General features: G+C 47.1%; 17 protein-coding genes and 1 long non-coding RNA gene across 35 annotated transcripts; 8 read left to right on the forward strand and 10 right to left on the reverse strand.

Moving 5' to 3' along the window:
* The first annotated feature begins 930 nt into the window (after positions 1 to 930).
* LOC120694653 (thymidylate kinase-like) lies at positions 931 to 3755 on the forward strand. The gene is made up of 6 exons (XM_039977843.1): positions 931 to 1658; positions 1751 to 2077; positions 2231 to 2342; positions 2431 to 2490; positions 2973 to 3077; positions 3321 to 3755. The coding sequence occupies exons 1-6, from the start codon at positions 1612 to 1614 to the stop codon at positions 3429 to 3431; spliced, it is 762 nt and encodes a 253-aa protein (XP_039833777.1). The 5' UTR covers positions 931 to 1611; the 3' UTR covers positions 3432 to 3755.
* A 281-nt stretch (positions 3756 to 4036) lies between these two features.
* Positions 4037 to 6895, reverse strand: LOC120694654 (eukaryotic translation initiation factor 6-2). Its single transcript, XM_039977845.1, has 8 exons — positions 6736 to 6895; positions 6557 to 6617; positions 5883 to 5979; positions 5697 to 5782; positions 5577 to 5621; positions 4861 to 4991; positions 4659 to 4769; positions 4037 to 4578 (listed from the first exon to the last, which is right to left on the reverse strand). The coding sequence occupies exons 2-8, from the start codon at positions 6564 to 6566 to the stop codon at positions 4321 to 4323; spliced, it is 738 nt and encodes a 245-aa protein (XP_039833779.1). The 5' UTR covers positions 6567 to 6617; positions 6736 to 6895; the 3' UTR covers positions 4037 to 4320.
* Positions 6896 to 7403: 508 nt separating this feature from the next.
* On the reverse strand, positions 7404 to 11248 carry LOC120694655 (pyrrolidone-carboxylate peptidase-like). Its single transcript, XM_039977846.1, has 6 exons — positions 11047 to 11248; positions 9245 to 9559; positions 8658 to 8762; positions 8528 to 8575; positions 7755 to 8010; positions 7404 to 7655 (listed from the first exon to the last, which is right to left on the reverse strand). The coding sequence occupies exons 2-5, from the start codon at positions 9509 to 9511 to the stop codon at positions 7771 to 7773; spliced, it is 660 nt and encodes a 219-aa protein (XP_039833780.1). The 5' UTR covers positions 9512 to 9559; positions 11047 to 11248; the 3' UTR covers positions 7404 to 7655; positions 7755 to 7770.
* Positions 11249 to 18305: 7057 nt separating this feature from the next.
* Positions 18306 to 21680, reverse strand: LOC120694656 (protein ARV 2-like). Of its 14 annotated transcripts, none has more exons than XR_005683584.1 (6): positions 20981 to 21671; positions 20809 to 20856; positions 20608 to 20699; positions 20253 to 20289; positions 18794 to 20181; positions 18306 to 18720 (listed from the first exon to the last, which is right to left on the reverse strand). XR_005683584.1 is itself a non-coding variant. In XM_039977848.1 (5 exons), the coding sequence occupies exons 1-4, from the start codon at positions 21104 to 21106 to the stop codon at positions 19771 to 19773; spliced, it is 369 nt and encodes a 122-aa protein (XP_039833782.1). In that variant the 5' UTR covers positions 21107 to 21667; the 3' UTR covers positions 18306 to 18705; positions 19760 to 19770. The 14 variants fall into 14 exon arrangements, 2 of the variants coding, with proteins under 2 accessions (XP_039833782.1, XP_039833781.1); XR_005683583.1 differs by having other exon boundaries at positions 20253 to 20306; XR_005683589.1 differs by lacking the exon at positions 20253 to 20289 and having other exon boundaries at positions 18794 to 19873; positions 20801 to 20856; positions 20981 to 21680.
* A 327-nt stretch (positions 21681 to 22007) lies between these two features.
* Positions 22008 to 23307, reverse strand: LOC120694659 (peroxidase 2-like). Its single transcript, XM_039977851.1, has one exon. The coding sequence runs from the start codon at positions 23223 to 23225 to the stop codon at positions 22164 to 22166; it is 1062 nt and encodes a 353-aa protein (XP_039833785.1). The 5' UTR covers positions 23226 to 23307; the 3' UTR covers positions 22008 to 22163.
* Positions 23308 to 26184: 2877 nt separating this feature from the next.
* Positions 26185 to 28067, forward strand: LOC120694658 (peroxidase 2-like). Its single transcript, XM_039977850.1, has 2 exons — positions 26185 to 26925; positions 27442 to 28067. Exons 1-2 carry the CDS (start codon positions 26281 to 26283, stop codon positions 27856 to 27858), a joined length of 1062 nt encoding a protein of 353 aa, XP_039833784.1. The 5' UTR covers positions 26185 to 26280; the 3' UTR covers positions 27859 to 28067.
* Positions 28068 to 30005: 1938 nt separating this feature from the next.
* Positions 30006 to 36126, reverse strand: LOC120694660 (calcium/calmodulin-dependent serine/threonine-protein kinase 1-like). Its single transcript, XM_039977853.1, has 11 exons — positions 34972 to 36126; positions 32874 to 33004; positions 32336 to 32377; positions 32141 to 32249; positions 31832 to 31910; positions 31438 to 31734; positions 31236 to 31348; positions 31004 to 31111; positions 30864 to 30926; positions 30608 to 30775; positions 30006 to 30517 (listed from the first exon to the last, which is right to left on the reverse strand). The coding sequence occupies exons 1-11, from the start codon at positions 35488 to 35490 to the stop codon at positions 30380 to 30382; spliced, it is 1767 nt and encodes a 588-aa protein (XP_039833787.1). The 5' UTR covers positions 35491 to 36126; the 3' UTR covers positions 30006 to 30379.
* A 6136-nt stretch (positions 36127 to 42262) lies between these two features.
* On the reverse strand, positions 42263 to 46203 carry LOC120694661 (protein N-lysine methyltransferase METTL21A-like). 2 transcript variants are annotated; one of them, XR_005683590.1, is made up of 8 exons: positions 46047 to 46203; positions 45881 to 45948; positions 44825 to 44944; positions 44675 to 44748; positions 44292 to 44343; positions 44115 to 44216; positions 43906 to 44005; positions 42263 to 42894 (listed from the first exon to the last, which is right to left on the reverse strand). XR_005683590.1 is itself a non-coding variant. In XM_039977854.1 (8 exons), exons 1-8 carry the CDS (start codon positions 46136 to 46138, stop codon positions 42774 to 42776), a joined length of 738 nt encoding a protein of 245 aa, XP_039833788.1. In that variant the 5' UTR covers positions 46139 to 46203; the 3' UTR covers positions 42263 to 42773. The 2 variants fall into 2 exon arrangements, 1 of the variants encoding a protein (XP_039833788.1); XM_039977854.1 differs by having other exon boundaries at positions 43906 to 44014.
* A 249-nt stretch (positions 46204 to 46452) lies between these two features.
* On the forward strand, positions 46453 to 48289 carry LOC120694662 (10 kDa chaperonin, mitochondrial-like). The gene is made up of 3 exons (XM_039977855.1): positions 46453 to 46672; positions 47426 to 47568; positions 48021 to 48289. Exons 1-3 carry the CDS (start codon positions 46568 to 46570, stop codon positions 48067 to 48069), a joined length of 297 nt encoding a protein of 98 aa, XP_039833789.1. The 5' UTR covers positions 46453 to 46567; the 3' UTR covers positions 48070 to 48289.
* Positions 48290 to 48862: 573 nt separating this feature from the next.
* On the reverse strand, positions 48863 to 52541 carry LOC120694663. The gene is made up of 6 exons (XM_039977856.1): positions 52303 to 52541; positions 51212 to 51262; positions 51096 to 51138; positions 50086 to 50126; positions 49448 to 49507; positions 48863 to 49353 (listed from the first exon to the last, which is right to left on the reverse strand). Exons 1-6 carry the CDS (start codon positions 52366 to 52368, stop codon positions 49294 to 49296), a joined length of 321 nt encoding a protein of 106 aa, XP_039833790.1. The 5' UTR covers positions 52369 to 52541; the 3' UTR covers positions 48863 to 49293.
* An 18240-nt stretch (positions 52542 to 70781) lies between these two features.
* Positions 70782 to 71200, forward strand: LOC120696247 (GDSL esterase/lipase At1g28590-like). The gene has a single exon (XM_039979372.1). It carries the CDS (start codon positions 70782 to 70784, stop codon positions 71136 to 71138), a length of 357 nt encoding a protein of 118 aa, XP_039835306.1. The 3' UTR covers positions 71139 to 71200.
* Positions 71055 to 72293, forward strand: LOC120696246 (GDSL esterase/lipase At1g28600-like). Its single transcript, XM_039979371.1, has 2 exons — positions 71055 to 71435; positions 71529 to 72293. The coding sequence occupies exons 1-2, from the start codon at positions 71204 to 71206 to the stop codon at positions 72194 to 72196; spliced, it is 900 nt and encodes a 299-aa protein (XP_039835305.1). The 5' UTR covers positions 71055 to 71203; the 3' UTR covers positions 72197 to 72293.
* Positions 72294 to 73054: 761 nt separating this feature from the next.
* Positions 73055 to 76163, forward strand: LOC120695598 (GDSL esterase/lipase At1g28600-like). Its single transcript, XM_039978804.1, has 5 exons — positions 73055 to 73067; positions 73118 to 73573; positions 73680 to 73816; positions 74698 to 74791; positions 75278 to 76163. Exons 1-5 carry the CDS (start codon positions 73055 to 73057, stop codon positions 75940 to 75942), a joined length of 1365 nt encoding a protein of 454 aa, XP_039834738.1. The 3' UTR covers positions 75943 to 76163.
* Positions 76164 to 81845: 5682 nt separating this feature from the next.
* LOC120694665 lies at positions 81846 to 83227 on the reverse strand. The gene is made up of 2 exons (XR_005683591.1): positions 82394 to 83227; positions 81846 to 82262 (listed from the first exon to the last, which is right to left on the reverse strand). It is a non-coding gene; the product is annotated as an uncharacterized LOC120694665 (long non-coding RNA).
* Positions 83228 to 83485: 258 nt separating this feature from the next.
* Positions 83486 to 86046, forward strand: LOC120694664 (trafficking protein particle complex subunit 3-like). 2 transcript variants are annotated; one of them, XM_039977857.1, is made up of 6 exons: positions 83486 to 83642; positions 83747 to 83877; positions 83975 to 84072; positions 84721 to 84820; positions 85364 to 85546; positions 85650 to 86046. In XM_039977857.1, the coding sequence occupies exons 1-6, from the start codon at positions 83516 to 83518 to the stop codon at positions 85770 to 85772; spliced, it is 762 nt and encodes a 253-aa protein (XP_039833791.1). In that variant the 5' UTR covers positions 83486 to 83515; the 3' UTR covers positions 85773 to 86046. The 2 variants fall into 2 exon arrangements, with proteins under 2 accessions (XP_039833791.1, XP_039833792.1); XM_039977858.1 differs by having other exon boundaries at positions 83556 to 83642; positions 83759 to 83877.
* A 5448-nt stretch (positions 86047 to 91494) lies between these two features.
* Positions 91495 to 92981, reverse strand: LOC120694667 (photosystem I assembly factor PSA3, chloroplastic). Its single transcript, XM_039977859.1, has 3 exons — positions 92562 to 92981; positions 92291 to 92455; positions 91495 to 92142 (listed from the first exon to the last, which is right to left on the reverse strand). The coding sequence occupies exons 1-3, from the start codon at positions 92907 to 92909 to the stop codon at positions 91825 to 91827; spliced, it is 831 nt and encodes a 276-aa protein (XP_039833793.1). The 5' UTR covers positions 92910 to 92981; the 3' UTR covers positions 91495 to 91824.
* A 6549-nt stretch (positions 92982 to 99530) lies between these two features.
* Positions 99531 to 102374, reverse strand: LOC120694668 (probable mediator of RNA polymerase II transcription subunit 26b). The gene is made up of 9 exons (XM_039977860.1): positions 101605 to 102374; positions 101430 to 101498; positions 101257 to 101339; positions 101106 to 101161; positions 100873 to 100994; positions 100722 to 100767; positions 100357 to 100628; positions 100154 to 100271; positions 99531 to 99974 (listed from the first exon to the last, which is right to left on the reverse strand). Exons 1-9 carry the CDS (start codon positions 101986 to 101988, stop codon positions 99841 to 99843), a joined length of 1284 nt encoding a protein of 427 aa, XP_039833794.1. The 5' UTR covers positions 101989 to 102374; the 3' UTR covers positions 99531 to 99840.
* A 23157-nt stretch (positions 102375 to 125531) lies between these two features.
* LOC120694669 (stomatal closure-related actin-binding protein 1-like) lies at positions 125532 to 135311 on the forward strand. Of its 3 annotated transcripts, XM_039977862.1 has the most exons (14): positions 125533 to 125717; positions 126546 to 126620; positions 126819 to 127125; positions 127338 to 127466; positions 127666 to 127758; positions 132723 to 132863; positions 133413 to 133481; positions 133635 to 133718; positions 133862 to 134042; positions 134125 to 134241; positions 134331 to 134389; positions 134512 to 134646; positions 134768 to 134917; positions 135017 to 135311. In XM_039977862.1, exons 3-14 carry the CDS (start codon positions 126838 to 126840, stop codon positions 135053 to 135055), a joined length of 1485 nt encoding a protein of 494 aa, XP_039833796.1. In that variant the 5' UTR covers positions 125533 to 125717; positions 126546 to 126620; positions 126819 to 126837; the 3' UTR covers positions 135056 to 135311. The 3 variants fall into 3 exon arrangements, 2 of the variants coding, with proteins under 2 accessions (XP_039833796.1, XP_039833795.1); XR_005683592.1 differs by lacking the exon at positions 126546 to 126620 and having other exon boundaries at positions 125532 to 125717; positions 134508 to 134646; XM_039977861.1 differs by lacking the exon at positions 126546 to 126620.
* The last annotated feature ends 182 nt before the right edge of the window (positions 135312 to 135493 follow it).

The following is a 135493-nucleotide window of genomic DNA, read 5'->3' on the forward strand; positions in this document are numbered from 1 at the left end:
ATAAAAATGTAGAATAGGGTCTGCCCACGCAGCATTGAAATGCGTAAAAGTAATGGGTTGGCTTGGTTGGTAGAGGATATCGTCCACGTACGTATTCCCTGCTCGACTGGTAAATAACCGGCTAATTTCAACTGATCCGGAAAGAGAATAAATTGAAATAAGTTAAAAGAAGACAAGTTAAATAGAGCAATTCAAGTATTCACTTATGTTGGAGAGGTCTTCTTTGCACTATGATACATGCATTAAGCACATATATAAATAATTTTCATGTAATGTTCTCCTGAGAAAAAAAAAATGGAACGTTACAATGAATTTTCCGAAGACTAGAGATGAAGTTTATTTCCGAAGACCCGCAAGGCTAAGATCAAGAAAGAACACAACGTACGTGTATTTATAGAAATATGAGTATGCCTACATGTATGTTATAACTATTTGAGTTGTATCGTATAATCTAAAAAACACACAACGGGCATCGAGAACAACTTACTAGGGTTTGTTTGGCAGAGCTTCGGCTCTTCCAGAAACAGCTCCGGCTCTAACTCCTCTGGTGGAGCGGCTTCTCTGATGAAGCTGGAGCCGTTTTGAGAAAATGTTTTGCCGGCTCTTCCAGAAACAGCTCCGGCTCTAACTCCTCTGGTGGAGCGGCTTCTCTGATGAAGCTGGAGCCGTTTTGAGAAAACGTTTGGCAAAATAGCTTCATCTAGCTGTTCAAATACAGAAAAAATGAAATGACTACAATACCCTTTTTTTATTTTTCATTCTTCTTATTTATTTTTTCTTTCCTTCTCTCCCCTTATCCTTTCTCCCTTCTCCCGCATCCTCCGCCGGCCTCCCTCCCCGCCCCTCCCTGCTCGGTCTCCCGCCGCCGCCACGCCGCGCCGGGGTTGCTTCTGCCGCCGGCCTCTCGCCCGCCACGCCTCGGGGCCCGCCGCCGTTTCCGCCTTGGCCTGTCGCCGGGCCATGGGCCACGGATTCCTGTCTTGCCGGTCGCCGCGAGGAGGCACAACGCGCGAAGAGGCTCAGCACGTGCAGGCGGGGAGCAAAGGCGGCACTGGTCTCGCGGAGTCGCCAGAGCCACATTTTTGTGGATCCTCCTCCACCGAATGACTCCAGAGAGCGTGATTCTCGGGGCTCCACCGCCAAAACCGTGTCCGTTCACCCCGCTTGGAAGGGCTCCAGCAGCAGGAGCCGGTTTTTGGAGCTGGAGCTTAAGCCCTTCCAAACATGGCCTATCTGAAGAAGTCAGCTGCGTAGGACTAGGAAAAGGGGCGTAGGGTGAGCTGGCCAATTTTCAGACGTTGGATGCTTCCTGACTCCTGAGTTGCCGAGATCAGGTGCTACACTGCTACTGCTACGAAACGAACCTCGCCTTCCTCCTCTTTCCCTCCCTCGACCCACCGCCGCCGCCGCCACCTAAGGGCTCCAGCCCCGCGCCGCCGAGCTATCGAGCTCAGGCGGAAGATCTTTCCCCGGGATCTGATCCCTCGAGCTCTCCCCTCACTCCGCGCCGTCCCTCAGCTCCTGTTCCCCCACTGCGCAGCCTGTCCCCCTCCCTCGCGTCCTCTTATCTGCTTAGCTTGATTCTACGAAAATCGGCACACTCAGTTGTGCATGACTACATTGGTTCGGCTCGCCGGAAGATCAGCTTCCTGGAGCAGGTAGGGCGTGTCTGATCTCCCCGGATTCCTTTGTGAACTACAAGATTTATGTCCGATCCTTGGGATGACAGTGCCTGCAATCTTCGTTGCAGGAGTGGCAAATCGGCGGTGCCCTCTGGTCTCGGCTTGTTTGCACAGCGTCGGAGGGCGTTTCAGGGGGTGAGAATGGCGAATGCTGGCAGTAAGAGTGGGCGAGGTGCTCTGATTGTACTGGAAGGGTTGGACCGGAGTGGCAAATCGTCACAGTGTGCTCGGCTGCTGTCCTATCTGGAAGGCCAAGGTTGCCGTGCTGAAGGGTGGCGCTTCCCGGATAGGGGCACCAGTGTTGGGCAGATGATCTCTGCCTACCTAGCTAATGAGTCGCAGCTTGATGACAGAACGGTTCATTTGCTCTTCAGTGCAAACCGCTGGGAGAAAAGGTATGCTCTTTTCACAATGTAACAAAATTGTTTGCCAACATGCTAGTGTAATATGTGGGAAGTTTGGTCCGAGTTATATACTGTATAACGTGCACAATGATTCAAGATTGCTGTAACTGTGGGCTGTTTCGTTTGGTTGGACACTTGCTGCAGGGCTTTGATGGAAAGCAAGCTACTTGATGGAACTACTCTCATCGTAGATCGTTATTCTTATTCTGGAGTGGCTTTCTCAGCTGCTAAAGGGCTTGATATTGAATGGTGCAAGGTGAGCTTGGTAACATTGGGCTGTATAATGATTTCCTATCTTCACATAAATACCTGGGAGTTGAGCAGTGACGCCTGTACTATTTCAGTCTCCAGATGTTGGACTTATAGCTCCAGATCTTGTAATTTATCTGGATGTACAACCAGAGGTATTCTGTTTATACTCTCTCTTTTTTATTCTGTTCATTTATATTTATACTCGCTACAGTATGTTTATACTCTTGAGTTAGTGTTCCATAATGAAGGTGCTAGAATTTTTTTTCAGTTTTAGCACATTATTTACACACTGTAGTGATGATAGCCATCATTCGGCCTTAACCAAATCAAAATAACCTTTACATATAGAACTCGGTGATTATGATGTACTTAAGGTCGCCCTGTATTGGACTCTGTCCTGGAAGCTGGAACACCAAAACAATCCACTTTATTTCTGAAGCTTTTGCCAAAGGCAGGAAATTTGGGGGTGGGAACTTTTTGTTCAGCAATTTTCTTTGCCCACCTGCCTGTAATCCTGCATACCAGCCTGTATGCTGAATTGATGTTCAATGTTATGTGTCACAAAGTCCACGCTTCAATAGTTTACATTGATTATCCTCTTGCTTCATAGTGGTATGCAAATCTGTTGTTACAGAAAGCGTCTGAAAGAGGGGGCTATGGTGGTGAGCGATATGAAAAGGTTGAATTCCAAAAGAGAGTTGCAGATCATTATCATTCACTCTGTGATTCGACATGGAAGGTAACTTGGTTTCTGCAACAATCACCACAATAGGGTCTTTTGTGTTTGCTTTGTCTTTTGTGCAAGTGACTCGAGTTCTGTGTGTCAACTCAAGGAACCAGAGTGGCCGGCTATATTCTCTTCAACTTCCTGTGATCTATTTGTGAATGCTAATATTGCTAATTTGATGTGAAGCAATCCACAATGGTAAATTTTGTTATCAAATGGATCTGCATGTCTTACTCAACTCTTGTGTTTATGAAGATTGTTGATGGTTCCCTTTCCATGGAGACCGTGGAAGAACAGCTGAGAGAACTGGCTACGAACTGCATTCAGGAGTCTCAAGAGAAGCCACTTACCAATCTGACTTGGTGAAGCGCCACCATCCCGTGAAGAAACACAGCTCAGCAAAGGCTGATACATCCGCGTCTTTATGTGATCCACACCGTTGCTGGTGATGAGAAATTAGGCATCTGGCAGAGCTTTCATTTACCATTCTCTCTATCACCATCCCGCGTACAATATACAATTCCACATTTGATTGGTGTTTTCAGATAACATTCTTTCTACGCTTATTTCTCAGAAAGTTTATCTGCTGGCGTTCAGGTTGCGTCGTACTAAAGCAGAACGTGAGGATACGAAACACTTGACTTCTCGGATTTCATGGCTATACAAATATACAATTGCTGCTGGACTGAACATCTTTTTGTAAAGGCATGCATTATCACAAGCAAAAAGCACGTTAGCATCTGAAATCTCAATTTCCAAATCGTTGCAAGAACGGTGAATTTAGCCAAAATTATTACTTCCTACTCCCTCCGTTCTAAATTATTAGTCATCTTGGTTTTCTAGATTTATAGATTTTTTAATGCAGCTAGATATAATACATTTGTAGACGCATAGCAAAAACTATGAATCTAGAAAAGCTAAAATAACTAATAATCTAGAAAAGCAAAAACGTAAACTGGAAAGATGAGCCATATGCCCATACTCCATAGCTCCATGCTGAAACATCATATAACGAATAGAAACATTATCTTCTTACTAGCATACCAATGAGCCTTGTTCCCAAAAAAAAAAAGCATACCAATGAGCCTCAAGGAACATGGTAAAACATCAAGTCTATGATTCAGATGCCAAGGATAAACCACCAAACGTAGCTTGTCAGAGGATACGCTTTGGTTTTACTACAGATAACACAAGTATAGCTCGCAGTGCATCTTGGCATAGGTAATACTTGAGACCCACATCTTCTGGGCCTTCGTTACACATAACTGTCGATCAGAGACTTCCTCATGTCATCGACAATCGCTGTGGGCTGCCCTTCTCTCAGCTTGAAGACGCTCTCAATGACCGAGAGCTCAGTGGCCGTCGTGTCTGAGCCACAGAATGCTGTCCAGTCGTTCACAGTCATTCCTGCAGCAATGACCTCGCTGCCTCTGTTCACGGTTCCAGCCACGAGCGGGACTTGCAAGAGCGTGGAGAGCTCATCAAGGTCTTCAATGGATGTGTGAGGATGAACCTGTTTCACAGGTGGCATTGCAAATTAGGAATAAAACATTTCCAAACTGAAAAGAACTACAGTTGATAGTTGCACCGTACCAAGCCACCCCTGTTAGAGAATGCACAGTAGCTCCCCACGAGGATATTTCCAGCAATAGTCTGCCTGAATACCTCAACTCCAAGCACATCGGCGATAAACTCCTCCGTCTCCTGGAGAATCAAACATCATCAAGGGATCACCTTTAGGTAATGGAGAGAAGGCAAAGGTTCAGGGAGCATCAACAGATGCACATTGGCATACCTTGTCAAGGTCTGGGTGTGTAAGCGCAACATGATCATTGCAGGCTATGCAATTGCCAAGGGCTGATAACCTCTCATCAATACGCTGTACAACCACTTGATCAGGTAAGCAGTTCCTCAGATGCTGAAGCTCTAGAACAGTTTCAAAGCACAGGGAGGACATAAGCATAAAAGATTCGTGATGAATGGTGTAACCCATGAAATAAAGAGGCAAAAATATCACATGTACAACCAAGCTGGGATGGTTATACATCACTAAAAGACAGGTACAATCTCCACAAGACTTCACCCCAGAAATTACATGAAAACTTGTTCAACTGCAGGTCCACAATATAATCTGACGGCTTCAAGAAAACGTACATAGCACCCACAATCAACAAATATGACTTACCTCACGAAATGCAAACACTCTCTAGGTGGTTTCAAGACTGTTTTAAGTACAAACTATATAATCTTTTTTTATTAAAAAAACCTAGAGGTAGAATGCTGCTAGAAACAAAATTTCCTAGAATGCACAGATAATTTCAGGAAACGGTGCCATAAACTTGCAAAATCAAACGCAGCTGGACAAATATAAAGGAAGGAACATGCATGTGAAAAGGAAATCTGGACAAGAAGTCCATAGAAATTCCTAACAACCAGCTGTGAGTAGGCACTAGCAACAGGTCTAGCAGGAATAACATAAACATAAATTTACATCATAAAGCAAATATTTACCTTGGTCAGTGGTGGTATGTGGCAATAGAAGTCCATTCTTGTTTCCTGGTTCATCAAAGTGGAAAAGTTGAAGGCAGGTAGACAATAACCCATATAGCACAGCCAAGCTCAAATACTAACCAACACAGAGTCGACCAATTATTCTGGTGCCACCTATAGAGGTCTTGACCACGGGAATGGAATCTGCTAGCTCAGCCTCAAATGCACTGCAAATCATGGAAGAACATGTTGTTAAAGTTAGATATTCCTCCACTTACACCAAAGGATGCCGAATAACTAAAATCAAAAGAAATATGTAGGACTAACCTGTAGAAGTTCTCTGACCCTCCAATTGCTACCAGGCAGTAGGCATTTGTTAGCTTGGAAAAAACACCAACTTCACAATTGTTCTCAAACTGAATACCTGAAAGAGTTTACATGCCAGAAGTTGCAGATTATAGAACACAAAACACAAACATTAAAAGGATCATCAGAGTGAAAAATCACACAGTCCGAACCATTTATACTCAAACGAGAACAAGTATGCCTACATATTTTTCTTCTTGAAAACCTAACAGAGAACAAACCATGAACTGATTCAAAGAAGAGTTCTTATATTTTTAAGTATTTGCAATTGCAAGACCACTGTAGTATCTGTCCAAATGGCAATTCCACAAACTACAAACCAAACTTTGTCACACTATGTAGCTGCCGAAACACTCATCAGACTGAAAGCAACCCTAGCCTTCAAACTCTAAAACCAAAATTCAGGCAAGCATATGGATTCAATAAACTACCTTCTAGACCCCAGAACCCATAACCTTCACCGCATAAATAATCAAACAGGAACTATAAATGTACCAGTCATCTAGCCGCGAAACTAATACGCCAAAACGGCCCCAAACGAAGATTAGAGCACAACCGACGCCATCTGTGGAGTATCAAGCTCCTACGGACGAAACTCGCACCGAAAAATATGGCACAAGGATTTCGAAACTTACGGGTCGCCATGGTCGACCGGTGTTCGCGGAAGCAGCAGTTCCCTCAACTACAAGCGCGCACCTGCAGATCAAACACCAGAGCGATTTTCACCGGGGGGAAAATTCGAACCAGCCGAGGAATCCGACTGGAGATAGCGATCTACGGAGGAACGAGGAAGCAATCGGAAGGGAATACGAACCGGCGAAGCGGATTTCGGGTGGGAGGCGGCGGCCGAGGCGGGCGCAAGGGTTTCAGTCGCGGTTCTGCGAGGGCGGAATGCGAAGTGGGGGAGGAGACGCAATGATGGGCGTGGCGGTAGATGGACACGCCACACCCGGAGGCGGCGCGCGGTGGAGTCGTGGGCTGGTCTAGTTGGGCCTCACTTGTCCATACTATTACTTGGTTGGGCCTGGGCTTCGGGTGCAGTTTGGCACACGTAGACGACGACTCGGGCCCACAGACCCAGCATTTCAGGTTGCAACCAAAAAACATGAGACACACTCAAAAAAAAAAATGAGACGGTTCAGTGCAATCTCAATCGAGCACAGGCTTTTTGGGACGGAGTACACTTAAGACCATCTCAAAGGTTCTGAAGATTCTACCGCGTGGAAGGTGCGGTGAGCAATTCCCAAATATGAAACAGAGAAGTTCAAAACAAAAAAGGTTCTGAAGATTCTGACGTCTGAACTGAACGTGAGCTCCATCTCAATCAAGCACAGGCTTGGCGCCATCACATCTCCATTTTTGGTCTTGGCAAGCACCAAGCAGCCTTCAGCTCGGCTGACATCTCAAGACCTGGAAGATCTGACATCAGAAACCACAGGCGCAAAGCAAAGATCGCAAAGCACAGGCGCAAAGCTTCTACAGTTTCGTCACGTGTAATGCATCCGCTCTAATTTTATTGATAACCAAGTTCTCAATTTTTCAGTTTCAGGCATGTTTACAGCACACGTGCATGCATACAAGCCGCAAATTGACCACAGGAAGATACAATGACTCTATGCAGCACCTTTCCCACCCTCCCAAACACACCCCTTGGAGCAAGATTAACTTATCAATCACCACACCACCTTATTCAGTCTGCTTCCAACTTTACATCTTTCAGATCAATCCGCTATGCTGCAAGGAACATGCCAACCAAATAACACATGATCACACTCAGCTCTTTCGACAGCATTAAATTGTACAGCAAGACTGATAATCAGTATGCAGACCTACCTTCAGACTGTTCTTCCTAGTTCGAGCATGCAAGAAGTTCGAGAAGGGAAGCAGCAAAGTGCATCTGGACCTCCTCATCGATCGTCAAGAAGAGGGGCACATGCACGAACAGCGATTTGATGCCATGTTGCTCTGCAAACAGAAGAGAGTGGTAGTACACATAGTTGCACACGAATCGGCCAGCGTCATCCGAAGGCACCACGTCGTAGCCTATCTTCCGGAGTGACTTGGTTAATTCGTTCACTGGTAGGGTAGTCTGGTTGGTAATGAAAACGTGATTAATCTCAAGATCAACAACGCTTCAAATGGAAGACCGAAAGCCCTAAAGAGTGAGCTGAACTCAAATTCATATAACTGTGTATGTAAAATCCATAGCTCTAGGCTCTAGCAGGTTGTTTGGTACAGTAAACAACATTTTGATTAACATATAAAATTCATCACTCTAGGGGGTTCATTACATAGCATTTATTAATTTCTCACAGACTGGTGTTTTTATTCAAATAGAAGTAACAGTGTAACACGAAGGGATTGACTATTGGACTTCTATATCTCACTGACAATTTTGGCAGGTACAACCTAATACATTTGAGCACTAAGTTATTATGAAATTCAGACACCTTTAAGGTAAATAATTTGTGCAGAAATTGGGTTCCAGATGGAGAATGAATTAGATACGATAGGGCACAAGATTAGAAAGAAATAAGAATACAATCTACAGCTCTGTTTCAACAAGTACCCATCAAATCAAATGTATTAATTAATTAATTATTTACCTCTCTCGTCCGCGAGATGCTTCCATCAGATGGCACAATTGGGACCCTCTGCATTCGACCAATGAAGCTGATAAAATGCAATAGCAAAATTTATACAGATAAGAATAATAGGCATATTAGCCAAAGCAACCTGAGGTTTCCATCCTAGCTCATCTGGACAACGGAAGGTGGCTTCATTTACAGCCTGGTTCTCAAGGGCAAACCTTGTTGCGCCACTGTTGACACCAAAGTGGATCTGAAAATGTTCCATAAGAAAATCAGTTCCAGTAGTACCGAATACAAGCTAGGTATTTTTGTTTTATTTTCAGAAAAGGGATAATCAAATTGCTACATCAGACATAAACTGCATCCAAAAGTGGAGCTCCAGCTCTCGGTGCTCGCACGGTCAAATGCAACCCTGAATTACTAATCAGTGACAACTGCCAAGGCCCAGGAACCGATAATGCAAATGGTGGCTGACCTTGTTTCTGAATCAGCTAAATTATATATCGATTAAATACTAAAGAATTCATTATTCCATCTGACAATGCATGAAGGAGCTTGCTACTTGGACTGGAATAATTTAAATGCTAACCTCCTGGATGAGAGACATAAAAACATGGTGAACAGTAGAAGTGTAGAACAAAGTCATTTTATATAAAAATTAGAGGAATGCTGCTTCATCTAACATAATTCTAGAACACACTATCAAGAATACGACTATCAGTAGGCACTCACCCAGATTACTTGTCCCTGCGTCGACGACCCGTTCTCTCTGTCTGTAATAGCAGATTCTAAAACTTTATGTAATGTGCCAAGTGCACCCTGCCCAGCTGTTTCAAGAACTGTGCAGCTGCTGAGGACAAGATTTTTTGGCAACCCTCTCTTTTCCATAAAAGACTTAAGATTGGTCACAATTTTCTCAGTTGGGTTCTCAGCAACCCCATGAAACTTCTTAAATCCAGTAACATGGACAGTCACAACTGAAGGTCCTTCTGATCCCATTTACCCTTTTGAGAAACACCTAACACCAACAAACTCTTTTTCAAAAACCTGAAAAATAAAGATGATGAATTGATAAAAATTAGCAATGCAGTCACATTACTAGACATAAAGCAAATGTGGCAATCAAGTTCTAGAAAGGAAAACTAATGTGGTTACAACCATCAATACGAACTTATCAAACTTTAAGACATGGAGCAACTACTGCAGGTAGTTCCAACTGAGGAACACTACTCGCATGCAGCATGAAAGCAAACTAAATTGTCGGTCACAGTACATTAAACTTCAGTAGCAGTAAAGATTATTGATTGAAATGAGAAGGCAATCATTGTTCAGTGTTTTATTGAGAAATGAATGAACCACCAACAGTAGCATCACATGAAGAAAAATATGTACGACAAGAACCTAATTCTTGATTGAATGATGAGAACCTTATTCAAATTTCGAAGACAAACTTATTCAAATAAGTAGGAAAATAACCTAATTCCAAAGAAAAATACACTGCTGACAACAGCACCAGAACTGAAGAAGTAAAAATGCGGATCCTATGCCTGGAGAAAAGAACAATTCTTTCTAAATTGTAACTAGCAAAGTTCCTACCAATACGAATGGAACTAGCACGCAGCCTTCAAAGTTCAAAGTACCCACCTTCCAATCCAACCCGGGCACCCGGCTACAGTACAATTGTTATGGAGGCTGCTGGGCTGAGATCGTGAGAGTGGGAGAGGGGGGCGATTGCTAGTGTTTTGGGTGCCGGGGGAGGCCGGCCGCGGGGCTTTGCCCACGGCCGGCAAGAGAGAAGGGATTTCCTCCTAATCTCTTGCTTGATTAGATTGATACATCTTCTCTCCTTATATAGAGAGGTTTACTTGACTCCTAAGTAAGCGACTAATTATCCCTAATGGGCTAAGGCCCAATAGGCCCTTGACTCCTCTAACAACAATCCAAATTAAAGTTCACCCAACCAGCTATTGTGCTATATATATTTTTTCTTTGAAAAGCTTATCGTGCTATATTTTCACAGAGAGGACCATTCACGAGTACAATCGTTGAATCACATATAAACTGAAACCGACGCGCCCCTGTAGAGAAAATTCAGCAAAAGAAACAAAGCAATTCCCTTCAATCATTATCGCAGTTACTAGTCAACTCTGCTTCGCATAAACGTCACAATCAGCCAAAGCCAGCAGCCAGGGGAACCAGAACCACACAAAGTACCAAATCCCAATTCTCCATTGTTCCGTGCCAATCGAACACCAGGAACGAACGCCGGCACTGATTTGCAACTAAATTAACAAGGAATTCGCTAGAACCCACGAGTCCGAGACACTAATCCAACTAAAGCTGCCACCTTTGGGCCCGATCACTCAAAAATTCCCCTAAAATCCCACGGAAACCATCCAATACGATCCTAAATTCCGCAGGCAAAGCAAGAAGCCTTCCCGCGTGCCTAGAAAGGTTGCCCGGAGTTTCGGCAGGAACCAACCGCAGCCTTCCCCGCGCACCAAGCCGCCCAACCGAGCACGCAAAATTCTCACCTTTGGGAGCGGAGGCACAGCGGGACGCGAGGACTGGGAGCCTCGCGGCGATCTCAGGAGGCGTACCCCTCGTGCGTTTCTCGCTGCTGCGGGAGACGGAGGTGGATAGAGGTGGATGCGGGGGGAAGGAGCCAGGCGAGGCGAGCCCGTCCGCCCCTTTAAAGCGCATCGCTCTGGGGAGTCAGGTGAGCAGTGCTCCAGAATACTTGAGCCGCAGAAGCAATCAAGAGGCGGTGGTGGGCCCGCTCTTCAGTGACTGGTCGTGCCGGCTGGGTGGGCCGGCTCGTAGTGCTAGCTAGTACTCGCTCGGTTACAGAATATAAGTATTTGTTGACTTTTACTGATTATTTTTGATCGTTTGTCTTATTTAAAAAATTTATAAAAATATAAAAACAATTATGATATACTTAATATATATATGATGATAAAACATGCCATAACAAAATAAATAATATTTTCACAAATTTTTTGAATAAGACGAATGGTCAAACAGGAATTACGGAAGTCAATAAATATTTATATTTTGAGACGGAGGGAGTACTGCACAGACACCGTGCAGTGGGTAGTTTGTTGGATGCCGTCAGGATCAATCAACATGACAAGACACGCAGGATGAAGATGCCGTCTGCAACCTGGCCGGAGTCCTTTGGCGTTCATATCGATCAGAGTTGCCACTGGCTCCTCTTCCATGCAGCAGAAATTCCGCGAGGATCACATATAATTCAATTCATCCCAGACGCAAATTCCAGACACATGAAGCCCGCAGATGAAGCTGAGTCGGATATGGACCTGCAAGACTATCGGGCCTCGAGATGACGATGAAGAGTGAGGCCACGGGGTCACGTCACGGCCCTGCTTTCGCAGCCGCCGCCACAGTCGGCCGTCCTCAATGATTGCAGCAGGTGCTTGCGCCAATCGTGAAGCAGATTGGTTGAGAGAATGCCGTTTGGGATTAGCTTTTTTTTTAAGAATGTGTGTCTGAACACGTATTTCATTAAAAAGGAGGCGGTTTGGGATTAGCTCATCGACAGTCATTAAAAAGGAGGCGGTTTGGGATTAGCTCATCGACAGAGGAATAGTAAGAAATCCATTGCATCGCCCATTTACCGGTTCCTGCATCCACCGACTCTCTGAAATCTGAACCAGAAACACGGAGAGTGAATGATTACGGAGGAGGAGGAGCAGCGGCTAGATCAAGATTTCATCGGATCTTTCTGCATGTTTCTCAGTTGGATTTTTCTGCATGTTTAAAGCATTTGTGCAGAATGCAATTCATCGGATGAGAGTGACAGGTATGATGTACCCATCCAACTTGCATGCGTTCCTCTCTGTAGCTGCGGAAAGGTGAATAAACAAACGGGCAGAGCCAAACCACCCGGACCAAGTCGTTGAAGGAAACGATAGGTTACAACATTGTTCGAAACACAAAATTAAATTTAAGTTATTAAATAGCTTTGATATATCTTCTTTATAAACCTATGCCTGATGAACCTCTTGTCGGTTGCACTTCAAAAAAAAAGCTTTGATATATATATATATATATATATATATATATATATATATACACACACACACACACACACACACACACGCTTTTTACTAACTTTTCTTTTGCCAACCAAAAAGCACGGCTGACAAATCATGTCATAGAAGTGTACGTTCACGACATCTGTCAACTAACAACCACTATTTTAATCAAACGTCTTTAATCCCGAATCTCCTGCAGAAGGGTAGGTGCTTTCATATTCTTCCATTGGTGTTCATCATCAGCCTTATCCCCTTCTGCAATTTCTTTAACCAGCTAGTCGAATTCACGCTCCACATGGGCCCAGAAGAATATCATGCGACACATGCGGAAATGAAAAATTTGTTAAGCGCTGACGGATCGTCGAACAAGAAAGTATCTTGATTGCATTTTGGAGTTTAAATCCGAATTAGTCTATGCTACGTTGGTGACTGAACAGCCATGTAAATTCAGTAATCCTCTCCTTGCCACCAGATGCTGTTTTGGCACCAACCAACCATTCAGATTGCCTCACCCGTCCCGTATTCCGCATTCGATTAAGATTTTTCCAACCACTGGTGGTTTATGCTCGCCCAATCTCAGAAACCAGTTGGCAGTAAACTAGCGGAAAATTAGAGTACTGATGCCAAGGATCATCCACCTAATTGAATTGTAAAGTAACCACCGCATCAGGACAGGATTCTCCATTGAGTTAAATTAATCAGCGGTGTCCTTCCGGGCTAGTAGATCACCAACACCACCGAGTCGTCGGCAGGTGACTTCGACGGGCCAAGCAGCGTACCAGCCATGGATGGATATAATTGGGTATGCAGCTTCTGGAATGACCTAGTGGTACTTTGCATGCCGTAATGTGATGCGTAAGCATGGGGATTATTTTAGAGGATGGGCAGCATTGCTTTTGGCCTGGAAGGTGGTAGGCTGGGAGCTGAGCTGGGAGTGAGCCCACATCCTGGTCGGAAAACGCAGCAGAAACCGGGGACAGAAAGCTCAAGAGAGGAACAACGGCGGCGGCGGCGTGTGTGTTCATGAGATGCCCTTGCTTCGGTGTCGCCGTGTCGCTCTCTTATCCAGTCGTGCGAGCATACTACGCGCATTGCATTATTGCCAGTGTGCGCGCTCTGTCTTTCGCGGCCTGCAAACAAGCTTAATTTGCACGCTGTCAATGTTGACTCTAGTCTTGGAGACAAACAATCACTCAATCAGCAGAAGTTTCAGTTCGTTGTGCAGTGCAAGAGATAGCTGGGAGGATAGGCCATCCATTCAGAATTCAGATGAAGATCATCGTGTCAGATCCTCGTCAGTTAAGTCCCTCTGCTACATTGAATAAGCGAATTGGAACTGAGCCGCCGTCCCCCCTGAACACTCATCGTGTCCTCTTGTTCACGGCATCCATCCATCCTTGCGCTCTGCTTCTCCACTGCCCATCTGAATGAACGGAACCCAACTGCATGCTCTGCACGCATTTCTGCCGTTTCCACGAGATCCACCAATTGCCTGGCGGCGCCGCCGGGGGACAGCGGCTCGGCGAGCGGATTCGTCGCAACTCGCAACCACAAAGAACGGGAACGGCAGACGCCTTTTTTTATTTTTATATTTAAAAAAAATAAAAAATATATGACTTTTTTTTAAAAAAATTTGCAAACCGGTCCTCGGTCAGCGCGGCGCGGGGGCTGGGGGGCGGTCGCCCCCGCCAACGGGCGACAGGGTCCCCTCCTCTATATAAGCCCCCCACCCCCATTCCCTCCTAATTTGAGCCTAAAAATTCCACCAAAAATCCAGAAAAGAGAGGAACTTCCACCAAAAATCCTAAAAAAAAACAGAGAGGTGAGGAGAAGGGAAGCGGCGAAGCCCTGCCAGATTACACACTTGTGATCTGCAGGTAATTATATTTGAATCCATTGATATTGTATAGCAATTTAATATAATTAGTGCTATAGTAGAACAATTTAAGTACGAGTTCGAGAATAGAATTAATTTTTGGATGGTGAAATACAGAATTGTAAATTTATAATGACAGTACATTGATATTACAGCATAAGGCAATGACTGCCTCCAATTCTGGAGGATTTTCATGAAGCGAAGAAAAATCTAGTATAACACTTGATATCATGACATATCTTTTAATCAGTAAGAAGTTGGATCCATTAGCGGATGGTACGATAGAGATGGCGTTGCCCAAAATAGTATAATTTAAAGATTTCACAATGTTTCGAGGTATTACAACGCAAGATGTAAAGGGACACCTGCTAGAACGTCGGAATATATACATGAGAGTATGTGAACTAGCGAATCATCCTAATGTCATTGGATTCTTACAAAATTCTTGTAAGATATGGATGCGGCCAGAGGTATATGAGATGCACATTAAGGTAACTCTCATTCAGTTTTAATTTCGTCCGTCATTTGAAATCTATATTTATAAAATAGTAAAATTATTGTTTAATTATATGTTAGGATTACCCCGAGAACACGGAGTTGATTAACAAATCGATACCAAATTTCCGTAAATTGGTATGTATCTTCGGTGGACTTATGCCGCAAACTAGGCGAAGGAGATGGAGAAGATCTTCGGGTGATAGTACTTAGCCTCCACAAGAACAGATGACCGGAGGTTCGTCAAGTCATGCTGCAGCACCTCAAGCACCAAGTTGTGTTAACTGGGATGACGATATAGATGACTTCATGCCCCCCAAATCATGGCCTCCAACACATGATGTTCCTCCCCTGTACATAAACCTAGATCCAGAAAAGAGAGAAAGAGAAAGGGAAGATGTTCGTCAAGTCATACTGCAGCACCTCAAGCACCAACTTGTGTTAACTGGGATGACGACAAGTATGGCTTTATGCCCCCCAAACCATGGCCTCCAACACATGATGTTCGTCCCCCTGTACATGAACCTAGATCCAGAAAAGAGAGAAAGGGAAAGGCAAGAGGTTCGTCGAGCCATACTACACCACCTGCAGCACCACCATCTGTCAACTGGGATGACGACCTAGATGATTTCATGCCATGATCTATAACATATGATGTTCATCGGTTTAAGATGTATTTGCATTTAGTATTGTTAATGTTGTATTATGCTTGTATGTATGTCTCGTACCTAACTTGCATTCACTGGACATGTACATAATGTCGAGTTTTAATCGTAGTTAGTCCTAATGGAGCATTGAAGCATAAACATACCATCTATCGTATGTAATGGAAAATATGAGAGTGATCAGAGGCGAACGTTGAAGTGTACAAATAAGCGATCCACAGCTATCTCATTACAAATAAACATCAGAGATACAAACATCAGATATATCTAACCACCCATAGGGCGTCGGACCCTCTTAGCCCTCTGCTGGTCACGGACATGGCCCTCGGAGTAGGTGTGACGATCCGGAGACCTCATCTGTCGCTCAGGACGCAAAAGGGACTGCGGTGTATGTTGCTGAGAGATCCCAAGTGGTGCTCCTCCTAGCTGTGAATACCCCAAGACATCGGGGTCATCGGGCGCGCCAGGTGAGTCTGGAGTCAAGCTGTCGAGTTCGTCTAAGGTGTCGCCATCGTTATCTGGAACGAACGTACTCGAAACAAACCCTGCGTAACATATAAATGTAAACCAACATATGTTGCGTGGTAAATTAGTGAGTGTATCGAGAGTGTGTTTTGTACCAGGTCGAAAGGAGGAAGAAGGTCCGACGCCCACATCGGGGTAGAATCCTACGCATAAAATGTGGATGTTAGCGTATGCTCGTGTCTTTCGTCATGACATGTAGAAACCGAAATACGAAACATAAACTAACCTGTGTAGGCCGGTATCTGTGGCCCCGGTACCATCCCTGGATACGGTCTGCCAACTGGTGGTGCCCCTCTAAACATTTCAGTATGGCCGAACGCAGTAGTTGGATCGTATCCTGTTTGTGATATTAGTAAATATGTAGCAACACTTGATATAATTTTAAAGAGATATCTACGTTACCTGCAGTTGTGTAGTACTGAGACGTCGGCTGGTGCGCGATCGCCGGACACGGGAACGATGACGAGGCCTGGGACGACCCGTGGCTGTCTTGATACTGCACACAGCTTTCCAAGTTGTGCAGTACTGAACGCAACTGGTCACGCTGCCTCGATCATGCCTTTGTCTGCTTAAACTGGGTCATTGGGGATCCGGCACGTACCCTCGTCAGGTAAGTCGAGCAGTCCGTCTTCATCATGTTGCAAAGGCGAAACTGCATCCATTGAGTAAAGGAACAGTTAGTAACACATGAATTATCTTATGAATATTAATATATATGCAAATATGACCGAGAGACTCACCGCGCCAGCTAGTGCCTCCACGTGGTGCCGGGCATAGCCATCCTGAGGCCTCGCCTGGTGTGCCTGCGGGTGAGTGTCAACATAAACCAGACGAGCCAGAGTCCGGGGTAAGTACCACGTGAGGTAAGCCCTAAAGGAGCTGTCTGTGTGTGGTCCTGTTGGATGGACCAAGTGCTCTCCTGTCTGTTCCCATTGGTCCACCCACGGGCTGAATCTTGGTGAGCCAATCAGCTGAGCACGGCTCTATTTGTCCCATACATAACATTGTAGTCACCAAAAAATACATGAAACTACATCTTGCTCGACATATATGTATATCACAGAATACTTATCGAGTTATACTCTTTACTTCACTATCTTATTCAATAATCCGTAAAAACTAAGTATGGATTTCAACTACAACATTTAAGTATTTATAACTACGTGATGACACTCAAATTCTATACTGTATATGCGAAATTCTATTCTAAATCGTAATTAATTTATAAACACGTCTCTAATAGTACTGCAATTGTAAAAATAAACACGTAGTCTTAATTTCCTAAACTAATAATAAACGCGTATCCTTAAACTCCTGCTTAAATTGGTTCTACTATAGCACTAATTAAATTTAATTACTCTACAATATCAATGGAAAAATACATAAGTTAAATATAATTACCTGCAGATCACAAGTGCGCAATCGGCAGGGCTTCACTGCTTCCCTTGTCCTCACCCTCTTTTTTTTTCTGGATTTTTGGTGAAATTTTTTAACTCAAATGAGGAGGAAATGGGAGTGGAGTGCTTATATAGAGGGGGGACCCTGTCGCTCGAGGGGGAAGAGCGACAGGCCCCCCCTGTCGCCCGTTGGGGGGCGACCCCCCCCAAGCCCCTGCGCCGCGCTGACCGAGGACCGGTTTGTAAAATTTTTTTACAAAAAAGTCCTATCGCCCCCTGCCTAGGCGACAGGGGGCCTGTCGTCCTCTGTTTGGGCGACAGGGGCCCATTTTTAAATTTTTTTAGGACGGCTATATATTTTTGAAATTTTAATTTTTTTAAATATAAAAATGAAATAAAGGCACGGCAGGCTGCAACCCAAGCAGGCCGGTCGGTTGATGGCAGTTTGGGCTGAAAGATTCTGAGCCCGAACCAGCTTGATGGGCCTTGAACTATATTCTCCTTTTTTGGGGCTCAAAGTCCAGCTTGCCGTTGATCTCTTCTTCTGTGGAAATTATTTATTATTACTAGCAGTGCCCATTGCGCAACGCACATGTTTTAAAATTAAAAGATTTCTAGTATAGGTCCACATGCGGCATGCACATATTTTAAAAAATTAAGAAAATAACCACTTTATATTTAAAACAATGATTGATATGTGACAATTATATAAACAACCTAGGAAACAAGATATTTAGATTAATTAACCAACAATTTAGCTTAAATCATAATCCATACCATAATTATTTTCATCCACACATTATATTATATGTATCTTTAATAAGGTTGTGTGTTGTGTCCATCCAACAAATCCACGCACATAACAATCAACAAACGTTTAAATGACGAAGAAGAGGAACCTTGTTCAACTTGGTTCCTTCTTTGGGATAAGAAAATGTGAGTACAACTCGGTAGTTTGGTTTCTCGCAAAGTAATAAATTTAAAAGCTTGAATTGGATAGAACATTATAAAAGTGTTACAACCCCACGAGTACTGCCTTTTGGTCTGCCATCCATCCATGGCAATGGATGAAGAAGACATTTCTCACATCACACTACATGATCTCACTGAAATTACAATCTAATATGATGTCCTGGCAGTAGCACCAGACCTTGGCCCCTCCTTGCCATGACATCTGAAAAATATTGGTCTAGATATCCAATACAGAAAGTAGAAACTAATTCAAAAGCTACAATTTGAAACTAATATGTTTGATAGCATACCTATTAGACAGTAGACCTCTTTGACAATAGGGTAAGATTCTGAAATATAGGGGCAGAAAAATAATCCATGTAAATAATTGGGAGAACCTGATTTAAATAGATTGGGTTTAAAATTACATGTTTCACAACCTTGCTATGAATCTGCACATTAGCAAAGTGTGCCCCCCGAACCTTAATTCAGGTGTAGTAGTTTTTCTATAAATGCTTGAACCTTAAATAGACTGGGTTCAATGCCTGAATTTTTCTATAAATAAATTAGGGCTTCATTTATACTAAGAAACCGTGTGTAGTAGTTTTGATGAATAAAATATAAAAGTTCAGCTACTTAAATCACAAAAAAAATTCTTATCATACCAGGCATGTTCTATTACTGAACTGACCTCAATAAGACTATGAAGGAAAAATAGAAGAATCTAGTAGTAATATAATTCATCGACAAACAACACAAGAAATATTTTTTAGCGAGCTGCCTTTTGCCTTCCTCTATCCTCCACTCAATGTTGCTATCCATTGGAGGCCTAATATGGAACTTAAAAAAATTCATGACACTAAAATACATTGATATATTTTACATCAGTTACACACTGTACAGCAAAAAAAAATCTACACTGGAGAATCTGAAATAAAAATAACAATTCTGAAATAAGAATAAATCCTAAACCAAATAAATATTGTACATCTAAGAGTAAACCTTGAAATAAAATAAAGATTATGTAACCACAGAAAAAACCTGAATCTTACAAAATTTAGCACTTTCAGAGAACCATCTAAGAAAGAACCAGCTGGTGCAACAAGCACATCCCGCACTGATAGGTACAGGTAAAAAGAAGTGACCAATTGTAATAATGCACGCTGCTCATGCAATAACCAGTTGTTCCAACACACTCATAGGCAAGAACCAGAAATTAACACCAACAAGAACTGTTAAGAAAGCAAAATTCAGGGCTTGTGAAATTTTATACTTGCCTGAAAGAATTTTATATCAGCTGGTGGTAAGCTTGGACACAAGCGTAGCCTAGTTTCTTCAATAGGCTGGAGGTTTCCACCAGCCAGGATAACAGCATAAGCATCTCGAGTGACCTGCAACAGGTAATGAACAAAAACTCATAAGTAGCTACGGCATATCCTTTCAGCAACACAAAATGTCAAGGTATAGTATCTCTGAAAATATTTTTCCGCACAAAGCATCACAAATTTAAGATATGCTTCTTCAGGTTGTTGATTGAGCTTTTGCTTTGCAACAATTATTCTTCCATCATCATTGCTGCTCATAAGGGAGCATAGAAAGTCAACCAATGCCTGAAAACAAGCTACTGCTTCCTCTGCCAAAGATCAAACTGATTTACACCATCTTTGATGCTAGTTGTCTTACAGACATATCCACTAACCTGAGAAGACAACAAACAGATGACACGGGCATTGGGCAATTGAATGGGTACATTGTGATAGAATTCTTCACCTTGTGAATTATATTCCTTTATTACTTGAACAACATACTACAGAGCAATGCCCGCTAAGTCAGAAAACAAAGAGAGGATTATCCAGAAAACAAAGCCAGAATAAATATATCCTAGATATAAACATATATATATTGGCCAGATTCTTTTCCACATTATCCAGGAACCATTTTACTCTAGTATATGCACCGATGTACAAAAAAAGGTGCATTATAACTATTACATGACCATGTGCAAACAATGAAATGGTAGCTCAGCAGTACCAATTACATATTTAGCAAACTAATTGCCTCAAATGCCAATAAGAACACCAGTGAGGATGGAATGTTAATCTGTCTGAACATCATAGATTCATACCTTGTCAACAGATAATCCCACATGCTAAGCTTATTAAACAGAATATGGTGGTACGCCCTTGTCTTCTGCAGGATCAGATCAATCAAGATGATCTACAAAAAGGAGAAAGCAAATGTCAAGGCTTCAGTCAAGCATGCTACGTGATGTGCAGCTGACATATTCCAACTGAAGATCGCAAGTATTGTTCATTGACCATCGTACCATGAGTTCACAGTCGATGCAGGGATCAGCAAGAGCCTTCAAGTTATCCTACGCACAACAAAGATCGTAACATTCAGAGCTGACGGCTCACACGCAGATAGCAAAAAGGATTAAACTCATCGTGTGAACACTTGAGAGATGGGGGGAGGAGATCTAGGAATGTGTGGCTTACGCATTTCATCAAGCAGATGTTGGCCGGGAATACTGCACGAAGAGCATCGTCACACGCCCAGCGCAGCCAGCGGACCCTCCATCCCCTTCCGCATGCGCATAGGCTATTGCTAGGACTTCGATCCATCTGCAGAAGCTCCTGTAGGACCGAACTCCGGCCCGCCGCCGCTCAGACCCCTACTCTTAGTCCGGGGGAGCAAGGATCGGGATGGCAGGCGATGCGAACGGGGAACTCGGGTCCACCACATCTGCTGCTCCGCTTCCGCCCCTATCGATGGCTCTGGATGCTCGCCCTCCGCCGAGGAAGGAAGCGTGGAGGGAAGGAGCGAGGATTCGGAGGGCGGCGCGATGCGGATGGCCGAAGGGGATTGGGGAAGGGAGGGATGGAAGGTGATGTGGTCCTCAACGCCGAGCCGCCGGTGCGTGCCAGCGTGGGCGCCGAAGTCGACGGCCTCGAGCGGCCTCGACCACGCCGAACGCCGTGCGATGCAGCGGCGGCAGGGCCGAGTCGCCGCCGTCGCCGCCGCGCACAAGTGGGGAGACGAGCCACCGGCACCGGCGCCGGCACCACTGCTGGATCCGTCGGCCATCGCCTAGGAGGGAGGAGGGAGGAGTGGGGGAGCGCGTCGCGAGGGAGGAGGCGGCGGGATTGACAGGGGGATTGGAGGTGTGTCGCGCGAGATCAGGCCAATCGGATCGCGGGTACGCAGGGCTGGGTAGACAGGCGCACGGTGAAAAAAACCGGCGGAGGGGGGCGCGGGATCGCGACTCAACGGGGATGGCCGACAATTTCAGTCTGTCATCCTGTCTGTCAAATATTTGGTGCTTCTAGGTGGACTCAAAAATGAGATTATTTGGTGCTTTTAGGTGGACCCAAAAAATGAGATTTGTGAGGTGGGTACCAGAGCTAGTTTTGATGAGAAGTGTTTCAATTTCTATAAATTCTTATAATATAGATTTAGAGAACACACGGACAAAGCAACATAGGGATCCACCATCTCTCAATATTAAAAGAGTTTTGCCTCAATTCACTGTGAACATGCAAAAGCATGCTGCAGAATACAGATGAAAGAACACAAAGCGGACGAACGGCATTACAAAGGACCCAACAGCTCAGCTGTACGCAAGTCCAAAAAGAAGCACGAACATGTACAAATCAGAACAGCCATGCGCAGGAAATCGAACTAGTTGACAACCCGGCAGTTCCTCCTGATCTCGCCGTTGGCGCCGGTCTTCACCTCGATGCTGGCCATCTTCACCATCGCCGCCGCGAACTTGTGCTCCCACAGCCCGGGGACGAACGCGTTCTGCACCACCGCCGCCGCCGTCTGCCCCGACCTGAGGAGCGCCGCGTCCGACGTGAAGAGCACGTTCCGGCTGAGCACGTTCCTGTAGTACTGGCTGTCCAGCGTGTTGGGGGTGACGACGTCCTGCACCACGGTGGGGTCGTTGGCCGCGGTCGGGGTCGCCGGGCACTGGCGGCGCAGCGAGGCGGCCAGCGCCGGGTTCATGTCGAACGTGGACGTGTTGAGGCGGCCGTCGGCGACGAAGGATGAGCAGTGGGAGCGGCCGACGGTGTGGGCGCCCGAGAGCACGACGAGGTCGTCGGCGTCGAGCCCCTTGGCGGCGAAGCTGGCGGTGAGCACTGAGAGGTTGAACGAGGGCGGCGGGAGGAACTGGAGCGCGTCGTTGGCGCTGGACGCGCGGCCGTCGCGGCGGCCCGCGGGCATGGCGAAGTCGGCCCGGCCGCCGCTGAGGACGGCGCTGGCGTCGCGGCCGGCGAAGGCGACGATGTCGGCGCAGGAGACCTTGCCGGGGCAGGCGGCCTCGAGCGCCGCCTTGGCGGTGTCGATGACCTCGAAGCCGCGCAGGCTGGGGAAGTTGGGCGGGGACAGCTTCTCCGGCTGCGTGTTGGCTGCCGTGGGGTCGAGCAGCACGGACGCGTCGCAGCCCTGGACGAAGCAGTCGTGGAAGAGCATCCGGATGAGCCCTGCCCCGACGCCGGGGTTCTGCTCCACCGCCTTCTTGACGACGTCTCGCACGATGGCCTCGGCGTTCGGGCACGCGTCCGTGTAGAAGCCAACGGCCAGGCCGGCGCCACTCGGAGTCGGGGCCGGCGGCGTCGGGCTGGGGCTGGGGTAGCCGCCTCCCGAGCCTGCAGGGTAGCCGTAGCCCTCAGCTTGGCAGCACGTCACCGAGCACACCACCGCAAGCATGGCCGTCGTCAGAGCGGCAAGCCTGGCCATCGTCTCTCAAATGAGATCTGATGATCAGATCGATCGAAGCAGCAAACTAGTCCTGCTTGCGAACAGTGCAGAGCAGGGCAGTGCAGTGACGAACTGACGATGGAGATCGAGCTGCTGGTTCGCACGTGTATTTATAGTGTAGTCGTCAGATGAGCTGACAACGACGGTGGTTCGAAGAATGATTGCCGCCCGGATTGGTTGGGTTCTTGCAGGTAGCTCAGTGTCAGCAAGAGTTTGAATGGGAGACACAATGACACACAGCTCATCAGTTGACTTGTGACGCAACTTGAATAGGAGCAATCGATAAATTTAACTAAACGAGTAGCCACGCGTCTCATTGGCCTGAAAATCAGACGGGAATGTTAGTTACGATGCTGCGTTATCGAGTGGATAAAGGTTTGTTTGTTGATGTGGTTAGTTGAAGAGACGGGAGGGAGAGAGTATGTGTGTAACAGAGAAACTCTTTGCCCAACCGAAGGACGGAGTGAGTTTGTGATTCCTCCTTCACTGTACCACTACCCAATAATCCGGCACATGTGGGTCGGCAACAGTAAGAAAAATTACCAACAAACGGTTCGTCGATAAAGAGTAAAGTACACCAGCAGTGCTCAAACTTGTCACGTTGTGTTATCCAGGTAATTGGTCCTCAAACTTATCACGTTTTGTCATCCCGGTCACTGAACTCGTAAATTGTATATTTGGCTTCCTAAACTTAGCTTTTGGTGTCATCCGGTCCCTAAATAAAAAAATACATATTTGACCCTCTAATTTAACTTTGGATGTATATAATCTAGGAGAAAACAAGTTGAATTTATTACTAGGAGAAAACTTTCATAAAAAATACTTTCACACAAATTATTCGTCCAACTATCACCATGTTGGCCACGTCAACCCATTGTGATTGTGTGAAAGTGTCCATCACCACCGCCATTTACTGGCAAGTGTGAAAGCAATTAGCAATACTTTGTAGAGATGACGAGGTTAGGTAAAACTCTCACCTATACACACAACGGGAGGGAGACATTGTAAAGAAGGAGCTCGGAGACTCTGCTACGAACAACAGCGAGAGGACTATGATGGCATATGTTCTAAAACCTATTTAAGAAATTTAAATGTGCAATTTACATGTCCGGGGACTATGATGATAGCCGTGGAACTAACTTTAGGAAACCAAATATGCAATTTCAGCCACTGGTGGTGTCTGGCACGGCGGCGCCGTTACGTTGCCGGTGGGCGGTGGCCTCTTCTTCTCCAAGCACATTCGTCCACCGCGGCTGGCATCCTCCTTCCTCGAGCATTAGCAGTTCTATTATGTTTAGGGTAAAATTCATATTTTAGTCTTCAACTATCATGTTCATCCAATTTTCGTTCTCAAACTACAAAACCAAACGCACTGCACCATTGAACTTTCAAAACCGGACAAAATACTCTCTAACCTAAACCACCCTGATTTTGATCCGATGTGTGGTAGATGATTTTGATAAATCATCCAGTGATAGAGGGGGGCCACATGTCAAACTCATCTTCTCCATATTCTCCACCATGCCGCTGATGCCTTCTGCTCCGTCATGGCATCGGCGGTAGCACATGTGTGGCGAGGAAGAGGAGCAGCTCCGGGGGCAAGGCACCATCTGCCGCCACTACACGGTGCGGGGCGAGGCAAGTGGCTTCAATCTCCAGCGCGATGGCATACCTCAAGTTTGCGCAAAATTTATAAAAATTGTTCAAATATACGAGACCAAATGAGTACACCATGATAGATTTTTATATAAATTCAATTATATCCAAGATAGTTTGACTTAGAATAAATTAAAAAATAATAAATTTTTGGATAAAGAGATAAAGAGGATTTTTAGTGGGGAAATTAAATAAGCAAGAATATAGAAGGGACGCGCGCGCACCACCAGCTCAGCAGTTGATTGGTAAGGCCAGTCTCAGTGGGAGTATCATCGACACAGTTACCAAGACTGGAAACTCGAGAACTGTGTCAGTAGAGTGTCATGGTGATGACACTCCTCTAACATTTCATGACACTCATCTCCTCATACTATTAGTACATGTTAGTAAATTTAATGTTCATGACACTCCTATAACACTTCCACTGAAATTGGCCTAACACGCTAGCAGTCTCATTGGCTTGAATCGGCCAGGAATTATGAGAATTAGTCCTCTATGTGGCGGTTAGTTGATGACTTTATGGATCACGTATATGATAATAACTCTCTCTAACCGGAGTAAGTTGCATCGGAGGTTTCTATAGCTTATTAGTATTAGCTTGCTTGTGTGCCAATAATATATCTTTGTCAGGGGCACGTTGTCTATCAGCTTGCTCGTAAATCACGGCGTGCACTGGCTCTCCTCTCCATTAATTGGTCCATTTCGTAAAGGAACCATACACCATATGTGTACGTGTATGGAAGACACCAAGAAATCATTGATGCCACACAATGCAAGCAGGAATCTGCAACTTAATTACCCCGTCCGGCCAGCTAGAGAGAGCAGTTCTCCTTTTTTTTCCTTCCTTTTTTTGAAATGGAGTGGTGCTCTGTACTGTGACTCACAAAGTCTTTGCTCAACTAATTAACCACAGGGATCGGACAAACAAACCTAGCTACGTCAACGCAACGACGACATTATCCCTAACCAACATCTTATCTTCCCCGCTGATTGATCATGTTTCAGGCCAATGATTAGCTAGCTATATAGACGCCTACTTGTTTCAAGTTTGAACTGATGATCAATTTCTTCAATTCTGCAACAAGGCACAAGTCAACTGATCGGCATCGATCATTGCCGATCGCTGACATTGAGCTTAATTATATTGATAAAGAACTCACGCACTATTCTTCGAATCACAGTCGTCGTCTCTTCTCTTGGCTCAGTTCGTCCGACGAGGCGACGGCTGTAAATACACGTGCCAACCAGCAGCCTTCCACCACCAGTTCACCACATTTCCTGCTCCAGTGCACTCTCGAGCTAACAGAGCTCGATCCCACTGTTCGCACGCAGACAGCTAGCAGCAGGAACACGAAGTAATAACACGGCAGGAGAGACGATGGCCAGGCTTGCCGCTCTGACGACGGCGGCCATGCTTGCGGTGGTGTGCTCGGTGACATGCTGCCAAGCTGAGGGCTACGGCTACCCTGGCCCGGGAGGCGGTTACCCCAGCCCCAGCCCGACGCCGCCTGCCCCGACTCCGAGTGGCGCCGACCTGGCGGTTGGTTTCTACAGGGACGCGTGCCCGAACGCCGAGGCCATCGTGCGAGACGTCGTCAAGAAGGCGGTGGAGCAGAACCCCGGCGTCGGGGCAGGGCTCATCCGGATGCTCTTCCACGACTGCTTCGTCCAGGGCTGCGACGCGTCCGTGCTGCTCGACCCGACGGCGGCCAACACGCAGCCGGAGAAGCTGTCCCCGCCCAACTTCCCCAGCCTGCGCGGCTTCGAGGTCATCGACGCGGCCAAGGCGGCGCTCGAGGCCGCCTGCCCCGGCAAGGTCTCCCGCGCCGACATCGTCGCCTTCGCCGGCCGCGACGCCAGCGCCGTCCTCAGCGGCGGCCGGGCCGACTTCGCCATGCCCGCGGGCCGCCGCGACGGCCGCGCGTCCAGCGCCAACGACGCGCTCCAGTTCCTCCCGCCGCCCTCGTTCAACCTCTCCGAGCTCACCGCCAGCTTCGCCGCCAAGGGGCTCGACGCCGATGACCTCGTTATTGGGAATAGTCCCACATGGTGAGTTGTGGGTGGGCAAGTATGGTTTATATGGTTGAGGGCACATCCCCTAATGGGCTAGCTTTTTGGGGGGAGTGGTGGCCCAACAGACCTAAGACCCGCTGCTATGCATTCGGGCGCGTATGTCGCGGCCCGACGGCCTGGGGTGTGTGGCGGGCACGCTGTGCGTCGGCGGCCCGGTTCCAACATTTGGTATCAGAGCTCAGGTCGGCCCAGTGCATTCCCAGCGGAATCTCGGCTCCAATGCGTGAGGGGAGCTCACCATGTGTGAGGGGGAGATTATTGGGAATAGTCCCACATGGTGAGTTGTGGGTGGGCAAGTATGGTTTATATGGTTGAGGGCACATCCCTCTAATGGGCTAGCTTTTTGGGGGGAGTGGTGGCCCAACAGACCTAAGACCCGCTGCTATGCGTTCGGACGCGTATGTCGCGGCCCGACGGCCTGGGGTGTGTGGCGGGCACGCTGTGCGTCGGCGGCCCGGTTCCAACACTCGTCGTGCTCTCGGGCGCCCACACCGTCGGCCGCTCCCACTGCTCGTCCTTCGTCGGCGACGGCCGCCTCAACGCGTCCACGTCCGACATGAACCCGGCGCTGGCCGCCTCGCTGCGCCGCCAGTGCCCGGCGAACCCGACCGCGGCCAACGACCCCACCGTGGTGCAGGACACCGTGACCCCCAACACTCTGGACAGCCAGTACTACAGGAACGCGCTCAGGCGGAACGTGCTCTTCACGTCGGACGCGGCGCTCCTCAGGTCCGGGCAGACGGCGGCGGCGGTGGTGCAGAACGCGTTCGTCCCGGGGCTGTGGGAGCAGAAGTTCGCGGCGGCGATGGTGAAGATGGCCAGCATCGAGGTGAAGACCGGCGCCAATGGCGAGATCAGGAGGAACTGCCGGGTCGTCAACTAGTTCGATCGATTGATCATCAGACGATAGATGGATCATTTTGTACCCGCGTTGAGTCCTTATCGTGTCATCATCGTTTATTTCGTGCTCTCTCGCTGGTTGCATATGTACTGTATGCAAGCCTCCACTGTAAGTTTTTGAATCTTTCAACTTAGAAAACATGTTATGTTCGCCATGATTTATTAATAAAGTAGGAGTGGTTAAATGTGAAACTTTGTTAAACTATTTTTTCCATGATGTATTTGGCAGAAACATCCGAAATTTGAATTGTTGCGCGGATGGGCCTTGCGTTCGGCACTTCCTCAATGAAGCCCAAACTCTGCACTCTACGTTTGGGCCATATTGGGTAGTTGGGCCTAGAAATGGATTTCAATTTCACCAACATATCCAGTTAAGTTCATTTCACTGCGGAAATTTTAGCCCTGGGGCACTCTGTAAACTGGGCATGATAGATCCTAACATAACTAAAAAGCAACAGATCAGACTGGAAGAGCATGGCTGCACGAAATTGCAAACTGTGCTCGTCGGTGTGTCTGTCCCAGTGTCCCTGCCCCCTTGAGTTCAACTAGCCCTTCATCCGATCAGCCTTGTCGTTGTGCAGAGAGAGGACCATCATTAAATAAGATAATAAGTACAAATAAAAATTGGAATCTGGGGATGTAGTTCAGATGGTAGAGCGCTCGCTTAGCACGGGGATCGATACCCTGCATCTCCACTAGTTTCCTGTTTTTTTGGGTTTTGCTTTTCGCAGCTTCAGCTTTCCCGGCTCAACTGTCTGCAGATACATCTTTCGAGGTGCTCGAGATATAGACTGTTCAATCTCCTCAGTAAAAAAGATGTTATAAAAACATTTGGAACTCTTTTTCCCCCCTCCTTTCTCAACTTCTGATCTTGCTCTCAACCTTGTGACAGTCCGTGTCTTTTGAGACATTTGCATCGAAAACTGCAGTGTTCAAGTTTAACATCTTAAAAACAGCACGAAAGCCTCCATCATTCGGCATGATTCGAGCTTTCAGTCTGTCTATCAAGCCTTCCAAGAAAGAAATACTTTGCAGCGCTCACCTTTTTTTTTTTGAAAAAGGTATCCAACGCACACTTTCACATACGACGCTGGACGCCTGGACTCAAGCGAGTTTCGGTGTCTTTTGAGGCACAGCCCGTCAGCCCCTGTCGTCTGGCCCCTGGCTCTCTCGGCTCTCCCCTTCCCTTTTGTTCACATCGCAGCGGTAAAAACCAGGCCGGTTTCTCCGGTGACCTACCGCCTCTTCTCCAAGTACACCAGCGCTGAACTGTGCCTGCGTGTTCAGGCTACAGGCTTCAGGTTCAGGGATTGCAGTACCATACAAATACATCCAGACAGGCAAGCAACCAAGAAACAAGCTCCGGCCGTGGACCACTACTCACTCCGGTCGAAGCCTTGTGTGTCGGCCGCTTCACATGCCACTTCATGCCAAGATGTTTGAGCCGATTTACCCGGCTACAGACGACCGTAGGAAAAAAAAAGAAACTGTTACACCTCTAAACTCAATCAGTCATGCATCCAAAGTTCCAAACAGTAAAAAAAAAGAGGTTAAGACGGGGCAGGCTCTAGAGCTGTGAAGCTGGCCGCCTGGCTCTCCAGACCCTCTGGTAGTGGCTGTCGGTGGGCCTCCACGCCCCTGGTCGGACTCGGCGTCGAGGTTCACCGGACTTGCTCCGCGTACGGCCGTCAAGGACCACGCTGCCGTACCAAACCGTGCCACAGCAAGACCACAGCCCTGCCCCTGCGGTACGGCCATGAACCCGAGAGAGCAAATAGCGAGGCATTCAGTATGGCCCTGTTTAGTTCTTAAAAAAATTCCTACAGTATCCGTCACATTAATTTTTTGAATACATACATAAAATATTAAATATAATTAAAAAAAATAACTAATTACATAGTCTAACTGATTACCACGAGATAAATTTTTTAAGTCCAATTAGTATATAATTAAATATTATTTGTCAAGTAACAACAAAGTATACTACAGTACTAAAATCCAAACTTTTCACCAACTACATTGCGATTTGCAAAGACTGCAGTACCAAGACTGCAGTACCAACTGGATTCTGAAACCTGAATGCAAGGTGAGGCAGCATGTCTTTGATAGTTCAGACAATGGAGGGCTACAGACAGGTAGAATTGCAGTCATTTGCATTGGCAAACAGCAGTCACAAATCTTTCGGTCCTTCTTCCATCATATTCATTAATTTCTCCTATCCTCATCTGTACACTCGTCTACACAGCTTCAGTACAACATCATCAATACACGTGGCAAGGGGGAGGAGGAATACACGTATTAGGCACCAGCATCAGCTTTGTCTACCTCGTACACAAGACTATCAAGCATTTCCGCTCGTGTTGTTCCGGCTTCAGGCCATATCCTCCAGCCACACCTTCAACAGAGCACATACGCACACACGCGCGCGCACACACACACACCAGCCAGAGATTGGCTTAGCCATCGGTCATCTCCTTGGTTGATGGATGCAGGGACGGTGTACACTAGGCTTTTGGGATCGAGCGCGACGAAACTCCATGCAGAAGTTTTATGAATCCCAGGAAGCTCAGCTTCCCATCAGCGTGTCTGATCCAGTCTTGGAGGACAACGTGAAGTGGCACTGATGGGCCAAGGCCAAGTTCCTGGCAAACAAAAGATATCAGATGAGCAAGTTCAGTAACCAACTAATCTCGTGCATGAACGCACAGTTGATTCGACAGATGAAACCATACCGACGCAAGTTCTTCAATCACAATAGGCCGGTTGCCTTCCTTATCAAACAGTTCGTATGCACGCCTAGCGTGCTGTTCCCAGGTCTCCAAGGCTTCCATCTGGTAAACACTGATGGCAGAAGCAGCAAACTCTTCGAAATCCAACTTTCTGTACTGAAGAGTGCACAACTGGTGCCATGACAACCGCAGGTAAGTGCTCTATATGACTATATCACACAACCCTATTACAATGGTAGACAGTGTGTAGGTGGCTTACTGTGTTAACAAAATCGACAACCCTAGAGTCCTTCATTGCATCTGTGGAGTTCTTCACCAAGGCCTGCATGTACCACTTGCCTTTCAGCAATTGCAGGGTAAAAAAAGTGTATTGAAGTGGGAAGAGAAAAAATTACTAACCGATTTCAAATTTTGCAACGAGATATAACCATTCTTGTTTGGACCCAACAATTCAAACTGCTCTCTTACATAAAACAGTTGATTTGTAGTCAATGTCTTGGCTAGGGCCTGAAAAATGCATAGAAATACTTAGCAAAACACAAAATACTAAGCTGGGTATGCAAAGAGAACATTGACCGCCTACAGGCCATAATAAGAACCCTAAACTTCTCTATTCTGATTAAATGCATACCCTCAAAGCAGACTTCCGCAGTGAAGACGAACTTATGTAAGCTCTCATTAGCTTGTAGATTATCATATCTAAAGGAACTTTGACTTGTTGAGCGTTACGGATCCACGGATGACCTGCAGTTATCATTTATTTGAGCAAAGAGTTAAGTATCTTTGCAGCAGGACAACAGTGTGCAACAATGCAAAGCAAATCTGGCACTTACTGAGAGCTTGTGCGGCTGTCATTCTCTTGCGGTAATCCTTATTAAGAAGCCTTTTTACAAAGTCTTTAGCTTCGGCTGTGAGAGTGGGCCATGGGGCCTCATCGAAACTTGGTTCTGCCTTCAAGACAGCTCGAAAGATTCCTGACTCCGTGCGGGCCCAGAAAGGCCGACTCCCGCAAAGCAAGATATAGGCAATCACTCCAATGCTCCACATATCTGCCTCAGTGCCATAAGATCGGTGGAGCACCTCCGGAGCAACGTAGTATGCACTTCCAACAATGTCATTAAGTCTTTCATCTGCAGAACATATAACATGGCATTATGACCTACTGTAGATTAAATCTAGACAAATAAATGAAACACATGGATCCTAATGGAGCTCAATAAGACAGACCTGGCTTCACGAAGTCAGACAAGCCAAAATCTATGACCTTCAAGGGAGAGTTTTCATCCTTTGAAGAGAAAAGGAAATTCTGAAAAAAAAAGAAAGCACAAATAAATGAGTTCACATACATGAGGGGGTAAAAAAGAATTGCATTGACTAAGCATTGTTAGTACTATTGACAAGAATAAAAAAATATGCAAGAAAAACAACAGAATAGATATGGTATCCAGTGTCAGTCTTGGTTCAGTTTCAGAGCATCTTGGCTTTGGTAACCTTCCAGGTCAACAAACATTGTATCAAAGTTTGCCAGAAACCTACCTCTGGTTTCAGATCACGATGAACAACACCTTGAAGATGGCAAAATGATACAACACTCAAAATTTGTACCATAACGACCTTTGCATCCTCTTCGGAGTACTTTCCACCTCTGCAATATAGAAAGAAAGTTCGAATCAGAAGCTAGGGTAAATCATTAGAACTGTTGAAATTATTTTAATGTGGATCTACAGGTACCTTGCTAATATTCTATCGAGCAGTTCGCCCCCTTTACATAATCTGAAACAGATAAGGAAACAACTAAGTAAGATATAGATGATCAAGAAGCGGGAGGTGCATGGTCCTTATTCTAAACAATAAACTAAAATTACTATAGACAAGCTTAGATCCTGAAAGGTGGTAACTTCGTGAAATGACTATATCTTTATCAAGATTGAGTAACAGATTAAAATTTTGAGCAATCATAAGTAAAGTGGTTCTGTAAGGAATAGTTCTTGGGTTAATTAATGAATGCTTGCAGATAGAAACTCATATCAAACGATTTGAATATAAATAATTGGGCTCTCGCGTATAATTTCATGTAATTGTCATCAAAGGGACAAATAGCTGGATCATGGCCAACATTCCATCAAGATAGCTTACATCTAAAGAACATGTGTTCTGAAGTCTGAACCTTCTAACATATACATGAAGCAGAACCTTGTCCAATGCAATAATATGCTAACGTAGAATATAAAAAGGCATTCTGTGTAATAAAAGGTGCACACAAACTTACTCCATAACTATATACACATTATCTTCATCTTCGAAAGCATCATAGAACTGCACCAAGTTATTATGGCCTGTCAGAGAACTCAATATTCTCACTTCTCTTCTCACATCTTCAATGGCAATAGCAGTCGTCATCTGATAGAAAACTTTATTAGTTGAAAACATTGATCTTAAATATGGAATCACACGATTTTCAGGAAACAGCTAACAAGTAAACGAATAATCCAAGTATCCAACAGTTCAATAACCTATGTCTAAAGTACACCCACATTTATCCTAAAAAAAAAAGTACACCCGCATTGTTAATAAACCATTTCTATATAAGTTAACCAAATACATAGTCCTCTTCCATGATAACAGCAAAATGGGTCAGCAAGAAATAGTACTTGGCATACATACGCTGATCTGAGAGAACAAATAATGGTCACTAAACGAGCTATCTAACAACCAATAATCTTCAGCCCAATATTACCACAACATCTGGACAGGCAATAAGTGTTAAATTATAGATACAAAGAAATGGAATGCCTCTTGCTGGCATCAATGCCTGAAAGGCACAAATAGCACAAAAAAAAACTCAAAGTACCATTTCAATGGAATGAACCTATTAAAACTGCATTCAGAATTCCCTGAAGAAAAACTACTACTTCTTATTGATGTGATTTGTTTTGCTTGCTTTTTATATCAATGAATGTTGAACTCATTTTCCAGAAAGAATGAACAAAAAACTGCTGTTGCTGCCATCCTATGAGGCTATGATTGAGAGACAACACAGGGCGCGTTTAGTTCCCAAAAATTTTCACCCAAAAATTTTCACCTCCCCTTTAAACACATGTATGAAGCACTAAATGTAATTAAATAACAAAACTAATTACACAGTTTGGATGTACATGACGAGACGAATCTTTTAAGCCTAATTAGTGCATGATTAGCCATAAGTGCTACAGTAACCCACATGTGCTAATGACGCGGTCAAAGGCCTCAAAAGATTCGTCTCGTGGTTTCCAAGTGAGTTTTGAAATTAGTTTTTTAATTAGTATCCGAAAAGTCTTCCCGACATCTGGTCAAAGTGCTGATTTGACATCCAAAAATTTTTGGACGGGGAACTAAACGCGCCCACACAATAACATGGAATGTGAGTAGCTGTGGGGTGGGGCATTACAGCATTGCATATGCAACAGGACTGCCAGCTTTGCTCATAAAAGCACTGGGCTGGCCAGGGATACTGAGCCTCTACAGGGTCTTAATTGAATGATCCCTCGTATAATTGCAGGGAGGCGCATGATGAGCGAACTCTTCAACGGAATTAAAGCATCGAGCTGTGATTCAACAGCTCTGCTCCCTTTTGACCTACAGATCTATCCAAGGGGATCACATGCTTCCTCCACCTGCGGATGGAACATGAGGGAAGCCGATGCCGCCATGAGCACAACATGAAGCCAATCAATGCAGGAGGCAGTCGACATCCAGATGGTGAGATGGAGGAGCCTCCCCTTTGATGGAGCCATCACATGAATGCCGTACCGACGAGTTCATCCTGCACCCGCAATCACGAGTACCCCGGGAGCTAAAAGAAACGATAAAGATGTCTCCTTTCCATTAATTAATCAGTTACTAAACGTGTCCTCCAGATATAGCAGGCCGGTTTAATCCTTTATCTAAAAAAATGTTACTAAACGTCAACATGCAAAATTGCTGGTAGCAGACATGCAACTTGTGTAGGTTCCTAATTCGACTGCTTGGAGCAGCAGCTGGGAAAAAAAAACCGAACTAGGATCAAAGACCAGAAGCATGGGACTATGGGAGTGAAAGAATGCAGATTCCAAATGCTAGGGCTCGGTCAATACATAGAGAACTGCAAACGAATTAAAAAGACTGGATCTTGACGATAAAACTGAGCATTGCAGCATGGTGTAGACATGCTGGAATCCAACCACGCAGGAATCTGACAAAAAATTGGTCAAACATGCAGAATGCAACTGAACAGAGACAACAACAAAGAACGTGAAGTACAGAAACGTTCTTCAATCATCAAACGATGCTAACAGCTCAAGAACGGGACATGGCAATGGCAAGAAGATGAGAGGTAGTGTCTCGCGAACCTTGGCCTTGGGGATGACCTTGACGGCGACGTCCTGACCCTTGTGCTCGCCCTTCTTGGCCTTGGCGGAGCAGGTGTAGCCGAAGTGGCCGCGGCCGACCTCCTCGCCGAGGTCGTACTTGGCGAAGAAGTGCTTGGAGAAGCCAAAGCTCTTGTCTAGACCGAGCTCCGGTTCACCGCCCTCAGGGATGGACGCCTCGTTGGGCTTGACGGAGCCGTGCCGCCGGGCGAGGAGCGCGCGGATGTGCTTTGCGGGCGACGGTGGCGGGAACGGCCGTTTGAACCCTCCGCGCGCCGGCGTGGACGCGACACTCGAGTTCGCCGGCGAGCCCTTGTAGCTGGACGGCGGGAGCGGGCTCGGCAGGTAGAACGGGAATTTGGGCTGCTTGGGCGTGCCCGGCTTCGCCGCGGGCGCCGCCGCCGACGGCGAGGACGCGCCGTCGCCAGCGCCGGAGGCTACATGGGGATCCTCCGCATCGACGTCCGGGATTTGCGTCGGCTTGCCATGGCAGAGACCCATGGGTCGGCGGATCGAGAGCTGGAGGCTCTAGCCCAACGACCTCGGATTGAAGCGAAATTTCCGCGGAATTCCTCCAAGAAACGAGGCAGCGGTGGGTCAGAACGGCATCCTGATTCCAACGACCCGAGAAATCAACCAGAACCGGTCGCAAGGGACCCTCATGGTCTCCAAATTCTTGCCTTGGACTTGTAGTGAACACCCAGAACCGCCAATACCAGAAAAGCAAGGAACCTTCAGACGAAGATCTCGCCCGAAATTTGGACCCCCAAGAACAGAAAAAACAGGCCAAAATCCTCTCCTCGCAGTGGCCACGCACAGAGCCCCGGCGCGGCAAAATGCCAGGGAAAGAGGATGGACGGATGGATCAGACTATCTATCGTGCACAGAGCAAGAACATATTCCTTGATTCCTGAAGTGACCAAACAATTGGAAAAGCTGGAAGCTTTGGGCGAAAGGCTCGGATCAGCGCGGAATGGGGGCGGCACTAGAGGAAACAACTGGCGGGCGAGTGAATCCTGTGTGAATTGGGAGGTGAGAAAAAGGGGGCGGAGGAGGAGGCCTTGCGGCCTCTGCCTGCCTGCGCTTGCTTGCTTTTGAGCTCTTTTCTTTTTTTCCAATTTCTTTTGGTCGTCTCCTTTCTCTTTTCTAGCCCTGTGCAGTTGTGCTGTGCTTTGGTGAGGGGGAATGGGAGTGGTGGGGTTGGGGTGGCAGTGGCACAGGCGCACAGCACGGCACAACACACCATCCATGGTGACATGCACTTCTTTTGTTCTTGGCTTTGTTGCCATCTGCTTCGTTTGGTCATCACTCATCACCTTCTTTATTAAAAAAAAATCACTCATCACCTTATTATTGTCCGAAGCTAGCGCAAAATATACCAGAATTATTTACCTTGATTACTTTCAAAATCAATACAGAGGGTGAAATCAGTCGGCTAGGAAAATACTCCTATTTACTACTACTTCATTTCGAATACATGCCAAAACTTGCAAATGATGGTTCTGAATTCAGATCTCCTGCTGCTTGTTTCAGAAATGTACAGGGTGAGAATTTGTGGCGCTGTCTCGCTGTCGCTGTAGCCTTCTCCCCTGTTCGTCCTCTCTTCCCCCCGAAAGGCCACGAGCACAGGCTGTCCTTGTGAGCAGGGGGGCCGAGTAATGGAGGCATCAATGCCGCTTGCTGGGTACTTTCTTCGTCCCAAAATAAATATAATTTTTTGATTTTTAGAAATTATATTTGACCACGCGTCTTATTCAATTTTTTATATAAATTATAAGACAAATAAAATATTATTAAAATATTATTAGTGATGTAATAAATTATAACAAAAGTGATAATATTTATAAAAAAATTAAATAAGACGAGTGATCAAACACAATTTCTAAGAGTCAAAGAATTGCGTTTATTTAAGCCAGTACGCCCCCACACCTTTCCGTCTGGTGCTTTCATCCATCGCCTCCGGCTCCGCGAAGCAAGTTGACTTGTAGACATGGGATCTCTGGTTTGCGCTTCAGATCTGACCGGCTTCTCGCCGCCCTCCTGTCACTGTAATCTTTCGTCAGAGTTTTGACTGGCGAGGCTGCCATCTCTTTACTACTGGTTTAACAGAATGCGCTAATGAGGCAGGTAAATGGAAGATTTGTGTACATCTCTTCAGACGTCAGATGGATTAACATCGCTTCCCTCTGTGTGTTGGATATTAGATTTCAGTAATGCCTTTTGAGCTAAGGTGTTACTATTCAGTCTTCGTCAGTGCAATATTTGAGTTAAACTCATTTTCAAGTTATCAAATGATGCTTAACAAATGCAATCAGCTTTTAACTCGAATATTTGGAGGGTAAGAACCTCCTCTAATCATCTATGCTACGAAACAGTGTGCTACTGGTACCTACATTCTCTCCACCCATCTGATTGAAGCAGTGCCTCTCCTCTACATTGGGTGGATGATTGAGCAAGGCTGCTTCAGTTTTTTTTTGTTTTGAAAAGATTGGCTGCTTCAGTTTCACCTCCCAACAAAAAGAAGAAACAGGCAGGTTCAATATGGAATTGTCCAATTCCATTGTCCTCTCTGCTGCGCTGCACACTCGCATAAACAAAAAAGCTTGGAGTCAGTATTATATGTATGTTGGGACTAGGGTCACCACCTGCTTAATTTCAGGTTTGGGTCCATCCATCCAGCATCATTAATCCATGGCATTCAAACTCACGTACTGCTACTTGACAGTTTCCTTCATTTTGTTTTGCTCAACAGCATGTACTCCCACTATATATAAATTACTAGGCGTGCATCTGATCAGGCACTAGAAATCAAGGAGTTACATGGGTAACTGAAACTAGTGTTGCTAGTGCTTGTTGCCATTGCTGGCGTGGGGCACTGTGGCATTCACATTCACCAAATCCCAGATGAGCCAAACAAATAGGGCCCTCCTCCTTGTTTTAAACTAGCAATGAGAGAATATGTATATATATATAACTAACGACATTGCTTTCATCACCCACTAACTGCTCAAGCAAATTGCTCCACCAATTTGCATGCATGCACTTTTCTGGGGAATTGCCAACTGAAAAGGGCAGATTTTGGGGACAATTCAGTTGAGGAATAAAGAGAACAACCATATCAAAACGACGGGCTTACATCCATGTAGCAGCAGTGTACTAGAAGCTATGTACACACAAATTCATGAAAATTTATTCTTGTTTTGCCCTCTACATTGATCCTTGGTCCAGCTGGTCATTAAGATATGGATTGGCACTTATGGCTAATCATGCACTAATTAGGCTTAAAAGATTCGTCTCGTCATGTACATCCAAACTGTGTAATTAGTTTTGTTATTTAATTACATTTAGTACTTCATACATGTGTTTAAAGGGGAGGTGAAAATTTTTGGGTGAAAATTTTTGGGAACTAAACGGCCCCTGTGTTCACTTCCTCCAAACTTTTCAAACTTTCCATCACATCGAAATCACATCGAAACATTAAATATAGCAAATGACCTATGCATGGAGTACTAAATGTAGGTAAATAAAAAAACTAATTGTATAATTTTGATGTACGTTGCGAGACGAATCTTTTGAGCCTAGTTAGCCTATAATAGGACAATATTTACCACGAACAAACGAAAAATGCTACAGTATGCTACAGTGTCCGATGTGCCCTTTTCTACCAGATTTTCGCGGATCTAAACACACCCATAGTCTTGCTCAGATTCCCTGATAAAATAATGCTTTGCGGTTGGGTCCGATCCATGTTGTTTATGCAGGTGTAGAACTCATGATTTCGTGAGCTCTGAGGGTACTAACCTGAGTTTAATGCAGCAATCATCTCGCCCCCAAAAGAGTGAGCATACTGTATATTTCTACTCACTGAAGTTTGTTGCTACCGTTGGACCTTGAAATATATTGTTTCTGAAACTTTTTGGAAACACTGCCATGATGCTTCTCATCTCTTCAGCTTTCCTATCATCTTTCTTTGAGCAGGGCAGCGTTTGCATTGCTAGCTACCAAGGTTCTCACAACTGATGTATAGTATTTTCTACAAAGTGAAATAGTATTTTTCTACCAGGTGAAAGTACTTGCAAGAGAAGCAAACACTTGAAGAAAGTAAACACAAAAAAAGGTAGTTGGGCGAGGATATAATAAAGATACAGGAACATGGGCTAACATGGACCAGGGCTACTTTCATGCCATTGCAAGAAATCCCCTTTGCAGATGAGCCATGCGATCCTTCTGGATTACACATAAGCTCCTGCTTTGATTGCAACTATTTCAGTACCTGTCATCATCTGCGTGGCAGTGCAACCTCTGTTTTTGCTTTCATTTTTCTTTGGAGTAGAAAAACAGTGGTGAGATAGTCCAAACAGGAAGCAACCATGTCACATTACACCAGCAAAATTATCTGCTAGTGGCTCTTGCGCAAAGCAGATGGCATCCTACGAGTAGAAAGCTACGCACTTCATTTCAGTGAATCATTTTCATTGAGACCATAATGTATCAAATGTATATATTTTCCATTTTAAGAAAGTCGTTTCCAAACTAGTTGAGTTAGGCTAAATGGTAGTACTACTTAAGTATACTATTAAATATTAAAATTCAGACACTAGAGTTTGCAAATTTATCTCTTTTCAAGATATGCAAGTAGTGATTAAACTTACATGTACATGCAAAACTAATTGCAACTTGCCACCACAGTAGCTAAGTCCATTGACTAGGAGTAGCTGATGAGATTCAATTTAATATTATGTCTTATACAATTTCAGTCGATGTTGTTACGCTCCTGTACTACTGAAAACGCGTTAAACAGCTAATAACAATCTTAACACTGCAGCATCAGTACTACACTACTGCCAATCAATGGGCTAACATGTAGATTACCAGATATTAAAATCTCAGTTCAAATCTAGCAACCTGTAGCTTTCTCTACTAAAAAAAAATTCTTTCTGTTAGGTTGTAGGCTTGTAGCTGTACCAAACCAACTACGGGCATTTCATCAGAGAGCTGAGGAAGCCATGCATTAGTTGTCCATTCTGATAGACATATACGCAACTACACATATATGATATATTCTTGTACAGCAGTACAGTAGAGGACGGTACAGCTCATATCAACGCATTGGGGACCCATCAAGTGATGAAGAAGCTCTTTTCAATTCTTCCAACCAGTCCTAAACATGCTGCAACGACTCATTGACCTGTTACATTTTTTTTGCAAGCCGCCATGAATGATGGTTGAGTTGAAACAATCACCACCAAACTGCCAAGCAGAATCATAGTGAAACAACCTCATGCCATGTCAAATCCCCTTCTTGAAATCAGTGGCTTTGTTAAGCACAGCAATTAGGTCAGTTTCTGCCACAATAAACGGCAAAAATCACTTTTCAGGTACTTGCAGATTGTTTGAGCCCCACAGGCTGGCCGTGTGAGGTCACAAGTTTATCACCACTCTGGCGTTCATGTCATGCCACAATCCCTCCAAAAGCTTACAGCTGAATCATACAAATTTCCAGTCCCTCCCATCATCTTCTCCACATTATTTGTGTCTATCTCGCCAACTTTTAGATCCAGAACACTGCAAGCACGAGCAAAGACCAGTTTATCAACCTCTTTGACCAACCGGCCGGGCGGCGCCGGTAGCCTTTCTGTCGCTATGCCGGGGCCAGCTAGGATTTTGTTGATGAAAACCTCACCTGCACAAATGTATGCATTCTGGTGGCCTGGCCTGGACCAAGCTGTTAGAATAGCAGGAATGGTGCCATGTGCAGATCTGTTATTAACACTTCCTCACAAATTGAGAACTAAACAGAAAGATCTTGCCTGTGCTGATCAGATTAGTCAGTTGGTATTCGGGCATCTGAGTTTGGTACCTGTTACTAGCAGCAGCTACTGGCTATTTTGTGTATGTGCATGGATTTTCTGTGCCTGCATCCCAGACAGGAGGAGGCTGTGTGGCCGTTGGGTGAGACAACTCTCTACATGTAACATTGCATGGGCTTTGTTATCAGGCAACAACTGTACTGAAGTGTAATCCATGCTGCAGAGGAGCAAGCGACCAGGTAGGTGGATCAGTGCATAAACAACAAGCATGTTTGTTATTGAGACAAGCATGTGCTCTTGCATAATGTAATGGCATGGAATTCTCCTCTCATGTGGATTATTATGCACCCAATCATTGGGCAGCCAATCAGCCTCTCTTTATGTGTTTGTGCTGTGTTTTGACAAGGGAATCTCTGCAGCCAGTGCATAAACAATGGAACTATGGAAGAAACCCTGTGCTGCTGTGCAATGGAATGCAGTGCTGCAGAAGGCTGGTCTGGTCTTTGGCCTTGGTTGCCATGGCACCCAACTGGTGAAGATAGAGAGATGTCATGGTTGCATCCTTTTCACTTTTGCTTTTAGGCAGTACTCTTCAGTAAATTTTGCTCTTCTTTTTGTGCATCCTTTCAGGTGTTTGGATGGATGCAGCCCTCTTTCTTGGCATCCTCCTCCTTTTGACCTCAGCTCCAAGCATCGGATGCGGATGCGCTGTAAAAAGGAGAGGCTAAAAGAAACCAATCAGTCATAATGCCAATATCGTATGATCTAGAAAAACACACTTCTATATTCAGTCAATCTGGTGGATAGATCACATAAGAATGTCTAAACCATACACCAGTTATTTGTAAGCAACACGTGGTGTTGACGCGTCACTGATAGGTGGGTCCCGATGACGAGAGAATTCGTACGTCATGTGTCTGTGACACTTGGTGCTTCCGAGTTATAAACTGAAACTTGCCAAGTGGATCTTTGAATGTGTTGGTTGCAACATCGTGGTTGGAGTGTTGTTGAGCTCCAAAGCACCCATCTTTCATTTGCCACTCAGGCCCCACCGCCCCAATTTCAACTTCCCATCACGACATCAATTGTGGTCACGAGTAAAATCGCTGAAAACAATATGCAGAGACTTTGCCCAGTTGACACTGTCAATGTAGATGATCAAACTGATGTACAGTTTTTGACATTGTTCGTCATCAGGTCAGGTCCAGACCTGTTCAGATTCCAGCTGAAGCAGTGCAATGCATGCATCACTGTCAGTGCTGTGTGCAACAGACGCGCGCAACAAGATCTGATTCATACAGATCATGACCATTTTGGCAGGAGCTTCCGGCTGCGTCCGAGAAAAGCCGATAAAATTGTGGTCCTGGGCCTATGTGAGCATGTGACAAGGTTGCATCAGCGAGGCCTTGACAAGTTGTCGCACAAAACTTACAAAGAAAGCAAAGAACCAAGAACAGGCAAAAGAACAAGGCGAAAAATTGGATCCATGTTACATGCTTTGAAGGATGTGCTGAAGGTTTCTGTTCAATGAATGTTTTACATGTTACACCAAGCACGAGCTCATGGTGATTCAGAACTTTTCAGAATTCAGACCAGCACCTGAAACTCATATATGATGGCACTGCTTTCAGCAACTCTTTTGTCACAAGAAGTTTCAGAGTGTAGTCATCTCACTGATAGATAGCCTGCGAAAGGTTGTAGCACCAGCGCCCGTGAATTGACGCTCCTCATAAGAGAAAAGGATCAAGGCTGTTAAAAGCAGATAGCCACACTAAGACAGCATATGCGTTGAAGCCAATCATCTGAATGATGTTAACATGGTACTGCTTTATCTTCAGCAGAGATAAAACTGCCACATCTCCAGCTCATCATACATGTCGAATTTTGATTTTCCTGCGACAAGGAACTTCTACAGGTCTTCATGACTAATGATCACCCAAGCATTTTGAGAAAGGACAGTCGAAGGGCAGGGTGTCATTTCAAGGAAATGTCAAATATGACCCCTTCAAGATTTGAGATGGTTGTTCTTGTTCCATCCACTTCTCTAACACACATTCCATGTTTTTCAGCTTCCTTGAGTACTAGCCCATCCATGCTGGTCATCAATGAGAAAAAATAGCTTAATTAAAAGAAGGCCCAACTTTGTTTTAAAATATTATTACTGAAAAAATAGAGATAGCTCAACAGTCTCTTCCCAGCTGTTCTTGTAATGCGAGCCTTGGTAACAGTAAATTCTGAACATACCAATTTGGTTCAAAAAAAATTCTGGACATACCAAATAAAATGTGCAGACTATGCTACAAGTTATAATTATCAGTAGATGTTATCTCTAAACTACTGCAAGCCAATCTGTGCGCCTGTATGCTCAAGAATGGAACTGGATACTCATTTTCTGCGTAAGGGAAATGAAAAATCAATCGACGAATATCTCTGACAAGTGACAAGCTGACAAAAGAATGGGTGACTTACATATTGAGTATTGTTTATCTGAACTGGCAGGACTCATGCAACTCTATATGACATTCTTTTTCAGTATGCGCTAGAGCTGCAACATAGGCAGCATGCGCAACCTGCTCAATTTTTGGATCCATTATTTATGGATTCATATAATGTTTCAACTAGTTGGAGATGTTGTACTTCTCCCTTCCACCCTCTGTTGTATTCTGCGAACTACCTACCATTTTCTAATCTAACTGGTGTATGAATTACCCATGAGTACCCTCATTTCAGCTGCCTTTTCTGAAGTGGTTCAAAACGCTATGGCGTAATTGCATTCTGTTAAGTCATACATGTATAGATAAGAATAACCAGAAAATTGGCAAATCAAACGTACATGAATTTGACTCAAATGTTCCTATTCTTCATGCACTAAGCAAATAGAAGTCAAATTAGACGTTACAAAATAATCAACTAAGAGGTCAGTTATGATTTGGGTTACAGTTGGGTAACTGGGACAATTCCAAATGCACTTTTATAACATGGAAAATCATGATGGACAGCATTTGACAATCAACAACAACAACATAGCATTTGACAATAATTTGAAAAAACAAAAACACTATCTACTGAATACACATGGGAGGAAGACTATTGAGAAAATACGTACACTTTAGCTCGTGATACATAAGCCAATATGAATCTGCAGTTACCGGTTTGAGTACGAATAATCCTCTCTACACTATCAAAGAGGCAGGAAATGCTAGATTGTTGGAAGCTTTCTGCGAGTCAAGGTCCACAAGATGCCAGAACTGAAATTTGAAATATTACAAATGAATAAAAGAAAAGGACGATTAGGTATGAAATTTTCAAGGATATAAATATCAGCTCCAAGAACAACATCAAATCCACCAGGATGTTTTTCAATAATACTGCTTATGTGATCAGAGTTCCCCCACTCTAGCTTCTCAGCTGTCAACACTGCAATAAAAGTACTATTTTTTATCTTATTTTGAATTCCACTTTGTGTGAATGTTTAATTTAAGGAGTGCTAACCTGCATGTGCATTTTCAGAATATGACTGCAACTCTATATTTTTCTTTATAATCTGCAAAGTCATTCTTCAGCATAAATATATATGACACTTGAATTGAATTGTAAAGAATGATGCAAGTATAAAATGATGAATGCATCATTTTTGGTCTACTGGACTTATAAAATTTAGACATAAGCTACACTGGACATTTGTTGATACGGGATGCGGTAACTGTTGCCATACAGGTGGGAAACTGTTCCTGCCTGTCTATTGTAACCTGTATGCATTTACCTACAAATACAGAGTTGCTAAAGTAAAGCAAATATCCAATGGTATTTTATTCTATAATTTCTCTTTGAAACTGAGGGATCAGTAAATGAATTTCTGAAAGTTTGAACCTTGCCTCAAGAACTTCATCATTGTGGTCAGTCAAGACAACCCTTTTGCAGAAACGGCTGCACAATATGCCAGTGATGCCTACAGACAAGTCACAACATAAATCAGCTTTAATACGATCACAAATTGAAGGGGACATGGCAGGGAATTCTCTCACCAATCCCAGATCCTAACTCAATAACTGAACATCCCTTTACATTTTCAGGGTGTTCAGATAGATAGTTGTTCATCAGGACTGCGCCTGGCCACACTAACTGTCCAGTAAGATCATAATCAGCTGCACCAATTATTAGAATGTCTGTAAGTAGAGCTGACATGGCAAGGAATCAACAATAAATGACATTATGTACTGCGAAGAACCCACCAACATAACTAATGTGCTGTTTTTTTAATGGAACTCCGGCATAGCATGCCAAGATTTATCTTTAAGTTGACTATTATCTATAAAAGAAGGCATGTTGGGATCGAACAAGACATAAAAGTGACATAGTGACAGGAACTCAGAATTGTATCCTCCATTTGTTTGATCATGAGGAATGTGAGCCTTTTGGTGTCCTCATGTCACGTACTAGAATGCCAGGAAGGATTCTCATATAAGGTAGGCAAACGTGGTGGTCACATGATTGTGCAATGAACACCCAACGTTGCTTCTACGAAAGCCAAAATAAGAAAATGGACAGAACACCTGTCACAACAATATCTTCAAGCTGAACATGTTCAACCATTTACCCTGAATTTCACTGCATAACTGAGCAAGGTTTTTTTCATATAACTGTTATTATGGAACTAATTTGTGATACATTAACTAAAACAAACTACTAGTAGGCATAGACACATGCGCATGCGCATGCTACAGACTCCAGTAACAACTGATTATGCTAATGAAATAACAAGCACTGCACAAGCACGGCAGGATCAAGGAGAACAGTAACTTTGCAGAAGTCGATACTGAACAGTAAGCATGGTGATCCAGTAAATAACTAACAGCCACTCATGCACGGCGCCCTTATTTCTATTTCTAGCTCCACAAGTCCAGGCCAAAGTAGATTTTCCTACCCTAGATGATCTAATAATTAACTAAAGACATCCAATGAGCAAGATATTAAAGTATCAATTGACCAGCGATTGCGAAACAACTTCACCACTCATTTTCCAGAACACAAATCCGTTACTTAGCAAGAAAAGAAGTGTAGGACGGGCAAGAAGCACTAACTGGATGCGGCCCGGAGGCAGAGCAGGCGCAACTCATGTGAACCGAAAGTGAAGGTCGTCATCTCGTAGCTTCCCGCATCGACGAACCCAGCAAACGAAATCAATCCTCAGTTCGCAACCACGCCAACGCACAGAACTAACCACCAGGCAACGAAAGACGCGCGTACCTGCGGTCGACGAAGAAGGACGGATCCAGGCAGACTATATCGTCCTCCTCTTCCTCCTCGTCCCGCTTCCTCGGGCTCCCGGAGTCCGCCATAGCTTACCGCACCTCTCGCCGGCGGCGGCTGCATCTGGAGTGGCAGGAGAGGTCGCCGCGGCGTCCAAACCTTAACCCACTTGCTGTGAGCAAATGGGCCGGCCGTTTTTTCAATGGGCTTTCAACACATACCAAATTTCCCGTAATGGGCCGAGAAATTCTCGATAGAGAACTAGGTGGGCCATGATACATGTGGGCCCATTTACTTTCTTTCAGGCCCGGCCTGCGAGGAACGTTCTAGACGGCACTGGAGAGGTTGCGGCGGCGCGGCGCACGATCTCCCAGGGGCAAGCCCGTAATTTCCACTGCGCTAGCGTCCGGCCATAAAACCCTAAACCCTCCGAGCGGTTGGTGGTGAGGCGAAGGAGGGCGTGGAAGCTTCGAGCGTTTTTTTTTTTGCTTGCTGCGCAAGAAGAAGAGAAGGCGGCTATGGCGAAGAGGCTGCTCCCGTCGCTGAACCGGGTGCTGGTGGAGAAGCTGGTGCAGCCCAAGAAGACCGCCGGCGGCATCCTCCTCCCGGAAACATCCAAGCTGGTACTCGCGCGCCTGGCCCATCCCGCATCCCGTCCCCGTCTTTGCAACTGCTGGATGGAGTAGATTAGTAGATTGTGTTTCCGTGAATTTTGTGTGCGGGATGTTATATCATGGTATTGGGCAAAGTGTTCCGCATTGTGACTTGCCGAACTGACGACGGGCGCAGGTTGTGTGATTTGGATGGCATTTGTAGGTTGCAAATAATTGGAGGGATAGAATTGGTTCTGAATTGATTAGGTCGAGTGATGACTGCTCAGGCTGCAATTCTTAACAATTGTGTTACCTAAGCTGTACGAATTTGAATGGGCATGCCATTTGAATGTGCAAGTAGACAACTAGACATCTGATGTATGTGGACAAAAGTTTGGTTTTTATTTTATTCGCAGTTTTCAAATTAGCATGATATCAGTCTAGTTGCAGTTCTGCACTGTTTTTTCCCATTGATTTTGACCACATTGTCCCCATGTAACTCAATTTATTGAGTGATGCTAATGTTTTGAAGTGTAAAATCAATCCTTTTCTTCCTTTTAATGTTGTGTGAGAATAGCCGTCTGGTGTGTTTTGTTGAGATAATGGTTTTATTATATACAAATGCTAGATGGCTAGTTCAATTTCACGCTGTGTTCTTTTCCATTGCTGCTGACAAATCAGCACACAATTAGGGTGTGTGTTCATCAACTGCAATAATGAGTTATGCTATCAATTTGATGTGTATAATCAATTCATCACTTGACAATTTTGCTCTGATTGCAGCTGAATGCTGCCAAAGTGGTGGCTGTTGGCCCTGGTGAGCGCGACAGGGAAGGCAAGCTGATCCCTGTTGCTCTGAAGGAAGGCGACACTGTTCTCCTGCCTGAGTATGGTGGAACTGAAGTCAAGCTTGCTGCTGATAAAGAGTAAGTGAATTGTCCCCCCATCCTTTTTTTTTGTGGTTGTAGAAATGGTTTCCTGCCCTTCTGTGCAATTAAGCCCCATAATGTCCGAACTGTCACGGTACATGGACAATTTACATCTTGCAAGTTGCAATAGTGTTTTACCTGTTTTCTGAAATGGTATGGATTGATGTGCTGAAGGGATGCAACTTTGGTATGAAATCATGATGTTTGTTGTTTTTATTATATCAATGTCGTAATTTTGTTCTATGTGTTGCTTGAAATTTTCTGTTGTAAACCACGTGTGCATATTACATTGCTGATGTTCTACTGTTTAACATCTTTGTAGCTAGATCACAAATATTTCACCTTTCTAACCTCTTAGTGGAAACTGGCAGCACATTCTATTTATTCACATTCATTTAGGTTTTTTTTCTGTTTAGTGTTCTGACATGCATCTACTGAAAAAATTACAGGTACCTACTCTTCAGAGAGCATGACATCTTGGGTACACTCGTGGACTGATTTGAGACAATCAGGAAGCTCATCACTAGTCAGTCTAGTGTGAGAGATGTTTTAGGACTTGATGCTACGAAACAATCCTTGAAAATTTACATGATGATGTCATAGAATTTTGTGGTGAACATCGTGAACTGGATAAAAATGCTGCTTGTTTCTGTTGAGATGCAATGCAATTGAGTAATATACACCATCTGAAGTGGTGTCAATAATTAGTTCTGCTCCATTTCCCTGGTTGCAATGTTTAGGTTGGATGTTCACTGGATGGACAATTTGCTTGCTTTGGGATCCTTTGCTTGTCAAAGGCTTTCCTGTTGCTATTTTATCGTTGATTCCATGGTTCGGGAGCTGGGCAACCCAGGGGTTATCGATGATTGCAATTTTTCACTATAATACAGCAACCGTGAGATGTTCTAGAGATATTTCTCACCCTCTTTTAAGCATCCTCAGCGTGCATAAATGCACTTCGCGTAATCATAATATAGTTAAAACGTGTATAAAATGAAAAAACTATATATTTGTTATGAAAAATAATCTTATGATATGTAAGTCTCTCTATTTGAAATAATATAAATTATAAAGATTGGTAGTCAAACTTCCACCCTGGAAACCGTGTCCTAGTAAACTTTTTATTTGCTTTCAGAGGTGCTTTGGATCATCTTGGGGAAAAAAAGGGCGTACCCAGTGCCGTAGGCTTCTCGCACTGTGCGGGGTCTGGGGAAGGGAACAAAAACAATATTACTGTTTCAAGAGCTGAGGCAGTGCCGATAAGCAAATTTCATGTTGATGGCTCAAAACGTATCGGAATAGTATCCTGATTCAAATGTACTTGCTCAATACATGCTCAAACTTGAATGGGCAAGTTGGGGACACCTGACTCATGAATGCACGAATTGTTGACATATACTGTCTATTCTGCGGGTCAGAATGTAGAAGTTGGAGGCACCGATGCTCAAGCATGAATGGATTTTGATATACCGAGTCTCCCATACTCGGGAAATTCAAGGTTAATCGACAAATCCAAACACAATTGAGCTATGGCCTCTTTGGATGGTAGGAATGCAGTATATAAAACAAGCCAAAAAAAAATGTAGCCAACCAATAAGTAACATCTACTGTCTGCAAATGTAGCCAGCCGACCAAAGCCTCAACAGCATCTACTTCCAATCAATTGCATCGGATCATTGGCACCTGCGGATCTTCGAGCAGCATCTGCCTATAGTTCCACCATCAGCTCTCATACGCACTTAGAAACTTCTTAGCAGCATCCAGATTCAGCTCTTTGTAAACCTGCACGCACATGGAACAATCCCATCAAATTGACTTCAGTGTGTTTGAATAGATGTTGGTATTAAACTGGTGAATGGGATAGGCAAGTCAGTACAAGTTTCTCATGAGCTTCTTCAAATGCCTTGCAGAAGAACTCTGCCTTTGTTGCTCCAATCTGCAAACACGGACAACAAAACTATTAAAACCACTATTAAACTCCATTGGTTACTGTAAACACATTTCTAGTATGTTTCCACCAATGAAATAATATATGGAAACGTATTGCCCTTTGACAGCATGTGCAAATAGCTGGTCTACCTGGTCCTTAAATAACATTTCTCTCAACGCTTGGCCACTCAGACCATTTGGTGCTCAACCAGCATAAAGACTCAATTCACAACTTCAGTGGTGAGAAAAGATTATGGGGCTGGTACAAAGGAGTAGCATAGCATAGCAGCAATTGGCTTCCATTGAACTCAGTCTCAGTGGAGATATTAACGAGATGTTAACAGCAATGCGACAGAAATGGTATTTTCCTTTAAGTTTGGGTCATTCTGGTGATACTTAACAGAACCGACAAGATTCAGTGTTTTCCAAACATCATAGATTATGATCACGTGGACCCATTTTTTCTGCCTTAATTTATTCTTCCTAATAGATAGACCTAAAAGACATAATACTACTCAATGTTTTAAGACATTTCAAAATTGTATTGAGTTGCTAGCTTCCTGATACTGGGAAAAATATATGTACCTTTTTCTCAGCAGCCATCTTCAACTTCTGCATAAACAGATCTGTAAAACACGAAAGAAAATTAGTCAATTATATTACCACGTTATGGCATGGCAGAACATAATTGGATGTATTCTCTAATTGTTACTGGAATGCAGCACAAAAAGAATGTGTCTCTCTGCCATTACTAAATGCTAGTTGCCATTGCCCTCCATACACTGTTCGCTTCGTTCGAGGGACAGCAACAGCCTCAACTCATATTAAAAAAAATGATTGGCCATCAAAGAGTAAAGGTATTTGTCACACGGTAATCGACACTGAAAGAACATATCCATATTATTTTATTCCATTTCTTCTATTCATCGATACGACTGCATTGAGGAGCAGTTCTTAACTGCTGACTCCTTTCCATAATTGATATGTAAGAGACTGTATTAAGCATGCAGTGTTTCCTCTTCACCATGGTGGGAATTTTCTCTAGCTGAATTATATGGTGTTATGGTTCCATCAATGCCTGAGTACATTGTGTTTTAGCAATTGATGGATTATGTCGTTGCAAATCAGTTTGACATTTTGGAATAGTGATTATATATCTACTGCCTTCACCCAAAAAAAACAAATTGAATTGCTGAACGAGTCGTGGAAAATAAGTTGAACTGGGTTCTAAGCAGTCATTGTCATCAAGTATCAACATCTCAATTGTTTGCTAATAGGGAGCGAATCCAATGACGAAGATTGTGTATTCATAGCCTATCATGGATTAGAAGACTTGAGGCCAAAGAGGATAGTCAATGATGCGAGTGCTATGCTATAATTCTAAGGCTTATAGGAATGGAGGAACACCAATATCCACTGCCCACTGGATTCAAATGAAAAGGAATGAAGAGGCGAACAGCAGCCTTTTCCTCTACACCATACTGGCAGAGGATAGGCTTCCAGCATATGGATGGCAAATTGGCAATTTCTTGTTTCACAAAAAACATTCTAGTCTAAATTTGTTGAGATGAGCAACAAACTATCAGCTCATGTACCTTCTGCACCAGATGAATCCTTTTTATTGCCCTTCGTTGCCTCCTGCAACCAATGGCTTCATTTGCAATAGTTAACAAGTATAACAGGTAGCACCCAGATAATTAATTAAACTCACCTGAACTCGTGATTGCTGCCTGGTGCCTCTGCTTGATGTTCCAGCCTCAGCCTACATTTGGCAAGAAAAGTTTACATCAGGTCATGATCAATTCGTCACAGGAACATCTGCAAACAGGAAATAAGCATTAACCATATTTATTTCAGCTACTTCTGGGGCATCCACTGTAAGTGCTTGTGATTCCATATATTTTTACTTATATTTTTGTGCTTATTGATACTGATCAGCCTACTCTTCTATTTAGATACATGTGCATGCCCGCTCCCCCATGTAATCATCTCTCAATCACAAAGCTTCAAATCAAATAGGAACAAACATTCATGCCATACATGTAGCTCTATGCAGAGATGACGACAACTAGTCAACCTATACCTGAAAGTTTGTAACTAATATTTTTTCCAAATACATTATGAGGCTAATAATAGCCAGTACTTAAATGGCATGGGAAGCACAATCACAGGAATGGCTACCACTTCACCCAATCTAAGACTAATATTAGCCTACTTATCTTGAAAGGCTAGGAGCAGCAAACTAAACTTGGAACTGCTTTTAGAATTATTCCAACTCTTAGGTAAAAAATGTTTAATAAGGTACTATTTTCCATTCTACAGGGGATTTCTTTGTTAGAGAAAAAAATGAGCAATCCCCTGTTCCGGCACGAGGCTACAACTCGCTTCTTTTTCCTCTTAACCACAATATTCCATCCCTAAAAAAGTACTAGGGGAATTTATGTTAAAGGCTGCTAATGTGCTATCATCCTTTACATCCTCTGGCATCGTGCTCCATGGCCCTCTCCCACAATTATTTCTGCAAACATCATGTTGATTTCAGAAGCCAGACTGCAACTTGCCCAACGCATAATAGGTCAACAGCTAACTGTGAGTAGAGATCGACGGGATCAACCCAATCCGGCGCCACCATCCAAGCAACCGTCAATCGACGTAAGCCAAAACAGCGAATTGAGAGGCCCACCCCCTAATCAAAACCCCTTTAACCCGCGAGATCCGCCTTAGCAGAACAGCACAGCACACCGATCGCCCCTCGTGTTAGGGGGGAGGAGAGGAAGGGGCCTGGAGGAGAAGTGGCCTTACACAGTAGTCGCGGGACCGGACGACGGGGAAGAGCTCGAGCATGCGCCGGAACTCCTTCTCGTCCATGGTGGGTGGGTGTGGGTGGGTGGGTGCTCGCGCGACGTCTCCGCCTCTCCGGCAACACGCTGCTCGCCGGCGATGTGGATGCGAACACGGCTCCAGCCTCCAGGTCCCGAACTGGCCAGAGAGAGAGACGCTTCAGTTGGGGTCAAGACGAGAAACAGAGCGTTTTTTTCATTTCTATATTAAAAAATAAAAAAATATATGTTGTTTTTTTAAAATTTAAAAAACGGGGGCCTCTCGCCCCTACTCGGGCGACAGAGGGCCGGTCGCCCCCAACAACGGCGACAGGAGCTTCGGGGGCGGTCGCCCCCCACAACGGCGACAGGAGCTTCGCCCCCCTCCCTCCCCTCCCCCGGGGGACAGGGAGGCCGGTCGCCCCCCCCCCCCACCCCACCGGGCGACCGCCTCCCCCTCCTCTATATAAGCCGTGAGGCCCTCTTTTCCCCTCATTTGAGCCCAAAAAATCCACCAAAAATCCAGAAAAAAAAGAGATGGGTGAGGAGAAGTGAAGCGGCGAAGCCCTGCCGGATTGCAGCATTTTCATCTTCCGGTGAGTAAATTTGAGTTATGTTTTGTTCGATTTAGCTTATGTATTGTTCCATTGCTATTGTAGAGTAATATGATTTAATTAGTGCTATACTAGAACCATTTAATTACGAAATATAATTTAAAAACTATTAGAGATGAATTAGATTTGGAATCTAATTGCACATGTTTATTATTATAATTTAAGTACTATTAGCGAAGTATTTCTAAAGTAGTTATGAATTAGAGTAGAAATATTTTTAGATCGCATACCTCGTATATTTTTCTATACGGAGCGGTCGATAAATTGAATCTTAGTTTCGACGAATCAGATTTTGAATCTAATTGCACACGTTTATTATTATAATTTAAGTACTATTCAAGACGTATTTGTAAAGTAGTTATGAATTAGAATACAAGTATTTTAGGATCGCATACCTCATATATTTTTCTATACGAAGCGGTGCATAAATTGAATCTTGGTTTCGACGAATTTGAGTGTCATTACTTAGTTATGAATATTTATATGTTGTAACTAAAATCCGTACTTAGTTTGTACAGATTAGTGGACAATGTAGTGAAATAAAGAATATGAGTCGATAAGTATTCGGTGATGTACAGATATGTCGAGCAAGATGCAGTTTCAAGTGTGTTTTGGTGACTACAATGTTTTGTATGGGCGAAATGGAGTAGATCTTTCTGCCTTTAAGTCCACATCTAGCGGCATAGATAAACTTCTAGAGAGGAGTTTTGGTTCTATATATAAGTGGCTGCAGCGTGGTTTCCGTGTTGATCCAGAGTCACATGTGATGACTGTCCAGGCTCCTGTGAACTGGGAGGTCGAAGGTGAATTATGGGAATTGATGATGATAAACAGCACACATGACTGGCGGAAGTATATGGAAGCAGCTTTAGAGCGTGGGTGGCTTCTGACCCTTTTGGTTCCGACTCGAGAGAAAGCACAACATCAAACCCAACATGGTGAAGATGAAGCAACTCTGAGTACACAATGAGAGGCAATTTATGTTGACGAACATACGTCAGAAGACTTAGTGAACCATAACATCAGATCACAGGGCCTCGATGACGAGGGAGAGCGGATACATAGCATCGTTGATGAGATGGAGGCAGAAGACCAGGCCGCAATGGAGATGGAAGAATATGATTGCTCATCTGATGACGAGCAGTACTTATTGCCAAAACAGTGGAAGGAGCATGATTTTGGCGTGCCTATTGTAGAAGATGTACGACATCAGGAGTAGGAGTACAGAAACAATGAGGTAGTGCAGGGTGCTACCTATCCTAACATTGAAGCTGTTAAAGATGCTGTGAAACTATGGGCCATATCTTTGAATAGAGAATTTAGAGTCGTGAAGTCAGGCCGTAAAGAATATGAGGTCAAGTGTGTCAACGATGGTTGCCCATGGAGAGTACATGCATTCAAGGGGAAATGGAAGTCGAACTGGAAATGTTCTATTGTGACAGAGCATACATGTTTGTTTTCAGAAGTTCAGCAATCGCATCGCAACATTTCATCCGACTTTGTGGCAAAACAAATGTATGGGCTGATTATGGATAACCTAAATTATGAGCCAAAAATGATTGTTCGACATATTGAGCAAACTTACCAATACACCATCAGTCATTTGAAGGCATGACGGGCTAAACAAAAGGTGTTCGAGATGAGGTTTGGCACATATAAGGCATTATACGATAACCTGCCTCGCATGTTGTCCCAAGTTGCAGCTAGGAATCCTGGGAGCTTTTATGACACAAGTCTCATACCAACTATGATTAGGGGACAAAGCATTCTGCAACGAGCCTTCTTTTGCCTTGGTGCTTGTGTAAGAGCATTTCAGTACTGTGTTCCGGTGATATGCATTAATGGCACATTTTTTACTGGAAAATATAAAGGTCAGATACTCACCGCAATCGGGATAGATTGCAACAAACAAATACTTCCGATTGCATTTGCTTTTGTTGAAAATGAGAACTTAGACAGTTGGTATTGGTTCCTTGAACGAGTGAAGGTTCACGTTGTTGCTGCACGTCCAGATGTTTGCCTCATTAGCGACAGGCACGCCGGTCTGCTACAAGCAATACTGAAATTACAAGGCGGAACCGGGACAACGCCTCCTATTTGGCCCGATGTTCGAAACAGGTGGTGTGTTAGGCATATGGGTGCAAAATTCTATGACTAATTCAAGAACAAGGACATTATGAACATGTTTAAGAGGTTGTGCATTCAGAATCAACAGAGGAAGTTTAATGCTCTATGGCAGATGCTTGATCAGTTGACTGCAGAGCAAGTGAAGGCTAGGGTTGCAGGGAGCAGCAGCCGTCAGTCTGCAGAGGAAAGGGCTTCAATTGAGAAGCCATTTTCACACTGGATTCGAGGTGTACCAAAGGAGAAATAGTCATTCCTTTATGATACAAACGGAATGCGGTACGGTATTCAGAAAATGAACCATGCAGAGTGTTTCAATATAGTCATGCGGTGTTGTCATGCCTTCCCTCTTGTGGGAATTGTTGAGTTCATCATGTATGGATGCATGAAGTATTTCAGGGAGCGGTATATGGCTGCTAGCATAAACATAAACAACCCTCAAATTCAGTTATGTAGAAGAGTAACAGAATACATGAAAGAAAAGATAGCAAAGTCCAAACAGCACCGCGTCATCTCAACAGGTACAATGGAGCATAGATTTGAGATTCTGTGCAAGGATAGAACAGGCCGTGGCATCCGTCGACACAGGGTGGTCCAAGAGACTTTGATTAGACTCGATGGCAGTACCTCCTGCTCCTGCATGAAGCCTAGGTTATTGCATTTGCCATGCTCGCATGTCATTGCGGCCTGTGCAGAGTCGGGGTTGCAGCCAGGAATATTTGTTTCACCGTACTTTAGCAAGGAGGCAGCTACAAGCACCTGGGGACATGAGATATATGGGATTGGCATAGTAGGATCTTTCATTGTGGACAATGAGCCTAAGACTTATGTTCCTAACCTAGATGCTAAGAAAGGTAAAGGCCGCCGCCAGACACGTCGTACTCGGAATGGCATGGACGAGTCGGAGTCAAGCAAGGCTCAAAAGCGTTGCAGCCAATGCGGAGCTTTAGGTCACAACTACAAAAAGTGTCCTCAAAATGTACTTCACGATGACGCTGAAGTGGGTCCTTCCGGAAATCCCACAGATGGAGCACCTCCTACATTCAGACCACCATCGGCGAGAATTGCTCGTGGAAGGCACTCGGTGTCATGATCCAACATTGTTTATCCATCCTTCTGTAGCTATGTATTCCTGTATTGATGAAATGTGTACCTAAGTAATAAGAGAACAGAGCTTTGATGTATTGAACAGAACGTATTAACTCTCTGTGTACCTATGTAGTAATCATGTGTTGGCTTTTGTACGAAACCTTTGTCTTATCTTGTATCGAACCTTTTTTCCATTTATTAATGTAGGTATGGAGTCGTTGCTAGATCCAGTTATCGACTCGAGCCACCGGTCTTTCTTCGCAGCAGTTGAGCACAGAGCACTCCAAGTGCTACGTCCTCGTCCACCGGCGGAGATTGTCTCTATACACCCGGATTGGGTTGACCGGCGGACGAGGACGTACCGCCGTACAGCTGGGGTTCGGCGGTACTTGCCGTCACGTACCGTGGACTCTGCGACAGCTGTACTAAGACACGTGGGGAAGCTATCCTGACGGGGTGCCCACTACTGCTTCAGCTTTGGTCCTACGAGAGGCTAGCGGTTGGTCGCCCCATCGTTAGCCACGCGCCTTATCACGAGGCTCTGTACGGCGATCTCGAGGATGCTAGACCCACGATGGGGACTCTCTAGAACTGGCGTCAGGTACATTCGTCAAAATTCTTCTTTTCTTATGCATTGGTACACCATACATTAAGCATACCTTACTGTTACCTTTTGGTTGTGCAGAGGTCATGGGCGCATACGCAGGTTAGACGCGCATATCCTGAGTTTGTTCAGGAGCTCGACATGCTGACGCCAGAGGACGTTGTCTGGGTGCCGTACAGCCCAGACGCTGTGGCCACCCGTGCACCAGGAGGCCTGTCTTCGCACTGCTCCGCAAATACAGGCATGTGGCTTACTATAGCCGTCCTGGTATACGACATCGCGGTTGAGGTGCATTGTCCCCAGAGAGTCATGAGACAGTTTGGGCAGCGCCAGGAGTTTCCGGTGCCCACCGCGTTGGAGCGTGTTAGTCGCCACGACCACAGGTATTTCTGAACGTACTTGGATCATACATTCGTATCGAATCTAACAATTCTTCGTCAACAACATTTGCATGTTGTCAAGAAGTGGCATGCCATGCTCAGCCATTTGGCTCACCATGATGGAGCCGTGGGCGGACGAATGGGTGCATGCTGATGAGCACTTGGTCGATCCGACAGGACCACACACAGACAGCTCCTTTAGGGCATACCTGCCTTAGTACTTACCGCGAACTCAGGCTTGTATGGTTTATGTTGACACTAACCCGCAGGTACACGAGGCGAGTCCTCGGGATGGCTATGCCCATCACCACGTGGAGGCACTAGCAGGCGCGGTGAGTTTATTCGTCATGTTTCCTTATACATAATTCATAAGATAATTCATGTGGCACTAAATGTCCCTTTACTATATCGTTCGCAGTTTCGTCTTTGCAACATTATGGAGGCGGACTGCACGAGTTACCTGACGAGGGTACGTCACGGATCCGCTATGACCCAGACTGAGCAGGCAGATGCATGGTCGAGGACTCGAGACCATCTGCGTTCAGTACTGCACAACTTGGGGAGCCGTGTGTAGTATGAAGAGAGTCACGGATCGTCCCAGACCTCGTCGTCGTTCCAGTGTCCAGCTTCCACGCACGAGACGACCTTTCAGCCAGATCTGCCACACCAGTACTTCAGTACTGGAGGTAACGTATATACCTCTTTTCAATCAAATGAATTGATGCTATACATTTACTAATATCACAAACAGGATATGGTCCCTCTTCTGCGTTCGGCCATACTGGCCATTGGGGCCAGCAAGGATCCCAGTTCGTTCCACAGCAGGGGATGGGAATGTTTGGAGGGCTACCACCAGTTGGGGGACCGTACTCAGGGATGGGACCACCGACACACACACCACCCTACACAGATTAGTTTATGTTTCATATTTTACTTTCTACATGTTATGACGAGTGACAGGAGTATACGCTAATATCCTAATTTCAATCGTAGGATTCTATCCAGATGCGGGCGTCAGACCTTCCTCCTCCTTACGACCTGGTACAAAACAATCTCTCAATACACTCACTATATTTTTAACAAAACATATATTGGTTTACTTTTATATGTTACGCAGGGTTCGTCTCGGACACGTTCGTTCCAAATAACGCTGGCGTGACCTTAGAGGAACTCAACAACTTGACTTCAAAATCACCTAGCGAGCTAGGTGATCCCGATATCTTGGGGCCTTCACAGCTAGGATCAGCACCACTTGGGTACTCCCAGCACCAGACACCACAGCCCTCTTTGCGTCCTGAGCGACACGTGAGGTCTCCGGATCATTACACCTACTCTCAGGACCATGTCCATGCCCAGCAGAGGATGAAGAGGGTCCGACAGCGTAGGGGTGGTTAGATGTATCCGATATTTGTATTTCTGATGTTTATTTGTACCGAGATTGCACCTATGTTGACTTCTTATTGTTATCAATTATTTTTCATGCTTACGCATCTATTCTCTCTCATATTTTCTATTACGTACGAATTACCGACATTGAATGCCCGAATTTACAGTTAGTTATACGAACAAGTAGTATAACATTAACAATACTAAATGTAAATACATCTTAGATAATCTTCTATGGACAATACAGAGAATCTTCTAGCGACAATCTAGACAATATGCTATAGATCATGGCATGAAATCATCTAGGTCGTCATCCCGGTCGACAGATGCTGGTGCAGCAGGTGGTGTAGTATGCCTTGAAGAACCTCACGATTTTCCCTTCCTCTCTTTTTGGGTTCTAGGTTCATGTACAGAGGAAGGTACATCAAATGTTGGCGGCCATGGTTTAGGGGGCATGAAATCATCTAGGTCGTCATCCCAGTTAACAGAAGTAGGTGCTGGAGGTGGTGCTGGAGGTGGTGCTGAATGACTCGACGAATCTTCGGTTCTCTGTTCATGCGGACGCCAAGTACTATAACCCGAAGATCTTCTTGACCTCCTTTGTCTAGTTTGCGGTATAACTCCACCGAAGATACATACCAATTTATGTAAATTTGGTATTGATTTGTTAATCACTTCCGTATCGTCGGGATAATCCTTGCATATAATTACACAACAATTTGAGAGTTTGCTATATATATTTTCCAAATAGCTATAAAGATTAGACATGAATGAGAGTTATCTTGATGTGCATATCATACACCTCGGACTGCATACATATCTTCGAATCACTTTGTATGAACCCGATAATATTAGGATGATTCGCAAGTTCACATACCCTCAAGTATATCTTACGGCGTTCTAGCAGGTGTCCCTTCACATCTTGCGTTGTTATACCTCGAAACAATGTCAAATCTTTAAAATCTAATACTTTGGACACTACTAAATCTATACTAGATTTTTCTTCGGTCCATAAAAATCCTCCAGAATTGGAGGCATCCATTGGCTTATGCTGCAATATCAATAAAGGAGTGAAATTCAGAATTTACAATTCTATATTTAACTACTCAAAAAATTATACTTACCTGCAGGACTTCGCCGCTTCACTTCTCCTCACCCCCTCTTTTTTTTCTGGATTTTTGGTGGATTTTTTGGACTCAAATAAGGGGAGAAGGGGGCTCACGGATTATATAAAGGAGGGGGAGGCGGTCGCCCGGTGGGGGGCGACTGGCCTCCCTATCGCCCGGGGGGGAGGAGGGGGGCGACAGGCCCCCTGAAGCTCCTGTTGCTGCCCCCGAAGCTCCTGTCGCCGTTGTGGGGGGCGACCGGCCCCCGTGTCGCCCGCAGGGAGGGCGACCGGCCCCCTATCGCCCGCGGGGGGAGGGGGCACCGGTCCCCCCACATCACAACGTTTCTGCACAGGGACCTATTTGTAAAAAAAAATTTTACAGATATGTCCTGTCGCCTATTACACGGGCGACAACATATATTTTTGAATTTTTTTTATTTTTTAATATCGAAATGAAAAAAATGCAAAAACAGACGGGCCGACCCAGTGCATTTAGGGCCCGCCAGAATACCGTTTTGTGGGCTATCAGTCTGTGGCCCAGGCAAAGTATCACACGTTCCCGACAAGAAAAATGTAAAGGAAACACGGGTTCTCATGTTTCATCATTCAAGTGCTAATGTTCTACCTCTCAAAAAAAAGTGCTAATGTTCTACGCATGTTAGAATTTAGTATCAAACTATCCAAATAGGAGTGCTAACAGAATGTTTAAGTTTTACCAAAAACTAAAAACTTCAGCTAAGAGTGTGAGTGAACGCGTCTTCTCCCAGCTCTTGCCTTACATGTTGTCTACGAGGTAGGGGCAAGCGGGGTTTTCAAATTCAAAAGGTAGGATTAAAATTACAAACAACCCAAAAATAAGGGTAAAACTAGAATTGGCTTTTTTTAAAAGAACTAGAATTGGCTTTAAAGTAGAGGCAAGAACGTAATAACCTCTTTAAAGTTATAAGATGTGTGTTAAGTAGTCCGCGTTCTGCACTTCATGTTCTTTTGGCCATAGACTCTCACTTGTGAGGGATCGAGGCTGAAATTTTCCTTTATCTAAAAAAAAGAACGCAATAACCTCTGTACTTTAACACTAACAGAGACGGAGAACTGACACTCCTCACATAGAGCGGAGTTGAGAAATCGAGCAAATTACTAATTCAATCCCTATTATCTAAATTTTTTTTGGTATAATCACCAAACCACACCTCTCTCTCTCACCAAGATGAAGGGGATTTTTGTTTCTACCCTACTTTTGGTGATTAGATTTTGATAGTATGATGCAGCAACCATTACCAAAAATACGAAAATATTTATATTGGTGATGGAGAGAGGGTATATTTTAAGTATGAATATAAGTAATCTGTTGGAGATACTTTTATAAATGCTGGATCCTCCATTGATCCTGATCGGTTCACGCCGACCGGCCGTCGCCGTTCCCTCCGACGATTTGCACCCACAATGGGCAAGCAGTATCAAAGCCGGGAGAGGACATCGCACTACGGGAAACCGCTAATTTGCCGTGTGTCTCACGTTTGCCGTGAGCAAGAATACGGGCACACGGCAAACAAAGCGCACACGACAAATTAGCCTGTTTGTCGTGTGCTTGGTAAGAAAACACACGGCAAAATAATACACACGACAAATGTCTGGTTTTGCCGTGTGTCCCAAAAGGCACTCGGCAAACCAAATGTGTTGCCGTGTGCATATTTTCTTTGCCGTGTGTCTTTACCCAAGCACACGGCAAAGTAATTTTCAAAAATGTGATTTGGCAATCCAAAATTTTTCAGATATACACTTATTACATTTGGTACATGATGTTAACATATAGTATTTTTTCTTATCTCTGTGCTATATTTAGTCATTTATTTTCAGTAAACACATTTTTTTAAATTAAGTCCAATCTGAACTGCTAATGATTTCATTAATAGATTAAAATTTATCGAAAAATCACGTTCATGTCATTGAGTCCAATCTGAGGTCGTATCCATGAAATGAGAGGCAATATTGAGTTTTGTTTTCTCCAATCATGACCAGTAACATGAGGGCGAATCGTTTTAAATTTTTATAAATAACATATAAAGTCTAAAAATCATAAAATTGATTGTGATACCATAATTTACTATACAAAGGCTATGATAAAAAACGGAGAAGGTTTCGCGAAAGTTTGACATACGCTCCTTACTGAGCGAAGTATATCCGGTGAAGATCCATAGTGTCGAAAGGAAATTGTTCATATTTCGAGTCAAAATTATGGTCCAATAATGTTTTCACTTCAAAACTTTTTCTAGATGCAATACCCAGCTTTGTTTTCTTATTGCAAAATTTTGGTGATTTTTCGCACCTACTTATTAATTTTAATTTTTTTTGCTATTAAACTATATCATAATGGTATACATTAAAATTGAGCTATAAGTACATGAAATTATGGATTTTTCGAAGACCTCATCAAACATTTAATGTTTATGAACTTTGGGAAAAAAGAAGTTTTAGAATTACGTTAAATCATATTTGGTTCAATAGGTTGTGGAAATATGCTTTGGGTGATACAATTTGAAACACATGAAATAATATAATTTTTTTAGAATCATGAAACATGAATTTTTTAGTGTTTTTGCAACGTATTTTTAATGTTCATTCGATAAAATATTATAAAGCTACCTTTAAAAATTAATTAGTTCACAAAAACTCAAATTTCATTAAAAAAAACTTTGCCGTGTGCTTCGTTTGGGGGCACACGGCAAACCCCTCCTTTGCCGTGTGCTTTGGATAGGGGCACACGGCAAACCCTTACTTTGTCGTGTGTGTTGGTGCCTACCAACGTCACCACCGGGAAACAGCGATGACGCCCGCAGACGCCAATTGGGGTGGCAGGTATTTCATGAACCACGAATAAATCCGCAAGCACACGGAATACCGCTATAGTTTTTTTTCCCGAGAGTATACCGAGGTGTCATTTATATTTCCGCAGGGAAGACGGTGAGTGAAGAGATATAGACTAGTTGATGAACTTTATCTAGATTGGATATTCTCATGCATAAACAGGGATAAGATAATAATATGGTAGGAGGTAGTGTGACACACACACAAACTACCCTCTTGGATAAATAAATAAAAGAAAGATAAAAAACTCTCTAGGCCGACTGTGCTAAGCTAGCTATATCTATAATTTCTCATTGGTTAGCTCGTCAGAGATTAAACTACACAACAGGGCGATCGCTATCGAAGCAACGGGAGGAGCCCGTACACCCTGGCGACTTTATGTACCTCCTACCCCCCCCCATACCGAACGTGGAGGATTACTCGGACTCGGACAGGGCTGTCATCACCTACCGGCTACCTCTACAAACCATGGGTATAGTTGACATCCAGCAACTCTTAACTAATCTAGACACCATGTCTACACTAGTAAGGGATACTCTAGTGTCCCGCGCGTAGCCCCCACCCTCCGGATGGACAAACATCACACTATAGCAATCATACGAATACTGGAGCAGTTGATAGAGTTCTAAGAACGAAATACTAACCATCTCCAGCACAGGACGATCATACTATGCAAGCATTGAATAATAACACAACCATATCAAGAAGAATACATCCGACAACTGAGAACATACTTCGAGCAGATATCGGTAACCATAGTCTAATTCTATTACAAACAACCAAATATTACAAGAGAGAGCTAGAGATGAACCCATACCAGAGCTCTCGAGCAACTCCGGCGACTCGATGACTCCTAAACTTCTCCTAAACTCCACTAAACCTAAAGACTATGGAAGAGGTGAGTGAGGTGAGGTGTGCGTGTGTGTGTTATCATTCTCTACCCCCCCCCCCTTGTATTTATAGCAGGGAGCCATGAGTGAGAACCTCTGCAACTGACCTAAGGGACCAATAGGGAGACACCACATGCCCTAGTTGAGGCGGTGGGGCCCACGGGCCAGGTCGGTCGGCCTGCCCGGGCCACCAACCGCCCCCAACTTCTTTTGGCAGGCTATCCTGGGTCTCCTTGTCTGATCCACGTTGGGGTTGACATGTCTTGACTTGTCTGAATTGGGTTCTTGGGCTACACTTGGTCCATTTGAGCCTGAATCGTTGCTCTGATATTTTCTGTGATTTTATGTCGGGCCAAAGTGTGCTTGCAACCTGCATATTAGCTTCAAAATACAACTTGCATTTTCTAAAAGGTAAAGTGTGGTTTATGTACTTTATTGAATAAGGATGCGTGTAAGAAATGCAAACTCTCATGATTTTCTGATCAAGTTGATGCTTGAAAATGATCGTTAGTGAGCGTCAACAGTGTGCCTTGGATCTGGGCACACGGCAAAGATGTCCCCCATGGATTTAGCCGTTGTGCGGCTCCCGACCGCGCACACACACTGCCACACGCACGCACGCACACACCGGCACACCGTGCCTCCACCTGCGCCGCCTCGCCGTGCCTCCACCCCCGCCGCCTCGCCGCGCCACACGTGCCGCACGCCATGCCGCCGTCGCCTCCTTGCCGCTAGCTCGCCTCCTCGCCGGGGCCACCCGTCCACGCCGAGTCGCCACCACGCCGAGGCGCCGCCCACGCCCACGGTGCACGGCCAGGCGAACCATAGTCGGGTCGTCGTCCCTGCACCGTGCGCGCGGGAGGCCGGTGCCACCACTCCACCGCGCCCACGCCGAGCCACCGCCCACGTTGAGCCGCCGCCACCCGCCCACGGCGCACGGCCCGGCGGGCCATAGCCGGGAGGCCGGTGCCACCGACCCGTCGTGCCTCCTCCCGGCCCGCCCCGTCGCGCCTCCTCCCGGTCTGCCCCGCCACGCCTCCAACCGCCACGCCGTGCGCCCCGACCGCGCAGCACCTGCCTACCCTCAAGCGCTGCCCCAGCCCACCGCAGCGGGCAGGGCTGCGGCCGGCCTCTCCGACGCCTCACCGTGCCGTGCCTGGCTGCCCCGGCCCGAGCAGGTCCTCGGCCCTCTCCGACACCTCACCGTGCTGACCCTCCTCCACGTCGAAGCCGCCGTCGTCCCGGCCGCCGTCGTCGTGCCCTTGCCCACGGGGAGGAAGGTTCAGCCTAGTCGCCCGAGCAGGTTTACTTCATCTTATTCATATCTGCTGCGTAGAATTGTAGAGATTGTCAATTGGTTGCCGAATTGTAGAGAATCGTAGTTGATGCCGACATTTTGAAGTGACACAATTAGTCATTTTTTTGCAGGAGAGCCTAGTGTCAAGTGGCACACCGTTGTAGAGCCGTGACACAATCAGTCTGCACCGACACACGCTTCATCGTGTCGCCCGTCATCAAGCCCTAGGTGAGCACGTGCGAAAGGCCCCTCGCTCTGTCTCTTGTTCGTAGCTCCTGTAACAAAGTTAGGCGTCTCCCATTCGAAGGAGATACAGTTCGAAATATGCAGATCTTTGCATATGTATGATCATATCTGTTTCGAATTGTCCACATTGTTTGAACAGCCCGATAGGGTGCGTAGATGGGGTTAGTTCTCATGGTCTACACCGATCCAAGACAGAGTCTCGACATCATCTCCTCGTTTGAAGCGTCCCCTCATAAGAGAAGACTTAAAAGTGATACAATATCAGTCCCAGGAGGCTGATAACACTTTTATTACATCAGATGGTACATCACCGTACACCTCTACGCGGAAGAGAGCAGTGAAGCGCCACTATCGCGAGGATAACAACTAGCACCCACACAACGATATTAAATATGAAGAGGGGGTCATCAGAGTCTTGCGCCATATGGAACTTCCTGCGGGTGACCCTATCCACAGGCAAAGTTGGGTGCAGGACGGGACCTCTACTCAACGTCTTCGGGAACGAAGTCTGGATCTTCCTCTGTAAAAATTAAGAATGGGGTGAGTACAAACGTACTCAGCAAGTCCAACCACACCCACAGAGGGGTATAAACAGAATATAATGCACAGGGTAAATCAAGGATAAGGCTAGGGTTTAATTTGCGGAAAACTAATTTTTATGCAGGGGTTCATTTGAAAGAAAGGATTTTCAAAGCAAGTTTTTCTTGTACCGAGTAACACATAGTGTTGACCCACACAGGATCCAAGTTTTAAGCTGCTACCGGACTCCTCATCTGCCGTAGCACACGACACAACTGCCGGACACTTTTCCTAAACTACGCACGCCAATCCGTCCATTCCCAGAAGAAACACTAGTTGTGTGACCAAACCGTAACTCGCCCAGTACCGTGGGCACGGCTATTCGAATAGATTCTTAACTCTGCAGAGGTGTGCAACTTTACCCACAAGCGGGGTACCGCAACTCGATCACCTTAGTGTCGGTGCAGATCCCAACAAAGCCATTACCCACCTTAGCTAGACCTGACTAGCCATCACGGGATCCACCAAGGGGTCATTTACCTATCACAGAGGTTTTAACCGGGGCATAAGTCACACAGAGCTAATCCCTTCTCCTTGATCACCCGTTGCTCTCAGCTCTCCTGATGGCTATCAGACTAACTAGTGGGGTTTGTGCTAAGCCGTTGCCCATACAAAGGTCGAGTGGGTTGCATGATAGTGGAGTTAGGTGAGATGACACACCAACTCGGTCCTTAGTTGTGACAAGATGGATATCTCCCTTCCTTGCTCTACCACACAGGCACGAGCACACCATTCGGCAATTCACACAGAAGTGCCATCCATCTCGTCTAATCTTATCTTTCGAAATTCCACATTTTCCCGTCCCACACACTCACACATTTTCCCTTTATAAAACAAGTTGTGTTGTGTTTAAGGTCCTAAGCGTTCTAGCAGCGATTAACATCCAAACAAATCACATTCAGACATTAATCTAGGTGGTCAAGGAATGATTATAACAAATCAAGGGGTGGCTATCCAATCATGTTTTCAGCAGGCAAAACATACGCAGTTTTATAAAACAGGCCAATAGGTTGTGTTTATAAAAACTGGGACAAAACATGCATCAAAGGATGAGATTGAACTTGTCGTCTTCAAAGCCTTCCGGGAAGTCCTGCTCGAGGTACTGTCCTTCGGGTTCGGGGTCGCGGAACTGATCCTCATTCGCTTGCTCGCAGTACTGCTCGTCGATGGGTTCTCCCTCGTTCACACCGTGATCTACGACGCATACAGACAAACACACAATCAAGAAAAAGAAATAAAAGTTTAATCGTTGAGCTCGAATCGGAAACAATTAAGATATGGGGATAGGAGTAATATTTTTAGGTGGTTTCCTAATGGCATGCCAAAATTATGTTAAGAAGGGCGTGATAAAGTTTTAGGTCGATCGGAGATTGTTTGGCGCATGAAATGATAAGTTAACGAGGTGTTTAGGGTCTAAACAAGGGTCCAGGGACTTGTTTGTAATTAGTGAAAAGACCTGATTAAAATTCTGGGGAATGTTTGGGTTATTTTGGAAAAAGGTAGGGGTTTATTTATAAATATGTTTATACGGTGGAGGGTTTATTTGCAAATAGAAAAGTTGGAAGGGTTTCTTTTGGAAAAGGATTAGAGAGTGGAAGGGTTCTTTAAAGAATAAAGAGAAGGGGAGGGGGTTTTTTGGCAAATGTGCCCTCCTTCCTCCTCACGCGCAGAACAGAGGACGGGGCGCTGGGTGCCGGCGGCCCAGGGCACGGCGGCAGCCGGGGTCAAGGGGGAAAGAGGGAGGGAGGCTTGTGGGGTCGATCCCCCCCTCGATTTTAGGGAAGGAGGGGTGCAGGGAGGGGAGCCATGACGGCGGGCGGCAGTAGGCGGCGGCGGCCGTGGTGGCGCCATTACGGGGCTCGACGGCTGCCCGAAGCTGGGGGAAAAGGGAGAGGGAACCAAGGGGGTTCTATCCCCTACCTTGGCTCGGGCTGGGGCGCAACGAGGAGGGGGGCTCCGCGGTGGCCGGCGTCCTGGAGTCGGCGGCAATGGTGGTGGCGCTGCTAGGGAGCTGGAGAGGGAGCTAGGAGCGGCGGTGGAGGCCGTGTGGGAGATGAGCTGCGCGGGGAGCCTATTTATAGGCGGAGTAAGGCGGTGGAGGAGGAGCGTGGCGGTGGGGGCGGCCGGCGAGCTCGGCGGGGTGCCATTAATAGCGTTCGGCCGCTTGCGAGCATCGGCGGCGCGATTCGCAGCGGCGATGCGACGGCTCGAGCAGTGGGCACGTGGAGGGGCCGGCTGTGGAGCTTGTCGTCGAGCTGGGCGGGCTCGAGCGTCGAGGCGGTGCACTGTGCAAGCAGTGCCGCTCGGCGGGCGGCGCGGCGAGGCGTCCAAGCAACGGGACGAGACGGCGAGCGGCGCGGCCGCGTGATGCGCGTGGGGCGCGCGTGGTGCACGTGGAGGCGGCTGGGAGCGCGCGCGTGTGTGCGGGACGGCGCGGCGAGCAAACTACTCTGCAGCGCACGGGAGAGGAGAGAGGGAAGGGAGGAAAGAAAAAGAAAAAATAAAAATAAAAAGAAAGGAGAGAGAGAGATGGCGGAAATCGCGGCGGCGATCGCAACTGGACGCGCACGCGCGCCGGTCAGGCGTGACGCGCGGAGCGAGGGAGAACATGGAGACGGGATGGCGATGGATTCGGATGTCGGGACCGGTTTTTCGGGAGATCGGGCGGGAAAGGTCTGAGCTCAGCGATGAAAAGTTTTGAGAATTATTTTTAGCGCGTGTTTTATTTTGGTAGATTTTTCGAGATGTCACGTCATTGTTTTCTGGATACACAATCATCTTTTTCGGGACGTGTATTTGGAGAACAGCGGGGAGGTGCTGCTGAAATTCTGCCTTGGATCGGTATAGAGCATGACAACCAACCCCAGCTACGCATCCTATCGGGTGGGATTAGGACCTATCCTAACCTATTAAAAATTGTAGACATCGTGTAGATACAAAGATGATCTTTTATATTATATTACTCATTGATATGATAGAGAATGGATGACCGTGCGTGGATGTATACCGGATGGAAATATGGGGGTCAGTTGTCCGGGGAGTGGATTGACAAGACCGAGGATTTCTTGAATGGAGCATTTGCAAAGCTGAAAGGAGGCAATACCACTTGATGTCTGTGCAACAAATGTGGAAACACGCGTCGACAAACACGCGAAGTTGTGACGAATCATCTTTGCAATTATGGATTTACGAGAGACTACATCCGGTGGACCTACCATGGTGAAACCAACCATATGAGAGACGAGGTCATTAGGCAACGAATCGAAGAACATGGCGCTGATGCCGGGGTTGGAGACATGTTAGATAACTTTTCATGAAGCACACTTTGATGAAGGACGTAGGGAGGAGGAGGAGCCAGAGGCAACCGCGAAGGCGTACTATGACATGTTGGCTGCAGCTCAGCAATTCCTTCACGGGCATACCAAGGTTTCACAACTGGATGCCATTGGCCGCCTAATGGCCGTGAAGTCTCAGTTTACCCTGAGTCGAGACGCCTTTGATGTTATGTTACAAGTTATTGGCAGCCTACTTCCAAAAGGTCACATTCTTCCAAAGAGCATGTATGAGGCACAGAAACTCCTTCGTGCACTGAAGATGCCATATGAGCAGATACATGCATGTCCCAAGGGATGCATCTTATTTAGGAAAGAACATGCTGAAGCAAAGTACTGTTCAAAGTGCGAATCCTCTAGGTTCGTGGAGGTAGACTCTGGTGATGGTCAGAAGAGGCAGCTCGCAGTCCCCGTGAAAGTCCTACGCCACCTGCCGCCCATACCAAGGATCCAACGTCTGTTCATGACCGAGGAATTTGCGAAACAGATGACATGGCACAAAATGGGAACTCGTTACAATCCTGATAAGCTTGTACGTTCATCCGATGCTGAATCATGGACCCATTTCGACGGGATTCATCATCACAAAGCTTTGGAGGCTCGTAATGTACGTGTTGCGCTGGCGACAGATAGTTTTAATCCTTATGGAATGTCGGCTGCCCCTTACACTTGTTGGCCCGTATTCGTTATCCCACTGAATCTCCCACCCGGCGTCATTTTTCAACGACAGAACATATTCTTGTCTTTGATAATTCCTGAACACCCTGGTAATAATATGAGTGTGTACATGGAGCCTCTGATTGATGATTTGCTCCATGCTTGGGAGGAAGGGTTTGGACATACGATCGAACTACGAAGACAAACTTCAAAATGTATGTTTGGTACCACTATTCCCTGCATGATCTGCCGGCATATGGGATATTCTGTGGCTGGTGTGTCCACGGAAAGTTCCCTTGCCCAGTATGCAAGGCAGCTTTGATGCTCATTTGGTTGTGGATGGGTGGCAAGTATTCTTCATTCGACAAACATTGACAATTTCCACCTCTTGACCAACCATTCAGACGAGATAAGAAGAACTTTACGAAAGATGTTGAAGTTAAATGTAGCACACTGCAAACAAGCTCTTTGCCGACTGTTGTATACTGTTTGCCGTGTGTTACACTTTGGCGAGTATAAATAAACATTTGCCGTGTGCCCTTGGCACACGGCAAATGGCCAGCGTCCCGTAGTGGCGGCCGGTCGGCATGGCGAAGCCGATGCTGCTCGCCTGCTCCTCATCGCCTCCCGGCGGGTGCGCGAGCGCGAGGCCCTGGACGCGTGCTGCTCGATCGGTGCTGGCCGTCGTGCAGCGCCCCGGCCGGCCCGTCCACTCCGGTATACGTGTCGTGGGACGGGCGGCAATTCACCGTGGAGCGGGGTGCACGACGGGCCGTTCGCGACGCCGGCCATCGCTTGTTCATGGCATCTTGCATCTGATGTACCTCAAGGCGTATGATGTGGGGTGGGGAGATCAGCTACCGTTGGTTTGTTCGTTTCCGACGATGGGATCTTGCATCTGTCATGGCGGATGATGCGGCCGAACAAAATAATCGTCCGTTAATTTGACCTAATTTGTTACTGAATTATCAGCAGAAATGCAAGACACGAGGAGACAATTATATTCGATCGGCATCTAGCACTACGATACTATACGCCACGACGCACGCCTCGCGAACCATGCGTCGCCGGAGCTACGTACATTGCTTAAACACAGACGCCGCTAGGTATTAGGTAAGGTTAGTTCTCATCAAGTCATCATACGCCAGCACGCCATGGGTTCTCGCCGGCGACCGCCCCGGAGGGTCCAGACGCCATATTTAAACGTCCGCATCCATCCAAGCTGGCCGGGGAGGAAAGCACGCTGTACTAACTTCTGCACGGCCGCCGGCGAGGCCTGCTAGCTAGCTCCATGCTGCTGTATCTTCGCGGCACGGTGGAGGCGGTGGCGCGGCTGTGGCCGCCTCTGCTCGCAGCCGCCGTCGTGGCTGCCGCGGCGGCGGCGCCTGATCCACTGGCGGCACGGGCGAACGGCAGCAATAATACCAGCGGCTGCTACACCCGTCTCTTCGCGTTCGGCGACTCGCTCACCGACACGGGCAACTTCATTAGCTACGCCGCCGCGCCGGGGCCCGTCGCGCGGCTGCCCTACGGCGAGACCTTCTTCCACCGCCCCACCGGCCGCTGGTCCGACGGCCGCCTCATCGTCGACTTCATCGGTGCGCATGCTCATTGTTGCTGTGTCATCAGTTCGTTCGTTCGTACATGAGATCAACTACAACCACATGCATGAATGCACGGCGAGGCGACTGATGATGACGAGCACATAGACGCATGGGTGCAGTGGAGAGGCTCGGGACCCCGTACTGGCCGCCCTACTTGGCCGGGAAGACGGCGGAGGACTTCCGGTACGGAGCCAACTTCGCGGTGGGGAGCGCCACCGCGCTGAGCCAGGACTTCTTCAAGAAGCGCCACCTCAACGTCGACCAGATCACGCCCTACTCCCTCGCCGTCCAGATCGGCTGGTTCCAAAAATTGCTCGCCGTGCTTGCTTCCACGGACAATGGTAATAATTAACAATAATACAAGAATAATAAACAATAGCCTTTCTCTTTTCCCCTCGCTCCAATGATTTCATTCTGTCCCTGATTGGCAGCAGAGCGAGAAGAGATCATGGCGACCTCCTTGTTCCTGGTGGGAGAGATCGGCGCCAACGACTACATCCACCCCATCTTCCAAAACAAGACGCTCGGTTGGATCAAACCCGTGGTGCCCCTCGTCGTCGCGTCCATCGTGTCATCCCTGGCGGCTCTGATCCAGCTCGGCGCCAGGACGCTGTACGTGCCGGGCGTCTTCCCGCTGGGCTGCACGCCCCGGGTTCTCTTCCTCTTCCGCGGCAGCGCCCCCGGCGACTACGACCCGGCCACCGGCTGCCTCCGGTGGCTCGACGACCTCGTCGTCCTCCACAACGCCCTCCTCAAGGTGAAGCTCGCGGAGCTCCGCCGCGCCCACCCGGGCGTCTCCGTCACTTACGTCGACTACTCCGGCGAGGTCCTCGGCGTCGTCACCTCCCCGAGGCGGCACGGGTTCGATGAGCGCACGGTGCTGGATGCCTGCTGCGGCGGCGGCGGGCCGCACAACGCCAACTTCACCGTGCATTGCACGGAGCCGGGCGCCGTGCAGTGCGCCGACCCGGCTCGGTACGTGTCGTGGGATGGGCTGCACATGACGGAGGCGGTGTACCGGATCATGGCTCGTGGGATCCTGGACGGTCCGTTCGCAGCGCCTCCCATTATGTGCGGATGTAAGAAGACGGCATCCCTTTAAAGGAATTGATCGTTGCTATAATGCATCTCACGATGGATGCGGATTAAAACCCTTCTTGTAGTGCGAGGCGTAAAAACTGTCCCTTTTAAATTCGAAATTTGATTTTTCTTTAGAATTTAATTTTTTTACGGGAAGAAATTAAATTTAGTACAATTAACGTTCACTTAGTTACAGTGACTGGCGGTATGGTGAAGGCTGTGCTATGGCCTCGGCTCGCCGCTCCCTGACTTCTTGCCGCCGCGGCGTAAGCACCGGCGACAGAGCCGGCCATGTCGGCGGCTGCTGCTCTGGCGACATAGACTGCGACGAATGGCAGCCGCAGCTACATACGCCCGTTTCTTCGCGTTGGGCTCTAGTAGTTTTTTTTTTCTTCTTTCCGACGGAGAATCATTCGCCACTGTTCTCTCAGTTGACTCTCTGATCCGCCATCCGTGTACATCTCTTTTGAGCTCTAATCTTCACCAACCAGCAGCTCCTGCTCCCCCAATCACATCGCATCCATGCCTCCTTTTCTTCTTTATTATTAGTACCAAATCCTGCAGACGATCGAGTTGACAAAACCCAACCGCGACAACGCAACGTCCAAGACGCAGATCACCGGCAAGCGTGCGCGTTTAGGCTAGCTCCATGTCCAAGGCCGCCGCCGCTCGCGTCACCGGCCAGCCGGCTTCCAGTCGCCGTCGCCGTCGTTCCCCTCTCGACGAAGAGATGGCTAATATAATCATTCTCGTGCAGCCACTTGACCCTGTCTGTCCGGCTGGCTCCGCTTCGTGCAGGCCTCAGCTCTGTTCTTCGATCGGATCCATCGACGAGATGCGATGCGGCAATCAATGGTCCACAGGGCACTTGCTTGACACCATGGCAGCCTATCGTGCGCCATACATACCCTCGCCCCAATCGTGCCGTGCCGCCTTCTGCCAGGACCCGTCGCGGCGTCGCCATCCCATCCGAGCCGCGCCCGCCAGCGCCACAACCACAAGAGGCACCGACACCAGACTATCAAGTATATACACCCTTCCCCGAGCCGGGCCGAGAGAGCACTCCTACCACTACGCGCACAGCAGCAAGCCAGCAACAACTTGCTAGCGGGAGCGGGATGGCGAAGCCGCTGCTGGTGCTGCCTCTGCTCGCCGCCGCTGGCGGCCGCGGCGTCGCCGGTCGTGCCTGCTGCGGCTGCCAGTACTACTACTCCGGCGACGCCGACGGCGAACCGCAGCGGCGGCGGCTGCTACCCCCGTCTCTTCGCGTTCGGCGACTCGCTCATCGACACGGGCAACTTCATCCACTACTCCACCGCGCCGGGCCCCGTGGCACGGCCGCCCTACGGCGAGACCTTCTTCCACCGCCCCACCGGCCGCCTCGTCGTCGGCTTCGTCGGTACGTACGTGCCTGTATATATATCTAGCTTTGCGCAGGATCGGGGTGGTTACATTTTTACTACATGCCGCCTGATGATGATGACGACTCTGTTACGTGTATGCAGTGGAGCGGCTGGGGTTCCCGTACTGGACGCCTTACCTGGCCGGCAAGACCAAGGAGGACTTCCGGTACGGCGCCAACCTCGCCGTGGCGAGCGGCACCGCGCTCAACCAGCTCTTCTTCAAGAAGAAGGGCAGGCCCGTCCCCAAGGGCGTGCAACCGGTGCACCTGCACAGGGCCCCCAAAAATATGGGGCCCCCAAATTAAACTATGTGCTAACTATTAGTGCTGTTTCTAAAAAAAACTACTAGTGCTAGTACTCTACAACCTTAGCATTTGATAACTTTCCTTCCTCTTCCTAAATCTCTTCTAGTTTTTCCTGCAACATACAAACAATCTGCTTTAGATCAACAGCCGTGCGCCTAATTCTCCTCCCCTAATTAATCCCTGAGTCACCCATAGAAGATCACCTGGACCTGTGGACCATAAATTGCCGCCAATCCAATCTAGCATTTTTTTTTGTGTGCGTGTGTATGCGCGTGAGCTCTAGGCATAGTCTTCCTCTATTTTTTGTTTCTTACGTCTTGGTCCAACATCTCATTTAATCCAAAGGGATCAGATTGTATTAGATCGGGCCCATCAAGAGCAATAGCATCCCAGGGCCTCCGTACTAGTACAGAATGGATATGACTGTAAAGTAGGTTTTTCTTGAAATGGCCATGTAATTTGACCTTTTTTATACTTTTCACCAGTATTTAATTAGTCGCATTAGGAAATATACTCCAGAAAAAGAGTAAAAAATAAGAAAATAGTAGAGGAGCGGACTAAATCTCAGAAAGGAGCTGTAGGTTTATTATGAATCTTCATCTCACTCCGAAATTTGATTTGAGATTCTTTTAGCTTAAAAAGTAGCCTATCTAACATAGACGTTGAACAAATGGATTCAATTAAGCAACATACACATATTAAAACTATTTGATTGAAGTGGCTATAAAATAAACCTTAGTTATATTTTCTATAGTTAGGGCCTAAATTGAAATTTGGCACAGGGCCCATATATTTGCGGGACGGCCCTGAAGAAGGGTCTCGACGTCGGCGGCATCACGCCCTACTCCCTCGGCGTGCAGATCAGCTGGTTTCAGAAACTGCTCGCCACGCTTGGCTCCACGGAGCACGGTGTGCACGCCACGGTGACTATTATTAGTCAAGCATGCATGTTTGTTGTTTGTCCTCCATGGAATTATGGAATCCTTGTGAAATTTCTACGTAGATGTTTGGATTGGCCATTGACGACACGCGCGCGCGCGCACACACACATCATTTTAAGATGATATGCTACTACCAGATTAATTAGCACGTACATAGATCACCACACGAACATCATCATGCGTCTCTCTGGCGGGCCTGGCCTACTGCATGCAGTGCTTTAAGATATTTCCAGATTAGGACACATCTTGAGTCGCCATCGTTTCCTGTTCTGTACAACCAGCTCACTTGTCACCGAGCGACGCATCCACGTTTGATTGATATCGATCGCATGCTCGCCGATAGCTACTGTGCATAGGGCCTACATACTGATTTTTGTTTCCGCCATCGAGTACGTTTTTCATTAAGAGCAGACGTAGTGATGTTGCAGTTCACTGTTCATCTGTTGTGCTGCAGAGCGGAGGGAGACCATGGCGAGCTCGCTGTTCCTGGTCGGGGAGATCGGCGCCAACGACTACAACCACCCCTTGTTCCAGAACAAGACGCGGGAGTGGGTGATGCGGCTGGTGCCCCGCGTCATCCGCTCCATCGGGATGGCCCTGGAGGCCCTCATCCGGCTCGGCGCCACGACGCTGTACGTGCCGGGCATCTTCCCGCTCGGCTGCCTCCCGCGCTACCTCTTCCTCTTCCGCAACAGCGGCGCCGCCGACGACCACGACCCGGCCACCGGCTGCCTCCGCTGGCTCAACGACGACCTCACCGCCCGCCACAACAGCCTCCTCAAGGCCAAGCTCGCCGAGCTCCGCCGCGCCCACCCGGGCGTCTCCCTCGTCTACGCCGACTACTACGACGATGTCCTCGCCATCGTCAGCGACCCGGCGAGGAACGGCTTCGCCCCGGCCACCGCGCTCGACGCGTGCTGCGGCGGCGGCGGCTTCCACAACGCCAACTTCACCGTGCACTGCACGGAGCCGGGCGCCGTGCAGTGCCCCGACCCGGCCAGGTACGTGTCCTGGGACGGCCTGCACATGACGGAGGCCGTGTACCGGATCATGGCGCGCGGTTTCCTCGACGGCCCCTTCGCCGTGCCTCCCATCATGTCCAGATGCAGGAAACACTAGATATCGTCTTTTGTCAACGGTGCCTGAGTGCGTGCCAAAAGTCAAATATCAGAATAAGTTGTCTTTCTTGGAATAAAGTGAAGTCGAACGACTCTGCAAATTTATCTAAATATTCATATTTATTTTAGAACAAACTTATCAGTTGATAGTATTCTTGCAAATGTTTTGGTTGCGAGTATGAGAGTATCTATGGCAATGACACGCCAACAAATGTCCTGGAATGCAATTCAATGATAACAGTATAGTACATCATTAGTTAGTAATTAAATACGCCAACTGATCACAAATATAATCAGTTTAAGACATTGACCAATATATATATATATATATATATATATATATATATATATATATATATATATATATATATATATATATATAACTTTTATATAAAAAAACATATTTTATAGAATTACTCTTTTGTGATGAATCTAGCATAGCAGCACTAGTGTCAATCTTATGTTGTAAAATTATTTATATTTATTTTGCTACTGATAGTGAAAGCTAAATGGTTTGATGTAACTCTTCTCATAAACACTCGATGTCCATTGATTTTGGTCACAATCCAATTTAGTATTGACCACTATTTTTCATTATTAAAATATGTCTAATACTAGTTTAAATTTATCAAAGTGATAGTAAGAAAATACATATATTTATGATTGAGAAAGTATGGTACAAAACAAATATATCATTGAAACAGAAAAGAAACAGCAATTGGATGAATATGCCAATATTCAAAACCAAAATGACACTTTTGACCATTGGGACCCGGAACTGTACTGATCAACTCATTGGAATTTGGATTCAATGACTGCATGCATGCACTGCTGTCATACAAATGGAACATCGACCTTACTAAAAACCTAAAACTGAAATAGTGCACGCTGCAGCATTGTGAATTTGTGATGCGGCCTGACAATTGTGTTCATCAGCCTAGCAGTGCGCTATCCCCTGCCATCAAAATGACCTAGCATCCTCCTCTACCGAGCAAGGTCTCTGTAACACCCCTGTGTTAATCGTGCTCGCTAATCACGATTTATTTCGCTAATCGTGGATTCAATTCGTCGTTAGTGCTAATCGCGTTCGCTTAGTAAACATCTACTTAGTCGTTTTCGATCTCGTTTTTGTCATCGATTCGAGCTCCAAATCAACTTCCGCCCAAAACGAAAGTTGTATATCTTCTTTTCCTCTACAACTTTTATTTTGGCCAAATTTCATGTTCCCATATCAAAATTTGAGTTCTAGCGGGTCAAACTGGAGTCAAAATCATTCAAACGGGTCAACAGTGAGAGCTCCAGCGTTTTCACTGTTTTGCCCATACCGAGACCGGCGACCGTCGACGCCGGCGAGCTCCTCCACGCGTCGCTCATCCCGGCGTTCCTCGGCGTCTGGGCGCCGCCCTTATCCTCTCGCGAGCACGGGAACCTTCTCCTCCTTTTCAGCCCTTCTCCTTCCTCGGAGCTAGGTCTAGCTCGAGCGAGCAGAGACGAGTTCGAGCCGTCGTCGTTCGTCGCACCGGCCAAAGCTCACCGCCCCACCTCGATTCTTCGCGCTCCAAACCACTGCACCTCGCCCCGAAGCTCGTTCATCCCTCCACGAACGCGACCGTGCCCTACCCCGGCCGAAATCGAGCTGCAGACGCCGTCCGCCATCGCCGTCATCGCCGAGCTCCGCCCCTCTCCGCCGACGACCTTCCTCCGGCCTTCCTTCGCGCAAAACGAACCCCCGGTGAGCTTCCCCGCGGCCTAATCCTACTCCCTGACCTTTTCCCCGCCCAAATCCGGCGCTGCCGCCGCCGGTTCGCCTTCGCGCCGCCGCGGGCGCTTGGCGCGCCGCGCGCGCACGCCGCCGACCGCCCTGCGCGGGCCCCGCGGGCCGCGGCCGCGAGCCCCACAGCCGCCGGCCCCACAGGTCGTGCCCCCGCCGCTTGACGCCGCCTCCGCCGCCGGCCGGGCCGAAACGGCCGCGCGCCGCCGCCGCTCAGCCCCTGCGCCGCCGCGAGCCGCGCTGCGCGCGCGCCCTAGCGCGCCGCCGCGGGCTCCGGCCTCGCCTGCCTGCCGTGGCGCGGGCGAAACAGAGGAGGAGAGGGCGGGCCTGGGTCCCTGGCAAGTGGGGCCCGGCTGTCAGCCCCCCTTTTATTGTTTTTCATTTATTTAAATGGCTGAAATCTTCCAAAAATTGTAGAAATTCACAGGAGATTCCTAAAAATACAAACCCAATTTTGTTATGTTTCTAAAATCATGATATTCAGAGGAAAAATTCTTAAGCATGCATTTTATCACTTTTGCTCTGCTGAAAATTCAGTTTGCGTTAAACCTAGTTTATTTATTGTCGGTAGTTCCATGGCTCTAAAAATTATGAAAAATTCGCAGTGGCTTACTCATTTCATGTGTAGCCCACTGTAAAAGTTTCATGACCTGTTGCTATGCACTTTTGGGTAGATCTGTTTATATTTCGTTTACCTTGTTAGGGTTTTAAATGCTTTGTTAGCAGCAATAATTGTTGGAAAAATTTGGGTGGCATGCTTTACTGCTTCTTGTTGAGCTGGTTAAATATTGTTGCTAGGTCATGTTTGTAGGTTAGGGTTTTGCTTATATTTTGCCCTAGCTTTGCTCTTTTCTTTATTTCAATGTTGTTAGTGGTTTTTTTTCATGCATGTGTAACCTTAGCAAAGCAAGTCTCGGTTTTAATCCATGCTGCTCTAAGCAAAGTTAGTAGTTGTTTTTGGAAGGAAACACTTCAGGCTAATTTGAGTTGATCTTTTCTTCGCATCATAAGTGCTCATGCATCGCACTGTGTCCTAACTGTTGCATGGCATATTTTATTCGTGTAGACACTGCGAACACAGCTGTCCACGAGCTAGTTGCTGAGCCGGTCTAGGAGCCACGAGCAGAAGAGCAGCTGGAGAACGCCGTTCAGCACGCTCCAGAAGACTTTGTTAACCCCGCTGACCTGCAAGGCAAGCCCCGGAGCATAACCATAATTTAAATTATTCAATGTTTATTTAAATATTTGTGCATTTAAGTTTTAGGAATCGTATGAAACCCTAGTATGCATGTTCTCCCTAGGTACCTGTGAGTCCAAACTAGTGTGCAGGTATCGTTAGCAATACCTTGCTAAGTAGGATCTCGGTAAAAGTCGGGTGATTACTGTCACTCGCGAGATTTAGGATCTTGTTTCCTTAGCTATGGCTGTGAAATGAGTTGTTGAGTAAAGAGAAATGGAGACCGGGCGGAAATGAGTTGGATTAATGGTATGGTTTGGATGAAAAGAAAACTCCGCCTGTGTCGATTGAGGACCGTTCCGTTGTTGGCAGTGTTGACCGAGTTTGAACAGTACTAACCACATACCGGAAGTATGAGGTAGTCGAAACCGGTAAGCTAATTACCTAATTTGCAACGATACTTTGAATCGCGACCTGCTACTCTGGGAGTGGAATGATGGCGGGTGTTGGATAGTATGTCGCCTCGGGGTTCTCAGAGAGTTCACCGTGAGGGACCCTTCACCCGGGTTTTGGCAGGCGTGATTCAGACGTCGGGGTGATGATGGGAACAGTTGACGTGTGTGGCCCGACGGGGTTTACGCGTGTCGTGTGAGTTAGGTCCACCTTGCAAGGTTAAATCGGATCGATTCGCCGTCTCTCTCGGTTAAGAGAACCTTAGTCACTTTGTCACATCGTAGTAAGAAAGTGGAATGAAAAAGGAATGGAAAAGATTGATTTGTGAGTTACTGAAGAATAATCTGCTCCACCATGTGTGCTCTAGATGTTAGGCGAATTTAGTTAATACTCGTTGTACTAATTGGAGCTAAAATATTAAAAGTAAGGATTCACTCCTAGCAGCATTTCAGCAAAAGAACTCCAGAACCAAAAAGCATTGCATGTCTAGGTAATGGGCTAAGTATACCCAGAGTCGGATAAGCCTTGCTGAGTATTAGTATACTCAGGGTTGTTGTTGTAACCCTTTTAAGCAGGTTGTGTCCCCGCTGGCTTGAGGAGATCTGTGCGTCCTGGATTGGACAACCGCTTCCTCCTGGGTGGACCGTCGTATGGGCCCCGTCTTCCCCGTGAAGATTGGGCAGGTTGGCGTCACATCGGTGGGCAGGATGTGGAGCTCACCTTTTATCTTCGTCGTGGTTATCGTATTGTATTTCGAACTCAGTTTTAAAACTTCCGCTGTGCGTTTGAAATCTGTTGTTTGTATTTAAACCTTTTATGTAAAACCGGTGTTGTAAATTAATTTGAAGACTTCTGTGTGCTGGTATCACCTGTGCTCGTCTTTGTACGGGTCTAAGTGCAATTGTGATCCTGGAGTACAGTAGTTTAATCGGGATTTTACCCGACAGCCTGTCAGGTTACACCGTTTTAAGTGCACAGTAACTTGATTAAGTATTAAGATGATGGTTAGTGCATTTAAGCCGGTTTAATTTGGACGGTGCTGCTACAGCTGGCATCAGAGCTCTAAATTGCACTGGGGTGATTACCTTGCAACGATTTCGGGTTTTTCGAAAAGTTGACGCTAGATGCCCTAAGGAATAGGATAGATAGTTCGTATGCCCTAAATATGTTACATAAGTTAGGTGGCATCTAAGTATCTATTTTATTCCAGCACTTCCAGCTTTTACTTTTTGTTAAACCTTACTTCTGTAACGACGCACCTCCGCTAAGGTAAGCAAGGTAAGCATTCTTGGTAGTCCTTTAGAATAGCCCACGTGTTTCATACGTGCGCGGGTCCCGTATGATGAGCATACGAGGAGGTGATAAGGCTCAATTCAAACGAGCCTGTCGCTATCTGCCGCCTGATATGGAGTGCGGATTTCATACCGTGTGATTGTGATCACGGTCATTTCGTAAGGCAATGTTACGAGATGTAACAATCTTCAAATCATTTATTAATTACAATGCATTCGTTTATTGAATTTATAACTGGTTGGTTGTGTTATATTTTTATGTGCACTTTAAGATGAAAAAATTCCCCATATTAATGGTGCACTCGACATTGTTATAGACTTGGAATGTATAAATATGGAGATGTAGCTCAAGGTAGAGATTTTACATTTGTCAAGGTATATCCTATGTGATATTTGTGGGCTCTGCTGTTTGTGGTCTATATAGTTAGAACACTAAACTACTTGATAAACCTACGATTAAGTATAATTAGTGATCTAGTTTATTATTGGCCACTATTTTTCCTTATTAAAATATAGTCATAATGTCTAATACTAGTTCTTAAGGCAAATTTATATGTGTGGTTTTCATGTCTTCAATGTACAGTATTTTTAAAAACAATTGATTAAGGTTTATCAAATTTTGGTTACAATGTCAAGTCTATGTGGTTGTAGCGAATACATATATTTATGATCGAGGGAGTATGGTACGGGAAAAACCCAGCATTTTGTTGAATGACACTTGGCGGTTCACTACAACCCAAATCTAATGTAAAGACACTTTTGTATAGATATTTTATAATTTGTATTTACAAATATATCGCAATGTATTGTAAAGATATTTTCTTGGCACTTTAGAAAGTGTCACATGTATTGAGACACTATTTGAGGCATTTTAAATCATGGAGATATTTTTTGAAGTCATTTTGTAAAATGTCAACAATGATTATTATGGGCAAGTTTGAGATACTTTAATTTTTGACCTTAGCCCCTTAGAGGCATAGTTTAATTCATTCCTTTGAATATCTTAAGACACTATTTAGATCATTGAGGCACATTATAGAATACTTATAAGAACTATACTAAGTATATGTGTAACAATTGATGTAAGGTTGAGATAGCTAGCAAACTAAGGATTATGCAATCTGGTGTGAGGTCTTGAGTTTGAAGCTTCGAAGCTCCATCACTCAAGTATTATCCTATTTTTCAATATTTTTTATTACACCATGAGGGTAGAGATATAATAGTGTGTCATTACAAGTTGCCTTATAAAACATAGAGACAATTAACAAATGTGTCTCTTCTATCAAAGAGCAATTGGTTGTAGTCGCACCTCTACGATATAGTGAAAATAACTACTATTGCATAGAGGCAATGTACAATGTCTCTAGAAACCAAAAATAGTGTCTCTGCATGCAAGTTTTGGTGTAGTGATTGGAGCACCAAAATTGTGCTGATCAACTCATTAGAATTTAGATACTTTGCCTGCATGCGTAGCCCGAACTTAGACTCAAACCTATAACTGAAACAACGCTGCCGCGTTGTCATGCGAACAACAATTCTATTCATGAGCCCGGCAATGCACCATGGCCTGCCATGAAAATGACCTGGCATCCTCCTCTGCTGAGCACAAAGTCTCTACTGCTGCAATTCTGCAAACATTTGGAACCTTTTCACTGAACCTTTCATAGCTTCATCCACATAAGTACCGTGTTTTTTTTTGTAGTTTGTTTTATTTGGGTTCATGTTCTGACAAATATTAACCACTGCTATATCATCTTACCTCTGTTACGATGCATTTGACATTATTGATGCTGCTATCCAAATCTTTGGCATGTTTGGGAATTGGGAGGAAACGTCACCTGAACCACGCAGCTTGTGTGGACCGAGAGTCGCTTGATCGAACCACTAAGCACGAAACTCATTACCACCTGTGCAAATGGAGTCCATGAATTAATCAGGGAAACAAGTGTTGGTGTGGTACCTTGAGTTGTATGCTGCTCCAGCTGAAATTCGATCGGCCACGCCGCAGCAACTTCGCCGTCCTATAGATGGATACACACATACACAATATTAATAGCGCAGAATGAAGAGACCATTCGAGCCACCCCTTGGCATTCTTGCCTCTCCGACGATCGATCGCGTTCTCGTCGCCGACTGCGCGGTCCACGGCGGGGCAGAGAGATGCGGCGGCGGCGGCGGCGGCTGCTTCACGAGCCTCTTCAGCTTCGGCGACTTCATGTGCAGCCCGAGCTCTCCGCCCCGCCGTTTCCCTGCGCCTTTTTCTCCTCCGGCCGTTTCCCTCCCACTGGTTCTGGCCTCTGGCTCTGGCTGTGTCTCTCGTGCTGTCGCTGCATGAGGCTAGTAATTCAATTCATGATCACGATCTTTATTTGCTGAAGTGGTAAAAGAACTATTCATAGCTTGGCCCAGGCTCCATTGGATTGCAGGGTCCGCCAACCGCCCGCGCCCACGGCCGGCGGCGGCAGGCAAACGCACGCGCGGCGTAGGCCACGACGGAAGGGATTGGATTGGACATGGACGACAGCTGGTGGCGCTGAAGTCGTGCAGACGTGGGGAAAAAATCTTTTGCGTGACGACTCGATCATCTATAATCATTTTTCGGCGGAACTAATTTCACCATTGTTACAACTGTTTATTCTACCGCATGAAGAAAAAAAAGTTCTGCAGGGGAAGAATTGTTCTAGAAGGAAAAAAAAAGTGCTCTACTGGAGGTGCTGCGGCATATAATTTTTTTTCAGCTTGGAATGGTGTTCTTTCAGAATTTTTTTTTTTTGAGTGTGTGGTGTTCTTTTCTCTGGGCTGGAATGGGCTAGGTTACTTGGGCCAGATGACAAAGCGACTTGGTCTGGGCCGAAGGGGTTCACATCATCACGGTCCATGGATGCTGCATCATCACCATCTACCCCTGCACACCCCACATCGCTGCTCGGCTTCTCTCCTCCCCGAGCACTTCGCCTCCGCCTCGAGCCGGCGCCACCACAGCCGCAGGCCCCGCCGGAAGCGAGGAGGTACGCTTCGCCGCCGCTCGGATCTGAGTTTCTCCGTGCGGGTCGGACGCTAACCGGGGTTTTGCGGTTGGCCGCCTTCCGATCTACTTGTTCGGGTCTCACAGCTGCGGAAGCAGGGGAGGGGCGACGCGGCGACTGCGCTCGTCTTCCCCGCCACCGTCGGCGTCCTCTCGCGATGGCACCTCTCACGGCCCCCAAGTCCGGCGACGCCCTCTTCGCCAGCGTCGATCGCGTCGTAAGCCCCTCGACCGTTTGCGTTTGGGGAAGTCAGGAGGACCCTGGCGCTGGATCTGGCCCTTGTCTCATCGCTTATGGTTCCTCGTTGGTTGCAGAACGCGGAGCTGTTCACGCTCACGTATGGCGCCGTCGTGCGGCAGCTGCTCACGGATCTGGAGGAGGTCGAGGAGGTCAACAAGCAGCTAGATCAGATGTGCGTGCCGACCCTTTTCCTGCTTGCCCTATTTTTTCCCCCGGTCAATCTGATGATTAGCCAGTTAGGTATTGCAGCAGTGATCTTAGTGTAGCAATTGAAGTGACGATTGTGTTGGCTGTTGCCTGAGTAGGATATTCGAATGGCTTAACTATGGAAGTTCAATTGGTAACGTGCCTGCGAGTAAAATGAAAAACGGTTTTCGATGCTGTTAGTGTGACTTCTTAATTGAGAGATGGGTAGAGCGATGTGGGCTTCAGAAATATAAACTTTCAAATCCTAGATGGTTTTCTGGTCCAGCTCATACTACGGATTTCGTGATGTTAATCATGTTGATGTGGCAACATGCCATTCATATAATCCTATGCCACAGTTCTCATAAGGGAGAAGGTTTGCTCAATTCTGTTGTATTCCACTTGCAATTTTCTTCTAAATTGAGGGATGGTGAAGTTGGATCTGGAGTAAAATTGTAGATGAAATGGTGGTATGATTGGTGACATAACTTTTTTTTTTGGTAGCTTATTACATGGGTTAATAAATATCTCTTATTTGTTGGCTGTAATTATCACTGTTTTCTGTAGCAAACGTTGCTTCTCTGAACCCTTTACAATATAGTGGTTTTTTTTCTTTGAAACATTTCACTCCCAGGGGTTACAACATTGGAACACGGTTGATTGATGAGTTCTTAGCAAAGTCAAACGTATCAAGGTGTGTTGACTTCAAGGAGACTGCTGATGTTATCGCAAAGGTATTTGCTTAAATCACTATTATTTGGTAATGTGGCAGAAATATAATTTGTTCACATCGATGCGTAACTTTCGAGCCTTCTGTTCTTATTCCTAATTACTATATGTCACACCTGTTAGTGCATTCTGTGTATGTTTAATATCCTAACAAGTATTTATCTAGAATTAGGTAATGCATATGAGGCTCAATGGTAGTCCACGTGGTTTCTTTTGTTATATTTTCATTCAGTGCATCTGTACATTTTTAGTGTTCTCTGTGTCATTAAACCAAAAGCAATAGAACTCAAAGGGCACAAATGAAACTGAGACATTGTATTGCGTCTATGTTGGATTGTACAAAACCCTTCAACTGTAACACAATTAGTTCAAATTCTCTCTTAAGCAAATGGATTGAAATATCTCATTCTTGTAGCAGCTCCAGATCCTGTTCCTCTGCAATTTATGGTACCATGATGTGCCTTACAGAAATCTGCATACTGTGTATATTATGTCATGTGTTAGGCTTTATGATCTGACAGCATCCTTTCTTTCATTTTTTGAAACAGCTTGGATTTAAGATGTTCTTGGGTGTGACTGCAACTGTAACCAATTGGGATGCCGAGGGTACAAGCTGCAGCTTTATATTGGAGGACAATCCTCTTGTTGATTTTGTTGAGCTCCCTGACACTTGCCAAGGCCTTCAGTATTGCAATGTGTTAAGTGGAGTAATCAGGGGAGCATTGGAAATGGTTAGTTCTTCTGTTACTGCCATCTCAGTTTATTTAGGTTTTTAAATCTTTACTTTATATACAATTATGAAGATTGCCCTGATCGATTGCAATTGTGATTTAGGTGTCTATGAAGACAGAGGTGACATGGGTCCGTGACATGCTCCGTGGGGATGATGCCTATGAGATGCGTGTGAAGCTTATCAAGCAAGTCCCCGAGGAATACCCCTACAAGGACGATGACTAGTTTGAGTTTAAGCGAAGTTCCTGCAGCAGGGCGCTAGTTTGCTTGTCTGGATGTTAATTTTGTTGTGGATATAGTCCTGGTATTACATGATGTCACAAGAGTAAACTGTTGATTGCATTTACAATTGTCGTGTGTATTACTGGTGTATTGTAGAAATATTGCATATCTTCCATGCCTTGTGGCTTTGAATTAATCCGGTGAATTACGGGCATCTGTGCTGCTCTGGATCGTTCCTGCTGTGCTAGCCAAAAATAAAGTTTTTTTCTTTACAGTCTGGTTAACTGGCTGATTTTCTTTTTTGAGCTTAACTGGCAGATTTTCTGGAAACAGTTAACAATGCACTTCATGAGTTGCCTCCATTTTTGCGAAGTGTTAACCCTTTATTCCTGATGGTAATCCTCATCAGCCATCTTTGATGTAACGTTTTTGAAATTGTTAAAGTTTCCCATTTCGAAAAAAGGTATCACACCATCACAATTTACACATTTTATGTACTTTCTCAGGCGATGCAAATCGATATGACCTGATGACAATTGGTTTGTGAGTTGTGAAGCTTTTAGGTATTTGATGACAAAGGGGGAGAAATGTACCCTAAAAGCAAGCAAATGATGCCATTAGCAAGGGGGAGGAATGGAAAATGCAAATGCAAAAGGATGCATGGTGATAGGGGAGGTACTTAGTCAATGTGGGGGAGAAGTGCAATTTGATGATCCCATGGACTAAGGTACAAAATTTTTCATTGCTCATATGGATCAAACCACACACAAGTCATTGTTCTACAATTGGTATCAATTTCAAATATCGGTGGCTTTTAAAATGAGCATTGAAATGTCATCCGAGCAAGCTAAGTAGTTTCTAACTTTTCAAATTGGTATCAATTTCATATTCTTGCAATTCATCTTGCTTGCTTTAGTTGTGTTGTCATCAATCACCAAAAAGGGGGAGATTGTAGCGAAAATAGCCTCTCATGCCATATTTCAATATAATGTTTTGGTGATTGATATAGACAACACAACACTTGGACTAATATGATTGTTAAGATAACCATTCTCAGGCTTTTAGGTTCAAGTGATGACAAAGAGAAGATAGGCGTAGCTAGGCCCGAAGGGCCGCCCCTACGGGGGTTCCGCCTCTTCGGTCCAAAGGATTCGAAGATTGAAGAGACCGTGAAGAAACCAAGTCAAAACAATCAAGACAGAGATATTTTAGTATCACCGGTTGAACCGACGCTAAGAAAATTACATACGTCGGTGCATTGACTTGGAGCACGTTTGGGAGTTTTGGTAACACCGGTTGAACCGACGCCAGGAAAGTTGAATACGTCGGTGCAATGAACTCATCAGCTGAGGCAAAATCTATACACAGGATGAATCGACGCTAGATATTGGTGAACGTCGGTGCAGTTGTCCAGAGAGTTAGTTTTTCAGCAACTACACTCACCGGTTAAACCGACGCTGTATCGGTTGATTACGTCGGTCGATTGGGGTAGCCGTTGAAGTATAACGGCTTGTTGGAAAATGCACTCACCGGTTAAACCGGTGATGACAAAAACGGGAGCATCGGTTTAACCGGTGATAGCGCTTTTTGTCAGCCTTTTTCCAACGGCTAGTTTGGGGTGTGTGGGCTATATATATGCCACCCCACGGCTCATTTGAGAGTGCTGGAGACCAAGGAAGTATACAAGAGCCAAAGATCATCTCCAACCACCATAGAGCTTCATTGTACAGCATATAGGCTTAAGCACACTTTGTGAGAGTGCTTAGTGCTTGTAATAGGGATTAGTTCTTGCGAGAGCTCCCTTGAGAGAAGTCTTGCTGCGGCAAGCAATCCTTGTGATCCGTCGTGTGACCCTCCGACTTGGTGTGGAGTGGCAACGACACTTTGTGCGGGGGAAGAGGAGACCCCCTCCTTGGTGGAGAAGCTCCGTAGTGGATTTCGGCTGGGTGACCGAGAGAGACGGTGACGGTGCACCAGACTCGGTGTCTTGTGGGCACTTGCCTTTGCTTGCCGGCATCACCTTGGTGGCGTAGTGCAAGACGGTGATCGGAAAAGCCTCGGTGTCCCGTGGACGTAGGCGTTTGTGCCGAACCACGTTACATGACCGTGTCTACTCGGGAGTTTGCATCCCTCTTGCACTTACTTCTTTACTTACCATATTACGTTTCCGCATTTACTTTATCTTGCGTGACTTTACTTTCCTAGTTAGTTTGTTTAGGATTGGCTATAGGTTGCAAGTATTTTGGGGTAAGTAGAGAATAGCAAAGATAAACCTTAGTCATAACTAGCATGTATAGGACGTGTTAGGTTTATCTTATGCAAGTAGTTTGAGCCCTAGGTTAAAAAGCGATTAGCGATCCTATTCACTCCCTCCCCCTCTAAGGTCGGACACCCCGGTGATCCTTACACCTATCTTTATTTATTCTGAATATATGTTATCACTTGCCACGATGAAGTATGGCCTGATCAAGCTTTTCATCTGCTCAAAATGATAATTAAAACATACAGATTTGGATTGGATGGCCTTGTTGCTTATTAAATATCATATCTGAGGCATATCATATTAGTGTTTAGTTGAAGTTTCATTTTACTTTTTTTTTCCTGAAATGGAGTTTAACCACCAACTAGCAAGCAGAAAGTATTGTTGGTTTTCCAATTCCAAATGTGAAAATGCCAAATGCTAGTAAGTGGATTTATGCTTTATTTGGTATTCTCTCTCTTTGGAGGGGATGGTTGACGTGCATATAATGACTGGGAACTTTTAGAGACGGAAACAATTTTATTTTCACCAATATTGGTCATCTGGGACTGAAGTGCACAATATCATGGTGTTCTTCCAAGAATCCTAAAATCATTTCATAGCCAGCAAAAGCATATTCCTTCAAATTGTTTCCTCCAAAAGCCCAATACTGTCCAGATTACTCTTGTTTGAAGACGGGCATTGTCAAGAAATTAATGGTTTGGATGTCTGCCGGATCACATAGAAAGCAGCCCTGTTTTTCTTTTCTTTTTTTCCTTTTTCCATATTTAAGGATTGCATAAGTTATATAGAAAAATTGTTGGCGTGTTATCCAGGGCTCCTGGCCTGCCATTGTTACTTTTATAGCACTATTAATATCCATAACCATATTCCAACTATTCTCCTCTGTTAAGTCGATACCAGTCCAGTCAAACAACTTCTTTATGTTAGTGATGCTTATTAAAAGCTCATTCATGGTGCAAAGTGCCCACATGAATATTGTGTCATCATCATGTGCACGAGATATGATTTGAGATGTTGTGAAAAATTTGGAAAAAGGAACAATATATTTATCATCAGCATAAATTTACCATGGTTAGACTTCTTGTTGCTAAGTTTGCTATACTTGTGAAACTAATTGTATGATGAATTTGACAAATTCTTATCCTCCTCTGCTTACCTTTTTGTATACTGTTACAAGCCTAATTTTGTCTACGACTGTTCTCATGTCTTTCACTTATGTGCTTTGATACAGATGTGTCTACAAACCCAGAGCTGTTGAAGAAACTGGCCTCATTGGTTGATGATGGAGATGACTTTGACTGTCCAATTTGCCTCTCTCCACCTACTAAAACTGTCATAACCAGCTGCACTCACATATACTGCCATACCTGTATTATGAAAATCCTCAAGAGTTCCAGTTCGCGTTGCCCCATATGCCGGCGCTCCTTATCCTCTTCCTTGCTCCAGAGGTAAATCATTCCGATGAAGATGGATCAGGCAACACTGGGTCTGACAGGCCCCTCTCTTCCAAGGTGCAAGCCCTACTGAAGCTGCTGAAGACTTCACAGAATGAAGACCCCTCGTCGAAGTCTGTTGTTTTCTCTCAGTTCAAGCAGATGTTGATATTGCTGGAAGTGCCCCTAAAAAATGCGGGCTTCAACATTCTGAGTCTTGATGGGTCAATGAGCATGAGGAAGAGGCTGCAAGTCATAAAGCAGTTCGCTCATGGTGGCCCTGACGCTCCAACTGTGCTGCTGGCCAGCCTGAAAGCCGCGGGAGCCGGCGTGAACCTGACGGCTGCCTCGACGGTGTACCTCTTCGACCCCTGGTGGAACCCTGGGGTGGAGGAGCAGGCCATGGACAGAGTGCACCGGATCGGACAGAAGAAAGAAGTGAAGGTGATACGGCTCATCGTGAAGGGCAGCATCGAGGAGAGGATACTGTCGTTGCAGGAGAAGAAGCAGCAGCTGATCAGCAGCGCGTTCGGGAAGAAGAAGAAGGGTGGCAAGGATGACAAGGAGATGCGTCTGGAAGAGCTCCGGGTGATGCTGGGCCTAGATAAGGGAAGGCCGGCAACTGGTTGCCGCCCTTCCGAAGCTTGTCATATATAGTGGTGCTAGCTCTAGGGATGGAAGTAGCTAGTGGGTGGAGCAGAGAGCAAGGAGAGGCTTGTTCGAGTGCTCCTGCCTAGCAGTGGGAGCATCTGATGTTAGAAGAGCTCCCTTTTAATATTTCAGCTTTTGATTGAAGTGTAGGCACAGGGCAGGAACAAATTCCTGCGTGTGTGCATGCATGTATGGCTCTGATGCTCGACATTAGCGATAAGATCAATGCTCAATTTCTCAATTGAAGACACCCGGGGTGAGCAGCAGCCTGACGAGTGACGAAACTGCGCTGGGCACCGGCGGGCTCTGCCTGCCAAATTTACCGTCCACCCTGGAACCCGTTCGATCGTACATGTGCGGTGACTGCTCCGTTTCTTGCAGTCAAGTTCCGTTTAGACAGGTTCATGCCCCCTAATCATATGGTTGGTTTGATAATTTCCAGGATCTTTCAAGGTTCAGTGTCAGTTTAATTCTGTTTTTTGAAGCTAAAGGCAGGAGCACTGCCAGATCATTTAAGAAGAAGAAGCAAGCGAGTTCTTACAATAGTTGTGATTACATAAAACTTAAATAGACTCAAACTCATTGACAACAACAACATTACAACACTAGGGAGTCCCTCGCTCCTCGCACGCCTGTTGCCTGAAGGCCATCTCCTGCTTGATGAGGCCAAAGATCCGTACCGGAGTTTGCATGAGCCCTTGGAAGATCCTCCTATTCCTCTCATTCCAGATATTCCACACCGTGTAGAGAAGAATGGCCGCAAGTGTGGGCTTGGTATGTGCTGTAGCTAGTCGCATAGCATCGTTCCACCAATCCTGAACCTGCACTCCCGACGGTGGCGTAGAGAAGAGCCCCCCGTCCAAGTGTGAACCAAGAACCAAACCTCCTGAGCAAACGGGCAATGCAAGCAGAGATGAGCAGCTGTTTCAGGTGCTTGATCGCAGAGACAACACACCGGGTTACACGGAATTCCTTTGACCAACAAGATGTCTGCGGTCTGAATTTTTTGCTAAAGTAAAAGCCATCCAAAGAAACGATGCTTGCCCTCAGCCTTTGCCTTCCAGATAGCCTTAGAATTGAAGGTGCAGTAAGACCCGACGAATTGGATCCCATACGCCGACTTGGAAGAGTACAACCCATTTGCAGACCATTTCCAAGTGATTGTGTCGGCTTGATCAGAGAAGGTGACCTCCTGCACTCTTTCCCACAGAAGAACAAATTCAGCCATCTCTGCAGTTGACATCCTCCATAAACCCCGAGTCCAGGTTCGATTTTCCACCTCCTCTCTGACAGTTAAACTCTTGCGCCAAGCCAGCTTGTAAAGATGTGGAGCTAGATCCCGAGGAGCAACCCCATCAGACCACGTTGAATCCCAGAATGAGGCTGTGCAACCATCTCCCGGAGTAACCACTGTTGAGCATCTGAAAAGGTGCTTATCAGTCTCATTACAAGGAATGTCATACCCCACCCACGTTTAATTCTGTTTATTACTACATGTGTTGTGCTTCCTATTCAGCATGTCGCAGCTGATTCCTCCTAGCACCTGTAGTAAAAAAAAAACACACTGCATCTACCTTGTTCTCGTCTTCCTACAACTATGAACTTCGTCGACACCTGACTCAACTACGGCCAAATTAAACACGCCGTGTAATTTGTGATGCTGGACTACACTGTCTTCTATGACAAAAAAAATTCTGCTGCTCGATGCTCATGACGAGTCCAGCTTATTCTGTTTCAGAAACTCTAGGTCCTTGAGCTGCCGCTGCTGAACTTCCTTGGACACGGTCTTCCCGTCCCGCTTCCTCTCGCCGGAGGCCACCTGCTTGGCCATGGACGCCACCATCCTCTCGATCGCAGGCCTCCCGACGGACTGGAAGACCGCGTTGAGTATGGTGCGGAGGAGCTTCTCGTCCTCTTGCTCGACCATGTCCTGCCCGAAGCAGCAGACGTAGATGGCTTCCAGGGCCTTCTCCGCCCGCGTCTCCATGGGTATCTGCGGAGCTGGAGCCTTGAGCTTTGCTCGTTTCTGCATCACAATTCATTCATCTACTCTCTCTTAGCCTCCAACTGATAATTTCTGTCATTGTTTCTAGTATGCCATTGCAATGCAGATAGTAAGGGATGGTATCATCAAGCAGATTCAAGAACAAGCTGCAGAAATTAAAGGCGTTCACCTCCTTTGCCGCCCTCATCATATCGATGAAGGTCTCCTCCTCAAACTCGATGTCGTTGGAAATGCGGAGCCGCGCCACGCCTTCCAAGATCTCCTCCGTCTTGAGCAGCCCGGCGCCGACGGCGGCCAGCCAGCAGCACAGCAGGACGTAGAAGGGATCTCCCGGCTGCCCAACACGGATGTCTCTTTAATTTTTTATTACTCGCAAGTCTGCCACGGGATGCAGCAGTAGGGCAAGATCGATCAGAAAAGGTCAGTGGGTCGCGGATCACCTTGCCGCGGCGCTCGTTGAAGTCGTAGAAGGCCTGGGAGTCCATGACGGTGCACTTCTTGCTGACGCGGCGGCGGAACTCGGCGAAGTCGATGATGTCGCCGCCGACGCCGCCCTCGTCGCTGAGGATGCGCGCCACGAGGCCCACCACGGGGAGCGCGCCGACGAGGCGCCCCGCGATGGCCGCCGGCGAGTTCGGGTTCGGCTCCATGTACGCCACCACCGCCGCCGCATGCCGCCGCCGGCGCCCGGGGCCGTGGGACGCGGGGCCGGGCCGGCCGCGGCGCGGGCGCGGGAGGAAGGGGGAGGTGAGAGCGAGATGCCCGTGGGCGACGGGTAGTGCCCCCATGCCCGCCGTCGATGGAGCGAGCTCGCTCGGATGCCGCTGCGCGTGTGGTGGGCGTGGCGTGGCGCGGCGCGCGCCTTATCTCGTCGCGTGGACTCCAAGCCTGTGTCGAATTGGAGGAGCGGGCCGGAGAGCCTAGGCAGATGGCGCGCCTCGTGGGCCCAGCCTAATTTCTCTTAGTGGGCAAGGACACTCCTGCTGTGGCGTGGGCCTCCGGTTCCCTAGGACGGCCCATCGATTCCAGCTAGCCCAGGATGCCAAGTAGCAACAACTAGCTCTCTCTGCTTACCCTCAAAAAAAAAAAATCTCTCTCTCTGCTGCTCGGTTGGGGATCCGGTTCGGGCGACGGCTGCGGTGGTCGCGGGCGGGCCCAGCGCGTCACATGCGGAGCCTGCGTTCCATCCGCCGAATAATGCCGGTGGTTGGCGCAGGCCCGGCGCCGAATGGACACGGCACTCCACTGTTTGTTTCTGCATGGCTCCTTGCCGTTCGTTCTTCGTTGTGGCTGGCTGCGACCCCTGCCTGGGTGTGGGTGGTCTGGTCTTGTCACCTCACTTCCCGGCGACGCCGGGCGGCAGGCCGGCAGGGCCACCGAGGTCAAAAGCGCGCAGCGCACCGTGGCAGCAGGACGAGCCGCGCGGCGCTGGCACCGACCGCCGTTGCTGTCGGCCCGGCTCTTTCAATGGACGGCACGGATTGACCCGACCACGATGCTGAGTGCTGCCCTCTCCCCGGCCCCCGGCCCCGCCGAGCGCCGAGTCTTGACGCTTTTTGCTCCTCCACCCATTTCCTCCTCCACCGCCGTCACATCGCCGGTCTTTCATCGGAGTAGAGCGGCGGAGCTGCAACATGCACGCACTACTGTAACACCTCAGGTGTTAATTATCTATCATTAAGATTAATTACGGTCATTAGCGCCACAAACCACTTGAGGGGAACTTTTTAGCAAATTCTGCCCAATTCAGCCCGGACCGGTCTGACCGGTCGAGTGCGAGTTGGTGGTTTTGGGCCCACAGCATTTAAATCTCTCTCACTCTCACAACAGCACACCCTCTCTCTCACGCACGCCCAGCTCTCTCTCCCTCACCCTCCCGTGCCCTCCCCTCTCTTCCTCAAACCCTCACCTCCAAATCCCTCCTCTCCATTGGATTCCAAGGGCGGGGAGAGCTTCAAATCGGTGGAGGATCAACTTCCCCAAGTTCTCCTCCATGGGGTGACGCGGGATCGCAAGTTCTTCGTGGGGGAGGAGCCATTAGGTAAAAAGGTTAGGGTTGGATCGATCTCTTGTTCTAGAAGGTTTTGGATGTTTTCCTCTGGTCAAAAGCATCCACATGAACCCCTAGACTAGATCCTAGAAGGTGTTTAGAATTGGTGGACGATTTTCGTCGCGTCATGGATTCTAGCTTCTGTTCTGGTTGGGACCGGTCTGACCGGTGATGCGGCTGTGTTAGTGTGACCGGTCGGATGGACCGGTCTGATCGGTGGGGGTTGGCTGAGAGGGTGTAAAGTCTGGGTAGTGAGTACAATCGGTTAGAAATTATTTTGGCAATCAATTGCTAGTAATTTTTATAAGTCATTCACGCATTCTCATGTCATATGCATATGCATACGTGTAGCAGCCACGGCGGAGGAGGTCGTATACGAGGTGGTTGCGGAACCACAGGAGCCGCAGGGGCAAGCCTCGCAGGAGGAGGTTCGCGGGGAGTCGGCCCAAGGCCCAACTCACCCCAGTGTTGAGCAGCAGACGCAAGGCAAGCCCCGGTGCACTTTCTATTATTTTAAATTATGACACCTATTTATGTTTCTAATACTTGTGCATTAGGTTTAGAAATTGTTTGGAACCCTAGTTGCATGATCCTCAGGTTCCCTTGGGTTTATACTAGTATGTATGGGTCGTTAGCACTGCTATGCTAAATAGTTCTCGATAGAAGCCGAGTGATTTCAGGTCACTCGCGAGATATAAGATACTTAGAAGTCGAATAATTTCCAGTTACTCGCGAGACATAGGTTATGTCTACTTATATTACAGTACTTGAGTATTGAAATGGTTATGGAGATATGAGACCGGGCGGGGATGATGTATAGGTATGGCCGCAGGACAGGGTTCCTGGGTGCCTTAGCCCCGTCTGAGTTGATTAAGGACCGGTCGTTGTCGGCAGTGCTGATCGGGAATTGAATTGTACTAACCGCATGCCGGGAGTAGGAGGTAGTCGAAACTGGTAAGCCGAGTATTGCCTTGTTTCGAAAGTACATAACTTCTACCCACCCCTTAGGGCGAGTCGAGTGGCAACGGAGAATCGGGATGCATATGTTTACTTTTGGTGGTCTCTCGTAGGGCTCGGCTGACTATATGCAGGTGGGGCGGTTCTGTAGTTCGAGGCAGGGATTGGAATGGTTGGCATGTATAGTCCGACAGGACAAATGCGTGCCGTGTTGTTTAGGTCCACCTTGCAAGGTTAAATCGGATCGATTCGCCGTGTCTCGCGGTCATGAGGGCCTTGATCTCTTTGCTGCATCGTAGCAAAATGTTAGAATGTGAATTATGTATGGTTATATAAAATATTGAGCACATTGAATTATTTTTGCTTGCATCACCATGTTTGCCATAGTGGGTCTATGCAAATATTAGATGGGAGTTCATTTATATAGAACCTGGAGCTAAAATAATGAAAGTAAGGAACTACTTTAGTCGCTTTTTCTGCAAAAATAACCACCAGCCAAATGCCGTGCATGTCTAGGTATGTGGGCTAAGTTATACCCACTGGTCGGGTAAGCCTTATTGAGTATTAATATACTCAGGGTTTGTTGTCACAATTATTATTTCAGGACACCCGGACGTCGATTTCTACCCCTGCTGCGTTAAATTCATCCGCAGAGATGCAGAGGGGTGGGAAGTGGTGGAGCGAGACCCTTAGGTTAGGGCGTTGTTGAGTTGTACACTTGAGGGCTGAGTGTGCAGGCTTTCTGTTTTGTCGGCAGGTAGGGCCGACCGGTCCGACCGATTGGGAGAACCGGTCTGACCGGTCTTGATGGATCAGAACTGGTGATAGTTAGAATAGATGTAGGACCTTTTGATTTCGAACTTCAGTCACATCTATTATAAAGTTGTGTAAATTAATTATATATATATTTGAACTCGGCTTGTAAAACTTAATGTTTCGTGTTGTGATCGCTCTTGTATTTTCAAGTAATGAGTCGTGCTTGTACCATTTGCGCCCACCTTCGCGTGGGACTACCGGTGTTGTTTCAATCGGGCCGTGAGTTGAGAAAGAATTGACAAATTAAACCATTAATCTAATGCGCCTAATATGTTCAAATAACGGTCATTACGCTTAATTAGAGTTTTAATTTGGCGGTTACGTCACACCTACTGGCGCGTCGCTGTGCGGTTGGGACAGCCGCGTGAGCTGCTGGTTCGGCCGCGATCTCAGGCAGCTGAGGTCTGTGCCGGCAAGTGGCTACCACTGCACGCTCGCTTTTGGTCGTGGATTTCCACTCGAGCGGTCGAGCCGCCTCATCAATCGTCCGCGGGATTCGCAGCGCGCCGGCACCATGCTCTGAACTGAATCAGCCCTGACCTTGCTAGCTTGCTTGCTTTAGCATCTCCGATCCGTTCAGAGGAACGAGCCGACACGCGCTTTCGGAAGGAACCATTCCAGCTTGACCCAAAAGAATACGATCAAGGCCACCAGGCCGGTGCACAAACATAAAAATTATTCTCCGAAAAATTAAGTATTTCGGATCAGTATGTTCACATGCCTCTCTGTACCTTGTGCTCTTCCCCGACTACGGTTGGCCAGCTATATCCCTACCCTTGCTGCGCTGAACCCAGGCAAGTGGGTAGTAGACACGCAAGAAACGTGGGCACGTGTTGCACGCTCACCCTGCACTCCTGCAGATATATAGGCTTTGCCGCGACCCGCGACACATCGACGGAACACGGCAGCTTGGTTGGTAACTTGGTACCCGGCCCGGCCGCATCACCCTACCATGCGCGTCGTGTCCGTTCGTGCATGCATGGGCACGTCAGCTAAAAAAACGTGCAACTTTCATGAAACGCCGGGAACCGATAACACAAAGGGCTTGCAAAATCACGACGAGGCCACGTGTACCCTTAACCTGAAACGAAAAAAGAAACACGAGGCTGGAAGTAGAGACACGTCGCGGCGTGTCTCGATCGAGCTGGCTGGGTTTCTGTCCGGATACGCACGATCCAAACCAATCCAAGCCCAGAATCAGACGGGGGTGAGCAAAATCCAAACCAATCCAAGCCATCGTCCGGCCTCCACGCTGCGAGCCCTGCCCGTGCCGGGCGCCGCGCGGACCACGCGATCCCGAGCGCGGAGACGGCGGTGGCGTCAGAGCTGTCGCCGGCGGGAGGCGACAGGGGCCGGCAGCCACACCTTCGCGGAATGAGTAGGTGTCGCCGTGTCGCGCCGCGAACCCGATGCGTGCCGGCAAGCGGCGCTCCTCCCTCCACCGGCTCGCCGACATGTGTCCGCGACGGTCACCCGTGCCGACGACTGCCCTGGCCGAAATCTTCCCGGCCTGGTACCAGCATTTGCTTAGACGATGCAAACTCCTCTGCTTAATCAGTGGCAGGGCTAGTTTAATCTGCGCTGCGATCGCGTCAACCGGCGCCTGATCTTGACAGGAAACGGCAGCAGGTTAATTGTTTGGATGAAGCCTGAAGGGGACAGTTGCTTCGGATCCCTGCTTTGCCTTTTCTCCATCGAGTTGGGTTTCAAGATACCAGTTGGAGCAGATCGGATTATGATGGCTCATAATTAGGCCCTGTTTGGCATAGTTTTTTGGACAGCTTCATGAACATCTTTACATGAAGATATGCCAAATAGTCTTTTTTAGACTAGCTTCAAGTTTGAAGCCATCCATGAAACTACTCATGTGTTTTTACTGGCGGGGTGAAGCTAAAAAACGTGGCTTCATCTAGCTTCACTAGGAACAAGTTTTTTGCCAAATGTTTTTGAAAACAGCTTCAGCTTCGTCAGAGAAGGTGCTTCACTGGAAAAGCTGCTTCACCAGCTGTTTCGAGAGAAGCTAAAGCTATGCCAAATGAAGCCTTAATATAATATTTTGGGGGTGGGGGGGGGGGGGCGGGATCCGGGCATTTCTTCATTCTTTTCTTTTGATTCAATTATTTATTTATTTCCATGCGAGTTTGTAGTTTGCTTCAAATTAAGATTCGGAGGATGGGGAACAAAGATTAAAATATGACGTTGCGTACCGTTTGTGTTAATCAAAGGGGGGGAGCCCCATCTTGAAGCGGCGAAAACGCGAATAGTAGCCGTGTGGAAACCAATCAACCTGCGCTCGGCAACTTGGAAATAAAGGTGCGGGTGAGCATTAAGAAAAAAGCTGGGGGAGTGACAGCGACTAATGCTGGACGGCGGCAAAGTTTTAGCTTTCTGCGTGCGCGTAAAATATCCCGGAATCAACCAACACGAGATCGTACCCAAATCCCACTCTTAATTTTAACGGATGCACGAGACATGTCGTGACTTTTTGATGCTGTGTTTTATTTCTTTCTTTCTTTCGTTCAAATCCTAAACACGCACTTAATATTAAGCAGACAAATATGGTTGGGTGTACATCTGCCACAAATCTCAATTAGTACGGCCCTTAATTTAAAATTATGGCCGCATTTCAAATTTCCACCCTCCCCGTTTGCTACTGTGCATGCATGCATGCCGGCCACACGTGCGACCACGGAGTTACCGGCCGCAGTGCATCCCTCCCCCAGCCAACTTTCAACGCCTCCCACAAACGCTTCGAGCTTTGAAGCCAATGTTGTCCATTCCCTCCATATTTAAACGCGCCTCGGGCGGGGCAGAGCACTACCGTGGGCGACACCGTCACGCTGAGCAGTGGGGCCGAGATTGCCACCCGGCGAGATGGCCCCACACCGCAGTGGTAGCGGCGGTGCTCGCTCGGTCCCCCCGCGCTCGACGGGGGGAGATGCCGCGATGCTCTGCGCGGCCGAGGCATGAATGATCACGACCAATGAATGATTTGCTTTGGGCTTGTCAAACCAGCCGCACTGTTGGAGTGTTGGTTTATGGTGTTCACACAAAGCCTGCCCGGCTGTCCCCGCCCCTTTGCTTGGGACAAAGAGGGAAAAACCACAACCGAATTGACCAATTCTCAAGTTCTTTGTCTCTAAAATAAAGTTTTGACCAAACTTAGTTTTGTTTATCAAGTGTCAAATTTGACCGAAATTCTCATGCAATTGGCCAACATTGACCCATACCCTGACCAAATAACCTCGAGACCAAGTTCATCTCCATCGTCATACGACTTGCGCCGGAGGTTCACGGAAGTCTGCAGGAAATGCTAGTACAGTTCCTATGACACTTCTCTGCTCGGTAGAAACAATGTCTCCTTGCAGTTCTGCCATGGTGAAACCAGGAGGCGAGAACACAGCACTTGCAGCGATGATACATTCTGCAGGAGACAAGCTACGCTGAATTCAGCGAAAAGACAGGCCCCCAAAAGGCACTCAGTCTGAAAAGCAGGGCGCAGGGCCAAAGCAAGCAGAGAACATCCTCATTCCGATGACAGCGTAGTAGAAAGCACCCCGCATCGCGACCGAGGCGAAGCAACCCATTTCGGAGCTCAAGATCAGAATTGGTATTAGGACTCAGCATCGTATCTTTACAGGTTTGACAAGCACTAGGACCAGCCACTGTGACCCTAGCCAGAGAATGCAAACATGCAATGCCCCTCTGGGGAAGTGTCTGTGGGGGGGCAATGTGAGCAAATTCTCAACCAAGCCTTATTGCTGCTGTTTATGTACTGGCCTGGACTAAAAATTTAGCCGATCACAACCAAAAAAAAAGGAGGAGAAGAATGAAGTTTTGAAGGAGATTTGATGGTTGCAATTCTATGGTCACTGCTGCTCAGTGGAATTGGTGCCTCATCTTGACCAATTCCGGTTGCTGTTGATGTTGCTGTTATTCCTTGGCTTGCCACTAGGTTGGAAAGTCCGGTTGTTCCCTTGCTTCGGCAAATTTTGCGGATCCACCATTTGTATGGTTCTTTGCTTCTTCGCTGCATTGGTGCAAAGTAGAGAAGTCACGATCAAATTCATCGCATAATCGCTCAAGTAGCACAATCTAGCAATCAGCAAGAAATGCACACCCAGATAAAACTTTTTCACTACCAGAATGCATTAGGGGCACCATGATCAACAATGAGAGAAAAAAATTGTAGACATGCAGCATGCATACCATTATCAAATTCTTGGTAGCCTTCCTGAAGCTTTCTCTTAGTGGCCTCTAGCTTCGCATTCTTGGCGAGTTCCAGCTTTGCTCGGACAGAGTTTGCATCCTGGTGGGCCACCGGTTTCTATAGATCAAGCAAAATTTAGACCAAACCAAACTGTGGCAATGAAATAAGTACGTACAATTTGTTGACAGCCCGAAATACTCACCTCAGATGGAGCCGACTGTGTCCTGCCTTGAGCTGGTGAAGCATCTTGATGCTGCCTAGGCCTTGCCTGTGGTCTCCCAGGGCCTGACTCTGCATTTGGAGGTCTTGCAAGCATCTCAAGAACAAATTGCTCCTTCGTCTGCCGCATCACAGAGTGTTCTTGCCTCCAATATGGGTCTGAATCAAACCGCTGGCCCATTGGAGGGGGCCTTCTAGCTGGTTCTTGGTTTGTCGGATATCCACAGTCCCTACCTCCGGTATTGTTCATGACGCCTGAATTGAATTCACAAAAAAATGATAATAAATGTAAATGCCTAGCCAAGAACAATCACAGAGAGGGGGACTGATGATGGTCTGATCACTCACTCCCATCATCATCCATTCCATCAGAGAACTTGGAACGTTGGTTTTCCTGAGGAATGCCGAGATGGAGCAGTGTCAGATCATACCATGAACCATGCAAGTTCCAGCACTAGCATAGACACTGAATTGGTTGATTTATGTATAAAACAAATACCTCAGACAGCCTAATGGTAGTGCTTGGCGTTGCGAAGAGGTCGCCTTCATCCATGGGGGTAGAAGCCACCCCTCGCTCCTCCTGCTCCAAGCTGGAAGGACCCATGGACTGAGGTGTGTGATCTGCGAATTGTTGCAGAACCATTGACAACTCAAGCCTAGCGCTAATAATGCCTTGTATGGCAAATATGAGTTAGAACTTGGAATCATGAGTTAATTTTGCTTGTTACCTACCTACAACAGCCTCTCGGCGGCGAGCAATCCACACATCAACTGTATGCTTCCAACTTCTGGAGTCACACAAAACATGTCAACACTCAACATAGAGAACCAAGCGAAAACACAACAGGAAAACGCTTTCCGAATGATACAGATGGAGACATACTCAATGAGCGATCTGACGAGGTTCCGAATCTGCTTGGAGCTGTGCTTACGGTGGTTGGCCACAGCCTTGCCAATCGCAGTAACCTATCAAACGAATCCAGATGAACACCAGTTAAACGCATGAACGAGTTAAGCACCGAGGAATCCATCAACGGAGGCGGGGGCGGCGCTCACATCCAAGGTGTCGAACGCTAGGTCCAACTCCTGCAGCCGCCGGAGCAGCTCCAGCAACTCGGCCTCCGACTGCAACGTGAGAGCAGAGAAGATTCAGTGCTAGTTACCAGTAAGGAACAGGCGATGCAAACGGCGGCGGCGACGATACGCAGGGCGGCGAGAGGAAGAGAGGAACCTTTTCTTGGTCGTTGAGGAGGATGGCCTTGATGCGCTCCGTCTCAGCGAGGACGGGATCGTCGCAGCGCGGCGCGCCATCGTCGGTGATGGCCTCGGCGCGGTCGGAGCTGCAGAGGCTGGGCACGCTGGCGGCGCCCTCGTGGTGGAGCTGCGCCGGCGTGGGCGCCCCCGCCACGGGGGTCCCCGCCGCCCCGGGCGCCCCCGTGGCGCCGGTCACCAGGAGCGCGGTGAAGAGGCGCTCGGCGATGGCGTCGCGGCGCTCGCGGAGGGCGGCCGGGTGTTCGGACGCGGCGACGGTGATGGCCACGTCGATGGCGTCGAAGATGTTTTCCCCCGCGCCGCGGAAGAAGCCGAACCAGTAGTCCCTGGACGGCGGCGCCATCGCCGATCAATCGGCCGGCCCGCCTTACCTCCTGTCAGGACCGCCCGCCCTCGCCCCCACCACCCCTACCTAGCAGATTAAAATTTACGTTCTTTTCCAATTCGATTTGATTGAGTTCTTCTTCGGTTACACGGGGTCGGAACAGGAGAGAGAGAGAGAGAGAAGATGCAGATTGCCACGCCCGGACGCAAGAACTCGCCGGCGGATTCAAGAACCAAGAAGACGCGACCAGGAAAAGAGGAGGCTGGCGGCGAGGAAGAAGAAAAGGTTTCCTCCCTCCCTCTCTTGGCTCTCTCTCCGTCCCCCCTGGCTCTCCTTGTGGGTGCGTGACTAATTCCGATCTTTGTCCTGTCTACCTGTGCCTATCTGCCTATCCCCCCTCGCTGCCTTTGCCCCCACAAGAGGGGGGGGGGGCGACGATGAGCGGAGAGAGAAGGGGGGGTGCGGGCGGGGTGGCGTTGCGGTGGTGGATGTTGTGATTGCTCGCGGATTCGCGAGCGCAGCGCCGCGAATCCTGGTGCGCAGGCGTGCGGTGCCGGGGGCAGCTCGCTGCGCAGGGGCAGCCAGAGAGGAGGAAGCGGTAAGCCGCGTGGACGTAGCGGTGTCGCCACCGCGCCTGGCTCTGCTGGTTTCGGCCCTCCCCTAGCGCTACTGGGGCCGGGAGCGCTGTGCTGAGCTGCGCGCGCTCGCCGCGGAATAATCTACGCGCGTGGCAACAGCCTGGGCGGGGGGAAAGTGCGGTAGGTTCGGGCTGTCTTTGGCCCGTTTAGTTGCCAAAATTTTTGCTACAGCATCATCCCATCGAATCTTTCGACGCATGCATGAAGCGTTAAATATAGTTAAAAAATAACTAATTACACAGTCTAATTGATTAGCACGAGATGAATCTTTTAAACATAATTAGTTCATAATTAGATATTATTTATTAAATAACAACGAAACATGCTACATTGACTTTTCACACAAATTTTCGCGAACTAAACGCGGCCTTTGTGACCTCTCTTGATTTGCTACGTACAGTACAAAACAGAATTCTGCTACACATCCACGATTGCTAGGAGTATAGTACTTGTAGTAGTAATTGTGATTACTTGTTTGTTCGCTTAATTCTCGAATTGCTCTTTTAAATACAAGTAGCACAGCCTAAGGCCCCTACGACCAGTTGGCCGGCTGGGGCTGGCGGCACCCCCGCAGCGCGGGTTCGAGTCCTGGGGGACGCGAATTTCCGATGCCGCGGGGTAAAAAATCCCCCTCGCTGGTGGGCCAGGGTTCGGGTGGTTTCTCGGTCGGGTTAAGAGCCGAGGCAGTCGCTTCCTCTTAATGAAACACGGGTGGGGACCGTTTCAACCCCGATCGAGTTTTTAAATACAAGTAGTACACGTGTACCTTGATGTTAACGGATACGCTTGTCGTTACCCGCAGCTGAATGGATGCTTGAACAAATACGATTACCTGATTGACATCTTAAGAAGTAATGTTGGAGCATCAATTAATGTTCGAAATCCCATATTATTAGGAGAAAATTACCATATTGATATTGTAAATCAAAGTTATTTAATGTCTAGGGGAGGAGTTGATCTCTATTCAAAATGGTTGGGTATATATCTCTCGAAGTACTTCTGTGATCGCATAAATCCATTTCCCTTTCCCTTATCTTCTTCGTTATTCTTATACTCCTCTTTTGGAATATTTATCTCTTCTTAAACGCACAACTTCAACGGTTGCTATTATATCTCTAGTTTCCTACCAGATGTCTGTAATGGTAGCCAAGCAATAAGGAGAGGCAAAGCCAATTCCAATAGGGAGTTTTTTTTTGTTAGATAGTAGTAGTATCATATTAGAGTGTTGGGCCAGTATTTTTTATAGGTGGCGAAGAAAATGAAGAGGGATATTATATATAGACAAGTGTCATGGCACAATTTCCAATGAAAACTTTCTTGCTTGCTCATGTTGCCTATGAACAACAAACGAGGAAGCACGTAATGGCGTTTTAAATAATTAACTAAACCTTCTCTTGCTTAGGCCAGTCTCAGTGGGGTTTCGTAGAGGGTTTCATGACATTAAATACCATCAATTTTGCTGACATGGCAAGGAGAGAGAAAGATGAAGTTTCATGGGATGTGAAGAGAGTTTCATCACCATAAAACTCATCTAGCACGGTTACCTAGTTCTCAGTCTAGGTATCTGTGTCCATAAAATTCCCACTGAGACTGGCCTTACGTGACACTCTTAGAAATATATACCGATATGCAATTTCCTTTTGAGATTGGCCTAGAAAAAAATGTACTAGGGTTAATAGAATTTTACTAGAAGTCAAGATCATTCCCTGTATAGAGCTGAGGTAGGAACATACAGGCGCAAAGCGCAATGCGAGTTTGCGGTTGCGGGAGAGGGCATTTTTGCCTACGAATCCCGGGCACCAATTTTTACGGAGAAGAGCTTACTACCAGAAGCCATCTTGGGTCCGGATTTTCGATCAGTGATGACCAGGAGAAAACGGGGAAGTGCATGTGGTGGAGTCGTGGTACTCCTACTCTAAACTCTCTCTTTCACACAAGTCACACCGGCACAAAAAACAAATGGTCCCCAGCTGAGAAATGGAGTCAAGGAACGTGACTGTAAAATCATGGCGGACCATCTTTTGTTGAATTGACCATAAAAGTTCTTCCATGCATGCGCCTACCATACCATACCAACTTACCATTTAAAATAAATTCGTGTCTGTGTGCCAGCACTACAGAATTATTTTGTTAACTCGCCCATCTTTTGACTCGGTGTTAGGTCCTACTCCCTCCGTCACAAAAAAGAATGTAAATCTCATTTTCCGAGGAGTCAAATAATTTTAAATTTGACCGAATTTATACAAAATAGTATTAATATCGATGTTACAACATAAGTATTTTAAAATTAATCTTATAATATATTTGTATACTACATCTATTCGGAGACACAAATGTTAGTAATTTTTGAATAAGTTTGGTCAAAATTAAAATAGTTTGACTCCTCGGGAAACGAGATTTACATTCTTTCTGGGACGGAGGGAGTACTGTCCAAAGTTTCAAAAAAAAAGGTCCTACTGTCCACACCCGAATACTTCCATAAAGAGAAATAAAAAGAGAATTGAAAACGGAACGGAATATAGGGCGGGGCCGGTCAAATCTGCGACGCTGAAGAAGGAAGAGAAAATCCGCCGTGCTGCCGGACCATATTTCAGAAACTGAAGGGTACAAAATCTCTGGTCATAGTATGGCCTGATCAAATCTTGGGCCTGTGTTCGATCAGGCAGATTCAATTGCTGTGCTGTTTCAGCCGGAGCAGCAGATCCCCCGCACGCGATCTTTCCATTTGCTGGGAGGGCAGGCAGCAGGCCGCGCCACCGGTTGCGGTGGACGCGCTCGAAATGGCGCCCGTTCGGATCTATGGGCGCTGTAGGCAGCAGGCCAGCAGCAGTGACAGAACACAACCACTCGTCTCGTGGGTACCAGTGCACAGCAGCAGCACAGTAATCATCCGCTAATTATGAATTAATTAATATCATTAGATTCGTCTCGCGATTTACAACTCATCTTTACAAAAAGTTTTATAAATAAATTTCATTTAGTACTTCAAATTAGTAAGAATCCGTCGAAAAAAATTTTGCGCTCATCTAAACACACGGCCTAAGGTTGAGGTAGGCCGTGACGTCACCGCAGTTTTTTGGCCCTGCCGGCACGGCGGCGTCAGCTTTTGGCGGCCGCGCGCCATCATTCGTTCGCGCGCGTCGTGGACTGGTGGTATTGAGGTCAGGGGGCGGGAAACGGAAACGGGAAGGACCGCACGGGCGAGCCAGCAACGCTGGGGCCTGGGGCAAGGGCAAAAGCTGCCGCGGCCGCGCGTCGGCGGAGCGGAGGGTGGGCCGGCAGGCGCCGTGTCGGGGAGGACGGCGGCCGCGTACGTGCTGGACTCGGCGGGGTTGGTCGGGCGGGCCGGGGGACTAGGGCTCGGGGCTCGAGCGGCCTGGCCGCCCGGCACACGTGACGGGGGCACGTGCTGTGCCCGCCGAGGGGCAACGCGCCGAGATGGTATAGATCCTCCGGCCGGACCTGACCGGGTCGCCGCTGGCTGCTCCTGCTCCACGGCGACGCGCACGCGCCGCGGGCCGTGTAGTGCGGGGGGGGGGGGGGGGGGGGGGTGGCCGGCGGCGCGCAGCTGGCTCGCATCTCGGCCTCCGTGACGTGGAACACCAGCAGCTTGGCCCGCGGTGACCCGGCCGGCGAGGGCGGTTCCCCAGCACCTGCACGGGAGAAGTCGAGGTCTACGTGCCGGGTATCTCGTATCGTACAACAGAATGACACTGGCACGGCTGCTTGGGGAAGGGGAGGGAGAAAAACCTTTCCAACGCCGAAGCAGTCGATGATGGATCGTGACTTCCGCCTCGGCAGCACCAGCACGGACCCGACTTTTTTGGTAGATGGCCGGTAGCAGCAGCAACCAACAACCACTAACGGCTCGACGTCGGCGATCGGCGCCACCTCACCCGCAGCGCAGAAAAGCGAGCGTTCTCCTCTCCCAGGATCCACTTCTCCGAGAGCGAGCGGGACGCCCAGGTCCGCCGGGTCTTTGGCCCACGCCCGCAGGCCGCAGGGATGGACGGAGCGAAGGATGCGATAGATGGCGGTCGTAGCCCAGAAGTTGGTTGGGTGGCGGTGGTGTGGTGAGTGGTGTGAGTCACTGACGTGACGGCGACGCGGCGTGCGCCGGGGAGCCAATGAAAGTTGGCGGCCGCCGGCTCCTCTCCTCCCCCCGCTGCTTGACAGCTGTGCCACCGGGCTCTGCAGCTGCTTCTTCTTGCGGCTGGGGAAGCTCAGTGCTCCCAGATTTTTTATTATCCCCGTCCCCCAGTGCGGCGCCGTCCCACCGGATCAGCTGACCCCCCTCCGCGTGCATCATGATTCTTTCTCCAAGTTGCATAATTTTATCTAGTCTAGGAACAGTTCTTCGATACAGTAGCGCAGATCGTGGAGGCAATTGCTCAATTTGCTGTGTTGCAGTTTTTCTTGAAATAAAAAAGAAAAAGGAAAACTGCTTCGGTGCTGATTGGAATCGAATCGAACGTGTCGCGGACGGACCAGCGAAGCAAACGGAGGGAGAGACAGGACGCAATCCGTGCGTGGGCCGCGGCGCGTTGTTTGTTCCCGTCTCTGGCGCGCGCGCGCGCGCGTTTTTTCTCCGAACAATGTGCGTGGAACTTTTGGTTCGGCAGTAGAATGTCAAAGCTAGCCGTTTGACTCGCCGCTGCTTCTTGCTTGCGTCCTATGCAAGCGGTAGCCAAGTCTGCCCCCATGCCAGCCATTGACCATTTGCTCCTTCGCCACTCGCTCGAATCTCTCCTCTGCATCTCTCGTTTTTTTTTTTGAGGGGGTCCTCTGCATCTCTGTTCGGCCCTGGAGAGAGTATGGTCTGGCCCACGGGCCCCGCAACGACAGAGCGAAAGATGGGCCAGGGTTTTACCCATGTAGTTTGGGCTAGATTTCGACTTTTAGAACTTGGTCTGCGGCCCACTACCACTCTTTGGAATCAAGCAACACCGCAGCAGACATGAGAATCTAGCCAGTGCCCGGCCGGCGTCCACACTCGATCAGGCAGAGCACATGGTGCCCGTTCCACGCAAGATCTTTCTGTCACTGTTAGCGCCCAACTCTTGAATGCTGATTGGATGGTCAGGTCCCTCGCGCACCAACTCTTGAAGTGAGCAACTCAGATCTTAGGCCTTGTTTAGTTGTACACTCTAAAATTTTTGAAAGGTTATTTTTTTACATTTGAAGTATTAAATATAGACTAATCACAAAATAAATTACATAACTCGTCTGTAAACCGCGAGACGAATCTAATGAGCCTAATTAATCCATCATTAGAGATTGTTACTGTAGCATTACTGTTGCAATTTAGCGTCTAATTGCGGCCAAATTAGGTTCATTAGATTCGTCTCGCGATTTACAGGCAAACTGTGCAATGCGTTTTTTATTTTGTCTAGATTTAATTTTCTATGCAGGTGCTGGAATTTTTTTTTAGAATTTTAAACTTTGCAAGTAAATAAGGGGTTAGTGAAACTCTGTCGGCATGGGAAAATCGCGATTGAGCATTTGAGACTGAGCCGGGAGCTGTTTGAAACCCCTCCTCTGAGAGAGGGGATGGAGACACCAGCGGGCGCCTCTCGCTCGCACCCCACCCCACCTCCCTCGTCGGACGGTGACCCACCGCCAACACCACCACCACCACATAGCTCGCCGGCTGGTGACCCACCGGCGGCAAGAGGGTACCCGAGGGACGGAGCCGTTGAGGAATGCGCGGATTCCCAGGATGGCGACATGGAGGAGGCGCTGGACCTCAATTACTGCTCAGATTCGGATGCAGTGATTAGTCCGGCGGACAAGACATTAAAGACGGCGGGTGCCTGTGCGACGGTTTCCCGGGTGGGCAGCAGGCCAGCAGCGACAAGGCGGAAGCAGGCCGGCAGCTTCGTTCTGTCGTTGTCAAACCTGCTGGACATCGGGTCACCTACAAGGACGCCCTTACCGGAGTCAGGACCTTCTAGCCTCGCTTCAATTAGGCGACATCGACTGGTAAGGATGGGTGGAGTGTGCAGCGGCGCAAGCAGAGCAATGTCAGGCCTATGGTATGGGATCGGCTTGGAGCTAGAGTAGCAAGAGGCATTCATGACCACGCCCGGGAGCGGGTGAGTGCCAAGGAAAGATTGGGTCCCCAAAACACAAAGGACTCCTCATTGCTGCAGCTGCTGAGAGTGAAGGCAGAACACCGCTGTTTCAACTGCCTTGCGCGAGACCACCGTATCGTGCAATGCAGAGACCCACCGAGGTGCATTCTCTGCTCCAAGTCCGGCCACAAGGCTCGCCTCTGCAAGACCTACTCCGGCGTCCCTGCGCGGGCAGTCCCACGCGCCGGTGCAGAGGCGACCAGTGCGAGGTGGTAGGAGAAGAAGAAGAAGGCGGGGGGAATGGAGTTCATCCCTGTCGAACCGGAGCAACGTCCGGCGAAGATCAAGGCGTGTGCTGCTCGCACCGAGGCGGTCAGGGAGGCCGAGCGTGAGCTCAGTCTTCACTCCCTGGTTGGCGTGCTATTGGACGCGCGCGTGCGCATCACTTGCAAGCAGGTGCGTCAGGATGTTCTTCAGCAACTCTGCATCCCCGACCACCTGTTGTCAGTCTCCAAGCTGAGGGACGCTACGTTCCTCCTCCAATTTGAGCGTCCTGAGCTGCGGAATGCGGTGCTGGGGCGTGGGATGCTCAGCACAAGGCTGATGAAGATGTGCTTCTTGCCTTGGACGAGGCAGTACGCAGCAACGTCGGCGAGCAAGCTACACTATCGGCATCCGCTTATGTTGAGCTCATTGACACTGAGAGAAACTGAGGATGAGAAGGCGTGCCTTTGTGTCTGGGTGTGGATTGCCGATCCTGACAGTATCGCCATTGGGGGGGTGCTAAGCCTGGAGGAACCGATGGAGTACATCGAGGAGCAGCATATCGAGTTCTCCACGAGGCCAGGGAGCATTGAGCTACCGGCGGTGCAGAACGGCCCTGCGGGTCTGCTGGATTATGAGGTCCTGCTGCATGTTGATCGTGTGGTGGACTACACGCCTCCGCCGCCGAGCCCTTCGTGGAAGAGCTATGAGAGTGATGTCAGTGGTATTCCGGACGACTCCCCGGAGGACGAGTGGCCGATCAAGCACAGGTTCAATTGGCGCCTCGGGGCCCCTGACAGGCTACGCTCTCCCCCAGCGCATCTCAGTGTATGATAGGCTGGGCGATAGGCGGAGGGACCGATCGTCCCCAGGCGGCGGCGATGACGGACGGGGCCGGATGCAGATGCCGCCACCTTCCCGGCATGATTTATCCAGGGGAGGTGGAGGCAGGGATGGTGCCCGGGGAAGTGGGCTAGGCAATGGACCTCAAGGTCGGGAGAGGAGCTATGGTGGCAATAACAGAGCATGCGATCCAGTCAAGTTGGTCGACGGCAATGAAGAAGAAGATGAAGTTTCAAAGATGCAGTCGCAGAAGAAAGGAAGTCCGGAGAAGGTTGGGCACGACGCCGCCGCCGCTGTCCTCACCGATGTTGAAGCATCCGGTGATGGGAGGAAGAAGATGAGCTGCATCAGGAAGGGGACAGAAATGGCTTTCGAGATGACAGACGCTGCTTGCCATTTCGGTGAAACTGTGGTGGCAGACCAGGAGGTGGACCCAATGGCTGAGGAAGCTGTGCTGGGACAGAGGGGTGTACAGGACAAAGCTCTGGCTATGACGCCGGTCGTTGCAGAGCACGCTGGGTCAGTCGGTCTTGAGCACTGTGGACCAACGGTGGAAGCAGAGAAATTTGACCACGGTCACTTGCAGATGCAAGCTTTGGAGAGAGAGTTAGAAGATGTGGAGACACATATCGAAGAAGAAGGCATGGCGATTCCGAACACGTCTGTGCCAATGGATAGGGAGTCAGATGATCACAATGCAAGCCCAATAAATCAGCATGCTGAACCGGCGTCAGATTCCATCATGGAGGACGGTGCTAACTGTGTCAATACGGTGACTGCGGATCCAGTGAATGGGGGTGGTGGAGGTGGCCCAATTGTGAGCAATGGGCCGACCCAGGCTGAGGGAGTTGATCTGCTGAGTAACACACTGCCAGCATCAGACAGTAGCCAAGCAAAGGAGATGCAGCCCAAATACACAAAGGCAATCAGAGCCCCCATCTTGACAGCACCTGTAGCAGTGAGACAGTGCACGGTACCTACCAAGAAAATAGTAGCAGCAGTGGAGACAGATATGAACAGCTCAAGGAAAAGCAAGAGACTGGCCAATAAACAGTCGGGAGACATGACGATGGAGGAGTAGGCTACATCACTCCTCATGAAAAAGTGCAATTTCCTTGATAAGAAGCAAAAGCCGGATGTGAAACAGAAGACCATATTCTGCAGCTCGTTTGCAGATCCGTTGCCACGGGGGGATGTGACTCAGTATCGCACAATGTTCAACTTGGAGGAGTCTGATGGCGCTGATATCCTAAGTGCCGTCGCGGTGGTTGCTGATGCCTAATGTCGCACTTCTGTGGGTGGGTGTGTTAATGTGTGTGTGTATGGACGTGTGCGTTATGTCTCTTCGAAGTTGTTTCCCCGTGCTTCAGAGTGTGTGCGTGTTTGTGGGGGGAGTGCCCCTACTATTGTTGTTGCTCAGTGTTCACCCATGGAGGGGTGTGTTATGTGTGTTTTCCTACTGCCAAGACTGTTTGTTGCAGTGGCAAGACTCGTGGAGTTATCATGTTTCCTATGATTGAGCAGCGTTGTGTTCTTTTGGACTGGAATGCGAGGGGTCTCAAAAATTCAGCAAGAAGGAAAGTGGTGCGAGATCTGGCACAAGATACAAAAGCAAGTATTGTGTGTTTGCAAGAAATGAAGATGCAGACAATTGACAGAGATGTCATAATAGAAAGCTTGGGACAACGGTTTGCTGAGCAGTTCGCCTTCTTACCGCCAACAGGAACCAGGGGTGGAGCTTTGCTAGCGGTGGATGAGAACTACTATAGGATTGTGCAAACTGATATCAGAGTCCATTCAGTATCAGCACAAATTGAGACAACAATGGGTGTGTGGAGCTGGTGGCTAACTGTAGTCTATGGGCCACAAGAAGACCATGAGAAATTGCAATTCCTGCAAGAGCTTAGAAGCATCAGAAACTGCATACCAGAGAAATGGTTGGTCATCGGGGATTTTAACCGGACACTGCAGGCGCAAGACAAGAGCAACACCAACCTGAATAGGCGAATGATGGGTGCATTCAGAAGTGTGTTGGATGAGCTAGAGATGAGAGAGATCAGTTTGCAAGAGAGGCGCTTCACCTGGTCGAATGACACCACGCAGACCCGCATCGATCGCGCATTTTGCACTACTAAATGGGACCTTATGATGCAGAGCTGCTCTCTGCAAGCGCTTTCATCGCTAGTTTTCTGATCACTGCTCCTTGCTCCTTGTTGGCAACACAGATGCAAAAAAGTCCAGCGGCTTTCGATTTGAGGTTTTCTGGCAGAACGTCCAAGGGTACCAAGAGGTAGTCCAACAAGCCTGGGAACGTGAGGTCACAACAGTAAACCCGTTCCTCAGGCTACACATCAAGCTGCAGCGCACCGGAGCAAAACTAAGACAGTGGTCCAAATCGAAGATTGGGAATGTTAAGCTGTTGCTCTGTGCAGCAAAGCAACTGATAGGCATACTGGATGTAGTACATGAGTTCAGGCAGCTCTCCGTGCTTGAAGTACGCTTGAAACATGATCTTAAAGCACGTTTCTTGGGGTTAACTGCAGTTGAAAAGATCAGAGCCAAGCAGCAATCTAGGATCAGAGGAATAAAAGCAGCAGATGCACAGACAAAACTTTTCTTCATGCAAATCAACGGCCGAAAAAGGAAGAACTACATCGAACACCTGCTAACTGAAGAAGGGCAAGTGCACACACATACAGAGAAGGAGCAGCACATTTTTGACCACTTCAGCAAGCAGTTCGGGCCACCTGAGGCAAGACAGTTCACTTTAGACTGGGACAGACTCGGTTTGCCCAGCCATGATCTTAGCGCCCTGGAAGATGAGTTCGCCGAGCAGGAGGTGCATGCAGTGATCAAGGAGATTGCGGCTGACAAGGCACCCGGCCCCGATGGGTACATAGGAGCGTTCTACAAGGAGAGCTGACAGCTAATAAAAGATGATCTACTGGCAGCCATCAACTACTTTTACAACCAGCACGAGTAGCATTTCAAGACGCAGCTAATAAAAGATGATCTACTGGCAGCCATCAACTACTTTTACAACCAGCACGAGTAGCATTTCAAGACAGTAAACACAGCACATCTAATCCTGATCCCAAAGAAAACTGATGCCCAGAAGATAGGGGAATACCGGCCAATAAGCCTCACCCACAGTGTTGCTAAGATTGTCTCTAAGCTCCTGGCCACAAGATTAGTGTCATTCCTGTAGCATCTGATATCAAGAGCGCAAAGTGCCTTCATCAAAAAGCGGAGCATACATGATAACTTCATATACACACAGAATCTGGTCCAATGCTTGCACAGGCAAAAGATACCAGCACTCTTTCTCAAATTAGACATTTCTAAGGCGTTTGATAGTGTCAGATGGGACTATCTGATGGAGGTCTTGGAGAAAATGGGGTTCGGTGTAAAATGGAGAAGCTGGGTAACCACACTGATATCGACAGCCTCAACTTCGGTCCTACTGAATGGTGGTAGGGGGAAGTGGTTCAAGCATAAGGTTGGTCTGCGCCAAGGGGATCCGTTGTCACCAATGCTTTTCATCTTGGCCATGGAACCGCTGCAGTGCCTGCTAAATTGCGCTGCGCAGGAGGGAGCACTAACAGAAATGGGCACAAGGTCGGCAAGACTCGGAATAAGTCTCTACACAGATGATGCAGCAATCTTTCTCAAGCCAAACAAAGAGGAGATGCAGGAGATCAGACAGATACTCACAAGCTTTGGAATGGCGTCTGGGCTGGTAACCAATATTCAGAAAAGTGCAGTATACCCTATTTACTGTGCAAACCTCAACATAGCTGAAGTAATAGAAGGTTTCGACTGCCCGATCAAGGACTTCCGGTGTACCTATTTGGGATTGCCTCTACATACAAGAAAGCTTCGCAGAGTGGATATACAGCCGCTCGTGGATAAAGTGGCGAAAAGATTGCCAGCTTGGAAAGGGAAATATCTCAATAGAGCTGGTAGACTGACGGTTTTAAACATGGTCCTATCATCCATCCCAACGTACTTCCTCACCGCTTTCCAACCACAAAAATGGATGATAAAGCAGATAGATAAGCTGAGAAGAGGTTTTCTCTAGAAAGGTACTGAACAAGCCAATGGCGGACACTGTCTTGTGCAATGGAAGAAGGTACAACAACCAAAGAAACTGGGAGGCCTGGGGGTACTTGATCTTGAAAGATTCAGTAGAGCATTACGGCTGCGGTGGCTGTGGTTTGAATGGAATGATGCTGATCGGCCTTGGGTTGGAGGAAATATTCCAGTGACTGAAACTGACAAACAGCTATTTCGAGCATCTACAACTGTAACTGTGGGGAATGGAAGAACAGTAAAATTCTGGGAGGCTACATGGCTAAATGGGCAGGCGCCAAGAGACATTGCACCGAGACTGTACAAGCTAGCATGGAGGAAACACCTGACAGTTCAGGAGCAGATGGAAAACATGAAATGGACTAGAGGACTTTGGAGGATGACATCAGAAGAGGAAATGATCGAGTTTGTGGTACTCTGGGACCTAGTGGAGAGTGTGGAATTAACTCCAGAAGATGATAAAATCATTTGGAAATGGACATCTCATGGAGACTACACGGCCAAATCAGCGTATGAAATTCAATTCAGGGGATCCTTTTGCTCATTCAGGCCAACTGCGATATGGCGAGCGCACGCTGAGGGCAAGCATTGGTTTTTTGCATGGCTACTGGTACAAGAGAAGCTTCTAACGGCGGACAAGCTGATGGCGAGAAACTGGCCCTGCAATCCGACTTGCTCCCTGTGTAGCGCCCAACCAGAGTGTGCACAGCACTTGTGCCTACATTGTCCGTTTTCCATTCAACGTTCCAGTGCAAGATGCGTCGATCCAAGATTGGTGGTGCGATACACTAGCATGCCACTGCGTGAAAGAACAAAGACACGTCGCAGCAATCGTCATGTACACCGCGTGGAACATCTGGAAAGAAAGAAACAGAAGGATCTTTGAAGGCAAATCTGCAGAGCCAAGAGTAGTGTTGTAGCTCATCAAGGAAGAAGTGCTCCTACGAGTCAGGGCATGCGGTGCCCCCGTTGCATCCTAGTTTATCTATGTTTGACGCTCTTCTTGAGAGAGACGAGTTTGCTTCTATTTATGTAATAACAGCTATTGTAAGACCTCGCATTCTTCTTCTTCTTAAATGATATGGCAGTGCTCCTGCCCTAATTTTCAAAAAAAAACTCGGTCGGCCCTCCTGCGCAATCTCCCACCAGTTTATCACTTTCTGCAAAACTTTGGAACCTTTGGTAACAGATCACGGTAGTATATCAACAACAACTTGCTGCCTGGCCGGTTCAAGGAGGCTTTGTCTCCTTTGGCCGCATAAGCTACCGGCCATTGCTGAAGCTCCAAGACCAGCCATGAGCCCATGAGCTCTACTCACCAGTCACCACACCAGATAAGCTACCAGCGCTGATGTTTGTTGGGACTGAATTGGGTGAATTCAGTTCAGCCGCAGCAGCAGCATGAATGCATGGTGCAGTTTGCATATTGGGTGAAGCTGTCTGTTTGCTCCGCACATTTCGTTTAAATACAACTTGATAGACAGTACTCATAATTATCGTTTCAAAAAAAAAGAGACAGTACTCATAATTATAGTGTCAAGCACGATATATTTTTAAGAAGAAGTCAAGCACGATATTACAAAAGCCTGCATAAATAAAGCACACAAAAGGAATTTCATCAGCCTCAATAGGTGTGAAAAACCATCTTCCACAGCATTGTTATCGCCTTCCAACTTCCAGGATCAACAGAATCATAACTTAATTCATCAATAGGCTACTTCAAAACAAACATCTACAATACTGAATCTGAATAAAAATGGCTATGTGAAATGAGTGACCAGAAAACAGTGACATCCATTGCACAGAAGCCCATGTCAATGTCATCACTTCCTTTACCAGCGTCCAATGGTTTGAAATTCTTGGATTGACATAAACTTGTATCACCTCCCCATGCTTCCACATAAACTTTCAGCTCTCCCCCGGTGTCAACAGAAACAACACGCCGTGAAAGCTTGATGTCACCCTCACTAGTAACAGACACTTTGTCATCACCTCCAGCATCTAGCAATACGATTTTCTCATCATTGACATCAGTATGATAAGCAGTGTTGGGGAGATTGGGACATACACCGGAAGCGATGGCGTAAAATCGACCGCGAAAACCATCAGGCCATGATCCACGAGTGACTCGCACAAATATTGTAGCCTCCACAGAGGAAACAATATGTCCAAGTCTAAACTCAACGGTGCTAAGCTTGCTAGTGTAAGCAGATTCCCACATGTGTGAATACATAGTACTACCGGCTACTATTGGCACAACTAGAGAGCTCAGTTTTTCATCCTCAGAGTCAGTAGCGCCCTTTAAAGTAAGGTCAACCTCTATGATGACATGAGACGGCGACTGCTCCAGGAAGATGTTGGAGTGGCCCATTACTTCTAAAGCATTAAAAGAATTTAAAGCCCACTATTAATGCTAGGGAATCAATGCTTAATTCCGTACCGCGAATTGAGAAGGATCTCAACCGACTTAAAAGGTGGACTTCGTGTACACCACTTGTGAAGCCGGTAAGAGGAGGACGGTGAACCACACGCGCGCGCGCTCGCTCGCCTCGCCGGACCGTGGCCGAGGCGAGGCGAGGCGCGGCGTGATGTGCTGAGAAGGATGTTTTGCAGTAAAGAGTATTAAAACAGAGGGTTAATGTCGTCACTAATGACCGGACATTGAAGGCTCTTTACGACGTCCAGGTTCGTTGAACCTGAGGCACATTAACTGCCGCTCATCAAAGCCATTCATGATGTCCAGGTTCGTTGAACCTGAGGCATATCGTGCCTATATAAACCAGCACCCTCTCCTCTCATCCTCACTCATCTCAAGCACTCATCCAGGTACTCCTCTTCAGGAGACCTCTCCCTTCTCCCTCAGCTGCTTTCTGCCTTCCCCACCGCTAGCACTGCGCGCACAGGTCTAGCGAGAGCAGGGCCTCCGGAACCTCTGCTCGCTGAAGGTCCTGCACGGGACGTGGGCAATTAGGTTTTTGGGAAGCGTCTTGACGCGACTGCTCGCTCCCTGAACGACTCCTTCATCTACTTCCCGGCGTAACCGCTCGTGCGAACGACTACTTCGTCTACTTCCCGGCGTAACCGTTCGTGGGACTGCACTGCGAACATCTTCCTGCATCGACATAGTTCGCCTACTTCGAGCGACCAGTCGAATAGCATGTCTATTCCAGCTGGTAACGGCGCAACCGGTGCCTCCGGCACTGGTCCCGCCTTGGGGTACTTACTAAACCTACTCTGGTTTAATTCTTTGTTCATGCTTATTAGTGAGAATAACATGAACACATGCACATATCTTGTACACACATTATCACTCATCTATATCATGAAATTGATATTAATATTTGGAATTAAAATATACCAAAAATTGCCTAGATTTCTAACAATCCAAAAACCTAATTGTGTTAATAGGCTTTCGGTATCTAGCTTTGCTGCATCAATCAAACCACCACCTTTTGATGGTTCAAATTACAAACGTTGGCAAGAGCGGCTTATACTGTGGTTAACACTATCGAGAGTGATCCATGTGAAAGAGGGTAAGCCTGAACAATTCTCTCCAGAGGAAGGGAGTGCGTTCGATGAGGCTGATATTCTCTTTCGAGGCTTGATCATTAGTGTTCTCGGTGATAACCTGGTGGATTCTTATATCCGGCTGCCAACTGGCAAAGCATTGTGGGATGCTCTTGAGGCTCAATATGGAGTATCTGACGCCGGGAGTGAGTTGTATATCATGGAGCAGTTCCTTGAGTACAGGATGGTCGAAGACCGTTCTGTAGTGGAACAGGCTCATGAAATACATACTCTGACAAAAGATCTCAAAAATTGCAGCAAAGAGTCCCCATGTGTGTTACCCAATAAGTTTGTGGCCGGAGGTATAATCTCTAAGCTGCCACCTTCTTGGAGGGACTTTGCTACTTCTCTAAAACACAAGAGACAGGAGTTCACAATAGATGGACTCATAGGGACTCTTGATGTTGAGGAGAAGGCGAGAGCAAAGGACATACGTGGGAAAGGAGTTGTTGGTGCTTCAAGTGCCAATCTTGTTCAGAAGAACAACTCCCACAAGAACAAGAAAAAGCCACCGCAGAACCAACCAAAGACTAAGAAGACAACCACTTTTAAGAAGAAGAAGAAGACGGGAGCTTACTATGTGTGCGCTAGTACGGATCACTTTGCTGCAAAGTGTCCGAACCGTAAAGGCAACGACTCCGCCAACATGGTTATTAGCGAGCCTGGAGGAACTTCGGGGTACGGTAATTTATTACCTACTGTTCTTTCAGTCTTTGGTTCACCCGAGTGGTGGGTTGACACTGGTGCTAATATTCATGTTTGTGCTGATGCTTCTTTGTTCTCTTCTTACCAGACCGGCGGGACTTCCTCCTTGCTGATGGGGAACGGATCACATGCGCGTGTTCTTGGTGTTGGTACGGTAAATCTGAAGTTTACTTCGGGGAAGACCGTGCAGCTGAAGAACGTGCAGCATGTCCCCACCATCAAGAAGAATTTAGTCAGCGGCTCTCTACTGTGTAGAGATGGTTTTAAATTAGTCTTTGAGTCCAATAAATTTATCTTGTCTAAGTTTGGTACTTTTGTTGGAAAAGGTTATGAAAGCGGAGGCTTGTTCCGTCTTTCTTTGTCAGATGTTTGTAATAAAATTGCATATAATGTTATTAACGTTGATGAAACAAATGTTTGGCATTCGAGGCTTTGTCACGTTAATTTTGGTTGTATGACGCGCTTAGCTAATTTGAGCTTAATTCCAAAGTTCATTTTTGTCAAAAATTCTAAGTGTCATGTATGTGTTGAATCAAAACAAACTCGTAAGCCTCATAAGACCGCGGAGGCAAGGAGCTTGGCACCCTTAGAATTAATTCATTCCGATTTGTGCGAAATGAATGGAGTGTTGACAAAAGGTGGTAAAAAATATTTCATGACTTTGATTGATGATAGTACTAGATTTTGTTACATCTATTTGTTGAAGTCAAAAGATGAAGCTTTACACTATTTTAAAATCTATAAAGCTGAAGTAGAAAACCAACTTGAGAGAAAGATCAAAAGAGTTAGGTCAGATCGTGGTGGCGAGTATTTCTCAAATTTATTTACTTTATTCTGCGAGGAACATGGTATTATTCATGAAAGGACGCCTCCCTATTCACCTCAGTCAAATGGGGTTGCCGAAAGAAAGAACCGCACTCTAACGGATTTGGTTAACGCCATGTTAGATACAGCGGGACTTTCCAAGGAATGGTGGGGTGAGGCTATATTGACTGCATGTCATGTCCTAAACCGTGTTCCTACAAAGAATAAAGAGATAACTTCATTCGAGGAATGGGAGAAGAAAATGCCAACACTGTCATACTTACGTACATGGGGTTGTTTGGCAAAAGTGAGTGTGCCAATAACCAAGAAACGTAAGCTTGGACCTAAAACTGTGGATTGTATCTTTCTAGGTTATGCTATTCACAGCGTTGGATATAGATTTTTAATAGTGAAATCTGGAGTACCTGACATGCATGTTGGTACTATAATGGAGTCCAGAGATGATATATTTTTTGAAAACATTTTTCCCATGAGAGATGAAACAAGTTCATCTAGGCAAGAATTCATCGAGGATGATGGCTCTGCTGAGCCGATAGAACACAATGAACATACACTTGTAGAAAATCCTGAGGAGGATAACAATGATGCTCCGAGAAAGAGCAAGAGACAAAGGACTGTAAAGTCTTTTGGTGATGATTTCATTGTATACCTCATAGATGATACACCCAGAACCATTGAAGAGGCATATTCATCTCCTGATGCTGACTATTGGAAGGAAACAGTAAGGAGTGGGATGGATTCTATTATGTCTAATGGAACCTGGGAGGTCGTTGAACGTCCTTATGGATGTAAACCGGTTGGATGCAAGTGGGTGTTCAAGAAAAAGCTTAGGCCAGATGGTACTATTGAAAAGTACAAGGCTATGCTTGTGGCCAAGGGTTATACCCAAAAAGAAGGAGAAGATTTCTTTGACACTTATTCACCAGTTGTCCAATTGACCACAATTCGAGTGTTACTTTCCCTGGCAGCCTCTTATGGTCTTCTCGTTCATCAGATGGACATTAAGACGGCTTTCCTCAATGGAGAGTTAGAAGAGGAGATCTATATGGATCAGCCGGATGGGTTTGTATCAAAGGGTCAAGAAGGAATGGTTTGTAAGTTGTTAAAATCTTTATATGGTCTCAAGCAAGCGCCTAAGCAGTGGCATGAAAAGTTTGATAGAACTTTGACCTCTGCCGGTTTTGTTGTGAACGAAGCTGACAGATGTGTGTACTATCGCTATGGTGGGGCTGAAGGAGTGATTTTGTGCTTGTATGTGGATGACATACTGATCTTTGGCACTAGCCTTAATGTGATTAAGGAAGTCAAAGAGTTTTTATCTCAAAATTTTGAGATGAAGGATCTGGGAGAAGCTGATGTTATCCTTAATATAAAACTGGTAAAAGAGATCAATGGTGGGGTGATTCTTACACAGTCTCACTATGTGGAGAAGGTGTTAAGTCGCTTTGATTATAGCGACTATAAACCTATCTCAACACCATATGATGCCAGTTTAATTCTTAGAAAGAACAAAAGGATAATGCGAGATCAGCTGAGATATTCTCAGATCATTGGTTCATTAATGTATTTAGCGAGCGCTACAAGACCTGACATCTCGTTTGCTGTAAGCAAACTGAGCCGGTTTGTTTCAAACCCAGGAGATGATCATTGGAAGGCTCTTGAAAGAGTAATGCGCTATATGAAGGGGACAATGAACTATGGAATTCACTACACCGGGTACCCAAGGGTACTAGAAGGGTATAGTGATTCAAATTGGATTTCTGATGCTGATGAGATAAAGGTCACAAGTGGATATGTGTTTACACTTGGTGGTGGAGCTGTTTCCTGGAAGTCTTGCAAGCAGACCATCTTAACGAGGTCAACTATGGAAGCAGAACTCACAGCATTAGATACCGCCACTGTTGAGGCTGAGTGGCTTCGTGAGCTCCTTATGGACTTGCCGATAGTTGAAAAACCGTTACCGGCAATCCTAATGAACTGTGACAATCAAATGGTAATTATCAAGGTGAATAGTTCAAAGGATAACATGAAGTCATCTAGACATGTGAAAAGGCGGTTGAAATCTGTCAGAAAATTGAGAAACTCCGGAGTTATAGCCCTGGACTATGTTCAGACGGCTAAAAATCTGGCAGATCAGCTTACAAAGGGTCTTTCACGAAATGTGATAGACAATGCATCTATGGAATTGGGTTTGAGACCCACGTGAGTCATTCTATAGTGGAAACCTGTCCTATGTGATCGGAGATCCCGTGAATTAGGATGGTGAAACAAACTAAAGTCTGACTGTGAGAAGAGAACCTTTGTGAAAAGGGCTCATTCCGTGTATAAGGTGCATTTCTCTTCTAATCTGTATGGCAGGTTGGTCTATACCTTAATGTGTGCCAGGTGGTTTCTTTTAAACAAATGAGTTGTTTTCTTGAAACAAAGATGTTGTCCTACAGAACATCTGAAAGGAACACACCTATATGAGTTTGACCACTGGTCATGGTCTATGAGAATTGGGTATTCTCTAGAAACTCATGAAGGGCCTGGAGTATGACTTATAAGCTCCAAACCGCGGGGATGCTTTTGCAGCCTAGTACCAGTGTAGGGCTCTGGTCAAACTTGTTTGCACAAAACTGGCAATTCAAGGCATAGTCCATTGCACAGTTGTGAATAAGTGTAGCCTTTATCCTAGATGGAAGTTCAACTTAACAGTCTCTGTCGAATACTGGTATATCAATGAGAGAATGAGGGTATTTCTAGTGTGGCTTGAATTTCTTGGTGGGGATTGTTGGAGTAATGGGCTTGACTTCTAAAGCATTAAAAGAATTTAAAGCCCACTATTAATGCTAGGGAATCAATGCTTAATTCCGTACCGGGAATTGAGAAGGATCTCAACCGACTTAAAAGGTGGACTTCGTGTACACCACTTGTGAAGCCGGTAAGAGGAGGACGGTGAACCACACGCGCGCACGCGCTCGCTCGCCTCGCCGAGCCGGGCCGGGCCGTGGCCGAGGCGAGGCGCGGCGCGGCCGGCCGGCCGGCCGGACGGGCGGTGCGCGTGCGCGGCCGGACGTGACGTGACGTGCAGGTGCCGGTGCGGTGCGGTGCGGTGCGACGTGATGTCCTGAGATGAGAAGGATGTTTTGCAGTAAAGAGTATTAAAACAGAGGGTTAATGTCGTCACTAATGACCGGACATTGAAGACTCTTTACGACGTCCAGGTTCGTTGAACCTGGGGCACATTAACTGCCGCTCATCAAAGCCATTAATGATGTCCAGGTTCGTTGAACCTGAGGCATATCGTGCCTATATAAACCAGCACCCTCTCCTCTCATCCTCACTCATCTCAAGCACTCATCCAGGTACTCCTCTTCAGGAGACCTCTCCTTTCTCCCTCAACTGCTTTCTGCCTTCCCCACCGCTAGCACTGCGCGCACAGGTCTAGCGAGAGCAGGGCCTCCAGAACCTCTGCTCACTGAAGGTCCTGCACGGGACGCGGGCAATTAGGTTTTTGGGAAGCGTCTTGACGCGACTGCTCGCTCCCTGAACGACTCCTTCGTCTACTTCCCGGCGTAACCGCTCGTGCGAACGACTACTTCGTCTACTTCCTGGCGTAACCGTTCGTGGGACTGCACTGCGAACATCTTCCTGCATCGACATAGTTCGGCTACTTCGAGCAAGACCAGTCGAATAGCATGTCTATTCCAGCTGGTAACGGTGCCTCCGGCACTGGTCCCGCCTTGGGGTACTTACTAAACCTACTCTGGTTTAATTCTTTGTTCATACTTATTAGTGAGAATAACATGAACACATGCACATATCTTGTACACACATTATCACTCATCTATATCGTGAAATTGATATTAATATTTGGAATTAAAATATACCGAAAATTGCCTAGATTTCTAACAGAAGACAGCACGGGTAGGACCTGTTGGTACCAAATCTGGATGCTCTTTGGTGAGGGTCTGGCAGTTGTCCCTTGTGCGGGAAAAGACAATGCTGCGGTTGTAGTCAATGGTGTCACGTATGGCAACCACACCAAACACATCAAACGGCAAATCACCGTTCTTGTTGTAGTGACCTTGGCTGAAAAAAAATCTGCAGAGCACTCTCGTACATGGCATCCCAGCTGGAAGCCCGATTCCATGTGAAACGCATGCTGGGGATCCTTGCTGCACGTAGTTGTAAAAGATTTAGAATGAGTCCAAGAGGGTCCAATAACGAAGAAATTAAAGGAAACAAACTGATGGAGATGATTAAAGGGCCGGGGAACTTACTGTTGTCCTCGAATGCACCGTATCGTCGGGACCATAGAGACTCCCAGTCATCCCGAAAGCATCTAGCCCGATTGGCTTCGTCGCTCTCGTCCGACGACAAATCCTCTCCTTTTGGCTGCGCGCGCATCCTCATCTCCCTCTCCTCAGGGCGCGTTTAGTTTCCAAAAATTTTCACCTCCAAATTTGTGAATTTCTCTTTGAATGCATGTATAGAGCAATAAATGTAATTAAATAACAAAACTAATTACACAATTTGGATGTACACGACGAGACGAATCTTTTGAGTCTAATTAGTGCATGATTAGTCATAAATGCTACAGTAACCCACATGGGCTAGTAATGCGGTCAAAGGCCTCAAAAGATTCGTCTCGCGGTTTCCAAGTGAGTTCTGCAATTAGTTTTTTAATTAGTGTCCAAAAAACCCTTCTGACATTTAGTCAAATCGTTGACGTGACACCCAAAATTTTTTTGTTTGGGAAGTAAACAACCCCTCAATGGATTCCCTTTTCTTCCCCTTCTCCGCATCTGGGATGATGATCGGAGGATCTTCAACTTCAAAGGCGTCCAGCCATTCCGCCCATGCATCATCATCCATCAACCCTACTAGATTTGGCGCCATGTCTATCCGGTCGGCTCTCAGCTGAGCGTTTGTTTTTTGCGGGCCGGCCGGGTTGCGCCCGTAGCCCGTAGTATATAAACAGACCGATACGATACCCACCCCGTGTGTGAGCAGGACTCCGATTCGTGTTCAATTAGGCCTCTCGGCCCAATCCGATCCGGACCACACGGCCTGTTCAGTTCAGCAGCAGCAGCAGCTGCTGCTGCATGACGCATTATTTTGCATGTCTTCTCGTGCAAGAGAAGAGATCCGGCCGGCCTCTAATGATGACACCAATTCCATCCCTTTTCTCACCCCGCTCGATCGGAATTCTGAACCGAACAATTAAATCATTTCGTAGACACTGACACGGACAGTGCGCCCAAATCATTTCAGCTCGATCGAGTAACATGCACAGCTGGTGCGCTAACAACGGTTACGCTGATAGATAGAGTGATCTTAGGCACCGTGCGCTTTAAACTAGCTTATCTTCCTCCTTGTAACCATGTTTATGCAGCCCGTGATATGGGGAGGATTTGGCAAGAAAGGGTTAATTAATGTGTGGCGTGGAGATAGTTTTGCGGACATAAACAACACGTCGCGCACAGCTACAGCTTATTTGCGAGCGTTTGTTTAATTTGAACACAAGACCAACCTAGAGCTGCGTCATGCTATTCCGGGGAAACCCATCCTAGCTAAGAATCCGATGAAAGAAAAAGGAAAATAATAATAATCTAGAAGACAAGAAAAGAAATGATGGCCCTCGAAGTCAAACAAGAGCACATGGATGCTACTTCAACAAGCGAGGAGATGGAGTGGAGTCAGCGTCATTTTCCTTTTGAAACGGGGGAAAGCAACAAGCGGTGCAGATCATGCGCGCCGTTGGCTATATCTTCAGCTCCTAGAAGAATTTTAACGGGAAACATAATTATACTCTCTCTATTTTAAATTATAGGTCGTTTGACTTTTTTGACTCTAGATTATTTTATTCAAAAATTTGTACAAAATATCACTTCTTTTATTATGGATTGCTTTATTAATACAAAATCTTCAAGAATGATTTAAATTTGACAATGTCTGCACAATTTTTTTGAATAAAACGAGTGGTCAAACTTAGAGTCAAAAAAGTCAAACGAACTACGATTTGAAATGGAGGTATTATAAACACTAATATGAGGGGAAAACGTCACGGACAGAAGAAAATTGAAACGAAGAGGAAGAAATAGAATGGCTTAGGCCTTATTGTTTTTTTATTCTCACTCTACTATATTAATATAAGAATGGCAACTTTTGGTGGTTCTTTTTCAGAAAAAAAAATAAAGAAGAAACAGAAGATCTCGCCGTCCAAATTCAAAAGGTAGGAGTAGCTTTGAAACTGAAAATCAGCTAAGGTGCGCTTAAATAAATAACACTTATGGGGGTGAAAAAGTCCCAACGGCTTTCGAGCCATAAAAAAAAAAGGAGTTTTCAAACAAGAGCCGAGGAGCGTGGCAACATATCCATCTCCGGGCCCACGCCACGTTGCCGCCCGCCATCACCGGGCAGGAGCACCGCCCCGAAACCTCCTCTTGACTCTTGACCCCTCCCCGACGCTCCTCCCAGCCACTGTCCTCCGTCGGATCTCGATCTGACGGAGAGCGCCGCACGCTGTCCCGTTCCGGCCCGGATCGCACTGACCTGACCGACCCGCTGCCCAGACGGCCAGACCTGCGCCCGGATCTTCTGCTCCAGCCTGCTCCTTCTCCTCCGGCCGCCCGGCACTCCTCCCGCCTTCCCGTTCCAACTTCTCCACGGCCCGCCAGGCTTCAGCTCCTGCGCTCCGCCGGCGCCGGAGGCGCGGATCCACGCGGACCTCGTCCGGTTCCTCCTTGCGCTGGTAAGGAAGCCCTTGCTCGCATCGGTGGGTTCCCATTTCCGCCCGGTCTCCTAATTTTGCTCTGGTCGTCGCTCTTCCATTTCGTCGATGGGAGCAGTCAAATCCGGATATTTTTTTTCGCCCAATCCGTTCTTCTGCTGTGATTTGCTTGCCCCCATTGCGCTGCGCCCTGCTAGCAATGGCTACGGCGTCGCATTGCGCTCTCATTTCCATGGAGCCGTTGACTGCTTAGCTAGCAACGCGGCATAGAGAGAATAGAGGAGGGAATAATTTCGAACGGTGGAGTGATACGGGTGTACTCGCTCAGTGTTGGGTTGCCTCACTGGTACTGTGTAGTAATTCGTATGAAGTTATGAATCCATTAGGTGGCGGAAGTCCTTTATGAGTGGATTTTAAGTTTGCTAGAATTCTCGTGGTAGTTTTATATATTTTTTTGGAGCCAACCTCGCTAGTTTTATTTCTGATGAAACATAAGCTAATGTGTTTCGACTTTCGACAGTAGCTTTCGCTTCGTCATTTTGTGTGTGTTTACTTTGTAAATATTTGAAGACTTACAGTTACAGGTGTCCGTTCGCAATTGCCTACTCATCTCGGTTGCTTTCAGGGGTGTTACCACAGTCGCTTTTGTACGTTAAAATTTCGCTTTCAGTCATCTTAGCAGTTCTCATCTTTGGTTAACAAACCCCAAGTTACCCACCACTCAACTGTCCTTATTTCGTGGGCAGGTTTGCACTTGGTGCTATCAAACTGTCCTTTTAAGTGGAATTCAAGGCACTTGATGCCAACACTACTTACTATTTCTCCTTAATTTAGTTGCTTCTAGTGCAGATTTGTATCCCTGTTCAGTGGGCACTGGGTAATACTATAGGTTCATGTGATTCTGGACACTGGCATGACATAAGGGTTGGTACTCACTTGCTAGCACAAGCATTCATCGCACTCTGTAATTGTTCCTCCAGCATTCTCCGCCATTTGTTTTTCTCATGTTCCCCATTGTAACTTCTATTCTGGTGTCAATTTTTAGCCATTCCATATAAACAATTCTTTTATTGTGGCCAATTACTACTTCGGTGCACCAATGCTCATTTTTTCTTCAATCAGGGTTGAGGATCTCTCATAGATGACTCGAGCTTCAACTATTGATTTTGGACGGAAGAACCAGAGCGAGCTCCATGGGTTAGGGCCACTGCGTCCAGCAAACATCATCAGAAATAAATTCCCTACCTTCAAGAATGGTTCAAACGGGATTATTATCAAATTGGCGGATGGCCCAGAAATTCCATCTCTTAAGGAGGCTGTTGCCAAGGAGACAGCAGATCTGCTTGATAAGCATCAGCGACTTTCAGTCCGTGAGCTAACCATGAAATTTGAGAAGGGTTTTAACACAGCCACCTTGTTGTCTAATGAGGTTTGGACTCCAGCTGATAATTATTTAACAATTTGTTCAATTAGTGGAACTGTCTATATTCGAAGTTGTTTACATATCCTGAGCTTCCATGTTGTATAAATAAGCACTTATTCTACTATTATTCAGTTCTCGATTGGTGCAGTGGCAGACTGGCAGTAACTGTAAATTATAAAGCATGCTTATCCCCCTCTTTAACTGCTTTTATCTTTCAGGTCAAATGGAGACATGCAGCTTTATTGGAGCGAGACATCCTTTTGAAGAATCTAAAAAGTGTATTGGAGTCGCTGAGAAGTCGAGTAGCGGGCAAAAATAGGGATGAAATTGAGGAGTCTCTATCTATGGTTGGTTTCTGCTTTTAAGTCATAGTAGATTCTTGCCAGAGAATTTTTTTTTTGCTCCTCAATGGTTATTTACTTTTGAATTTGATGGCTTGTTTAACTTCCCCTTCTCTTTCTTCTTCATCTTCTTAAAAAAATTTCAAGTTTTATTCTAAAGTGGTATCATCTTGTTGACACCTTAATTCTTCTGTACTTTCTCTAGGTGGATATTTTAGCAGTTCAGCTGTCCAAAAGAGAAGATGAATTGCTTCAGCAAAAAGCAGAGATCACAAAAATAGCATCCTCGTTGAAACTGGTGAGTTCAAAATTGCTAGTTTGGCAGGCAATAGCTTATCACCTGCATCCTTCGGATTTTTGTTATCAGGAGATGTGAATATGTTATCATTAGGATACCAATAAACTGAGATTTTTAGGATTACAAATATCTGCAAGAAATTGTTTTAGTAACTATGGTCTTTTCAGTGCTAGATGTTTGTAATTTATAACTAAAAAGCATTCTCCATTTTTTTATTTTTCTGATATCTTCAATCTTCTGCTTATATGGAAGCACACTCGAGCTTTCTCTGTCACCATCAGGCGCCAAATCTTGTTCATTCTTGAAAGCAAGATTGGAGAGGCAAAACTGGATGGATTGATAGAGAGTACAAGGGGTACAATATATAGGCAAGGAAACCCTAGGGATGGTTTATAGAATCAGCACCAATCAAGGGATCTTTGCCTATCCTATCAACAGATCCACAAAACCTGGCCGCGGCATCAGGCCGGGCGCACAGCCTACATGGGCCCCACATGGGCCGGCCCTACAAGGCTAATACTCTTGTCTAACACGCCCCTGCAGTCTGAGCGTCAGCCACTGCACACGTTCAGACTGGACCGAAACTCCGCAAAGACCGAAGAAGGAAGTCCCTTGGTGAAGATGTCGGCGTACTGAGAGGAAGTCGGCACGTGCAAAACACGAACATCTCCAACAGCAACTCGTTCCCTGACAAAGTGAAGGTCAATCTCAATGTGTTTGGTACGCTGATGTTGCACTGGGTTTGACGACATGTAGACTGCGCTGATGTTGTCACAATAGACCAACGTTGCACGGCGCAGAGGAGCATGGAGCTCTTGTAGAAGCTGGCGCAACCATGACGCTTCGGCAACACCATTTGCCACAGCGCGATACTCGGCCTCAGCATTGGATCTGGACACGGTGGTCTGACGCTTGGAGGACCAGGAGATGAGACAGTCACCGAGAAACACAGCATAGCCCGAGGTGGACTTGCGCGTATCAGGACAGCCAGCCCAATCAGCATCAGTGTAGACCACAAGATCAGTAGCAGAAGACGGTCGCAGCAGAAGGCCCAAGTGAAGAGTGCCCTTGACGTAGCGGAGAATGCGCTTCAGAGCAGTTAGATGAGGTTCCCGAGGATCATGCATATGAAGGCAAACCTGCTGGACGGCGTAGGCGATGTCAGGCCGAGTGAAGGTCAAGTACTGGAGAGCACCAGCAAGACTCCGAAACTCAGAGGCATCAGCAACTGGGGCGCCATCTGTAGCAGAGACCTTGGGGTTCGTATCCACTGGAGTCAAACAAGGCTTGCAATCCGCCATATGAGCACGAGCTAGGATGTCAACCATGTACTGCTACTGAGAAAGAAATAGGCCATCATCACGGCGCTGAACCTGCATACCGAGGAAGTAGTGCAGGTCACCAAGATCCTTCATGGAGAACTCGTGCTGGAGAGCAGAGATGATCCGACCAAGGAGCTCAGTGGAGGAGGCGGTGAGGATGATATCATCGACATAGAGCAGCAAGTAGGCAACATCAGAACCACGCTTGTAGACGAACAGCGACGTGTCTGACTTGGCTTCAGTGAACCCCACAGACAAAAGATAAGTGGCAAACCGGCTGTACCAGGCACGGGGGGCTTGCTTCAATCCATAGAGGGACTTGTTGAGCTGACAAACAAAATCCGGATGAGCGGAGTCCTCGAAACCAGCAGGCTGCATAGAGTAGACTGTCTCGGTCAAAGTGCCGTGCAAAAAAGCATTCTTCACATCGAGCTGGTGGATGGGCCAGCGATTGGAGAGAGCCAGGGAGAGCACAGTCCGAACAGTAGCAGGCTTCACGACCGGACTGAACGTTTCTGAATAATCCACGCCCGGCCGCTGAGTGAACCCACGAAGAACCCAGCGGACCTTATACCGCTCAAGTGACCCGTCGGCGTTGAACTTGTGCTTGAAGACCCACTTGCCGGTGACCACATTAGCGCGCGGGGGGCGCGGCACGAGATCCCAAGTGTGGTTCTTCAAAAGGGCAGCATGTTCCTCTTCCATAGCAGCGCACCAGTTTGGGTCGGCAAGCACGCTACGGAAGGTCTTGGGCACTGGAGACAGCTCGGCGGCGGTGAAAAGAGATGGTACTCTGAAACCGCTCTTCGCGCGCGTGGTCATGGTGTGCTGGTTGCTCACTGGTGGCACAGCAACAGCACCCGCCGGCAGGGACGTAGTCGTACTGGAGGATGTCGGGGGAGACACGCCAGGGGATGGCGCCGCGGTGGGTGCCGGGGCTGGGCGCTCCCGGCGGGTGTACACCTGCTGGAAGAGGTGGTCAGGGCGCGCAGAGGGCGCCGTGACCGCCTGGTGCAGCGGTGTCGTCGAGGAGGGGGCCGGTGCTGCGCCGGGCGTCGGTGAGGCCTCCGGGGCCATTCCAGGCATGGCTGGAAAACCCGGAGGAGGTCCAGGAGCCGCGCGTGGCTGCGCGGAAGGAGCAGGAGCCACACGTGGCTGTGCGGATGATGGTGCAGCCGCCGAATCGACCACGGGCGCGCCGGGCGAGGGAGGACCGGCTGGGAGCGCATCTAGCGCTGCTGAACCAGCCGGAGGAGCGCCGGGCGCAGCCGCATGTGGCTGTGCGGGGTGAGCAACACCAGAACCTCCAGGGAGAAACTTATGCACAGGACTGATAGGTGCTGGCACACAGTCAGTAGTATCCAAAAAATCAAGGTCAGCCGGTGAGGGAGAGGGGCCCTGCTCGGCATAAGGGAACGAGGACTCATCGAAAACGACGTGTCGGGAGATGATGACTCGGTTGGTGGAAAGGTCAAGACAGCGGTATCCTTTATGATGAGCAGAGTAACCCAAGAAGACGCAGAGGGCCGACCGGGGGGACAGCTTGTGGGGAGCAGTAGCAGACAGGTTAAGATAACACTTACACCCGAAAACGCGGAGATGGTCATAGGTAGGCGCAGTGCCAAGGAGGGCGGCATGAGGCGTGCCAGACGCGAGCGTTTTGGTGGGTAAGATGTTAAGGAGGTGGGTAGCTGTCTGAAGTGCTTCAATCCAGAAGCGAGGGGGTAGGGATTCCTGGAACAGAAGGGAGCGCACAATGTTATTAGTGGAACGAATGATGCGCTCAGCCTTACCGTTCTGAGAGGTGTAGGGGCATGACATGCGGAGGTGGACACCATGAGTGAGGAAGAACGTGCGGGAGCTAGAGTTGTCAAACTCTTTTCCATTGTCGCACTGGACTGCCTTCACGGTGCGGCCAAACTGGGTAGACACGTAGGCAAAAAAGTGAGCAATCGTCGGGAAAGCGTCAGATTTAAGTTTCAGAGGAAACGTCCATAAGTAATGTGAACAATCAGCAAGAATGACCAAATAATATTTAAAGCCCGAAACACTGAGAATAGGGGACGTCCACAAATCACAATGTATAAGATCAAAATTATGTGTAGCTCTTGATGTTGACACAGGAAAAGGAAGACGCAAATGACGCCCTAGCTGACAAGCATGGCATAGCGAAGAGCTAGTGTCGTGACGGCAGGCAGGGAGACCCGACGAAGCAAGCTGGGAGAGTGCCTCTTGTCCAGGGTGGCCAAGGCGGCGATGCCAAAGGGTAGACTCAGTGGCGGCGGCGAGGGAGTGGGCGACCGGCAGGCGGAGGGGGTACAGCGGCCCGGAGCTATTGCACCTGGCGATCAGTCTCCGGGACAGAAGATCCTTCACAGAACAACCAGACGGATCAAATTCCACTGAGCAATTGTTATCGATGGTAAACTGTCGAACGGAAATAAAGTTCTTAATAAGTTGAGGTGAAACCAAAACATTATTAAGGTGAAGCTGGGGAGTAAGATCATTATTACCGGTGGATGTGACAGGAAGCAAGGAGCCGTTACCGACAACAATTGAACAAGGGGTAGGATACCACATGGGAAAAATTTGTGAAAGAGAACCGGAAGAAGGAGACATGTGAGAGGTAGCACCTGAGTCGAAGTACCACTCGTTGGTCTGCTGGGGCTGATTCAGCGCCATGGTGCTGAATGTCGATGCCAGAGATTGCTGAACCCAGGACGAGGGACCAACCGACGAGGGGAAGAAGCCGGGGGTAGTGGAGACCACTGGCCAGCATGCTCCAAGGGCGCGCGGGGCGACTGGGCGTCGCCGGCTGCTGGGGGTGCTGCTGCGCCAGGAGAGCCTGCTAGGGAGGGCGCGCAGGCAGGGGCGCCAGTGGAGGCCGCGGACCAGGCCACATCTGGATGGTGCCGGTCCACGGGTTGTAGAAGGACGTCCAGGACGGCGTGGTGCGGTTCTGGGCGGTGCTGGAGGTGCCCGACTGGGAGCCCTGGCCCCCGGAAGCTTGCCCAAAGGATCCCTGGCCGCCAGAGCCCTTGCCGCCGCGGCGGCTCATGGCTGGCGGAGCAGAGTAGCCGCCCTGGGAGGTGGCGGCGACATCGGCGTCGGCTGCTGCAGCGGTCGGGTCGGGCGGCGGGAAGGCGGCGGCCGCGGTGGCAGCCTTGGCGGCGGCGACCGCAGAAGGGGAGGATGGAGGGGAGCCGGTCATCGCGGCCTGGCGAGGGGCCGGCGCGAGATCGGCGGCGTTGCCAGGGAGGCGCGCCGGGGAGGAGGGGGATGCGCGGCCGGAGGCGCGCAGGGCGCGGTCAGAGGCGCGCAGGAGGGCGGAAGCGGATTAGGTCACGAACTGAGATGGACTCGTGATACCATGAAAGCAAGATTGGAGAGGCAAAACTGGATGGATTGATAGAGAGTACAAGGGGTACAATATATAGGCAAGGAAACGCTAGGGATGGTTTATAGAATCAGCACCAATCAAGGGATCTTTGCCTATCCTATCAACAGATCCACAAAACCTGGCCGCGGCATCAGGCCGGGCGCACAGCCTACATGGGCCCCACATGGGCCGGCCCTACAAGGCTAATACTCCTGTCTAACAATTCTTTTCAAACACTTCTCTGTTTTCTTTCTTGCTGATAGGCTTCTGAAGATGCCAAGAGAATTGTTGATGAAGAAAGAGCTAATGCTCAGTTGGAGATAGAAAATGCTAAAGATGCTGTACAGAGAGTTCAACTAGCAATTAAAGAACAAGAGAATGTATCTCAAAGAACTGGGAAGCAGGTTAGCAATATCTAAAAATGGAAATATTGTGATGCCTTTATTACTACTTGTATATCCATTGCATATTTACTTTGAACACATGGATTGAATCACTTCATTCTATTTACATATTCATATGCCCAGGTTTAATATATCCTCTGATAAACCAACCTTTTTCTTAGTAGACCTTTATGCTTAACTATCCATAGACATGTATCCAGTTTTGGCAAAGTAAATTCGCTATCGAGTATCGACATAACTTGGATGGTGACCTATATCACTGACCACTTATTTTTTGTGTGTGTGTGTTTGCCATAGTCATTTACCTACACACATTTCTTCTGACACCTTATTTTTTTTGTTTTTTTATCTTTTAACTGAAATTGTGAGCCTTAAACCCCTGACTTGTAGCTGTTTGTAGGTGTTAAGGATTTATTTAATTTTCAATATTCAGTTTGTTCACTCACCAGCTGTTTATTAAAAAAAAAATGTTTCCAGCTGTCTGTTTAAAAATTGTTTCCAGCTGAAATGTACATATTGGTAACCATTTCCTGTTCGCAATCTCCTAAGGATGTGGATGAATTGAAGGAGGAAGTTCAAGAAGCAAGAAGGGTGAAAATGCTGCATTGCCCAAGCAAGGTAAATCTAAATGCTCACTGCACGTCTGCACCACGCTACTGTTCAAATTGCAAGTTGTATTTTCCACATCTGGCACATTTCAAGCCTTTCATTGATTACATATGGATTTTATAAAGTACCCAAAATATTTCAAGTCTCTGAATATGTGTCTAGGCAATGGACATCGAAAATGAGATTCAAGTTCTCCGCGATCAACTTGCTGAAAAATCCTCAGATTCTGTTCACATTTTGAAAAAGGTATACATCTTAAATCCACTTAAATCGAACTGCTCATATAATTCTGTGTGTATTTGGCAAACCTGTGGAGTTCTATTGTCCTTTTACTTTTCAAATTTTACTTTAGTGCTATTAACTGATTTTATTGATGCTTTCTATATCAGTTGGAGCTGCACTGGCGATTTGAGGAAAATAATGTGCCTTTGTATGTGTTAGAGGGCCCTGAAACCTTAGGTTCAGTGTTGCACATAGTTGTTCGGGACAATGCATCTGTAGATTTTTCAAATGCTTCAATCCAGTGGTTTCGCATACAACCTGAAGGGAGCAAGAAAGAAATCATTTCAGGTCGAACTATTTTCATCCTACAGAATACTTCATAATCTACATATTATAAATTTTTCACACTTGTTGCTACTTACACTTTTAGGTGCCACAAAGCCAGTGTATGCTCTGGAACCACATGACGTCGGGCGGTACATTGAAGCTGAAATCAAATTTGGTGGTCACACCTCAATTGCAAAGACTGCTGGTCCAGTAGACCCTGGTATGATTTCCTGATGTGCTATATAACATATTTAGCTGCTTCCATAATTGTGAATTTGTTACTCTGCTAACGTTACTTTTATTAAGCAGCTGCAGGATTGGCCGATTATGTAGAGGCTCTTATGAGGAATCCTGAAACCAATTATAACGTACGATTTGGCATTCCTTTTTAAATGTACCGTGTTTTAATCTCTATTAAAGCTTGGTCGAAAAGAATGCAAACATGTGATGCCATCATATGTTTCCTTACCATTTTTGTCCCTCAAGGCAGGTCGTTGTTCTTCTAGTGAATGGAGTTGCTCAGCCTGCAGATTCTCTTCATGTTCTTTGCATTGGGAGACTTCGGATGAGACTCGCTAGAGGAAAGGCGGTCGTTGCAAAGGAATTCTATTCCTCATCGATGCAGGTATTCTGTAGGAACCACCTCTAGCACTTGAAGCAGCTCACTTCTGGATAACTCTTTGTAGGTTGCTGGTATTCTGAAACATAGGCTATATTCCGACCTAATTCCTGCTATCTGTTTTCAGCTGTGTGGTGTTAGAGGCGGAGGAGATGCCGCCCCGCAAGCAATCTTTTGGCAACCCAGAAAGGAGCTCAGCTTTGTGTTGGGCTTTGAGACAACCAGGGAACGCAACTCGGCACTCATGCTCGCTCGGAGATTCGCCATGGATTGCAATGTAAGTGACCGATCTCAAGGGTGGCTGTCGCACTTTATCGTACCGCAAACCGCTGGTTGTGATACGCCCTGACCAATTTTGCCCTCTGAATATTCGCAGATCATCCTTGCTGGCCCAGGGGACAAAACTCCGTGGTAACGAGCAGCCCACTCTGAAGACTGACAGCTTCCCGGAATGTACATCCCTGCACATGCAGTAGTTAGATACCTGATCTGATGTCTGAGTAGTTGGGTTCAGTTTAGCAGCGTAGTTAGTGCCTGGCGTTGGCACCGATCCATTCGTTTCAGTCTAGCCACCAGTTGCATTGTAGCTAATTGCAGGCTCCAGCGCTGTGTATTTCTGCCCCCGAACTCCTAGTACCCGTAAATCTGATGTGCCTCTGTGTTCTCTGTCTGATCCCCCGCCCCATGGGGGGAGCTTTAATTCTGCCATCATGTTCCTTGATTTGGCTGACCGGGTTCGGACATATCTGTCTCGCATGGACCCTCAGCTCATCGTCAACCAGTCCGGGCCGGTCAGTCCGGCCTGCGAAGCACGGAAACCTGGTCAGGTCAGAGACGAGCAGGCATAACTACG

Source organism: Panicum virgatum, chromosome 2K (genome assembly GCF_016808335.1).
Source record: "Panicum virgatum strain AP13 chromosome 2K, P.virgatum_v5, whole genome shotgun sequence".
Taxonomy (NCBI): domain Eukaryota; kingdom Viridiplantae; phylum Streptophyta; class Magnoliopsida; order Poales; family Poaceae; genus Panicum; species Panicum virgatum.

Excerpts from the sequence above, each read along its gene's own strand:
- LOC120696246 (XM_039979371.1), top strand. The coding sequence starts at position 71,204 with ATGGGTGCAGTGGAGAGGCTCGGGACCCCGTACTGGCCGCCCTACTTG. Across the intron at positions 71,436-71,528 it reads GCTTGCTTCCACGGACAATG|AGCGAGAAGAGATCATGGCG; the intron begins GTAATAATTAAC and ends GATTGGCAGCAG.
- LOC120694659 (XM_039977851.1), bottom strand. The coding sequence starts at position 23,225 with ATGGCCAGGCTTGCCGCTCTGACGACGGCCATGCTTGCGGTGGTGTGC.
- LOC120694664 (XM_039977857.1), top strand. The coding sequence starts at position 83,516 with ATGCTGCATCATCACCATCTACCCCTGCACACCCCACATCGCTGCTCG. Across the intron at positions 83,878-83,974 it reads TCGCCAGCGTCGATCGCGTC|AACGCGGAGCTGTTCACGCT; the intron begins GTAAGCCCCTCG and ends CGTTGGTTGCAG. Across the intron at positions 84,073-84,720 it reads AACAAGCAGCTAGATCAGAT|GGGTTACAACATTGGAACAC; the intron begins GTGCGTGCCGAC and ends TTTCACTCCCAG.
- LOC120694667 (XM_039977859.1), bottom strand. The coding sequence starts at position 92,909 with ATGGGGGCACTACCCGTCGCCCACGGGCATCTCGCTCTCACCTCCCCC. Across the intron at positions 92,456-92,561 it reads TCAACGAGCGCCGCGGCAAG|CCGGGAGATCCCTTCTACGT; the intron begins GTGATCCGCGAC and ends CGTGTTGGGCAG. Across the intron at positions 92,143-92,290 it reads TGATGAGGGCGGCAAAGGAG|AAACGAGCAAAGCTCAAGGC; the intron begins GTGAACGCCTTT and ends ATTGTGATGCAG.
- LOC120694658 (XM_039977850.1), top strand. The coding sequence starts at position 26,281 with ATGGCCAGGCTTGCCGCTCTGACGACGGCGGCCATGCTTGCGGTGGTG. Across the intron at positions 26,926-27,441 it reads AGGGGCTCGACGCCGATGAC|CTCGTCGTGCTCTCGGGCGC; the intron begins CTCGTTATTGGG and ends CCGGTTCCAACA.
- LOC120694654 (XM_039977845.1), bottom strand. Across the intron at positions 5,622-5,696 it reads AATTGGTCGACTCTGTGTTG|GAAACAAGAATGGACTTCTA; the intron begins GTTAGTATTTGA and ends TTGATGAACCAG. Across the intron at positions 4,770-4,860 it reads CACACCCAGACCTTGACAAG|GAGACGGAGGAGTTTATCGC; the intron begins GTATGCCAATGT and ends TTGATTCTCCAG.
- LOC120694668 (XM_039977860.1), bottom strand. The coding sequence starts at position 101,988 with ATGGCGCCGCCGTCCAGGGACTACTGGTTCGGCTTCTTCCGCGGCGCG. Across the intron at positions 100,629-100,721 it reads TGGAATGGATGATGATGGGA|GCGTCATGAACAATACCGGA; the intron begins GTGAGTGATCAG and ends AATTCAATTCAG. Across the intron at positions 99,975-100,153 it reads CTACCAAGAATTTGATAATG|CGAAGAAGCAAAGAACCATA; the intron begins GTATGCATGCTG and ends GCACCAATGCAG.
- LOC120695598 (XM_039978804.1), top strand. Across the intron at positions 73,574-73,679 it reads CCTCGTCGTCGGCTTCGTCG|TGGAGCGGCTGGGGTTCCCG; the intron begins GTACGTACGTGC and ends ACGTGTATGCAG. Across the intron at positions 73,817-74,697 it reads TCAAGAAGAAGGGCAGGCCC|GGTCTCGACGTCGGCGGCAT; the intron begins GTCCCCAAGGGC and ends GCCCTGAAGAAG.
- LOC120694661 (XM_039977854.1), bottom strand. The coding sequence starts at position 46,138 with ATGGCGGACTCCGGGAGCCCGAGGAAGCGGGACGAGGAGGAAGAGGAG. Across the intron at positions 44,344-44,674 it reads ACAATGATGAAGTTCTTGAG|ATTATAAAGAAAAATATAGA; the intron begins GCAAGGTTCAAA and ends ATGACTTTGCAG. Across the intron at positions 44,015-44,114 it reads TGTTCTTGGAGCTGATATTT|GCTTCCAACAATCTAGCATT; the intron begins ATATCCTTGAAA and ends GACTCGCAGAAA.
- LOC120694663 (XM_039977856.1), bottom strand. The coding sequence starts at position 52,368 with ATGGACGAGAAGGAGTTCCGGCGCATGCTCGAGCTCTTCCCCGTCGTC. Across the intron at positions 50,127-51,095 it reads GGATTCATCTGGTGCAGAAG|ATCTGTTTATGCAGAAGTTG; the intron begins GTACATGAGCTG and ends CGTGTTTTACAG. Across the intron at positions 49,508-50,085 it reads AGATGGCTGCTGAGAAAAAG|ATTGGAGCAACAAAGGCAGA; the intron begins GTACATATATTT and ends CCGTGTTTGCAG.
- LOC120696247 (XM_039979372.1), top strand. The coding sequence starts at position 70,782 with ATGCTGCTGTATCTTCGCGGCACGGTGGAGGCGGTGGCGCGGCTGTGG.
- LOC120694669 (XM_039977862.1), top strand. The coding sequence starts at position 126,838 with ATGACTCGAGCTTCAACTATTGATTTTGGACGGAAGAACCAGAGCGAG. Across the intron at positions 127,126-127,337 it reads CCACCTTGTTGTCTAATGAG|GTCAAATGGAGACATGCAGC; the intron begins GTTTGGACTCCA and ends TTTATCTTTCAG. Across the intron at positions 132,864-133,412 it reads CTCAAAGAACTGGGAAGCAG|GATGTGGATGAATTGAAGGA; the intron begins GTTAGCAATATC and ends CAATCTCCTAAG.
- LOC120694662 (XM_039977855.1), top strand. The coding sequence starts at position 46,568 with ATGGCGAAGAGGCTGCTCCCGTCGCTGAACCGGGTGCTGGTGGAGAAG. Across the intron at positions 46,673-47,425 it reads TCCCGGAAACATCCAAGCTG|CTGAATGCTGCCAAAGTGGT; the intron begins GTACTCGCGCGC and ends CTCTGATTGCAG. Across the intron at positions 47,569-48,020 it reads AAGCTTGCTGCTGATAAAGA|GTACCTACTCTTCAGAGAGC; the intron begins GTAAGTGAATTG and ends AAAAAATTACAG.
- LOC120694655 (XM_039977846.1), bottom strand. The coding sequence starts at position 9,511 with ATGGGATCAGAAGGACCTTCAGTTGTGACTGTCCATGTTACTGGATTT. Across the intron at positions 8,576-8,657 it reads AGCTAGGATGGAAACCTCAG|AGGGTCCCAATTGTGCCATC; the intron begins GTTGCTTTGGCT and ends GGTCGAATGCAG. Across the intron at positions 8,011-8,527 it reads GCATCTCGCGGACGAGAGAG|ACTACCCTACCAGTGAACGA; the intron begins GTAAATAATTAA and ends ATTACCAACCAG.
- LOC120694653 (XM_039977843.1), top strand. The coding sequence starts at position 1,612 with ATGACTACATTGGTTCGGCTCGCCGGAAGATCAGCTTCCTGGAGCAG. Across the intron at positions 2,078-2,230 it reads GCAAACCGCTGGGAGAAAAG|GGCTTTGATGGAAAGCAAGC; the intron begins GTATGCTCTTTT and ends CACTTGCTGCAG. Across the intron at positions 3,078-3,320 it reads TCTGTGATTCGACATGGAAG|ATTGTTGATGGTTCCCTTTC; the intron begins GTAACTTGGTTT and ends GTGTTTATGAAG.
- LOC120694656 (XM_039977848.1), bottom strand. The coding sequence starts at position 21,106 with ATGGATCGAAGTCCTAGCAATAGCCTATGCGCATGCGGAAGGGGATGG. Across the intron at positions 20,857-20,980 it reads ACATCTGCTTGATGAAATGC|GATAACTTGAAGGCTCTTGC; the intron begins GTAAGCCACACA and ends TGTTGTGCGTAG. Across the intron at positions 19,874-20,607 it reads TGGGATTATCTGTTGACAAG|GTCACTCGAGATGCTTATGC; the intron begins GTATGAATCTAT and ends TACCTGTTGCAG.
- LOC120694660 (XM_039977853.1), bottom strand. The coding sequence starts at position 35,490 with ATGGGTCTCTGCCATGGCAAGCCGACGCAAATCCCGGACGTCGATGCG. Across the intron at positions 32,250-32,335 it reads CTCGATAGAATATTAGCAAG|AGGTGGAAAGTACTCCGAAG; the intron begins GTACCTGTAGAT and ends TCTATATTGCAG. Across the intron at positions 30,927-31,003 it reads CGTTGCAAAATTTGAAATCG|GCCTTGGTGAAGAACTCCAC; the intron begins GTTAGTAATTTT and ends TGGTACATGCAG.